Source organism: Chiloscyllium plagiosum, unplaced genomic scaffold (assembly GCF_037043375.1).
Source record: "Chiloscyllium plagiosum isolate Xiang-an unplaced genomic scaffold, Cpla_swu_hap1 HiC_scaffold_16, whole genome shotgun sequence".
Classification (NCBI taxonomy): domain Eukaryota; kingdom Metazoa; phylum Chordata; class Chondrichthyes; order Orectolobiformes; family Hemiscylliidae; genus Chiloscyllium; species Chiloscyllium plagiosum.
The window spans coordinates 74,887,341-75,031,519 of NW_028270154.1; the positions used below are offsets into that span (position 1 = coordinate 74,887,341).

The following is a 144,179-nucleotide window of genomic DNA, read 5'->3' on the forward strand; positions in this document are numbered from 1 at the left end:
ATGGACATTTTTCAAGATGTCACCATCTATTTCCCCACATTCTATATCTTCCATGTCCTTCTCCACAGCAAACACTGATGCAAAATATTCATTTAGTATCTCCCCCATCTCCTGCGGTTCTACACACAGGCTGCCTTGCCGATCTTTGAGGGGCCTTATTCTCTCCCTAGTTACCCTTTTTCCCTTAATATATTTATAAAATCCGTTGGGATTCTCCTTAATACTATTTGCCAAAGCTATCTAATGTCCCCTTTTTTGACCTCCTGATTTCCCTCTTAAGTATACTCCTACTGCCTTTATACTCTTCTAAGGATTCTCTCAATTTCTCCTGTTTATACCTGACATGTGCTTCCTTCTTTTCCTTGACCAAAACTTCAATTTCTCTAGTCATCCAGCATTCCCTTCACCTACCAGCCTTTCCTTTCACCCTGACAGGAATATACTGTATCCGGGACTCTTGTTATCTCATTTTTGAAGGCGTCCTATTTTCCAGCCATCCCTTTACCTGCAAACATCAGCGTCCAATCAATTTTTGAAAGTGCTTGCCTAATGCCATCAAACTTGGCCTTCCTCCCATTTAGAACTTTAACTTTTAGATCTGATCTATGGAGGGAGACCAGATACCAGTGCACGAATACACAAATCTGCCCTTTCTTCAGCAGCAGCACGATATCTGCCCTGCACCAAGAAAGCGAATTGTTCTGGGTGTGATACATTCTCCCCAACCTGTGCATTATTGACCCCACGATGCTCCAGAACGGCGTGAGGATCTCCATGGTCACCATTGGTTCCCAGGGACTTATCCCTGGAGAGGGTGCCACACAGCTCCTCGCCAGGGCTCACAGCAGCATCGAGCATGGCGGCACCCTTGGGGCTGACCCATGGCAGCTTCACCCACAGGACTTTTCCAGCTTCATTGCTGGACGGAACCAGAGCGAAGAGAGCCAGAAGAAGTGCCAGACGTGGGCTGTAATGCCACCCGTATCAGAGATGAGGGATCAGTGAGCAGCACGAGGAGCTGCTGGTGGAGCCCATGCCTTTACTCCAGCAAGTCGGAGGAGGGGGGAGGTGCGGCCCAGGTCCTCGAGTGGCCAGACACATGACCACACACATGTGCCCTGTTAACTGACACGGCGCAGGTCTCAGAGTGTGACCTTTTTCTCTCCCCACACCTCCCGCAGGGCTGGGTCCTCATCGGCCTGGCCAAGACGTGACTCCTGGTCAAGCACCTCTTTCTCCGAATCCCCGATCATGGATTCCCACCACTTTGTCGGTCCCTGGGTGTGCTCCTGACAGAATACCTGGATGTGAGCCTCCCCCACGTCCCATCATGGACCTCAAGGAGGGAAAGCTTCCTGCTCCCCTTCTCCAGCTCGGTCCCGGAGTGACAGAACAGATCCCGGAACCGCCTGTCCTCCGGCAGTGGTTTGTTCAAGTGTCAGTATGTGGACCCGAGCCGGGTGCAGGACGGGGTGAGCTCCACCCAAATCAAGTGATGGCCCGTGCATGGCATCTGCCGCATGGAGGTCACCGGAACGCAGGAGACGTACGTCTGTGACATTCTGACTCCAGGCCTCCTGAAGGTGAAGGCGATGGAGTCGGGATGGAGATCTCACCAAATATTCCTAGTCAACAGGCTTGACCAAGTGCCCCAACCTCCTCCATGACACGAGACCACAGGACACTGCCATTGTTCCCATCCTCAAAGGCGCAGTTAAAACTCCCCTCGAGGATGACGCTTTGGACTTTGTCAATTGAATTGAATTGAACCATTTATTGTTATTTGAATTTAACAAATAAATGCAGTGAAAATTGTAATATGTCATCATGCTCCATTGTCATTTTGAGTTACAGAAGATATTAAGATATAACTAAAAACAGAGTAGCCCCTCCCTTCTTGTGCTCCGCTCGACATCCAGGGGGTGATGGGAGAGGGTTCCCCACAACAGACTCCGTGCCTACCAATGTCCTGGCATCACAGTCCATTACAGGAGTCACGCTCCAGGGCCACTAGCACTGCCTACCCTCTGCCGCCATGAGCACCATACCAGGGCTACCACGTCATCACCGCTCCCATCGATCTGCCAGGAATGCTGATGCGGGCCCACCACATTGCCACAGCTGACTGATGTCCACCGGAGATGCAGCCTCCTCCGGAAGTGGTCGTGGGTTTGGAAGGTGCTGTCTGAGGATCTCTGGGGAATTTCTGCAGTGCATCTTGTAGATGGTACACACTGCTGCTACTGAGCATGGTGATGGAGGGAGTGGATGCTTGTGGATGTGGTGCCAATCAAGTGGGCTGTTTTGTCCTGGATGGTGTTAAGCTTCTTGAGTCTTGTTGGGGCTGCACTCATCCAGACACACACCATTACACTCCTGACTTCTACTTTGCAGATGGTGGACAGGCTTTGAGGAACCAGGTGGTGAGTTACAGTATTTCTAGTTTCTGACCTGTTCCTGTAGCCACTGTGTTTATGTATTGAGTCCAGCTGAGTTTCTGGTCAATGTTAACCTCCAGAATGTTGATAGTGGGGGATACAGTGATGGTAACACCATTGAATGTCAATGGTTGGTGGTTAGATCGTCTCTTATTGGTGATGGTCATAGCCTGGCATTTGTGTGGCATAAATGTTACTTGCCAGTTATCAGCCCAAGCCTGGATATTGTTCAAACCTTGTTGCATTTGAACATGAACTGCTCCAGTATCTGAGGAGTCATGAATGGTGCTGAACATTGTGCAATCTTTTTGATGAACATCCCTACTTCTGACCTTATGATGTAGATAAAGTCACTGATGAAGATGGTTGGACCTAGGACACTACCCTGAGGAACTCCTGCAGAGATGTCCTGGAGCTGAGATAACTGACCTCCAACAACCACAACCATCTTCCTATGTGTCAAGTATGGCTCCAACCACCGGAGAGTTTGCCCCCAAGACCCACTGATTCCAGTTTTGCTCAGGCTCCTTGATGCCACACTGTCAAGGGCTTAGTATCAAAGGCAGTCACTCTCACCTCACCTCTGGAATTCAGCTCTTTTGTCCATGTTTGAACTAAGGCTGTAATGAGGTCAGGAGCTGGGCATCAGTAAGCAGGCTATTGCTGAGCAGATGCTGTCTAATAGCACTGTTGATGACACCTTCCATCACTTTACTGATGATTGAGAGTAGACTGATGGGGTGGTAATTGGCCGGGTTGGATTTGTCCTGCTTTTTATGCACAGGACATACCTGGGCAAGATTTTCCACATCGTTGGGTAGATGCCAGTGTTGTAACTGGACTGGAAGAGCTTGGCTCGGGGAGCAGCAAGTTCTGGAGCACAAGTCTTCAGTACCATTGCTGGAATGTTGTCAGGAGCCATCATCTTTGCAGTATCCAGTGCCCTCAATCATTTCTTGATATCACATGGAGGGAATTGGTGAGTGAGGGGGGAGGGGAGGTGGGGAATGTGCAGTAACACATCCTGCAGGTGAAGGTGTCTTCCCCCCGCCACCGATCACAACTGAAGCCTCCAGTCTCCTGTCAGTTGCGGCCTTCTTGATTGCTCTCTCCTCGCCCCACCCCAGCCTCTGCACAAACGCAACAGGCTAGGGGTTGGGTGGGGGGTGGGGGGGGGGGGGGGCGGGGAAGGCTGGGGGTTGGGGTGCTGAGTCCAGGCAAAGAGCATTGCCGTAATTTCCGGGCCTGATCTGGGTCCTCCAGGCTGAGGGGTGATCAGGATGACCATGCTGGGATGTCAAAGACCGGGAACCAGGAACAGGATCACTGCGCTGCACTGAGGTGTTAAAGACTAGGATTAGGCACACTATGCTGAGATATTAAAGACCTGGATTAGGGACTGTGATGCTAAAGACTGGGATTGGGATTACTGAGCCAAGGAGATACAGATGTGGCCATAGTAGCCTTTTGGCACCAAAGTGTCCCGGATGGGGACCTGGACTCTGGGAGTAATACACCTGTCCCTGGAATACCAGGGAATGTATCCTCGGGGGCTACCTGCAGGGACTTTACTTTGCACATGCTTTCCTGCTCACACAAACCCTCTCCCCTACAAGAAGCTGTGACAATCTAGGCCCCACTTACAGAGATGACACCCCGCTCCATCCATCATCCAGGAGAGAGTGTAGACCACCCCCTCATGGAGCACCGTGAAGGCTCCATTGGTCACCTCCTCTTGGGCCAAGCCAACAAGGACCTGGCCCCGGAAGGAGAGGACATGCCGAAAGCTGCTGTCCTTCAGTCCCAACGGGATGGGCGCTACCCTTGACCTCCCCTCCCCCAGCTGCTGCAAGTGGGGAAGATGGAGTTCACTGTCAATCAATGCTGAGATGCCAGAGATCACCAGTATCTGTTGTTTTGATCTCCAAAGGATCCACTGGCAGATAGGTCCTGCCCAGAATGAGCTGTTTCTCTGGGGCTAGATTCACCACCTCATCAGACCAGAAAGGAAAAAAAGACAGCCTTCCTGTACATTTGGATGTTGCAATGATCGCTGGACCAACAACACCAGATGTTACCTTTGTGCAGCCCTCAATAGTCATGTTTGGATGGGCCTAACATTTTACCCCCAGGGTCTTTGTCAAGGGCCCAGGTGTGCTGGAGCCACACCCACCCCTGGGGCTGAGGAAGTAACAGCTACCACAGCATAGGTACAGCTGGCCTCTGCTAACAGGAGATATTGATGCTGGTGTCACCGTTGGTGGTTCAACTGTGCCCTGCCTCTCCACAACAACAGACCAAACAAAAATCCCACTGTCCCTAGGCAGCTGCACAAGCCACAGCAGCAACAGTCCTGGGGACTCCTGGTAGCACATAACAACAGGCCAAACGATTGCATTAACCTTATTCCCAGGCTCCACTCTGGTCTCTAGGCCCCACTCTTCAAGCAGCTGCAGGGACCCACTTCCTCTTTCTGTCTCACATTGTCTAAGCTCCCAAGGCCTTCTGGGTCCCAATGAAATTATTATAATTACAATTTAATACAGGCCCTTTGGCCCACCTAGCCTGCCTACTTATTACCCATCTGTGAGGAACCTCCTGTTCATTGTCTATCAAGATATACCTTAAACGTTGCTAACATGCCTGCTTCACCACTTCCCCTAGTAGTGTGTTCCAGGCACCCACCATCCTCTTTCCTGGTATTTCTCCCCTAAACTTTCCCCCTCTCACCTTGAACCTGTGCCCTCTTGTAGTTGACCACCCTGGGAAAAAGCCTCTGACTATCGACCCTATCTATGCCTCTCATAATTTTGTAGACTGCAGATGCTAGAGATTAGAGTCAAAAGGTGTGGTGCTGCAAAAGCACAGATGGTCAGGCAGCATCTGAGGACCAGGAGAATTGGCGTTTCGAGTATAAGCTCTTGCTGAGGAAGGGGATGTGGCTGTAGTAGCGAGTCTGCTTCAGGAGATGGCTGAAGAGCTTCAGGGCAGGTAGATGACTTGGGGTGCAGTGAAAGAGAGAGACTCACTGAGATCCTTGTAGAGAGAGGAGGAGAACTTCTTCAAAGTGGGCATCCTTGGAACAGGCTTCGCAATAAGGTTATAATCAACTAGGAGAAAGTGAGAGCTGCAGATGCTTGAGATCAGAGTCAAAAAGTGTGGTGCTGAAAAAGCACAGCAGGTCAGGAGGCAGCATCCGAGGAGCAGGAGAGTCAATATTTCAAGCATAAGCTCTTATGCTCCTTGGATGCTGCCTGACTGGCTGTGCTTTTTCAGCACCACACTTAATAAGATAAGAGTCCATGGTGTTGGAGGTAGTAAATTACCATGGATAGAGGATTAGCTAACTAACAGCAGAGAAAGAGTTGTGATAAGGAGCCATCATAACCTGTAACTAGTGGATTGCCACAGGAATTGTTACTGGTAATGCAATAATTTACAATGTATATTAATAACTTGGATGAAACTGTGGACAGATGAATTAAATAAAGGAATGATTATTGTCCAGTTTTGTAAAAGTTAAATGTTCAACGTTCTGATGAAATAACCATTTATTTGCTGATACAGCAAGTTGCCAAGCCTTGTGTAGAGAGCCCCCTTGCACAGTGACCTTTACTCCAGAGTGGTTTTCTGATGGAATTTGCTTTTATTTAATTTACTCATAAGCTATGTACTATTTAATACACTGTTACTGAGAGGAGAACAGCTAACAAAAGACTATTACACAATTGTAACTGTGGGGGTGGGAGAGTGTCAAACATTTAAAAACAGAACTGTAGTATTCAAAAATGTCAAATTTCATATCAGAAACTACTTATAGATCAGGTCTAATTGGGTGTGTGAAACATGCTTCCTATCCTTGATCCCAACAGTGCCAACATCAAGGTGCCACTGTTTGCAGCAGTGTCGATATTGTACCTCCACAACAGATATCTGCAGGTCCGATCTGGACAAGTTAACTGCAGTTTACATCCATTTGTGGGAAATCCATCAGAAACACATTTTCAACTAAATTAATTTTAGATACAGTGAGTGGCAACGTTAGAAAATGGAACATGTTGATTACAATAATATTTTGATTGCTTCATTGTCATGCATGTCTGTTTCTGGTGCAGGACTCACTTCATAATGGTGAAACTTGCCTTTTCAACAATGTAACTTCACCTATAAGTCTGACAGATAAAAATGTTATAGTTAAGAACATTTAACTGCACATAGTTCATTTATTCACTATCACATATTATTGTAGCAAGTTTGTGGGTGGGTCTGCTGATTCTTACTCTGAAGTGTAAAACCCCGTAAACCAACTTGCTTCCCTGTAATCTCACTTCAAGAAGAGTTCATGTGCATCAAGGTTTGGATTTGTCTGATGACTACAAAATAAAAATGAGTTGTCAACTTGGTGAAGCTACCAAACAGGAAGACTTGTGTGCCAAACAAAATACGCAGTAAATAAAAGACAGAGCTAGGCAATCCCACAACAAAGAAGCAAGTCCAATGTTATGAAGATGTGGAGGTACTGTACCTTTCAGAGAGTGAAAAACTAGCAAGGACAAAACACACAAAGTCTGGAACAAGGCAACATTGCAACACTTGGTTGAAACAGCTCACAGCATTTGGGTTGCAAGGGAGCCAAAACAAATTTAAATTTGGCCAATCAGTTTAAATTATGTCTCAAGATACCAGAATCCAATCAAATTTGCATTTAGCATATTGATAATGTCAAAACCAATGAAATGATCTGGGGTATAAAACCGGAAATGTTGAACAGTTAGGAGGAGAACTGCCAAGCCACCAACAAGTACAGACTGCCAGCAGAACTCTGAGATGTATCTGTCTATAAGAAGGTTGCGCAGCAGAACATTGAAAAGACGACAGAGGAAAATCTGCAGAGGAAGACACAAAGAGAAGACCCGACAGCTGACTGACTGGTTTTGAAAGTTGAATTTTTTTTGTAACTCTTAATCAGGTTTTTTTTTATCAGACTACTATTGTAGAGTGGGAGGTAAAAGAAAGGTTTAAGAGAACGGAGTTGTAAATAGTTGTTGGTTTTAATATTCTCTGTTGGACTTAAAGAATAAAGTTGTTCACTTTTACTTTAAATGGTGACCTCTGGGTAGCTCTTTACCTCTCAAATTTTAAGAGATTGCAGCATGGAGTGAATCTTTTCTGTGCGGCTGGTTTAAATTAGCAGAGAGATTTACCCCATGTCGTAACACTAAGCTATGCAATCCTGCCACATCCAGTCATGAATAGCAGTCAACAATTAAACAACTCAATGGAGGAAGAGGCTCCATAAATATCACTGTCCTCACTGATGGAAGAGCCCAGCACATCAGTGCAAACGATAAGGCTGAAGCATTCACAGCAATCTTCAGACAGAAGTGCCAAGTAGATGATCTTGGCTTCCTCCATAGGTCCCCAGCATCACAGATTCCAGTCTTCAGTCGATTCAATTCATCTGCATGATATCAAGAAATGGTTGGTGGCACTGGGTACTACAAAGGCTATGGGTCTGACAACATTCCAGCAATAGTACTGAAGTTCCAGATCTCACTGTAACCCCGAGTCAACCTGTTCCAACACAGCTAAATTACTGCCCCATCCACTACTCTTAATTGTTAGAGATGTGATGGAAGATGTCATCAACAGTGCTATCAAGCAGCACCTGCTCAGCAATAACCTGCGCAGTGACGCCCTGTTTGATTTCCGCTAGGGCCACTCAGCTCCTGATCTCATCAACAACCTTGGTTCAACAGAATCAAAGCAGCACTTAACTGGAGTTAGGGGTCAACAGCATGAGTAAAGGATGAAAGATGACATGATTAAAGGGGGCAAGATCTCATGCAGGAGATTCTGTGAGCTTGTGTTGAACCGTTATTCTATAAATGAATGCTTTCATTAAATAGCTTCTTGGGGAAATGAACAGACTGCAATAGAAACATTTGGAAGGCAAACACTCCCCTATCACACACCCCAAAAATACAACTCAACTTGGTACTTGGGTGGCATGGTGTCTCAGTGGTTAGCACTGCTGCCTCACAGCGCCAGGGACCTGGGTTCGATTCCAGCCTTGGGCGACTGTCTGTGTGGAGTTTACACATTCTCCCAGTGTGTGCGTGGGTTTCCTCCGGGTGCTCAAGTTTCCTCCCACAGTCCAAAGATGTGCAGTTTAAGTGTACTGGCCAGGGAAAGTGCAGGGTTGCAGGGATGGGCGTGGATCTGGGTGGGATGCTCTTCAGAGGGTTGTTGTGAACTCGATGGGTCGAATGGCCTGCTTCCACACTATCGGGATTCTATGATAACCTGCTCACTGATGTCCAGTTTAGATTCTGCCAGGGCAACTCAGCTCCTGACTTCATTACAGCCTTGGTTTAAACATGGACAAAAGAGCTGAATTCCAGAAGGGAGGTGGGAGTGACAGCCCTTCACATTAAAATTGCATTTGATAGAGTGTGGCAACAAGGATCCCTAGTAATGATCGCTGGAGTCATTGTGAATCAGGGGACAAACCTGGCTGTGGTTGTTGGAGGTCAGTCTTCTCAGATCAGGGGATAAAATTTCTACGATAGCAGAAATATCCCCCAGACTATTCCAATCACCTCCAAAGCAGTGAGAACAGACTATAATATGAAAAGAATCAGGGCGAGGCCATTCGGCCCCTCGATCTTGAAGTATTATATGGATTTTTGCCTCGACCACCCACATAGGGAGTGAGTTCCAGATTCCCAACACCCTCTGGATGAAAACACTTTTTGTCACATCTCCTCCAAACCTTCAGTCTTTACCTTAGATCTAACCCCCCCCCCCCCCCCCCCCAGTCACTTATCTCTCCATCAAAGGGAAAAGTTTATTCCTGTCTACCCTATCTATGCCCCTCCTAACTTTGTACATCTCAGTCATGCCCCCCTTTCAGTCTCCTCTGCTCTGAAGAAAACAATCACATTCTGTCCAATCTCTCTTCGTAACTGGACCTCTCTAGCCCAGACAACATCCTGATACATCTCCTCTGCACCCTCCCCAGTGCTATCACATCCCTCTGAGAATGTGGATTCCAGAACTGCTCACAATACTCTAGCTGTAGCCTAACCAATGTTTTACACAGTTCTAGCTAACTTCCCTGCTCTTAAACTCTATGCCTCGACTAATAAAGGTGCTTTCTCCACCTGTCCTGATACCTTAAGGGATTGGTGCACGTGCACACCAATATCCCTCTAATGTTTAGTGTTTCCCAGGAAGCCTATCCTTCATCATTTATTCCCTGCATTGCTTTCCCTGCCCCAGGTGCATCACCTCATGTTTATCCAGATTGTATTGAAATTAAATCCAAAATGTGCTCGCTCGTCGATGAGCATTCCTCATGAGAAGGTCTGCCCGACAAACAATACAGACCTCATGTGGCCAAATGTAAAAAGGTCTGTAAACGTTAATGTATTCCTGGTGAAAATGTCACACACCATCAGTTTCAGCTGAAACCTGGTGGCAGCACAGACAATATACACCTAAGCAGAACAAAATCCCCTCCAAATTGGAAGGCTGTAGATGGTTTATCCATGACTCCTCTGTCATAATTGATATTTGAATTTGTGGGGCATGGCAAGACAAAACGGTTCCCAAAAGTGAGGAAAACTGGGATTTTAATGTAAAGGCCTGTCACTCTCACCTCCCCTTTGGAATTCAATGTCATAGAGCGGTGATCTTGTCACTATGAATATCACAGAGTGGTGTTCCTGTCAGTGTGAATATCACACAGAGCTGTTCCTGTCAGTGTGAATATCAGAGAGGTGTTCCTGTCAGTCTGAATATCACAGAGAGGTGTTCCTGTCAGTGTGAATATCACAGAGTGGTGTTCCTGTCAGTGTGAATATCACAGAGTGGTGTTCCTGTCAGTGTGAATATCACAGAGAGGTGTTCCTGTCAGTCTGAATATCACAGAGAGGTGTTCCTGTCAGTGTGAATATCACAGAGAGGTGTTCCTGTCAGTCTGAATATCACAGAGAAGTGTTCCTGTCAGTGTGAATATCACAGAGTGGTGTTCCTGTCAGTGTGAATATCACAGAGAGGAGTTCCTGTCAGTGTGAATATCAGAGAGGTGTTCCTGTCAGTGTGAATATCACAGAGTGGTGTTCCTGTCAGTCTGAATATCACAGAGAGGTGTTCCTGTCAGTCTGAATATCACAGAGAGGTGTTCCTGTCAGTGTGAATATCACAGAGAGGTGTTCCTGTCAGTCTGAATGTCACAGAGAGGTGTTCCTGTCAGTCTGAATATCACAGACTGGTGTTCCTGTCAGTGTGAATATCACAGAGAGGTGTTCCTGTCAGTCTGAATATCACAGAGTGGTGTTCCTGTCAGTGTGAATATCACAGAGTGGTGTTCCTGTCAGTGTGAATATCACAGAGAGGTGTTCCTGTCAGTGTGAATATCACAGAGAGGTGTTCCTGTCAGTCTGAATATCACAGAGAGGTGTTCCTGTCAGTCTGAATATCACAGAGAGGTGTTCCTGTCAGTGTGAATATCACAGAGAGGTGTTCCTGTCAGTCTGAATATCACAGAGTGGTGTTCCTGTCAGTGTGAATATCACAGGGAGGTGTTCCTGTCAGTGTGAATATCACAGAGAGGTGTTCCTGTCAGTCTGAATATCACAGAGTAGTGTTCCTGTCAGTCTGAATATCACAGAGTGGTGTTCCTGTCAGTGTGAATATCACAGAGAGGTGTTCCTGTCAGTGTGAATATCACAGAGTGGTGTTCCTGTCAGTCTGAATATCACAGAGAGGTGTTCCTGTCAGTGTGAATATCACAGAGTGGTGTTCCTGTCAGTGTGAATATCACAGAGAGGTATTCCTGTCAGTGTGATTATCACAGAGTGGTGTTCCTGTCAGTGTGAATATCACAGAGAGGTGTTCCTGTCAGTCTGAATATCACAGAGAGGTATTCCTGTCAGTGTGATTATCACAGAGTGGTGTTCCTGTCAGTCTGAATATCACAGAGAGGTGTTCCTGTCAGTCTGAATATCACAGAGAGGTGATCCTGTCAGTCTGAATATCACAGAGTGGTGTTCCTGTCAGTGTGAATATCACAGAGTGGTGTTCCTGTCAGTGTGAATATCACAGAGAGGTGTTCCTGTCAGTGTGAATATCACAGAGAGGTGTTCCTGTCAGTCTGAATATCACAGAGAGGTGTTCCTGTCAGTCTGAATATCACAGAGAGGTGTTCCTGTCAGTGTGAATATCACAGAGAGGTGTTCCTGTCAGTCTGAATATCACAGAGTGGTGTTCCTGTCAGTGTGAATATCACAGGGAGGTGTTCCTGTCAGTGTGAATATCACAGAGAGGTGTTCCTGTCAGTCTGAATATCACAGAGTAGTGTTCCTGTCAGTCTGAATATCACAGAGTGGTGTTCCTGTCAGTGTGAATATCACAGAGAGGTGTTCCTGTCAGTGTGAATATCACAGAGTGGTGTTCCTGTCAGTCTGAATATCACAGAGAGGTGTTCCTGTCAGTGTGAATATCACAGAGTGGTGTTCCTGTCAGTGTGAATATCACAGAGAGGTATTCCTGTCAGTGTGATTATCACAGAGTGGTGTTCCTGTCAGTGTGAATATCACAGAGAGGTGTTCCTGTCAGTCTGAATATCACAGAGAGGTATTCCTGTCAGTGTGATTATCACAGAGTGGTGTTCCTGTCAGTCTGAATATCACAGAGAGGTGTTCCTGTCAGTCTGAATATCACAGAGAGGTGATCCTGTCAGTGTGAGTATCACAGAGAGGTGTTCCTGTAAGTGTGAATATCACAGAGAGGTGTTCCTGTCAGTCTGAATATCACAGAGAGGTGTTCCTGTCAGTGTGAATATCACAGAGAGGTGTTCCTGTCAGTGTGGATATCACACAGAGCTCTTCCTGTCAGTGTGAATATCAGAGTGGTGTTCCTGTCAGTGTGAATATCACAGAGAGGTATTCCTGTCAGTGTGATTATCACAGAGTGGTGTTCCTGTCAGTGTGAATATCACAGAGAGGTGTTCCTGTCAGTCTGAATATCACAGAGAGGTGTTCCTGTCAGTGTGAATATCACAGAGTGGTGTTCCTGTCATTGTGAATATCACAGAGAGGTGTTCCTGTCAGTGTGAATATCAGAGAGGTGTTCCTGTTAGTGTGAATATCACAGAGTGGTGTTCCTGTCAGTCTGAATATCACAGAGTGGTGTTCCTGTCAGTGTGAATATCACAGAGAGGTGTTCCTGTCAGTGTGAATATCAGAGAGGTGTTCCTGTCAGTCTGAATGTCACAGAGAGGTGTTCCTGTCAGTCTGAATATCACAGACTGGTGTTCCTGTCAGTGTGAATATCACAGAGAGGTGTTCCTGTCAGTCTGAATATCACAGAGTGGTGTTCCTGTCAGTGTGAATATCACAGAGTGGTGTTCCTGTCAGTGTGAATATCACAGAGAGGTGTTCCTGTCAGTGTGAATATCACAGAGAGGTGTTCCTGTCAGTCTGAATATCACAGAGAGGTGTTCCTGTCAGTCTGAATATCACAGAGAGGTGTTCCTGTCAGTGTGAATATCACAGAGAGGTGTTCCTGTCAGTCTGAATATCACAGAGTGGTGTTCCTGTCAGTGTGAATATCACAGGGAGGTGTTCCTGTCAGTGTGAATATCACAGAGTGGTGTTCCTGTCAGTCTGAATATCACAGAGAGGTGTTCCTGTCAGTGTGAATATCACAGAGAGGTGTTCCTGTCAGTCTGAATATCACAGAGTGGTGTTCCTGTCAGTGTGAATATCACAGAGTGGTGTTCCTGTCAGTCTGAATATCACAGAGAGGTGTTCCTGTCAGTCTGAATATCACAGAGAGGTGATCCTGTCAGTGTGAATGTCACAGAGAGGTGTTCCTGTCAGTGTGAATATCACAGAGAACTGTTTCTGTCAGTGTGAATATCACAGAGTGGTGTTCCTGTCAGTCTGAATATCACAGAGAGGTGTTCCTGTCAGTCTGAATATCACAGAGAGGTGTTCCTGTCAGTGTGAATATCACAGAGTGGTGTTTCTGTCAGTGTGAATATCACAGAGTGGTGTTCCTGTCAGTGTAATATCACAGAGAGGTGTTCCTGTCAGTGTGAATATCACAGAGAGGTGTTCCTGTCAGTGTGAATATCACAGAGAAGTGTTCCTGTCAGTGTGAATATCACAGAGTGGTGTTCCTGTCAGTGTGAATATCACAGAGAGGTGTTCCTGTCAGTGTGAATATCACAGAGTAGTGTTCCTGTCAGTCTGAATATCACAGAGTGGTGTTCCTGTCAGTGTGAATATCACAGAGTGGTGTTCCTGTCAGTGTGAATATCACTGAGAGGTATTCCTGTCAGTGTGATTATCACAGAGTGGTGTTCCTGTCAGTCTGAATATCACAGAGAGGTGTTCCTGTCAGTCTGAATATCACAGAGAGGTATTCCTGTCAGTGTGATTATCACAGAGCGGTGTTCCTGTCAGTCTGAATATCACAGAGAGGTGTTCCTGTCAGTCTGAATATCACAGAGAGGTGATCCTGTCAGTCTGAATATCACAGAGAGGTGTTCCTGTCAGTCTGAATATCACAGAGAGGTGTTCCTGTCAGTCTGAATATCACAGAGTGGTGTTCCTGTCAGTGTGAATATCACAGGGAGGTGTTCCTGTCAGTGTGAATATCACAGAGAGGTGTTCCTGTCAGTCTGAATATCACAGAGTAGTGTTCCTGTCAGTCTGAATATCACAGAGTGGTGTTCCTGTCAGTGTGAATATCACAGAGAGGTGTTCCTGTCAGTGTGAATATCACAGAGTGGTGTTCCTGTCAGTCTGAATATCACAGAGAGGTGTTCCTGTCAGTGTGAATATCACAGAGTGGTGTTCCTGTCAGTGTGAATATCACAGAGAGGTATTCCTGTCAGTGTGATTATCACAGAGTGGTGTTCCTGTCAGTGTGAATATCACAGAGAGGTGTTCCTGTCAGTCTGAATATCACAGAGAGGTATTCCTGTCAGTGTGATTATCACAGAGTGGTGTTCCTGTCAGTCTGAATGTCACAGAGAGGTGTTCCTGTCAGTCTGAATATCACAGAGAGGTGATCCTGTCAGTGTGAGTATCACAGAGAGGTGTTCCTGTAAGTGTGAATATCACAGAGAGGTGTTCCTGTCAGTCTGAATATCACAGAGAGGTGTTCCTGTCAGTGTGAATATCACAGAGAGGTGTTCCTGTCAGTGTGGATATCACACAGAGCTCTTCCTGTCAGTGTGAATATCAGAGTGGTGTTCCTGTCAGTGTGAATATCACAGAGAGGAATTCCTGTCAGTGTGATTATCACAGAGTGGTGTTCCTGTCAGTGTGAATATCACAGAGAGGTGTTCCTGTCAGTCTGAATATCACAGAGAGGTGTTCCTGTCAGTGTGAATATCACAGAGTGGTGTTCCTGTCAGTGTGAATATCACAGAGAGGTGTTCCTGTCAGTGTGAATATCAGAGAGGTGTTCCTGTTAGTGTGAATATCACAGAGTGGTGTTCCTGTCAGTCTGAATATCACAGAGTGGTGTTCCTGTCAGTGTGAATATCACAGAGAGGTGTTCCTGTCAGTGTGAATGTCAGAGAGGTGTTCCTGTCAGTCTGAATGTCACAGAGAGGTGTTCCTGTCAGTCTGAATATCACAGACTGGTGTTCCTGTCAGTGTGAATATCACAGAGAGGTGTTCCTGTCAGTCTGAATATCACAGAGTGGTGTTCCTGTCAGTGTGAATATCACAGAGTGGTGTTCCTGTCAGTGTGAATATCACAGAGAGGTGTTCCTGTCAGTCTGAATATCACAGAGTGGTGTTCCTGTCAGTGTGAATATCACAGGGAGGTGTTCCTGTCAGTCTGAATATCACAGAGTGGTGTTCCTGTCAGTGTGAATATCACAGAGTGGTGTTCCTGTCAGTGTGAATATCACAGAGAGGTGTTCCTGTCAGTCTGAATATCACAGAGTGGTGTTCCTGTCAGTGTGAATATCACAGGGAGGTGTTCCTGTCAGTGTGAATATCACAGAGTGGTGTTCCTGTCAGTCTGAATATCACAGAGAGGTGTTCCTGTCAGTGTGAATATCACAGAGAGGTGTTCCTGTCAGTCTGAATATCACAGAGTGGTGTTCCTGTCAGTGTGAATATCACAGAGTGGTGTTCCTGTCAGTCTGAATATCACAGAGAGGTGTTCCTGTCAGTCTGAATATCACAGAGAGGTGATCCTGTCAGTGTGAATGTCACAGAGAGGTGTTCCTGTCAGTGTGAATATCACAGAGAACTGTTTCTGTCAGTGTGAATATCACAGAGTGGTGTTCCTGTCAGTCTGAATATCACAGAGAGGTGTTCCTGTCAGTCTGAATATCACAGAGAGGTGTTCCTGTCAGTGTGAATATCACAGAGAACTGTTTCTGTCAGTGTGAATATCACAGAGTGGTGTTCCTGTCAGTGTAATATCACAGAGAGGTGTTCCTGTCAGTGTGAATATCACAGAGAGGTGTTCCTGTCAGTGTGAATATCACAGAGAAGTGTTCCTGTCAGTGTGAATATCACAGAGTGGTGTTCCTGTCAGTGTGAATATCACAGAGAGGTGTTCCTGTCAGTGTGAATATCACAGAGTAGTGTTCCTGTCAGTCTGAATATCACAGAGTGGTGTTCCTGTCAGTGTGAATATCACAGAGTGGTGTTCCTGTCAGTGTGAATATCACTGAGAGGTATTCCTGTCAGTGTGATTATCACAGAGTGGTGTTCCTGTCAGTCTGAATATCACAGAGAGGTGTTCCTGTCAGTCTGAATATCACAGAGAGGTATTCCTGTCAGTGTGATTATCACAGAGCGGTGTTCCTGTCAGTCTGAATATCACAGAGAGGTGTTCCTGTCAGTCTGAATATCACAGAGAGGTGATCCTGTCAGTGTGAATATCACAGAGAGGTGTTCCTGTCAGTCTGAATATCACAGAGAGCTCTTCCTGTCAGTGTGAATATCAGAGTGGTGTTCCTGTCAGTGTGAATATCACAGAGAGGTGTTCCTGTCAGTGTGAATATCACAGAGAGGTGTTTCTGTCAGTGTGAATATCACAGAGTGGTGTTCCTGTCAGTGTGAATATCACAGAGTGGTGTTCCTGTCAGTGTGAATATCACAGAGTGGTGTTCCTGTCAGTGTGAATATCACAGAGGGGTCTTCCTGTCAGTGTGAATATCACAGAGTGGTGTTCCTGTCAGTGTGAATATCACAGAGAGGTATTCCTGTCAGTGTGAATATCACAGAGTGGTGTTCCTGTCAGTGTGAATATCACACAAAGCTGTTCCTGTCAGTGTGAATATCACAGAGAGGTGTTCCTGTCAGTGTGAATATCACAGAGAGGTGTTCCTGTCAGTGTGAATATCACAGAGAGGTGTTTCTGTCAGTGTGAATATCACAGAGTGGTGTTCCTGTCAGTGTGAATATCACAGAGAGGTGTTCCTGTCAGTGTGAATATCACAGAGAACTGTTTCTGTCAGTGTGAATATCACAGAGTGGTGTTCCTGTCAGTCTGAATATCACAGAGAGGTGTTCCTGTCAGTCTGAATATCACAGAGAGGTGTTCCTGTCAGTGTGAATATCACAGAGTGGTGTTCCTGTCAGTGTGAATATCACAGAGAACTGTTTCTGTCAGTGTGAATATCACAGAGTGGTGTTCCTGTCAGTGTAATATCACAGAGAGGTGTTCCTGTCAGTGTGAATATCACAGAGAGGTGTTCCTGTCAGTGTGAATATCACAGAGAGGTGTTCCTGTCAGTGTGAATATCACACAGAGCTGTTCCTGTCAGTGTGAATATCACAGAGTGGTGTTCCTGTCAGTGTAATATCACAGAGAGGTGTTCCTGTCAGTCTGAATATCACAGAGTGGTGTTCCTGTCAGTGTAATATCACAGAGCGGTGTTCCTGTCAGTGTGAATATCACAGAGAGGTGTTCCTGTCAGTGTGAATATCACAGAGAGGTTTTCCTGTCAGTGTGAATATCAAAGAGAACTGTTTCTGTCAGTGTGAATATCACAGAGTGGTGTTCCTGTCAGTGTGAATATCACAGAGAGGTGTTCCTGTCAGTGTGAATATCACAGAGAGGTGTTCCTGTCAGTGTGAATATCACAGAGAGGTGTTTCTGTCAGTGTGAATATCACAGAGAGGTGTTCCTGTCAGTCTGAATATCACAGAGAGGTGTTCCTGTCAGTGTGAATATCACACAGAGCTGTTCCTGTCAGTGTGAATATCACAGAGAACTGTTTCTGTCAGTGTGAATATCACAGAGAACTGTTTCTATCAGTGTGAATATCACAGAGAGGTGTTCCTGTCAGTGTGAATATCACAGAGAGGTGTTCCTGTCAGTCTTAATATCACAGAGAACTGTTTCTGTCAGTCTGAATATCACAGAGAGGTGTTCCTGTCAGTGTGAATATCACAGAGTGGTGTTCCTGTCAGTGTGAATATCACAGAGAGGTGTTCCTGTCAGTGTGAATATCAGAGAGGTGTTCCTGTCAGTGTGAATATCACAGAGTGGTGTTCCTGTCAGTGTGAATATCACACAGAGCTGTTCCTGTCAGTGTGAATATCAGAGAGGTGTTCCTGTCAGTCTGAATGTCACAGAGAGGTATTCCTGTCAGTCTGAATATCACAGAGTGGTGTTCCTGTCAGTGTGAATATCACAGAGAGGTGTTCCTGTCAGTCTGAATATCACAGTGAGGTGTTCCTGTCAGTGTGAATATCACAGAGAGGTGTTCCTGTCAGTCTTAATATCACAGAGAACTGTTTCTGTCAGTCTGAATATCACAGAGAGGTGTTCCTGTCAGTGTGAATATCACAGAGTGGTGTTCCTGTCAGTGTGAATATCACAGAGAGGTGTGCCTGTCAGTGTGAATATCAGAGAGGTGTTCCTGTCAGTGTGAATATCACAGAGTGGTGTTCCTGTCAGTGTGAATATCACACAGAGCTGTTCCTGTCAGTGTGAATATCACAGAGAGGTATTCCTGTCAGTGTGATTATCACAGAGCGGTGTTCCTGTCAGTCTGAATATCACAGAGAGGTGTTCCTGTCAGTCTGAATATCACAGAGAGGTGATCCTGTCAGTGTGAATATCACAGAGAGGTGTTCCTGTCAGTGTGAATATCACAGAGAGGTGTTCCTGTCAGTCTGAATATCACAGAGAGGTGTTCCTGTCAGTGTGAATATCACAGAGAGGTGTTCCTGTCAGTGTGAATATCACAGAGAACTGTTTCTGTCAGTGTGAATATCACAGAGTGGTGTTCCTGTCAGTCTGAATATCACAGAGAGGTGTTCCTGTCAGTCTGAATATCACAGAGAGGTGTTCCTGTCAGTGTGAATATCACAGAGAACTGTTTCTGTCAGTGTGAATATCACAGAGTGGTGTTCCTGTCAGTGTAATATCACAGAGAGGTGTTCCTGTCAGTGTGAATATCACAGAGAGGTGTTCCTGTCAGTGTGAATATCACAGAGAGGTGTTCCTGTCAGTGTGAATATCACAGAGTGGTGTTCCTGTCAGTGTGAATATCACAGAGAGGTGTTCCTGTCAGTGTGAATATCACAGAGTAGTGTTCCTGTCAGTCTGAATATCACAGAGTGGTGTTCCTGTCAGTGTGAATATCACAGAGTGGTGTTCCTGTCAGTGTGAATATCACAGAGAGGTATTCCTGTCAGTGTGATTATCACAGAGTGGTGTTCCTGTCAGTGTGAATATCACAGAGAGGTGTTCCTGTCAGTCTGAATATCACAGAGAGGTGTTCCTGTCAGTGTGAATATCACAGAGAGGTGTTCCTGTCAGTGTGAATATCACAGAGTGGTGTTCCTGTCAGTGTGAATATCACAGAGAGGTGTTCTTGTCAGTGTGAATATCACAGAGTAGTGTTCCTGTCAGTCTGAATATCACAGAGTGGTGTTCCTGTCAGTGTGAATTTCACAGAGTGGTGTTCCTGTCAGTGTGAATATCACAGAGAGGTATTCCTGTCAGTGTGATTATCACAGAGTGGTGTTCCTGTCAGTCTGAATATCACAGAGAGGTGTTCCTGTCAGTCTGAATATCACAGAGAGGTATTCCTGTCAGTGTGATTATCACAGAGCGGTGTTCCTGTCAGTCTGAATATCACAGAGAGGTGTTCCTGTCAGTCTGAATATCACAGAGAGGTGATCCTGTCAGTGTGAATATCACAGAGAGGTGTTCCTGTCAGTCTGAATATCACAGAGAGGTGTTCCTGTCAGTCTGAATATCACAGAGAGGTGTTCCTGTCAGTGTGAATATCACAGAGAGGTGTTCCTGTCAGTGTGGATATCACACAGAGCTCTTCCTGTCAGTGTGAATATCAGAGTGGTGTTCCTGTCAGTGTGAATATCACAGAGAGGTGTTCCTGTCAGTGTGAATATCACAGAGAGGTGTTTCTGTCAGTGTGAATATCACAGAGTGGTGTTCCTGTCAGTGTGAATATCACAGAGAGGTGTTCCTGTCAGTGTGAATATCACAGAGAGGTGTTCCTGTCAGTGTGAATATCACAGAGTGGTGTTCCTGTCAGTGTGAATATCACAGAGTGGTGTTCCTGTCAGTGTGAATATCACAGAGGGGTCTTCCTGTCAGTGTGAATATCACAGAGTGGTGTTCCTGTCAGTGTGAATATCACAGAGAGGTATTCCTGTCAGTGTGAATATCACAGAGTGGTGTTCCTGTCAGTGTGAATATCACACAAAGCTGTTCCTGTCAGTGTGAATATCACAGAGTGGTGTTCCTGTCAGTGTGAATATCACAGAGAGGTGTTCCTGTCAGTGTGAATATCACAGAGAGGTGTTTCTGTCAGTCTGAATATCACAGAGTGGTGTTCCTGTCAGTGTGAATATCACAGAGTGGTGTTCCTGTCAGTGTGAATATCACAGAGAACTGTTTCTGTCAGTGTGAATATCACAGAGTGGTGTTCGTGTCAGTCTGAATATCACAGAGAGGTGTTCCTGTCAGTCTGAATATCACAGAGAGGTGTTCCTGTCAGTGTGAATATCACAGAGTGGTGTTCCTGTCAGTGTGAATATCACAGAGAACTGTTTCTGTCAGTGTGAATATCACAGAGTGGTGTTCCTGTCAGTGTAATATCACAGAGAGGTGTTCCTGTCAGTGTGAATATCACAGAGAGGTGTTCCTGTCAGTGTGAATATCACAGAGAGGTGTTCCTGTCAGTGTGAATATCACACAGAGCTGTTCCTGTCAGTGTGAATATCACAGAGTGGTGTTCCTGTCAGTGTAATATCACAGAGTGGTGTTCCTGTCAGTGTGAATATCACAGAGTGGTGTTCCTGTCAGTGTAATATCACAGAGAGGTGTTCCTGTCAGTGTGAATATCACAGAGAGGTGTTCCTGTCAGTGTGAATATCACAGAGAGGTTTTCCTGTCAGTGTGAATATCAAAGAGAACTGTTTCTGTCAGTGTGAATATCACAGAGTGGTGTTCCTGTCAGTGTGAATATCACAGAGAGGTGTTCCTGTCAGTGTGAATATCACAGAGAGGTGTTCCTGTCAGTGTGAATGTCACAGAGAGGTGTTCCTGTCAGTGTGAATATCACAGAGAGGTGTTTCTGTCAGTGTGAATATCACAGAGAGGTGTTCCTGTCAGTCTGAATATCACAGAGAGGTGTTCCTGTCAGTGTGAATATCACACAGAGCTGTTCCTGTCAGTGTGAATATCACAGAGAACTGTTTCTGTCAGTGTGAATATCACAGAGAACTGTTTCTATCAGTGTGAATATCACAGAGAGGTGTTCCTGTCAGTGTGAATATCACAGAGAGGTGTTCCTGTCAGTCTTAATATCACAGAGAACTGTTTCTGTCAGTCTGAATATCACAGAGAGGTGTTCCTGTCAGTGTGAATATCACAGAGTGGTGTTCCTGTCAGTGTGAATATCACAGAGAGGTGTTCCTGTCAGTGTGAATATCAGAGAGGTGTTCCTGTCAGTGTGAATATCACAGAGTGGTGTTCCTGTCAGTGTGAATTTCACACAGAGCTGTTCCTGTCAGTGTGAATATCAGAGAGGTGTTCCTGTCAGTCTGAATGTCACAGAGAGGTATTCCTGTCAGTCTGAATATCACAGAGTGGTGTTCCTGTCAGTGTGAATATCACAGAGAGGTGTTCCTGTCAGTCTGAATATCACAGAGAGGTGTTCCTGTCAGTGTGAATATCACAGAGAGGTGTTCCTGTCAGTCTTAATATCACAGAGAACTGTTTCTGTCAGTCTGCATATCACAGAGAGGTGTTCCTGTCAGTGTGAATATCACAGAGTGGTGTTCCTGTCAGTGTGAATATCACAGAGAGGTGTGCCTGTCAGTGTGAATATCAGAGAGGTGTTCCTGTCAGTGTGAATATCACAGAGTGGTGTTCCTGTCAGTGTGAATATCACACAGAGCTGTTCCTGTCAGTGTGAATATCACAGAGAGGTATTCCTGTCAGTGTGAATATCACAGAGAGGTGTTCCTGTCAGTGTGAATATCACAGAGAGGTGTTCCTGTCAGTCTGAATATCACAGAGAGGTGTTCCTGTCAGTGTGAATATCACAGAGAGGTGTTCCTGTCAGTGTGAATATCACAGAGAACTGTTTCTGTCAGTGTGAATATCACAGAGTGGTGTTCCTGTCAGTCTGAATATCACAGAGAGGTGTTCCTGTCAGTCTGAATATCACAGAGAGGTGTTCCTGTCAGTGTGAATATCACAGAGAACTGTTTCTGTCAGTGTGAATATCACAGAGTGGTGTTCCTGTCAGTGTAATATCACAGAGAGGTGTTCCTGTCAGTGTGAATATCACAGAGAGGTGTTCCTGTCAGTGTGAATATCACAGAGAGGTGTTCCTGTCAGTGTGAATATCACAGAGTGGTGTTCCTGTCAGTGTGAATATCACAGAGAGGTGTTCCTGTCAGTGTGAATATCACAGAGTAGTGTTCCTGTCAGTGTGAATATCACAGAGAGGTGTTCTTGTCAGTGTGAATATCACAGAGTAGTGTTCCTGTCAGTCTGAATATCACAGAGTGGTGTTCCTGTCAGTGTGAATTTCACAGAGTGGTGTTCCTGTCAGTGTGAATATCACAGAGAGGTATTCCTGTCAGTGTGATTATCACAGAGTGGTGTTCCTGTCAGTCTGAATATCACAGAGAGGTGTTCCTGTCAGTCTGAATATCACAGAGAGGTATTCCTGTCAGTGTGATTATCACAGAGCGGTGTTCCTGTCAGTCTGAATATCACAGAGAGGTGTTCCTGTCAGTCTGAATATCACAGAGAGGTGATCCTGTCAGTGTGAATATCACAGAGAGGTGTTCCTGTCAGTCTGAATATCACAGAGAGGTGTTCCTGTCAGTCTGAATATCACAGAGAGGTGTTCCTGTCAGTGTGAATATCACAGAGAGGTGTTCCTGTCAGTGTGGATATCACACAGAGCTCTTCCTGTCAGTGTGAATATCAGAGTGGTGTTCCTGTCAGTGTGAATATCACAGAGAGGTGTTCCTGTCAGTGTGAATATCACAGAGAGGTGTTTCTGTCAGTGTGAATATCACAGAGTGGTGTTCCTGTCAGTGTGAATATCACAGAGAGGTGTTCCTGTCAGTGTGAATATCACAGAGAGGTGTTCCTGTCAGTGTGAATATCACAGAGTGGTGTTCCTGTCAGTGTGAATATCACAGAGTGGTGTTCCTGTCAGTGTGAATATCACAGAGGGGTCTTCCTGTCAGTGTGAATATCACAGAGTGGTGTTCCTGTCAGTGTGAATATCACAGAGAGGTATTCCTGTCAGTGTGAATATCACAGAGTGGTGTTCCTGTCAGTGTGAATATCACACAAAGCTGTTCCTGTCAGTGTGAATATCACAGAGTGGTGTTCCTGTCAGTGTGAATATCACAGAGAGGTGTTCCTGTCAGTGTGAATATCACAGAGAGGTGTTTCTGTCAGTCTGAATATCACAGAGTGGTGTTCCTGTCAGTGTGAATATCACAGAGTGGTGTTCCTGTCAGTGTGAATATCACAGAGAACTGTTTCTGTCAGTGTGAATATCACAGAGTGGTGTTCGTGTCAGTCTGAATATCACAGAGAGGTGTTCCTGTCAGTCTGAATATCACAGAGAGGTGTTCCTGTCAGTGTGAATATCACAGACTGGTGTTCCTGTCAGTGTGAATATCACAGAGAACTGTTTCTGTCAGTGTGAATATCACAGAGTGGTGTTCCTGTCAGTGTAATATCACAGAGAGGTGTTCCTGTCAGTGTGAATATCACAGAGAGGTGTTCCTGTCAGTGTGAATATCACAGAGAGGTGTTCCTGTCAGTGTGAATATCACACAGAGCTGTTCCTGTCAGTGTGAATATCACAGAGTGGTGTTCCTGTCAGTGTAATATCACAGAGTGGTGTTCCTGTCAGTGTGAATATCACAGAGTGGTGTTCCTGTCAGTGTAATATCACAGAGAGGTGTTCCTGTCAGTGTGAATATCACAGAGAGGTGTTCCTGTCAGTGTGAATATCACAGAGAGGTTTTCCTGTCAGTGTGAATATCAAAGAGAACTGTTTCTGTCAGTGTGAATATCACAGAGTGGTGTTCCTGTCAGTGTGAATATCACAGAGAGGTGTTCCTGTCAGTGTGAATATCACAGAGAGGTGTTCCTGTCAGTGTGAATGTCACAGAGAGGTGTTCCTGTCAGTGTGAATATCACAGAGAGGTGTTTCTGTCAGTGTGAATATCACAGAGAGGTGTTCCTGTCAGTCTGAATATCACAGAGAGGTGTTCCTGTCAGTGTGAATATCACACAGAGCTGTTCCTGTCAGTGTGAATATCACAGAGAACTGTTTCTGTCAGTGTGAATATCACAGAGAACTGTTTCTATCAGTGTGAATATCACAGAGAGGTGTTCCTGTCAGTGTGAATATCACAGAGAGGTGTTCCTGTCAGTCTTAATATCACAGAGAACTGTTTCTGTCAGTCTGAATATCACAGAGAGGTGTTCCTGTCAGTGTGAATATCACAGAGTGGTGTTCCTGTCAGTGTGAATATCACAGAGAGGTGTTCCTGTCAGTGTGAATATCAGAGAGGTGTTCCTGTCAGTGTGAATATCACAGAGTGGTGTTCCTGTCAGTGTGAATTTCACACAGAGCTGTTCCTGTCAGTGTGAATATCAGAGAGGTGTTCCTGTCAGTCTGAATGTCACAGAGAGGTATTCCTGTCAGTCTGAATATCACAGAGTGGTGTTCCTGTCAGTGTGAATATCACAGAGAGGTGTTCCTGTCAGTCTGAATATCACAGAGAGGTGTTCCTGTCAGTGTGAATATCACAGAGAGGTGTTCCTGTCAGTCTTAATATCACAGAGAACTGTTTCTGTCAGTCTGCATATCACAGAGAGGTGTTCCTGTCAGTGTGAATATCACAGAGTGGTGTTCCTGTCAGTGTGAATATCACAGAGAGGTGTGCCTGTCAGTGTGAATATCAGAGAGGTGTTCCTGTCAGTGTGAATATCACAGAGTGGTGTTCCTGTCAGTGTGAATATCACACAGAGCTGTTCCTGTCAGTGTGAATATCACAGAGAGGTATTCCTGTCAGTGTGAATATCACAGAGAGGTGTTCCTGTCAGTGTGAATATCACAGAGAGGTGTTCCTGTCAGTCTGAATATCACAGAGAGGTGTTCCTGTCAGTGTGAATATCACAGAGAGGTGTTCCTGTCAGTGTGAATATCACAGAGAACTGTTTCTGTCAGTGTGAATATCACAGAGTGGTGTTCCTGTCAGTCTGAATATCACAGAGAGGTGTTCCTGTCAGTCTGAATATCACAGAGAGGTGTTCCTGTCAGTGTGAATATCACAGAGAACTGTTTCTGTCAGTGTGAATATCACAGAGTGGTGTTCCTGTCAGTGTAATATCACAGAGAGGTGTTCCTGTCAGTGTGAATATCACAGAGAGGTGTTCCTGTCAGTGTGAATATCACAGAGAGGTGTTCCTGTCAGTGTGAATATCACAGAGTGGTGTTCCTGTCAGTGTGAATATCACAGAGAGGTGTTCCTGTCAGTGTGAATATCACAGAGTAGTGTTCCTGTCAGTCTGAATATCACAGAGTGGTGTTCCTGTCAGTGTGAATATCACAGAGTGGTGTTCCTGTCAGTGTGAATATCACAGAGAGGTATACCTGTCAGTGTGATTATCACAGAGTGGTGTTCCTGTCAGTGTGAATATCACAGAGAGGTGTTCCTGTCAGTCTGAATATCACAGAGAGGTATTCCTGTCAGTGTGATTATCACAGAGCGGTGTTCCTGTCAGTCTGAATATCACAGAGAGGTGTTCCTGTCAGTCTGAATATCACAGAGAGGTGATCCTGTCAGTGTGAATATCACAGAGAGGTGTTCCTGTCAGTGTGAATATCACAGAGAGGTGTTCCTGTCAGTCTGAATATCACAGAGAGGTGTTCCTGTCAGTGTGAATATCACAGAGAGGTGTTCCTGTCAGTGTGGATATCACACAGAGCTCTTCCTGTCAGTGTGAATATCAGAGTGGTGTTCCTGTCAGTGTGAATATCACAGAGAGGTGTTCCTGTCAGTGTGAATATCACAGAGAGGTGTTTCTGTCAGTGTGAATATCACAGAGTGGTGTTCCTGTCAGTGTGAATATCACAGAGAGGTGTTCCTGTCAGTGTGAATATCACAGAGAGGTGTTCCTGTCAGTGTGAATATCACAGAGAGGTGTTCCTGTCAGTGTGAATATCACAGAGTGGTGTTCCTGTCAGTGTGAATATCACAGAGTGGTGTTCCTGTCAGTGTGAATATCACAGAGGGGTCTTCCTGTCAGTGTGAATATCACAGAGTGGTGTTCCTGTCAGTGTGAATATCACAGAGAGGTATTCCTGTCAGTGGGAATATCACAGAGTGGTGTTCCTGTCAGTGTGAATATCACACAAAGCTGTTCCTGTCAGTGTGAATATCACAGAGTGGTGTTCCTGTCAGTGTGAATATCACAGAGAGGTGTTCCTGTCAGTCTGAATATCACAGAGTGGTGTTCCTGTCAGTGTGAATATCACAGAGTGGTGTTCCTGTCAGTGTGAATATCACAGAGAACTGTTTCTGTCAGTGTGAATATCACAGAGTGGTGTTCCTGTCAGTCTGAATATCACAGAGAGGTGTTCCTGTCAGTCTGAATATCACAGAGAGGTGTTCCTGTCAGTGTGAATATCACAGAGTGGTGTTCCTGTCAGTGTGAATATCACAGAGAACTGTTTCTGTCAGTGTGAATATCACAGAGTGGTGTTCCTGTCAGTGTAATATCACAGAGAGGTGTTCCTGTCAGTGTGAATATCACAGAGAGGTGTTCCTGTCAGTGTGAATATCACAGAGAGGTGTTCCTGTCAGTGTGAATATCACACAGAGCTGTTCCTGTCAGTGTGAATATCACAGAGTGGTGTTCCTGTCAGTGTAATATCACAGAGTGGTGTTCCTGTCAGTGTGAATATCACAGAGTGGTGTTCCTGTCAGTGTAATATCACAGAGAGGTGTTCCTGTCAGTGTGAATATCACAGAGAGGTGTTCCTGTCAGTGTGAATATCACAGAGAGGTTTTCCTGTCAGTGTGAATATCAAAGAGAACTGTTTCTGTCAGTGTGAATATCACAGAGTGGTGTTCCTGTCAGTGTGAATATCACAGAGTGGTGTTCCTGTCAGTGTGAATATCACAGACAGGTGTTCCTGTCAGTGTGAATGTCACAGAGAGGTGTTCCTGTCAGTGTGAATATCACAGAGAGGTGTTTCTGTCAGTGTGAATATCACAGAGAGGTGTTCCTGTCAGTCTGAATATCACAGAGAGGTGTTCCTGTCAGTGTGAATATCACACAGAGCTGTTCCTGTCAGTGTGAATATCACAGAGAACTGTTTCTGTCAGTGTGAATATCACAGAGAACTGTTTCTATCAGTGTGAATATCACAGAGAGGTGTTCCTGTCAGTGTGAATATCACAGAGAGGTGTTCCTGTCAGTCTTAATATCACAGAGAACTGTTCCTGTCAGTGTGAATATCACAGAGTGGTGTTCCTGTCAGTGTGAATATCACAGAGAGGTGTTCCTGTCAGTGTGAATATCAGAGAGGTGTTCCTGTCAGTGTGAATATCACAGAGTGGTGTTCCTGTCAGTGTGAATATCACACAGAGCTGTTCCTGTCAGTGTGAATATCAGAGAGGTGTTCCTGTCAGTCTGAATGTCACAGAGAGGTATTCCTGTCAGTCTGAGTATCACAGAGTGGTGTTCCTGTCAGTGTGAATATCACAGAGAGGTGTTCCTGTCAGTCTGAATATCACAGAGAGGTGTTCCTGTCAGTGTGAATATCACAGAGAGGTGTTCCTGTCAGTCTTAATATCACAGAGAACTGTTTCTGTCAGTCTGAATATCACAGAGAGGTGTTCCTGTCAGTGTGAATATCACAGAGTGGTGTTCCTGTCAGTGTGAATATCACAGAGAGGTGTGCCTGTCAGTGTGAATATCAGAGAGGTGTTCCTGTCAGTCTGAATATCACAGAGTGGTGTTCCTGTCAGTGTGAATATCACAGAGAGGTATTCCTGTCAGTGTGATTATCATAGAGCGGTGTTCCTGTCAGTCTGAATATCACAGAGAGGTGTTCCTGTCAGTCTGAATATCACAGAGAGTTGATCCTGTCAGTGTGAATATCACAGAGAGGTGTTCCTGTCAGTGTGAATATCACAGAGAGGTGTTCCTGTCATTCTGAATATCACAGAGAGGTGTTCCTGTCAGTGTGAATATCACAGAGAGGTGTTCCTGTCAGTGTGGATATCACACAGAGCTCTTCCTGTCAGTGTGAATATCAGAGTGGTGTTCCTGTCAGTGTGAATATCACATAGAGGTGTTCCTGTCAGTGCGAATATCACAGAGAGGTGTTCTTGTCAGTGTGAATATCACAGAGTAGTGTTCCTGTCAGTCTGAATATCACAGAGAGGTGTTCCTGTCAGTCTGAATATCACAGAGTGGTGTTCCTGTCAGTGTGAATATCACAGAGAGGTGTTCCTGTCAGTCTGAATATCACAGAGAGGTGTTCCTGTCAGTGTGAATATCACAGAGAGGTGTTCCTGTCAGTCTGAATATGACAGAGAGGTGTTCCTGATAGTGTGAATATCACAGAGAGGTGTTCCTGTCAGTGTGAATATCACAGAGTAGTGTTCCTGTCAGTGTGAATATCACAGAGAGGTGTTCCTGTCAGTCTGAATATCACAGAGTAGTGTTCCTGTCAGTCTGAATATCACAGAGTGGTGTTCCTGTCAGTGTGAATATCACAGAGAGGTGTTCCTGTCAGTGTGAATATCACAGAGTGGTGTTCCTGTCAGTCTGAATATCACAGAGAGGTATTCCTGTCAGTGTGATTATCACAGAGTGGTGTTCCTGTCAGTGTGAATATCACAGAGAGGTGTTCCTGTCAGTCTGAATATCACAGAGAGGTATTCCTGTCAGTGTGATTATCACAGAGTGGTGTTCCTGTCAGTCTGAATATCACAGAGAGGTGTTCCTGTCAGTCTGAATATCACAGAGAGGTGATCCTGTCAGTGTGAATATCACAGAGAGGTGTTCCTGTCAGTGTGAATATCACAGAGTGGTGTTCCTGTCAGTGTGAATATCACAGAGAGGTGTTCCTGTCAGTCTGAATATCACAGAGAGGTGTTCCTGTCAGTGTGAATATCACAGAGAGGTGTTCCTGTCAGTGTGGATATCACACAGAGCTCTTCCTGTCAGTGTGAATATCAGAGTGGTGTTCCTGTCAGTGTGAATATCACAGAGAGGTGTTTCTGTCAGTGTGAATATCACAGAGTGGTGTTCCTGTCAGTGTGAATATCACAGAGAGGTGTTCCTGTCAGTGTGAATATCACAGAGAGGTATTCCTGTCAGTGTGATTATCACGGAGTGGTGTTCCTGTCAGTCTTAATATCACAGAGAACTGTTCCTGTCAGTGTGAATATCACAGAGTGGTGTTCCTGTCAGTGTGAATATCACAGAGAGGTGTTCCTGTCAGTGTGAATATCAGAGAGGTGTTCCTGTCAGTGTGAATATCACAGAGTGGTGTTCCTGTCAGTGTGAATATCACACAGAGCTGTTCCTGTCAGTGTGAATATCAGAGAGGTGTTCCTGTCAGTCTGAATGTCACAGAGAGGTATTCCTGTCAGTCTGAGTATCACAGAGTGGTGTTCCTGTCAGTGTGAATATCACAGAGAGGTGTTCCTGTCAGTCTGAATATCACAGAGAGGTGTTCCTGTCAGTGTGAATATCACAGAGAGGTGTTCCTGTCAGTCTTAATATCACAGAGAACTGTTTCTGTCAGTCTGAATATCACAGAGAGGTGTTCCTGTCAGTGTGAATATCACAGAGTGGTGTTCCTGTCAGTGTGAATATCACAGAGAGGTGTGCCTGTCAGTGTGAATATCAGAGAGGTGTTCCTGTCAGTCTGAATATCACAGAGTGGTGTTCCTGTCAGTGTGAATATCACAGAGAGGTATTCCTGTCAGTGTGATTATCACAGAGCGGTGTTCCTGTCAGTCTGAATATCACAGAGAGGTGTTCCTGTCAGTCTGAATATCACAGAGAGTTGATCCTGTCAGTGTGAATATCACAGAGAGGTGTTCCTGTCAGTGTGAATATCACAGAGAGGTGTTCCTGTCATTCTGAATATCACAGAGAGGTGTTCCTGTCAGTGTGAATATCACAGAGAGGTGTTCCTGTCAGTGTGGATATCACACAGAGCTCTTCCTGTCAGTGTGAATATCAGAGTGGTGTTCCTGTCAGTGTGAATATCACATAGAGGTGTTCCTGTCAGTGCGAATATCACAGAGAGGTGTTCTTGTCAGTGTGAATATCACAGAGTAGTGTTCCTGTCAGTCTGAATATCACAGAGAGGTGTTCCTGTCAGTCTGAATATCACAGAGTGGTGTTCCTGTCAGTGTGAATATCACAGAGAGGTGTTCCTGTCAGTCTGAATATCACAGAGAGGTGTTCCTGTCAGTGTGAATATCACAGAGAGGTGTTCCTGTCAGTCTGAATATGACAGAGAGGTGTTCCTGATAGTGTGAATATCACAGAGAGGTGTTCCTGTCAGTGTGAATATCACAGAGTAGTGTTCCTGTCAGTGTGAATATCACAGAGAGGTGTTCCTGTCAGTCTGAATATCACAGAGTAGTGTTCCTGTCAGTCTGAATATCACAGAGTGGTGTTCCTGTCAGTGTGAATATCACAGAGAGGTGTTCCTGTCAGTGTGAATATCACAGAGTGGTGTTCCTGTCAGTCTGAATATCACAGAGAGGTATTCCTGTCAGTGTGATTATCACAGAGTGGTGTTCCTGTCAGTGTGAATATCACAGAGAGGTGTTCCTGTCAGTCTGAATATCACAGAGAGGTATTCCTGTCAGTGTGATTATCACAGAGTGGTGTTCCTGTCAGTCTGAATATCACAGAGAGGTGTTCCTGTCAGTCTGAATATCACAGAGAGGTGATCCTGTCAGTGTGAATATCACAGAGAGGTGTTCCTGTCAGTGTGAATATCACAGAGTGGTGTTCCTGTCAGTGTGAATATCACAGAGAGGTGTTCCTGTCAGTCTGAATATCACAGAGAGGTGTTCCTGTCAGTGTGAATATCACAGAGAGGTGTTCCTGTCAGTGTGGATATCACACAGAGCTCTTCCTGTCAGTGTGAATATCAGAGTGGTGTTCCTGTCAGTGTGAATATCACAGAGAGGTGTTTCTGTCAGTGTGAATATCACAGAGTGGTGTTCCTGTCAGTGTGAATATCACAGAGAGGTGTTCCTGTCAGTGTGAATATCACAGAGAGGTATTCCTGTCAGTGTGATTATCACGGAGTGGTGTTCCTGTCAGTGTGAATATCACAGAGAGGTGTTCCTGTCAGTGTGAATATCACAGAGTGGTGTTCCTGTCAGTGTGAATATCACAGAGAGGTGTTCCTGTCAGTGTGAATATCACAGAGAGGTGTTCCTGTCAGTGTGAATATCACAGAGTGGTGTTCCTGTCAGTGTGAATATCACAGAGTGGTGTTCCTGTCAGTGTGAATATCACAGAGTGGTGTTCCTGTCAGTGTGAATATCACAGAGAGGTGTTCCTGTCAGTGTGAATATCACACAAAGCTGTTCCTGTCAGTGTGAATATCACAGAGTGGTGTTCCTGTCAGTGTGAATATCACAGAGTGGTGTTCCTGTCCGTGTGAATATCACAGAGAGGTGTTCCTGTCAGTCTGAATATCACAGAGTGGTGTTCCTGTCAGTGTGAATATCACAGAGTGGTGTTCCTGTCAGTGTGAATATCACAGAGAACTGTTTCTGTCAGTGTGAATATCACAGAGTGGTGTTCCTGTCAGTCTGAATATCACAGAGAGGTGTTCCTGTCAGTCTGAATATCACAGAGAGGTGTTCCTGTCAGTGTGAATATCACAGAGAACTGTTTCTGTCAGTGTGAATATCACAGAGTGGTGTTCCTGTCAGTGTAATATCACAGAGAGGTGTTCCTGTCAGTGTGAATATCACAGAGAGGTGTTCCTGTCAGTGTGAATATCACAGAGAGGTGTTCCTGTCAGTGTGAATATCACACAGAGCTGTTCCTGTCAGTGTGAATATCACAGAGTGGTGTTCCTGTCAGTGTAATATCACAGAGTGGTGTTCCTGTCAGTGTGAATATCACAGAGTGGTGTTCCTGTCAGTGTAATATCACAGAGAGGTGTTCCTGTCAGTGTGAATATCACAGAGTGGTGTTCCTGTCAGTGTGAATATCACAGAGAGGTGTTCCTGTCAGTGTGAATATCACAGAGTGGTGTTCCTGTCAGTGTGAATATCACAGAGAGGTGTTCCTGTCAGTGTGAATATCACAGAGAGGTGTTCCTGTCAGTGTGAATGTCACAGAGAGGTGTTCCTGTCAGTGTGAATATCACAGAGAGGTGTTTCTGTCAGTGTGAATATCACAGAGAGGTGTTCCTGTCAGTCTGAATATCACAGAGAGGTGTTCCTGTCAGTGTGAATATCACACAGAGCTGTTCCTGTCAGTGTGAATATCACAGAGAACTGTTTCTGTCAGTGTGAATATCACAGAGAACTGTTTCTATCAGTGTGAATATCACAGAGAGGTTTTCCTGTCAGTGTGAATATCACAGAGAGGTGTTCCTGTCAGTCTTAATATCACAGAGAACTGTTTCTGTCAGTCTGAATATCACAGAGAGGTGTTCCTGTCAGTGTGAATATCACAGAGTGGTGTTCCTGTCAGTGTGAATATCACAGAGAGGTGTTCCTGTCAGTGTGAATATCAGAGAGGTGTTCCTGTCAGTGTGAATATCACACAGTGGTGTTCCTGTCAGTGTGAATATCACACAGAGCTGTTCCTGTCAGTGTGAATATCAGAGAGGTGTTCCTGTCAGTCTGAATGTCACAGAGAGGTGTTCCTGTCAGTCTGAATATCACAGAGAGGTGTTCCTGTCAGTGTGAATATCACAGAGTGGTGTTCCTGTCAGTCTGAATATCACAGAGTGGTATTCCTGTCAGTGTGATTATCACAGAGTGGTGTTCCTGTCAGTGTGAATATCACAGAGAGGTGTTCCTGTCAGTCTGAATATCACAGAGAGGTACTCCTGTCAGTGTGATTATCACAGAGTGGTGTTCCTGTCAGTCTGAATATCACAGAGAGGTGTTCCTGTCAGTCTGAATATCACAGAGAGGTGATCCTGTCAGTGTGAATATCACAGAGTGGTGTTCCTGTCAGTGTGAATATCACAGAGTGGTGTTCCTGTCAGTGTGAATATCACAGAGAGGTGTTCCTGTCAGTCTGAATATCACAGAGAGGTGTTCCTGTCAGTGTGAATATCACAGAGAGGTGTTCCTGTCAGTGTGGATATCACACAGAGCTCTTCCTGTCAGTGTGAATATCAGAGTGGTGTTCCTGTCAGTGTGAATATCACAGAGAGGTGTTCCTGTCAGTGTGAATATCACAGAGAGGTGTTGCTGTCAGTGTGAATATCACAGAGTGGTGTTCCTGTCAGTGTGAATATCACAGAGAGGTATTCCTGTCAGTGTGATTATCACGGAGTGGTGTTCCTGTCAGTGTGAATATCACAGAGAGGTGTTCCTGTCAGTGTGAATATCACAGAGAGGTGTTCCTGTCAGTGTGTATATCACAGAGTGGTGTTCCTGTCAGTGTGAATATCACACAGTGGTGTTCCTGTCAGTGTGAATATCACAGAGAGGTGTTCCTGTCAGTGTGAAAATCACACAAAGCTGTTCCTGTCAGTGTGAATATCACAGAGTGGTGTTCCTGTCAGTGTGAATATCACAGAGTGGTGTTCCTGTCAGTCTGAATATCACAGAGAGGTATTCCTGTCAGTGTGATTATCACAGAGTGGTGTTCCTGTCAGTCTGAATATCACAGAGAGGTGTTCCTGTCAGTCTGAATATCACAGAGAGGTGATCCTGTCAGTGTGAATATCACAGAGAGGTGTTCCTGTCAGTGTGAATATCACAGAGTGGTGTTCCTGTCAGTGTGAATATCACAGAGAGGTGTTCCTGTCAGTCTGAATATCACAGAGAGGTGTTCCTGTCAGTGTGAATATCACAGAGAGGTGTTCCTGTCAGTGTGGATATCACACAGAGCTCTTCCTGTCAGTGTGAATATCAGAGTGGTGTTCCTGTCAGTGTGAATATCACAGAGAGGTGTTTCTGTCAGTGTGAATATCACAGAGTGGTGTTCCTGTCAGTGTGAATATCACAGAGAGGTGTTCCTGTCAGTGTGAATATCACAGAGAGGTATTCCTGTCAGTGTGATTATCACGGAGTGGTGTTCCTGTCAGTGTGAATATCACAGAGAGGTGTTCCTGTCAGTGTGAATATCACAGAGAGGTGTTCCTGTCAGTGTGAATATCACAGAGTGGTGTTCCTGTCAGTGTGAATATCACAGAGTGGTGTTCCTGTCAGTGTGAATATCACAGAGTGGTGTTCCTGTCAGTGTGAATATCACAGAGAGGTGTTCCTGTCAGTGTGAATATCACACAAAGCTGTTCCTGTCAGTGTGAATATCACAGAGTGGTGTTCCTGTCAGTGTGAATATCACAGAGTGGTGTTCCTGTCCGTGTGAATATCACAGAGAGGTGTTCCTGTCAGTCTGAATATCACAGAGTGGTGTTCCTGTCAGTGTGAATATCACAGAGTGGTGTTCCTGTCAGTGTGAATATCACAGAGAACTGTTTCTGTCAGTGTGAATATCACAGAGTGGTGTTCCTGTCAGTCTGAATATCACAGAGAGGTGTTCCTGTCAGTCTGAATATCACAGAGAGGTGTTCCTGTCAGTGTGAATATCACAGAGAACTGTTTCTGTCAGTGTGAATATCACAGAGTGGTGTTCCTGTCAGTGTAATATCACAGAGAGGTGTTCCTGTCAGTGTGAATATCACAGAGAGGTGTTCCTGTCAGTGTGAATATCACAGAGAGGTGTTCCTGTCAGTGTGAATATCACACAGAGCTGTTCCTGTCAGTGTGAATATCACAGAGTGGTGTTCCTGTCAGTGTAATATCACAGAGTGGTGTTCCTGTCAGTGTGAATATCACAGAGTGGTGTTCCTGTCAGTGTAATATCACAGAGAGGTGTTCCTGTCAGTGTGAATATCACAGAGTGGTGTTCCTGTCAGTGTGAATATCACAGAGAGGTGTTCCTGTCAGTGTGAATATCACAGAGTGGTGTTCCTGTCAGTGTGAATATCACAGAGAGGTGTTCCTGTCAGTGTGAATATCACAGAGAGGTGTTCCTGTCAGTGTGAATGTCACAGAGAGGTGTTCCTGTCAGTGTGAATATCACAGAGAGGTGTTTCTGTCAGTGTGAATATCACAGAGAGGTGTTCCTGTCAGTCTGAATATCACAGAGAGGTGTTCCTGTCAGTGTGAATATCACACAGAGCTGTTCCTGTCAGTGTGAATATCACAGAGAACTGTTTCTGTCAGTGTGAATATCACAGAGAACTGTTTCTATCAGTGTGAATATCACAGAGAGGTTTTCCTGTCAGTGTGAATATCACAGAGAGGTGTTCCTGTCAGTCTTAATATCACAGAGAACTGTTTCTGTCAGTCTGAATATCACAGAGAGGTGTTCCTGTCAGTGTGAATATCACAGAGTGGTGTTCCTGTCAGTGTGAATATCACAGAGAGGTGTTCCTGTCAGTGTGAATATCAGAGAGGTGTTCCTGTCAGTGTGAATATCACACAGTGGTGTTCCTGTCAGTGTGAATATCACACAGAGCTGTTCCTGTCAGTGTGAATATCAGAGAGGTGTTCCTGTCAGTCTGAATGTCACAGAGAGGTGTTCCTGTCAGTCTGAATATCACAGAGAGGTGTTCCTGTCAGTGTGAATATCACAGAGTGGTGTTCCTGTCAGTCTGAATATCACAGAGTGGTATTCCTGTCAGTGTGATTATCACAGAGTGGTGTTCCTGTCAGTGTGAATATCACAGAGAGGTGTTCCTGTCAGTCTGAATATCACAGAGAGGTACTCCTGTCAGTGTGATTATCACAGAGTGGTGTTCCTGTCAGTCTGAATATCACAGAGAGGTGTTCCTGTCAGTCTGAATATCACAGAGAGGTGATCCTGTCAGTGTGAATATCACAGAGTGGTGTTCCTGTCAGTGTGAATATCACAGAGTGGTGTTCCTGTCAGTGTGAATATCACAGAGAGGTGTTCCTGTCAGTCTGAATATCACAGAGAGGTGTTCCTGTCAGTGTGAATATCACAGAGAGGTGTTCCTGTCAGTGTGGATATCACACAGAGCTCTTCCTGTCAGTGTGAATATCAGAGTGGTGTTCCTGTCAGTGTGAATATCACAGAGAGGTGTTCCTGTCAGTGTGAATATCACAGAGAGGTGTTGCTGTCAGTGTGAATATCACAGAGTGGTGTTCCTGTCAGTGTGAATATCACAGAGAGGTATTCCTGTCAGTGTGATTATCACGGAGTGGTGTTCCTGTCAGTGTGAATATCACAGAGAGGTGTTCCTGTCAGTGTGAATATCACAGAGAGGTGTTCCTGTCAGTGTGTATATCACAGAGTGGTGTTCCTGTCAGTGTGAATATCACACAGTGGTGTTCCTGTCAGTGTGAATATCACAGAGAGGTGTTCCTGTCAGTGTGAAAATCACACAAAGCTGTTCCTGTCAGTGTGAATATCACAGAGTGGTGTTCCTGTCAGTGTGAATATCACAGAGTGGTGTTCCTGTCAGTGTGAATATCACAGAGAGGTGTTCCTGTCAGTCTGAATATCACAGAGTGGTGTTCCTGTCAGTGTGAATATCACAGAGTGGTGTTCCTGTCAGTGTGAATATCACAGAGAGGTGTTCCTGTCAGTGTGAATATCACAGAGTGGTGTTCCTGTCAGTCTGAATATCACAGAGAGGTATTCCTGTCAGTGTGATTATCACAGAGTGGTGTTCCTGTCAGTGTGAATAACACAGAGAGGTGTTCCTGTCAGTCTGAATATCACAGAGAGGTATTCCTGTCAGTGTGATTAACACAGAGTGGTGTTCCTGTCAGTCTGAATATCACAGAGAGGTGTTCCTGTCAGTCTCAATATCACAGAGAGGTGATCCTGTCAGTGTGAATATCACAGAGAGGTGTTCCTGTCAGTGTGAATATCACAGAGTGGTGTTCCTGTCAGTGTGAATATCACAGAGAGGTGTTCCTGTCAGTCTGAATATCACAGAGAGGTGTTCCTGTCAGTGTGAATATCACAGAGAGGTGTTCCTGTCAGTGTGGATATCACACAGAGCTCTTCCTGTCAGTGTGAATATCAGAGTGGTGTTCCTGTCAGTGTGAATATCACAGAGAGGTGTTCCTGTCAGTGTGAATATCACAGAGAGGTGTTTCTGTCAGTGTGAATATCACAGAGTGGTGTTCCTGTCTGTCTGAATATCACAGAGAGGTGTTCCTGTCAGTGTGAATATCACAGAGAGGTATTCCTGTCAGTGTGATTATCACGGAGTGGTGTTCCTGTCAGTGTGAATATCACAGAGAGGTGTTCCTGTCAGTGTGAATATCACAGAGTGGTGTTCCTGTCAGTGTGAATATCACAGAGTGGTGTTCCTGTCCGTGTGAATATCACAGAGAGGTGTTCCTGTCAGTGTGAATATCACAGAGTGGTGTTCCTGTCAGTGTGAATATCACAGAGTGGTGTTCCTGTCAGTGTGAATATCACAGAGAACTGTTTCTGTCAGTGTGAATATCACAGAGTGGTGTTCCTGTCAGTCTGAATATCACAGAGAGGTGTTCCTGTCAGTCTGAATATCACAGAGAGGTGTTCCTGTCAGTGTGAATATCACAGAGAACTGTTTCTGTCAGTGTGAATATCACAGAGTGGTGTTCCTGTCAGTGTAATATCACAGAGAGGTGTTCCTGTCAGTGTGAATATCACAGGGAGGGGTTCCTGTCAGTGTGAATATCACAGAGAGGTGTTCCTGTCAGTGTGAATATCACAGAGTGGTGTTCCTGTCAGTGTGAATATCACAGAGAACTGTTTCTGTCAGTGTGAATATCACAGAGTGGTGTTCCTGTCAGTGTGAATATCACAGAGAGGTGTTCCTGTCAGTGTGAATATCACAGAGAGGTGTTCCTGTCAGTGTGAATGTCACAGAGAGGTGTTCCTGTCAGTGTGAATATCACAGAGAGGTGTTTCTGTCAGTGTGAATATCACAGAGAGGTGTTCCTGTCAGTCTGAATATCACAGAGAGGTGTTCATGTCAGTGTCAATATCACACAGAGCTGTTCCTGTCAGTGTGAATATCACAGAGAACTGTTTCTGTCAGTGTGAATATCACAGAGAGGTTTTCCTGTCAGTGTGAATATCACAGAGAGGTGTTCCTGTCAGTCTTAATATCACAGAGAACTGTTTCTGTCAGTCTGAATATCACAGAGAGGTGTTCCTGTCAGTGTGAATATCACAGAGAGGTGTTCCTGTCAGTGTGAATATCAGAGAGGTGTTCCTGTCAGTGTGAATATCACAGAGTGGTGTTCCTGTCAGTGTGAATATCACACAGAGCTGTTCCTGTCAGTGTGAATATCAGAGAGGTGTTCCTGTCAGTCTGAATGTCACAGAGAGGTGTTCCTGTCAGTCTGAATATCACAGAGAGGTGTTCCTGTCAGTGTGAATATCACAGAGAGGTGTTCCTGTCAGTGTGAATAGCACAGAGTGGTGTTCCTGTCAGTGTGAATATCACAGAGAGGTGTTCCTGTCAGTGTGAATATCACAGAGAGGTATTCCTGTCAGTGTGATTATCACAGAGTGGTGTTCCTGTCAGTGTGAATATCACAGAGAGGTGTTCCTGTCAGTCTGAATATCACAGAGAGGTACTCCTGTCAGTGTGATTATCACAGAGTGGTGTTCCTGTCAGTCTGAATATCACAGAGAGGTGTTCCTGTCAGTCTGAATATCACAGAGAGGTGATCCTGTCAGTGTGAATATCACAGAGAGGTGTTCCGGTCTGTGTGAATATCACAGAGTGGTGTTCCTGTCAGTGTGAATATCACAGAGAGGTGTTCCTGTCAGTCGGAATATCACAGAGAGGTGTTCCTGTCAGTCTGAATATCACAGAGAGGTGTTCCTGTCAGTGTGGATATCACACAGAGCTCTTCCTGTTAGTGTGAATATCAGAGTGGTGTTCCTGTCAGTGTGAATATCACAGAGAGGTGTTCCTGTCAGTGTGAATATCACAGAGAGGTGTTTCTGTCAGTGTGAATATCACAGAGTGGTGTTCCTGTCAGTGTGAATATCACAGAGAGGTGTTCCTGTCAGTGTGAATATCACAGAGAGGTATTCCTGTCAGTGTGATTATCACGGAGTGGTGTTCCTGTCATTGTGAATATCACAGAGAGGTTTTCCTGTCAGTGTGAATAGCACAGAGTGGTGTTCCTGTCAGTGTGAATATCACAGAGAGGTGTTCCTGTCAGTGTGAATATCACAGAGTGGTGTTCCTGTCAGTGTGAATATCACAGAGTGGTGTTCCTGTCAGTGTGAATATCACAGAGTGGTGTTCCTGTCAGTGTGAATATCACAGAGAGGTGTTCCTGTCAGTGTGAATATCACAGAGTGGTGTTCCTGTCAGTGTGAATATCACAGAGAGGTGTTCCTGTCAGTGTGAAAATCACACAAAGCTGTTCCTGTCAGTGTGAATATCACAGAGTGGTGTTCCTGTCAGTGTGAATATCACAGAGTGGTGATCCTGTCAGTGTGAATATCACAGAGAGGTGTTCCTGTCAGTCTGAATATCACAGAGTGGTGTTCCTGTCAGTGTGAATATCACAGAGTGGTGTTCCTGTCAGTGTGAATATCACAGAGAACTGTTTCTGTCAGTGTGAATATCACAGAGTGGTGTTCCTTTCAGTGTGAATATCACAGAGAGGTGTTCCTGTCAGTGTGAAAATCACACAAAGCTGTTCCTGTCAGTGTGAATATCACAGAGTGGTGTTCCTGTCAGTGTGAATATCACAGAGTGGTGTTCCTGTCAGTGTGAATATCACAGAGAGGTGTTCCTGTCAGTCTGAATATCACAGAGTGGTGTTCCTGTCAGTGTGAATATCACAGAGTGGTGTTCCTGTCAGTGTGAATATCACAGAGAACTGTTTCTGTCAGTGCGAATATCACAGAGTGGTGTTCCTGTCAGTGTAATATCACAGAGAGGTGTTCCTGTCAGTGTGAATATCACAGAGAGGTGTTCCTGTCTGTGTGAATATCATAGAGAGGTGTTCCTGTCAGTGTGAATATCACACAGAGCTGTTCCTGTCAGTGTGAATATCACAGAGAGGTGTTTCTGTCAGTGTGAATATCACAGAGTGGTGTTCCTGTCAGTGTGAATATCACAGAGAGGTGTTCCTGTCAGTGTGAATATCACAGAGAGGTATTCCTGTCAGTGTGATTATCACAGAGTGGTGTTCCTGTCAGTGTGAATATCACAGAGAGGTGTTCCTGTCAGTGTGACTATCACAGAGAGGTGTTCCCGTCAGTGTGAATGTCACAGAGAGGTGTTCCTGTCAGTGTGAATATCACAGAGAGGTGTTTCTGTCAGTGTGAATATCACAGAGAGGTGTTCCTGTCAGTCTGAATATCACAGAGAGGTGTTCCTGTCAGTGTGAATATCACAGAGAGCTGTTGCTGTCACTGTGAATATCACAGAGAACTGTTTCTGTCAGTGTGAATATCACAGAGAACTGTTTCTATCAGTGTGAATATCACAGAGTGGTGTTCCTGTCAGTGTGAATATCACAGAGAGGTGTTCCTGTCAGTCTTAATATCACAGAGAACTGTTTCTGTCAGTCTGAATATCACAGAGAGGTGTTCCTGTCAGTGTGAATATCACAGAGTGGTGTTCCTGTCAGTGTGAATATCACAGAGAGGTGTTCCTGTCAGTGTGAATATCAGAGAGGTGTTCCTGTCAGTGTGAATATCACAGAGTGGTGTTCCTGTCAGTGTGAATATCACAGAGTGCTGTTCCTGTCAGTGTGAATACCAGAGAGGTGTTCCTGTCAGTCTGAATGTCACAGAGAGGTGTTCCTGTCAGTGTGAATATCACAGAGTGGTGTTCCTGTCAGTGTGAATATCACAGAGAGGTGTTCCTGTCAGTGTGAATATCACAGAGAGGTGTTTCTGTCAGTGTGAATATCACAGAGTGGTGTTCCTGTCAGTGTGAATATCACAGAGAGGTGTTCCTGTCAGTGTGAATATCACAGAGAGGTATTCCTGTCAGTGTGATTATCACAGAGTGGTGTTCCTGTCAGTGTGAATATCACAGAGAGGTGTTCCTGTCAGTGTGAATATCACAGAGAGGTGTTCCTGTCATTGTGAATATCACAGAGTGGTGTTCCTGTCAGTGTGAATATCACAGAGAGGTGTTCCTGTCAGTGTGAATATCACAGAGTGGTGTTCCTGTCAGTCTGAATATCACAGAGTGGTGTTCCTGTCAGTGTGAATATCACAGAGTGGTGTTCCTGTCAGTGTGAATATCACAGAGAGGTGTTCCTGTCAGTGTGAATATCACAGAGTGGTGTTCCTGTCAGTCTGAATATCACAGAGTGGTGTTCCTGTCAGTGTGAATATCACAGAGTGGTGTTCCTGTCAGTGTGAATATCACAGAGAACTGTTTCTGGCAGTGTGAATATCACAGAGTGGTGTTCCTGTCAGTGTGAATATCACAGAGAGGTGTTCCTGTCAGTGTGAATATCACAGAGTGGTGTTCCTGTCAGTGTGAATATCACAGAGAGGTGTTCCTGTCAGTGTGAATATCACAGAGTGGTGTTCCTGTCAGTCTGAATATCACAGAGTGGTGTTCCTGTCAGTGTGAATATCACAGAGTGGTGTTCCTGTCAGTGTGAATATCACAGAGAACTGTTTCTGTCAGTGTGAATATCACAGAGTGGTGTTCCTGTCAGTGTGAGTATCACAGAGAGGTGTTCCTCTCAGTGTGAAAATCACACAAAGCTGTTCCTGTCAGTGTGAATATCACAGAGTGGTGTTCCTGTCAGTGTGAATATCACAGAGAGGTGTTCCTGTCAGTCTGAATATCACAGAGTGGTGTTCCTGTCAGTGTGAATATCACAGAGTGGAGTTCCTGTCAGTGTGAAAATCACAGAGAACTGTTTCTGTCAGTGTGAATATCACAGAGAGGTGTTCCTGTCAGTCTGAATATCACAGGGTGGTGTTGCTGTCAGTGTGAATATCACAGAGAGGTGTTCCTGTCAGTGTGAATATCACAGAGAACTGTTTCTGTCAGTGTGAATATCACAGAGTGGTGTTCCTGTCAGTGTAATATCACAGAGAGGTGTTCCTGTCAGTGTGAATATCACAGAGAGGTGTTCCTGTCAGTGTGAATATCATAGAGAACTGTTTCTGTCAGTGCGAATATCACAGAGAACTGTTTCTGTCAGTCTGAATGTCACAGAGAGGTGTTCCTGTCAGTGTGAATATCACAGAGTGGTGTTCCTGTCAGTGTGAATATCACAGAGAGGTGTTCCTGTGAGCGTGAATATCACAGAGTGGTGTTCCTGTCAGTGTGAATATCACAGAGAGGTGTTTCTGTCAGTGTGAATATCACAGAGAGGTGTTCCTGTCAGTCTGAATATCACAGAGAGGTGTTCCTGTCAGTGTGAATATCACACAGAGCTGTTCCTGTCAGTGTGAATATCACAGAGAACTGTTTCTGTCAGTGTGAATATCACAGAGTGGTGTTCCTGTCAGTGTGAATATCACAGAGAACTGTTTCTGTCAGTCTGAATATCACAGAGAGGTGTTCCTGTCAGTGTGAATATCACAGAGAGGTGTTCCTGTCAGTGTGAATATCAGAGAGGTGTTCCTGTCAGTCTGAATGTCACAGAGAGGTGTTCCTGTCAGTGTGAATATCACAGAGTGGTGTTCCTGTCAGTGAGAATGTCACAGGGTGGTGTTCCTGTCAGTGTGAATATCACAGAGTGGTGTTCCTGTCAGTGTGAATATCACAGAGAGGTGTTCCTGTCAGTGTGAATATCACAGAGTGGTGTTCCTGTCAGTGTGAATATCACAGAGAGGTGTTCCTGTCAGTGTGAATATCAAAGAGAGGTGTTCCTGTCAGTCTGAATATCACAGAGAGGTGTTCCTGTCAGTGTGATTATCACACAGAGCTGTTCCTGTCAGTGTGGATATCACAGAGAATTGTTTCTGTCAGTGTGAATATCACAGTGAGGTGTTCCTGTCAGTGTGAATATCACAGAGTGGTGTTCCTGTCAGTGTGAATATCACAGAGTGGTGTTCCTTTCAGTGTGAATATCACAGAGTGGTGTTCCTGTCAGTGTGAATATCACAGAGTGGTGTTCCTGTCAGTGTGAATATCACAGAGAACTGTTTCTGTCAGTCTGAATATCACAGAGAGGTGTTCCTGTCAGTGTGAATATCACAGATTGGTGTTCCTGTCAGTGTGAATATCACAGAGTGGTGTTCCTTTCAGTGTGAATATCACAGAGTGGTGTTCCTGTCAGTGTGAATATCACAGATAGGTGTTCCTGTCAGTGTGAAAATCACAAAAAGCTGTTCCTGTCAGTGTGAATATCACAGAGTGGTGTTCCTGTCAGTGTGAATATCACAGAGTGGTGTTCCTGTCAGTGTGAATATCACAGTGAGGTGTTTCTGTCAGTGTGAATATCACAGAGAGGTGTTCCTGTCAGTCTGAATATCACAGAGAGGTGTTCCTGTCAGTGTGAATATCACAGAGAGCTGTTCCTGTCAGTGTGAATGTCACAGATAGGTGTTCCTGTCAGTCTGAATATCACACAGAGCTGTTCCTGTCAGTGTGAATATCACAGAGTGGTGTTCCTGTCAGTGTGAATATCACAGAGAACTGTTTCTGTCAGTGTGAATATCACAGAGAACTGTTTCTGTCAGTGTGAATATCACAGAGTGGTGTTCCTGTCAGTGTGAATATCACAGAGAGGTGTTCCTGTCAGTGTGAATATCACAGAGAGGTGTTCCTGTCAGTCTGAATATCACAGAGTGGTGTTCCTGTCAGTGTGAATATCACAGAGAGGTGTTCCTGTCAGTCTGAATATGACAGAGAACGGTTTCTGTCAGTCTGAATATCACAGAGTGGTGTTCCTGTCTGTCTGAATATCACAGAGAGGTGTTCCTGTCAGTGTGAATATCACAGAGTGGTGTTCCTGTCAGTGTGAATGTCACAGAGTGGTGTTCCTGTCAGTGTGAATATCACAGAGTGGTGTTCTTGTCAGTGTGAATGTCACAGAGAGGTGTTCCTGTCAGTGTGAATATCACAGAGTGGTGTTCCTGTCAGTGTGAATATCACAGAGTGGTGTTCCTGTCAGTGTGAATGTCATAGAGTGGTGTTCCTGTCAGTGTCAATATCACAGAGTGGTGTTCCTGTCAGTGTGAATATCACAGAGTGGTGTTCCTGTCAGTGTGAATATCACAGAGAACTGTTTCTGTCAGTCTGAATATCACAGAGTGGTGTTCCTGTCTGTCTGAATATCACAGAGAGGTGTTCCTTTCAGTGTGAATATCACAGAGTGGTGTTCCTGTCAGTGTGAATATCACAGATAGGTGTTCCTGTCAGTGTGAAAATCACACAAAGCTGTTCCTGTCAGTGTGAATATCACAGAGTGGTGTTCCTGTCAGTGTGAATATCACAGAGTGGTGTTCCTGTCAGTGTGAATATCACAGAGAGGTGTTTCTGTCAGTGTGAATATCACAGAGAGGTGTTCCTGTCAGTCTGAATATCACACAGAGATGTTCCTGTCAGTGTGAATATCACAGAGAACTGTTTCTGTCAGTGTGAATATCACAGAGTGGTGTTCCTGTCAGTGTGAATATCACAGAGAACTGTTTCTGTCAGTCTGAATATCACAGAGAGGTGTTCCTGTCAGTGTGAATATCACAGATTGGTGTTCCTGTCAGTGTGAATATCACAGAGTGGTGTTCCTGTCAGTCTGAATATCACACAGAGATGTTCCTGTCAGTGTGAATATCACAGAGAACTGTTTCTGTCAGTGTGAATATCACAGAGTGGTGTTCCTGTCAGTGTGAATATCACAGAGAACTGTTTCTGTCAGTCTGAATATCACAGAGAGGTGTTCCTGTCAGTGTGAATATCACAGATTGGTGTTCCTGTCAGTGTGAATATCACAGAGTGGTGTTCCTTTCATTGTGAATATCACAGAGTGGTGTTCCTGTCAGTGTGAATATCACAGATAGGTGTTCCTGTCAGTGTGAAAATCACAAAAAGCTGTTCCTGTCAGTGTGAATATCACAGAGTGGTGTTCCTGTCAGTGTGAATATCACAGAGTGGTGTTCCTGTCAGTGTGAATATCACAGAGAGGTGTTTCTGTCAGTGTGAATATCACAGAGAGGTGTTCCTGTCAGTCTGAATATCACAGAGAGGTGTTCCTGTCAGTGTGAATATCACAGAGAGCTGTTCCTGTCAGTGTGAATGTCACAGATAGGTGTTCCTGTCAGTCTGAATATCACACAGAGCTGTTCCTGTCAGTGTGAATATCACAGAGTGGTGTTCCTGTCAGTGTGAATATCACAGAGAACTGTTTCTGTCAGTGTGAATATCACAGAGAACTGTTTCTGTCAGTGTGAATATCACAGAGTGGTGTTCCTGTCAGTGTGAATATCACAGAGAGGTGTTCCTGTCAGTGTGAATATCACAGAGAGGTGTTCCTGTCAGTCTGAATATCACAGAGTGGTGTTCCTGTCAGTGTGAATATCACAGAGAGGTGTTCCTGTCAGTCTGAATATGGCAGAGAACGGTTTCTGTCAGTCTGAATATCACAGAGTGGTGTTCCTGTCTGTCTGAATATCACAGAGAGGTGTTCCTGTCAGTGTGAATATCACAGAGTGGTGTTCCTGTCAGTGTGAATGTCACAGAGTGGTGTTCCTGTCAGTGTGAATATCACAGAGTGGTGTTCTTGTCAGTGTGAATGTCACAGAGAGGTGTTCCTGTCAGTGTGAATATCACAGAGTGGTGTTCCTGTCAGTGTGAATATCACAGAGTGGTGTTCCTGTCAGTGTGAATGTCATAGAGTGGTGTTCCTGTCAGTGTGAATATCACAGAGTGGTGTTCCTGTCAGTGTGAATATCACAGAGTGGTGTTCCTGTCAGTGTGAATATCACAGAGAGGTGTTCCTGTCAGTCTGAATATCACAGAGTGGTGTTACTGTCAGTGTGAATATCACAGAGTGGTGTTCCTGTCAGTGTGAATGTCACAGAGTGGTGTTCCTGTCAGTGTGAATATCACAGAGTGGTGTTCCTGTCAGTGTGAATACCACAGAGTGGTGTTCCTGTCAGTCTGAATGTCACAGAGAGGTGTTCCTGTCAGTGTGAATATCACAGAGTGGTGTTCCTGTCAGTATGAATGTCCCAGAGTGGTGTTCCTGTCAGTGTGAATATCACAGAGTGGTGTTCCTGTCAGTGTGAATATCACAGAGAGGTGTTCCTGTCAGTGTGAATATCACAGAGAGGTGTCCCTGTCAGTGTGAATATCACAGAGTGGTGTTCCTGTCAGTCTGAATATCACAGAGAGGTGTTCCTGTCAGTGTGTATATCACAGAGTGGTGTTCCTGTCAGTGTGAATATCACAGAGTAGTGTTCCTGTCAGTGTGAATATCACAGAGTGGTGTTCCTGTCAGTGTGAATATCACAGAGAGGTGTTCCTGTCAGTGTGAAAATCACACAAAGCTGTTCCTGTCAGTGTGAATATCACAGAGTGGTGTTCCTGTCAGTGTGAATATCACAGAGTGGTGTTCCTGTCAGTGTGAATATCACAGAGAGGTGTTCCTGTCAGTCTGAATATCACAGAGTGGTGTTCCTGTCAGTGTGAATATCACAGAGAACTGTTTGTGTCAGTGTGAATATCACAGAGTGGTGTTCCTGTCAGTGTGAATATCACAGAGAGGTGTTCCTGTCTGTCTGAATATCACAGAGTGGTGTTCCTGTCAGTGTGAATATCAGAGAGTGGTGTTCCTGTCAGTGTGAATATCACAGAGAACTGTTCCTGTCAGTGTGAATATCACAGAGTGGTGTTCCTGTCAGTGTGAATGTCACAGAGTGGTGTTCCTGTCAGTGTGAATATCACAGAGTGGTGTTCCTGTCAGTGTGAATATCACAGAGTGGTGTTCCTGTCAGTCTGAATGTCACAGAGAGGTGTTCCTGTCAGTGTGATTATCACACAGAGCTGTTCCTGTCAGTGTGAATATCACAGAGAATTGTTTCTGTCAGTGTGAATATCACAGAGAACTGTTTCTGTCAGTGTGAATATCACAGAGTGGTGTTCCTGTCAGTGTGAATATCACAGAGTGATGTTCCTTTTCAGTGTGAATATCACAGAGTGGTGTTCCTGTCAGTGTGAATATCACAGAGAGGTGTTCCTGTCAGTGTGAAAATCACACAAAGCTGTTCCTGTCAGTGTGAATATCACAGAGTGGTGTTCCTGTCAGTGTGAATATCACAGAGTGGTGTTCCTGTCAGTGTGAATATCACAGAGAGGTGTTTCTGTCAGTGTGAATATCACAGAGAGGTGTTCCTGTCAGTCTGAATATCACAGAGAGGTGTTCCTGTCAGTGTGAATATCACACAGAGCTGTTCCTGTCAGTGTGAATATCACAGAGAGGTGTTCCTGTCAGTCTGAATATCACAGAGTGGTGTTCCTTTCAGTGTGAATATCACAGAGTGGTGTTCCTGTCAGTGTGAATATCACAGAGAACTGTTTCTGTCGGTGTGAATATCACAGAGAACTGTTTCTGTCAGTGTGAATATCACAGAGTGGTTTTCCTGTCAGTGTGAATATCACAGAGAGGTGTTCCTGTCAGTGTGAATATCACAGAGAGGTGTTCCTGTCAGTCTGAATATCACAGAGTGGTGTTCCTGTCAGTGTGAATATCACAGAGAGGTGTTCCTGTCAGTGTGAATATCACAGAGTGGTGTTCCTGTCAGTGTGAATATCACAGAGAGGTGTTCCTGTCAGTCTGAATATCACAGAGTGGTGTTCCTGTCAGTGTGAATATCACAGAGTGGTGTTCCTGTCAGTGTGAATATCACAGAGAGGTGTTCCTGTCAGTGTGAAAATCACACAAAGCTGTTCCTGTCAGTGTGAATATCACAGAGTGGTGTTCCTGTCAGTGTGAATATCACAGAGTGGTGTTCCTGTCAGTGTGAATATCACAGAGAGGTGTTCCTGTCAGTCTGAATATCACAGAGTGGTGTTCCTGTCAGTGTGAATATCACAGAGTGGTGTTCCTGCCGGTGTGAATATTACAGAGTGGTGTTCCTGTCAGTGTGAATATCACAGAGAGGTGTTCCTGTCAGTCTGAATATCACAGAGTGGTGTTCCTGTCAGTGTGAATATCACAGAGTGGTGTTCCTGTCAGTGTGAATATCACAGAGAGGTGTTTCTGTCAGTGTGAATATCACAGAGAGGTGTTCCTGTCAGTCTGAATATCACAGAGAGGTGTTCCTGTCAGTGTGAATATCACACAGAGCTGTTCCTGTCAGTGTGAATATCACAGAGAGGTGTTCCTGTCAGTCTGAATATCACACAGAGCTGTTCCTGTCAGTGTGAATATCACAGAGTGGTGTTCCTGTCAGTGTGAATATCACAGAGAACTGTTTCTGTCAGTGTGAATATCACAGAGAACTGTTTCTGTCAGTGTGAATATCACAGAGTGGTGTTCCTGTCAGTGTGAATATCACAGAGAGGTGTTCCTGTCAGTGTGAATATCACAGAGAGGTGTTCCTGTCAGTCTGAATATCAGAGAGTGGTGTTCCTGTCAGTGTGAATATCACAGAGAGGTGTTCCTGTCAGTGTGAATATCACAGAGTGGTGTTCCTGTCAGTGTGAATATCACAGAGTGGTGTTCCTGTCAGTGTGAATATCACAGAGAGGTGTTCCTGTCAGTCTGAATATCACAGAGTGGTGTTCCTGTCAGTGTGAATATCACAGAGTGGTGTTCCTGTCAGTGTGAATATCACAGAGAGGTGTTCCTGTCAGTGTGAAAATCACACAAAGCTGTTCCTGTCAGTGTGAATATCACAGAGTGGTGTTCCTGTCAGTGTGAATATCACAGAGTGGTGTTCCTGTCAGTCTGAATATCACAGAGTGGTGTTCCTGTCAGTGTGAATATCACAGAGTGGTGTTCCTGTCAGTGTGAATATCACAGAGAACTGTTTCTGTCAGTGTGAATATCACAGAGTGGTGTTCCTGTCAGTGTGAATATCACAGAGAGGTTTTCCTGTCAGTGTGAATATCAGAGAGTGGTGTTCCTGTCAGTGTGAATATCACAGAGAACTGTTCCTGTCAGTGTGAATATCACAGAGTGGTGTTCCTGTCAGTTTGAATGTCACAGAGTGGTGTTCCTGTCAGTGTGAATATCACAGAGTGGTGTTCCTGTCAGTGTGAATATCACAGAGTGGTGTTCCTGTCAGTCTGAATGTCACAGAGAGGTGTTCCTGTCAGTGTGATTATCACACAGAGCTGTTCCTGTCAGTGTGAATATCACAGAGAATTGTTTCTGTCAGTGTGAATATCACAGAGAACTGTTTCTGTCAGTGTGAATATCACAGAGTGGTGTTCCTGTCAGTGTGAATATCACAGAGTGGTGTTCCTTTCAGTGTGAATATCACAGAGTGGTGTTCCTGTCAGTGTGAATATCACAGAGAGGTGTTCCTGTCAGTGTGAAAATCACACAAAGCTGTTCCTGTCAGTGTGAATATCACAGAGTGGTGTTCCTGTCAGTGTGAATATCACAGAGTGGTGTTCCTGTCAGTGTGAATGTCACAGAGAGGTATTTCTGTCAGTGTGAATATCACAGAGAGGTGTTCCTGTCAGTGTGAATATCACAGAGTGGTGTTCCTGTCAGTGTGAATATCACAGAGTGGTGTTCCTGTCAGTGTGAATATCACAGAGAGGTGTTCCTGTCAGTCTGAATATCACACAGAGCTGTTCCTGTCAGTCTGAATATCACAGAGAGGTGTTCCTGTCAGTGTGAATATCACACAGAGCTGTTCCTGTCAGTGTGAATATCACAGAGAGGTGTTCCTGTCAGTCTGAATATCACACAGAGCTGTTCCTGTCAGTGTGAATATCACAGAGTGGTGTTCCTGTCAGTGTGAATATCATAGAGAACTGTTTCTGTCAGTGTGAATATCACAGAGAACTGTTTCTGTCAGTGTGAATATCACAGAGTGGTGTTCCTGTCAGTGTGAATATCACAGAAAGGTGTTCCTGTCAATGTGAATATCACAGAGAGGTGTTCCTGTCAGTCTGAATATCACAGAGTGGTGTTCCTGTCAGTGTGAATATCACAGAGAGGTGTTCCTGTCAGTGTGAATATCACAGAGTGGTGTTCCTGTCAGTGTGAATATCACAGAGAGGTGTTCCTGTCAGTCTGAATATCACAGAGTGGTGTTCCTGTCAGTGTGAATATCACAGAGTGGTGTTCCTGTCAGTGTGAATATCACAGAGAGGTGTTCCTGTCAGTGTGAAAATCACACAAAGCTGTTCCTGTCAGTGTGAATATCACAGAGTGGTGTTCCTGTCAGTGTGAATATCACAGAGTGGTGTTCCTGACAGTGTGAATATCACAGAGAGGTGTTCCTGTCAGTCTGAATATCACAGAGTGGTGTTCCTGTCAGTGTGAATATCACAGAGTGGTGTTCCTGTCAGTGTGAATATCACAGAGAACTGTTTCTGTCAGTGTGAATATCACAGAGTGGTGTTCCTGTCAGTGTGAATATCACAGAGAGGTTTTCCTGTCAGTGTGAATATCAGAGAGTGGTGTTCCTGTCAGTGTGAATATCACAGAGTACTGTTCCTGTCAGTGTGAATATCACAGAGTGGTGTTCCTGTCAGTTTGAATGTCACAGAGTGGTGTTCCTGTCAGTGTGAATATCACAGAGTGGTGTTCCTGTCAGTGTGAATATCACAGAGTGGTGTTCCTGTCAGTCTGAATGTCACAGAGAGGTGTTCCTGTCAGTGTGATTATCACACAGAGCTGTTCCTGTCAGTGTGAATATCACAGAGAATTGTTTCTGTCAGTGTGAATATCACAGAGAACTGTTTCTGTCAGTGTGAATATCACAGAGTGGTGTTCCTGTCAGTGTGAATATCACAGAGTGGTGTTCCTTTCAGTGTGAATATCACAGAGTGGTGTTCCTGTCAGTGTGAATATCACAGAGAGGTGTTCCTGTCAGTGTGAAAATCACACAAAGCTGTTCCTGTCAGTGTGAATATCACAGAGTGGTGTTCCTGTCAGTGTGAATATCACAGAGTGGTGTTCCTGTCAGTGTGAATATCACAGAGAGGTATTTCTGTCAGTGTGAATATCACAGAGAGGTGTTCCTGTCAGTGTGAATATCACAGAGTGGTGTTCCTGTCAGTGTGAATATCACAGAGTGGTGTTCCTGTCAGTGTGAATATCACAGAGAGGTGTTCCTGTCAGTCTGAATATCACAGAGTGGTGTTCCTGTCAGTGTGAATATCACAGAGTGGTGTTCCTGTCAGTGTGAATATCACAGAGAGGTGTTCCTGTCAGTGTGAAAATCACACAAAGCTGTTCCTGTCAGTGTGAATATCACAGAGTGGTGTTCCTGTCAGTGTGAATATCACAGAGTGGTGTTCCTGTCAGTGTGAATATCACAGAGTGGTGTTCCTGTCAGTGTGAATATCACAGAGAGGTGTTCCTGTCAGTCTGAATATCACAGAGTGGTGTTCCTGTCAGTGTGAATATCACAGAGTGGTGTTCCTGTCAGTGTGAATATCACAGAGAGGTGTTTCTGTCAGTGTGAATATCACAGAGAGGTGTTCCTGTCCGTCTGAATATCACAGAGTGGTGTTCCTGTCAGTGTGAATATCACAGAGAGGTGTTCCTGTCAGTGTGAATATCACAGACAGGTGTTCCTGTCAGTGTGAATATCACAGAGTGGTGTTCCTGTCAGTGTGAATATCACAGAGTGGTGTTCCTGCCGGTGTGAATATCACAGAGTGGTGTTCCTGTCAGTGTGAATATCACAGAGAGGTGTTCCTGTCAGTCTGAATATCACAGAGTGGTGTTCCTGTCAGTGTGAATATCACAGAGTGGTGTTCCTGTCAGTGTGAATATCACAGAGAGGTGTTTCTGTCAGTGTGAATATCACAGAGAGGTGTTCCTGTCAGTCTGAATATCACAGAGAGGTGTTCCTGTCAGTGTGAATATCACACAGAGCTGTTCCTGTCAGTGTGAATATCACAGAGAGGTGTTCCTGTCAGTCTGAATATCACACAGAGCTGTTCCTGTCAGTGTGAATATCACAGAGTGGTGTTCCTGTCAGTGTGAATATCACAGAGAACTGTTTCTGTCAGTGTGAATATCACAGAGAACTGTTTCTGTCAGTGTGAATATCACAGAGTGGTGTTCCTGTCAGTGTGAATATCACAGAGAGGTGTTCATGTCAGTGTGAATATCACAGAGAGGTGTTCCTGTCAGTCTGAATATCACAGAGTGGTGTTCCTGTCAGTGTGAATATCACAGAGAGGTGTTCCTGTCAGTGTGAATATCACAGAGTGGTGTTCCTGTCAGTGTGAATATCACAGAGAGGTGTTCCTGTCAGTCTGAATATCACAGAGTGGTGTTCCTGTCAGTGTGAATATCACAGAGTGGTGTTCCTGTCAGTGTGAATATCACAGAGAGGTGTTCCTGTCAGTGTGAAAATCACACAAAGCTGTTCCTGTCAGTGTGAATATCACAGAGTGGTGTTCCTGTCAGTGTGAATATCACAGAGTGGTGTTCCTGTCAGTGTGAATATCACAGAGTGGTGTTCCTGTCAGTGTGAATATCACAGAGAGGTGTTCCTGTCAGTCTGAATATCACAGAGTGGTGTTCCTGTCAGTGTGAATATCACAGAGTGGTGTTCCTGTCAGTGTGAATATCACAGAGAACTGTTTCTGTCAGTGTGAATATCACAGAGTGGTGTTCCTGTCAGTGTGAATATCACAGAGAGGTTTTCCTGTCAGTGTGAATATCAGAGAGTGGTGTTCCTGTCAGTGTGAATATCACAGAGAACTGTTCCTGTCAGTGTGAATATCACAGAGTGGTGTTCCTGTCAGTTTGAATGTCACAGAGTGGTGTTCCTGTCAGTGTGAATATCACAGAGTGGTGTTCCTGTCAGTGTGAATATCACAGAGTGGTGTTCCTGTCAGTCTGAATGTCACAGAGAGGTGTTCCTGTCAGTGTGATTATCACACAGAGCTGTTCCTGTCAGTGTGAATATCACAGAGAATTGTTTCTGTCAGTGTGAATATCACAGAGAACTGTTTCTGTCAGTGTGAATATCACAGAGTGGTGTTCCTGTCAGTGTGAATATCACAGAGTGGTGTTCCTGTCAGTGTGAATATCACAGAGAGGTGTTCCTGTCAGTGTGAAAATCACACAAAGCTTTTCCTGTCAGTGTGAATATCACAGAGTGGTGTTCCTGTCAGTGTGAATATCACAGAGTGGTGTTCCTGTCAGTGTGAATATCACAGAGAGGTATTTCTGTCAGTGTGAATGTCACGAAGTGGTGTTCCTGTCAGTGTGAATATCACAGAGTGGTGTTCCTGTCAGTGTGAATATCACAGAGAGGTGTTCCTGTCAGTGTGAATATCAAAGAGAGGTGTTCCTGTCAGTCTGAATATCACAGAGAGGTGTTCCTGTCAGTGTGATTATCACACAGAGCTGTTCCTGTCAGTGTGAATATCACAGAGAACTGTTTCTGTCAGTGTGAATATCACAGAGTGGTGTTCCTTTCAGTGTGAATATCACAGAGTGGTGTTCCTGTCAGTGTGGATATCACAGAGAGGTGTTCCTGTCAGTGTGAAAATCACACAAAGCTGTTCCTGTCAGTGTGAATATCACAGAGTGGTGTTCCTGTCAGTGTGAATATCACAGAGTGGTGTTCCTGTCAGTGTGAATATCACAGAGAGGTGTTTCTGTCAGTGTGAATATCACAGAGAGGTGTTCCTGTCAGTCTGAATATCACAGAGAGGTGTTCCTGTCAGTGTGAATATCACACAGAGCTGTTCCTGTCAGTGTGAATATCACAGAGAGGTGTTCCTGTCAGTCTGAATATCACACAGAGCTGTTCCTGTCAGTGTGAATATCACAGAGTGGTGTTCCTGTCAGTGTGAATATCACAGAGAACTGTTTCTGTCAGTGTGAATATCACAGAGAACTGTTTCTGTCAGTGTGAATATCACAGAGTGGTGTTCCTGTCAGTGTGAATATCACAGAGAGGTGTTCCTGTCAGTGTGAATATCACAGAGAGGTGTTCCTGTCAGTCTGAATATCACAGAGTGGTGTTCCTGTCAGTGTGAATATCACAGACAGGTGTTCCTGTCAGTGTGAATATCACAGAGTGGTGTTCCTGTCAGTGTGAATATCACAGAGAGGTGTTCCTGTCAGTCTGAATATCACAGAGTGGTGTTCCTGTCAGTCTGAATATCACAGAGAGGTGTTCCTGTCAGTCTGAATATCACAGAGAGGTGTTCCTGTCAGTGTGAATATCACAGAGAGGTGTTCCTGTCTGTCTGAATATCACAGAGAACTGTTTCTGTCAGTCTGAATATCACAGAGTGGTGTTCCTGTCAGTGTGAATATCACAGAGAGGTGTTTCTGTCAGTGTGAATATCACAGAGTGGTGTTCCTTTCAGTGCGAATATCACAGAGTGGTGTTCCTGTCAGTGTGGATATCACAGAGAGGTGTTCCTGTCAGTGTGAAAATCACACAAAGCTGTTCCTGTCAGTGTGAATATCACAGAGTGGTGTTCCTGTCAGTGTGAATATCACAGAGTGGTGTTCCTGTCAGTGTGAATATCACAGAGAGGTGTTTCTGTCAGTGTGAATATCACAGAGAGGTGTTCCTGTCAGTCTGAATATCACAGAGAGGTGTTCCTGTCAGTGTGAATATCACACAGAGCTGTTCCTGTCAGTGTGAATATCACAGAGAGGTGTTCCTGTCAGTCTGAATATCACACAGAGCTGTTCCTGTCAGTGTGAATATCACAGAGTGGTGTTCCTGTCAGTGTGAATATCACAGAGAACTGTTTCTGTCAGTGTGAATATCACAGAGAACTGTTTCTGTCAGTGTGAATATCACAGAGTGGTGTTCCTGTCAGTGTGAATATCACAGAGAGGTGTTCCTGTCAGTGTGAATATCACAGAGAGGTGTTCCTGTCAGTCTGAATATCACAGAGTGGTGTTCCTGTCAGTGTGAATATCACAGAGAGGTGTTCCTGTCAGTGTGAATATCACAGCGTGGTGTTCCTGTCAGTGTGAATATCACAGAGAGGTGTTCCTGTCAGTCTGAATATCACAGAGTGGTGTTCCTGTCAGTCTGAATATCACAGAGAGGTGTTCCTGTCAGTGTGAATATCACAGAAAGGTGTTCCTGTCTGTCTGGATATCACAGAGAACTGTTTCTGTCAGTCTGAATATCACAGAGTGGTGTTCCTGTCTGTCTGAATATCACAGAGAGGTGTTCCTGTCAATGTGAATGTCACAGAGTGGTGTTCCTGTCAGTGTGAATATCACAGAGTGGTGTTCCTGTCAGTGTGAATATCACAGAGTGGTGTTCCTGTCAGTCTGAATGTCACAGAGAGGTGTTCCTGTCAGTGTGAATATCACAGAGTGGTGTTCCTGTCAGTGTGAATGTCACAGAGTGGTGTTCCTGTCAGTGTGAATATCACAGAGTGGTGTTCCTGTCAGTGTGTATATCACAGAGAGGTGTTCCTGTCAGTGTGAATATCACAGAGAGGTGTCCCTGTCAGTGTGAATATCACAGAGTGGTGTTCCTGTCAGTCTGAATATCACAGAGTGGTGTTCCTGTCAGTGTGAATATCACAGAGTGGTGTTCCTGTCAGTGTGAATATCACAGAGTGGTGTTCCTGTCAGTGTGAATATCACAGAGTGGTGTTCCTGTCAGTGTGAATATCACAGAGAGGTGTTCCTGTCAGTCTGAATATCACAGAGTGGTGTTCCTGTCAGTGTGAATATCACAGAGTGGTGTTCCTGTCAGTGTGAATATCACAGAGTGGTGTTCCTGTCAGTGTGAATATCACAGAGAGGTGTTCCTGTCAGTCTGAATATCACAGAGAGGTGTTCCTGTCAGTGTGAATATCAGAGAGTGGTGTTCCTGTCAGTGTGAATATCACAGAGAACTGTTCCTGTCAGTGTGAATATCACAGAGTGGTGTTCCTGTCAGTGTGAATGTCACAGAGTGGTGTTCCTGTCAGTGTGAATATCACAGAGTGGTGTTCCTGTCAGTGTGAATATCACAGAGTGGTGTTCCTGTCAGTCTGAATGTCACAGAGAGGTGTTCCTGTCAGTGTGAATATCACAGAGTGGTGTTCCTGTCAGTGTGAATGTCACAGAGTGGTGTTCCTGTCAGTGTGAATGTCACAGAGTGGTGTTCCTGTCAGTGTGAATATCACAGAGTGGTGTTCCTGTCAGTGTGAATGTCACAGAGTGGTGTTCCTGTCAGTGTGAATATCACACAGAGCTGTTCCTGTCAGTGTGAATATCACAGAGAATTGTTTCTGTCAGTGTGAATATCACAGAGAACTGTTTCTGTCAGTGTGAATATCACAGAGTGGTGTTCCTGTCAGTGTGAATATCACAGAGTGGTGTTCCTGTCAGTGTGAATATCACAGAGTGGTGTTCCTGTCAGTGTGAAAATCACACAAAGCTGTTCCTGTCAGTGTGAATATCACAGAGTGGTGTTCCTGTCAGTGTGAATATCACAGAGTGGTGTTCCTGTCAGTGTGAATATCACAGAGAGGTGTTTCTGTCAGTGTGAATATCACAGAGAGGTGTTCCTGTCAGTCTGAATATCACAGAGAGGTGTTCCTGTCAGTGTGAATATCACACAGAGCTGTTCCTGTCAGTGTGAATATCACAGAGAGGTGTTCCTGTCAGTCTGAATATCACACAGAGCTGTTCCTGTCAGTGTGAATATCACAGAGTGGTGTTCCTGTCAGTGTGAATATCACAGAGAACTGTTTCTGTCAGTGTGAATATCACAGAGAACTGTTTCTGTCAGTGTGAATATCACAGAGTGGTGTTCCTGTCAGTGTGAATATCACAGAGAGGTGTTCCTGTCAGTGTGAATATCACAGAGAGGTGTTCCTGTCAGTCTGAATATCAGAGAGTGGTGTTCCTGTCAGTGTGAATATCACAGATAGGTGTTCCTGTCAGTGTGAATATCACAGAGTGGTGTTCCTGTCAATGTGAATATCACAGAGAGGTGTTCCTGTCAGTCTGAATATCACAGAGAGGTGTTCCTGTCATCTGAATATCACAGAGAGGTGTTCCTGTCAGTGTGAATATCACAGAGAGGTGTTCCTGTCAGTCTGAATATCACAGAGAACTGTTTCTGTCAGTCTGAATATCACAGAGTGGTGTTCCTGTCTGTCTGAATATCACAGAAAGGTGTTCCTGTCAGTGTGAATATCACAGAGTGGTGTTCCTGTCAGTGTGAATGTCACAGAGTGGTGTTCCTGTCAGTGTGAATATCACAGAGTGGTGTTCTTGTCAGTGTGAATGTCACAGAGTGGTGTTCCTGTCAGTGTGAATATCACAGAGTGGAGTTCCTGTCAGTGTGAATATCACAGAGTGGTGTTCCTGTCAGTGTGAATGTCACAGAGTGGTGTTCCTGTCAGTGTGAATATCACAGAGTGGTGTTCCTGTCAGTGTGAATATCACTGAGTGGTGTTCCTGTCAGTGTGAATATCACAGAGAGGTGTTCCTGTCAGTGTGAATATCACAGAGTGGTGTTCCTGTCAGTGTGAATATCACAGAGAGGTGTTCCTGTCAGTGTGAATATCACAGAGAGGTGTCCCTGTCAGTGTGAATATCACAGAGTGGTGTTCCTGTCAGTCTGAATATCACAGAGTGGTGTTCCTGTCAGTCTGAATGTCACAGAGAGGTGTTCCTGTCAGTGTGAATATCACAGAGTGGTGTTCCTGTCAGTGTGAATATCACAGAGAGGTGTTTCTGTCAGTGTGAATATCACAGAGTGGTGTTCCTGTCAGTGTGAATATCACAGAGAGGTGTTCCTGTCAGTGTGAAAATCACACAAAGCTGTTCCTGTCAGTGTGAATATCACAGAGTGGTGTTCCTGTCAGTGTGAATATCACAGAGTGGTGTTCCTGTCAGTGTGAATATCACAGAGTGGTGTTCCTGTCAGTGTGAATATCACAGAGAGGTGTTCCTGTCAGTGTGAATATCACAGAGAGGTGTTCCTGTCTGTCTGAATATCACAGAGAGGTGTTCCTGTCAGTGTGAATATCAGAGAGTGGTGTTCCTGTCAGTGTGAATATCACAGAGAACTGTTCCTGTCAGTGTGAATATCACAGAGTGGTGTTCCTGTCAGTGTGAATGTCACAGAGTGGTGTTCCTGTCAGTGTGAATATCACAGAGTGGTGTTCCTGTCAGTGTGAATATCACAGAGTGGTGTTCCTGTCAGTGTGAATATCACAGAGTGGTGTTCCTGTCAGTCTGAATGTCACAGAGAGGTGTTCCTGTCAGTGTGAATATCACAGAGTGGTGTTCCTGTCAGTGTGAATATCACAGAGTGGTGTTCCTGTCAGTGTGAATATCACAGAGTGGTGTTCCTGTCAGTGTGAATATCACAGAGTGGTGTTCCTGTCAGTGTGAATATCACAGAGAGGTGTTCCTGTCAGTCTGAATATCACAGAGTGGTGTTCCTGTCAGTGTGAATATCACAGAGTGGTGTTCCTGTCAGTGTGAATATCACAGAGTGGTGTTCCTGTCAGTGTGAATATCACAGAGAGGTGTTCCTGTCTGTCTGAATATCACAGAGAGGTGTTCCTGTCAGTGTGAATATCAGAGAGTGGTGTTCCTGTCAGTGTGAATATCACAGAGAACTGTTCCTGTCAGTGTGAATATCACAGAGTGGTGTTCCTGTCAGTGTGAATGTCACAGAGTGGTGTTCCTGTCAGTGTGAATATCACAGAGTGGTGTTCCTGTCAGTGTGAATATCACAGAGTGGTGTTCCTGTCAGTCTGAATGTCACAGAGAGGTGTTCCTGTCAGTGTGAATATCACAGAGTGGTGTTCCTGTCAGTGTGAATATCACAGAGTGGTGTTCCTGTCAGTGTGAATGTCACAGAGTGGTGTTCCTGTCAGTGTGAATATCACACAGAGCTGTTCCTGTCAGTGTGAATATCACAGAGAATTGTTTCTGTCAGTGTGAATATCACAGAGAACTGTTTCTGTCAGTGTGAATATCACAGAGTGGTGTTCCTGTCAGTGTGAATATCACAGAGTGGTGTTCCTGTCAGTGTGAATATCACAGAGTGGTGTTCCTGTCAGTGTGAAAATCACACAAAGCTGTTCCTGTCAGTGTGAATATCACAGAGTGGTGTTCCTGTCAGTGTGAATATCACAGAGTGGTGTTCCTGTCAGTGTGAATATCACAGAGAGGTGTTTCTGTCAGTGTGAATATCACAGAGAGGTGTTCCTGTCAGTCTGAATATCACAGAGAGGTGTTCCTGTCAGTGTGAATATCACACAGAGCTGTTCCTGTCAGTGTGAATATCACAGAGAGGTGTTCCTGTCAGTCTGAATATCACACAGAGCTGTTCCTGTCAGTGTGAATATCACAGAGTGGTGTTCCTGTCAGTGTGAATATCACAGAGAACTGTTTCTGTCAGTGTGAATATCACAGAGAACTGTTTCTGTCAGTGTGAATATCACAGAGTGGTGTTCCTGTCAGTGTGAATATCACACAGAGCTGTTCCTGTCAGTGTGAATATCACAGAGAGGTGTTCCTGTCAGTCTGAATATCACAGAGTGGTGTTCCTGTCAGTGTGAATATCACAGAGAGGTGTTCCTGTCAGTGTGAATATCACAGAGTGGTGTTCCTGTCAATGTGAATATCACAGAGAGGTGTTCCTGTCAGTCTGAATATCACAGAGAGGTGTTCCTGTCATCTGAATATCACAGAGAGGTGTTCCTGTCAGTGTGAATATCACAGAGAGGTGTTCCTGTCAGTCTGAATATCACAGAGAACTGTTTCTGTCAGTCTGAATATCACAGAGTGGTGTTCCTGTCTGTCTGAATATCACAGAAAGGTGTTCCTGTCAGTGTGAATATCACAGAGTGGTGTTCCTGTCAGTGTGAATGTCACAGAGTGGTGTTCCTGTCAGTGTGAATATCACAGAGTGGTGTTCTTGTCAGTGTGAATGTCACAGAGTGGTGTTCCTGTCAGTGTGAATATCACAGAGTGGAGTTCCTGTCAGTGTGAATATCACAGAGTGGTGTTCCTGTCAGTGTGAATGTCACAGAGTGGTGTTCCTGTCAGTGTGAATATCACAGAGTGGTGTTCCTGTCAGTGTGAATATCACTGAGTGGTGTTCCTGTCAGTGTGAATATCACAGAGAGGTGTTCCTGTCAGTGTGAATATCACAGAGTGGTGTTCCTGTCAGTGTGAATATCACAGAGAGGTGTTCCTGTCAGTGTGAATATCACAGAGAGGTGTCCCTGTCAGTGTGAATATCACAGAGTGGTGTTCCTGTCAGTCTGAATATCACAGAGTGGTGTTCCTGTCAGTCTGAATGTCACAGAGAGGTGTTCCTGTCAGTGTGAATATCACAGAGTGGTGTTCCTGTCAGTGTGAATATCACAGAGAGGTGTTTCTGTCAGTGTGAATATCACAGAGTGGTGTTCCTGTCAGTGTGAATATCACAGAGAGGTGTTCCTGTCAGTGTGAAAATCACACAAAGCTGTTCCTGTCAGTGTGAATATCACAGAGTGGTGTTCCTGTCAGTGTGAATATCACAGAGTGGTGTTCCTGTCAGTGTGAATATCACAGAGTGGTGTTCCTGTCAGTGTGAATATCACAGAGAGGTGTTCCTGTCAGTGTGAATATCACAGAGAGGTGTTCCTGTCTGTCTGAATATCACAGAGAGGTGTTCCTGTCAGTGTGAATATCAGAGAGTGGTGTTCCTGTCAGTGTGAATATCACAGAGAACTGTTCCTGTCAGTGTGAATATCACAGAGTGGTGTTCCTGTCAGTGTGAATGTCACAGAGTGGTGTTCCTGTCAGTGTGAATATCACAGAGTGGTGTTCCTGTCAGTGTGAATATCACAGAGTGGTGTTCCTGTCAGTCTGAATGTCACAGAGAGGTGTTCCTGTCAGTGTGAATATCACAGAGTGGTGTTCCTGTCAGTGTGAATATCACAGAGTGGTGTTCCTGTCTGTCTGAATATCACAGAGAGGTGTTCCTGTCAGTGTGAATATCAGAGAGTGGTGTTCCTGTCAGTGTGAATATCACAGAGAACTGTTCCTGTCAGTGTGAATATCACAGAGTGGTGTTCCTGTCAGTGTGAATGTCACAGAGTGGTGTTCCTGTCAGTGTGAATATCACAGAGTGGTGTTCCTGTCAGTGTGAATATCACAGAGTGGTGTTCCTGTCAGTGTGAATATCACAGAGTGGTGTTCCTGTCAGTGTGAATATCACAGAGAGGTGTTCCTGTCAGTGTGAATATCACAGAGAGGTGTTCCTGTCTGTCTGAATATCACAGAGAGGTGTTCCTGTCAGTGTGAATATCAGAGAGTGGTGTTCCTGTCAGTGTGAATATCACAGAGAACTGTTCCTGTCAGTGTGAATATCACAGAGTGGTGTTCCTGTCAGTGTGAATGTCACAGAGTGGTGTTCCTGTCAGTGTGAATATCACAGAGTGGTGTTCCTGTCAGTGTGAATATCACAGAGTGGTGTTCCTGTCAGTCTGAATGTCACAGAGAGGTGTTCCTGTCAGTGTGAATATCACAGAGTGGTGTTCCTGTCAGTGTGAATATCACAGAGTGGTGTTCCTGTCTGTCTGAATATCACAGAGCACTGTTTCTGTCAGTGTGAATATCAGAGAGTGGTGTTCCTGTCAGTGTCAATATCACAGAGAACTGTTCCTGTCAGTGTGAATATCACAGAGTGGTGTTCCTGTCAGTGTGAATGTCACAGAGTGGTGTTTATGTCAGTGTGAATATCACAGAGTGGTGTTCCTGTCAGTGTGAATATCACAGAGTGGTGTTCCTGTCAGTCTGAATATCACAGAGTGGTGTTCCTGTCAGTGTGAATGTCACAGAGTGGTGTTCCTGTCAGTGTGAATGTCACAGAGTGGTGTTCCTGTCAGTGTGAATATCACAGAGTGGTGTTCCTGTCAGTGTGAATATCACAGAGAGGTGTTCCTGTCAGTGTGAATATCACAGAGTGGTGTTCCTGTCAGTCTGAATATCACAGAGAGGTGATCCTGTCAGTGTGAAAATCACACAAAGCTGTTCCTGTCAGCTTGAATATACTGCAAGATATTTATGTCACCAGGAATATAACAGAGAGCTGATCTTGTCAGTGTGAATATGACACAAAAGTGTTCCTGTCAAACTGAATATTACACAGAGCTGTTCCTGTCAATGTCAATATCACACAGAGCTGTTCCTGTCTGTGTGAATATCTCAGAAAGTGTCCTGTTATTGGGAAGGTATAAATGGTGTTCCTGTCACCGGGAATATCTCAGAGTGGCGTTCCTGTCAGTGTGAATATCTCAGAATGGTGTTCCTGCCATTGAGAATTTATCACAGAGGGGTTCCTGTCACCAGGAATATCTCAGAGAGATGTTCCTGTCACTGGGAATATATCAGAGTTATGTTCCTGTCACCGGGAATATCACAGAGTGGTGTTCCTGTCAGTGTGAATATCACAGAGAGGTGTTCCTGTCAGTGTGAATATCAGAGAGGTGTTCCTGTCAGTCTGAATGTCACAGAGAGGTGTTCCTGTCAGTGTGAATATCACAGAGTGGTGTTCCTGTCAGTGTGAATGTCACAGAGTGGTGTTCCTGTCAGTGTGAATATCACAGAGTGGTGTTCCTGTCAGTGTGAATATCACAGAGAGGTGTTCCTGTCAGTGTGAATATCACAGAGAGGTGTTCCTGTCAGTCTGAATATCACAGAGAGGTGTTCCTGTCAGTGTGATTATCACACAGAGCTGTTCCTGTCAGTGTGAATATCACAGAGAATTGTTTCTGTCAGTGTGAATATCACAGAGAACTGTTTCTGTCAGTGTGAATATCACAGAGAGGTGTTCCTGTCAGTGTGAATATCACAGAGTGGTGTTCCTTTCAGTGTGAATATCACAGAGTGGTGTTCCTGTCAGTGTGAATATCACAGAGAGGTGTTCCTGTCAGTGTGAATATCACAGAGTGGTGTTCCTGTCAGTGTGAATATCACAGAGTGGTGTTCCTGTCAGTGTGAATGTCATAGAGTGGTGTTCCTGTCAGTGTGAATATCACAGAGTGGTGTTCCTGTCAGTGTGAATATCACAGAGTGGTGTTCCTGTCAGTGTGAATATCACAGAGAACTGTTTCTGTCAGTGTGAATATCACAGAGTGGTGTTCCTGTCAGTGTGAATATCACAGAGAACTGTTTCTGTCAGTCTGAATATCACAGAGAGGTGTTCCTGTCAGTGTGAATATCACAGAGTGGTGTTCCTGTCAGTGTGAATATCACAGAGTGGTGTTCCTGTCAGTCTGAATGTCACAGAGAGGTGTTCCTGTCAATGTGAATATCACAGAGTGGTGTTCCTGTCAGTGTGAATATCACAGAGAGGTGTTCCTGTCAGTCTGAATATCACAGAGTGGTGTTCCTGTCAGTGTGAATGTCACAGAGAGGTGTTCCTGTCAGTGTGAATATCACAGAGTGGTGTTCCTGTCAGTGTGAATATCACAGAGTGGTGTTCCTGTCAGTCTGAATGTCACAGAGAGGTGTTCCTGTCAGTGTGAATATCACAGAGTGGTGTTCCTGTCAGTGTGAATATCACAGAGTGGTGTTTCTGTCAGTGTGAATATCACAGAGAGGTGTTCCTGTCAGTGTGAATATCACAGAGTGGTGTTCCTGTCAGTCTGAATATCACAGAGAGGTGTTCCTGTCAGTGTGAAAATCACAGAGAGCTGATCCTGTCAGTGTGAAAATCACACAAAGCTGTTCCTGTCAGTGTGAATATACTGCAAGATATTTCTGTCACCAGGAATATAACAGAGAGCTGTTCTTGTCAGTGTGAATATCACACAAAAGTGTTCCTGTCAAACTGAATATTACACAGAGCTGTTCCTGTCAATGTCAATATCACACAGAGCTGTTCCTGTCTGTGTGAATATCTCAGAAAGTGTCCTGTTATTGGGAAGGTATAAATGGTGTTCCTGTCACCGGGAATATCTCAGAGTGGCGTTCCTGTCAGTGTGAATATCTCAGAATGGTGTTCCTGCCATTGAGAATTTATCACAGAGGGGTTCCTGTCACCAGGAATATCTCAGAGAGATGTTCCTGTCACTGGGAATATATCAGAGTTATGTTCCTGTCACCGGGAATATCACAGAGAGGTGTTCGTGTCACCAGGAATATCTCAGAGAGGTGTTTCTGTCACCGGGAATGTATGAGAGTGGCGTTCCTGTCACTGGGAATATCTCATAGTGGTGATCTTGCAGGTTTGGATATAAAGTAAAAATGAATTCTGAACTCACTGACCGTATCCAGTTGTAAGTGAAGAGTTTTCGTAGAGTTGACCAGAAGGCTCTCATTGGTTCATATCGATCATTGATCTGAGTTTTGGCAGGATCAGCATCTGAAATCAAGTGTCCAGAAATGTACAATGAGATTAGAAGTGATGCAGTCTTACTTCAAGCTATTTTCCAGAAAATATCACGTTCCCATTGTTTATGCAGATCAATCATACATTTGGTATTCTATGATCACCTCTTCCATGCTGGAATTGGGCACAATTCTGCCTGTTCGTGGGGTGCAGAATGATTTCCAAAAAGGATCCAGTGTATTGGTCTAACCAGACATGTTATAGATGCCATCATTGTGGAACCGATTGAATGAATATCTGCCAGACATGTACATAACTAACAGACCCCCACTCAGGCACATATTAATTAATAGTCAAGAGTGTGGTGCTGGAAAAGCACAGCAGGTCAGGCAGCATCCGAGGAGCAGGAAAATTGACGGTTTAGGCATAAGCCCTTCATCAGGAATGAAGCTTGTGGGCTGGGGCTGAGAGATAAATGGAAGGTGGGTGGGGCTGGGGTGAAGATAGCTGGGAATGTAATAGGTAGATGCAGGAGGGGTGAAAGTGTTAGATCGGAGAGGAAGGTGGAGTGGATAGGTGGAAAAGAAGATGGACAGGTAGGACAGTTCAAGAGGGCAGTGCCAAGTTGGAGGCTTGGAATTGGGATAAGGTGAAGGGAGGGGAAATGGGGAAACTGGTGAAATCCACATTTTTCGCATGTAGTTGCAAGGTTCCAAGGCAGAAGATGAGGCATTCTTCCACCAGACATCGGATGGTTAAGGTTTGGTGATGGAGGAGGCCCAGGACATCCATGTCCTTGCTGGAGTGGGAGTTGGAGGGGGAGTTGAAGTGTTTGGCCACGGGGCGGTGGGGCTGTTTGGTGCACGTGTCCCAGAGATATTCTCTGAAATGATCTGCATTTGTCGTCCTGTCTCCCTCACCAGTTTCCTCATTTCTCCTCCCCCACCTTATCTTAGTCCCAAACCTGAACACACGCACCAACAGGTTAAAGAACAGCTTCTTCCCTGCCATCATCTGACTGTTGAAAGGACTCTTTAACTTTTTAAAATGTTGATCTTGCTGTTGTTGATCCTGCTTTGCCCACCATCTGTGAAGTTGAGTTCTATATGCCTCAATCTGCCTCAGCACCCTATGATCTATATATCCTTGTTTGCTATGAGCTGCCTGTACTGCACGCAAAACAAAGCTTTTCACTGTACGTAGGTACATGTGACTACAATAAATCAAACCAAATCAAGATGTTTCCATTAGTAGGAAGGATTAGGTCTCAAGAACACAGCCTCAAAGTGAAGGGACAACCCTTTAGAACTGAGATGGGGGAAGAATTTCTTCAGTCAGAGGGAGGTTAATCCATGGAACTCATTGCTTCAGAAGGCTATGGAGGTCACATCATTGAGTGTATTTAAGACAGAGATAGACAAGTTCTTGATTAGTAAGGGGATCAAGGGTTGCAGGGAGAAGGCAGGAGAGTGGGGATGAGAAACATATCAGCCATGATCGAATAGTAGAGCAGAGTCGACAGGCAGAAAGGCCTAATTCTATTCCTATATCGTATGGTCTTATGACCAGGTTGCAAAGGACTTTGTCAGTGATGTAATCAATACATCTGCCACAAGATCCTGCAGTTGCTTGACTTCTATCCACTTGCACCAAGAGAAGGCATTTACGAGCATTGAGAACAGTTTCCCTCTGAGCTTGATGAAGTTCATCCTGAGATCTTCCCTGGTCTTGTTGGAAAGGAAGATGACACTAACAGTTCTCTTGTTCTCCTGGCAATGAATAGCTCCAGTAATACGGCTCAATACCATCTCTTCCAATGAGAGACCCAGCCAGCAAACATAATATTGCTTTCTGGTTTGACGTTTTATGACACCCAGCTATCCTTGGTGTAATCATTGTATGTATCGAGTCTCAGCAATGGTTAATGACTCATCATTAATGAGGAAATCATAAACTACACCATGGTATCCTCTGTCCATAGTAAGTAAGAGAACAGGATTACAAGGCATGTATGCTGCCATCCTTTGATGCAGTGCTCTCTGATCTGAGTGTACCCTTCATCAGGTTATTGATTTACTCTATCCATGCCCTTCATGATTTTAAACACCTTATAAGGTTACCCCTCAGCCTCTGATGCTCCAGGGAAAACAGTCCCAGTCTTTTCAGCCTCTCCCTATAGCCAAAACTCTCCAATCCTGGCAACATCCTGTAAATCTTTTCTGAACCCTTTCAAGTTTCACAACATCCTTCCTATAGCAGGGAGACCAGAACTGAACACAGTATTCCAAAAGTGGCCGAATCAATGTCCTGTCTCGACGCAACATGACCTCCCAACTCAATACTCAATACTCTGACCAATAAACGAAAGCATACCAAATGCCTTCTTCACTGTCCAAACTACCTGTGATTCCTCTTTCAAGGAGCTATGAACCTGTACTCCAAGGTCTCTTTGTTCAGCAATACTCCCTAGGACCTCACCATTAAGTGTATAAGTCCTGCTAAGATTTGCTTTCCCAAAATGCAGCACCTCACATTTATCTGAATTAAACTCCATCTGCCACTTCTCAGCCCATTGGCCCATCTGGTCAAGATCCTGTTATAATCTGAGGTAACCCTCTTCACTGTCCACTACACCTCCAATTTTGGTGTCATCTGCAAACTTACTAACTATACCTCCTATGTTCACATCCAAAAAATTTATATAAATGACGAAAAGCAGGGGACCCAGCATTGATGCTTGTGGCACACCACTGGTCACAGCCCTCCAGTCGAAAAAGCAACCCTCCACCACCATCCTCTGTCTTCTTTCTTCCAAATGGTGGGAGTCCAGAACTAGAGGGCATAGGTTTCGGGTAAGAATGGAAAGATTTAAAAGGGATTAGATTAGATTAGATTAGATTAGATTAGATTAGATTACTTACAGTGTGGAAACAGGCCCTTCGGCCCAACAAGTCCACACCGACCCGCCGAAGCGCAACCCACCCATACCCCTACATTTACCCCTTTAACCTAACACTACGGGCAATTTGGCATGGCCAATTCACCTAACCTGCACATCTTTGGACTGTGGGAGGAAACCGGAGCACCCGGAGGAAACCCACGCAGACACTGTCTGGGTAAGGGGTCTGCTCTCTGTCTGGGTAACGTGTGTGCTCCCTGTCTGGGTCTGTCTGGGTAAGGAGTCTGCTCCCTGTCTGGGTCTGTCTGGGTAAGGAGTCTGCTCCCTGTCTGGGTCTGTCTGGGTAAGGAGTCTGCTCCCTGTCTGGGTCTGTCTGGGTAAGGAGTCTGCTCCCTGTCTGGGTCAGGGTAAGGTGTCTGCTCCCTGTCTGGGTCTGTCTGGGTGAGGTGTCTGCTCCCTGTCTGGGTCTGTCTGGGTAAGGTGTCTGCTCCCTGTTTGGGTCTGGGTAAGGTGTCTGCTCCCTGTCTAGGTAACGTGTGTGCTCCCTGTCTGGGTCTGTCTGGGTAAGGAGTCTGCTCCCTGTCTGGGTCTGTCTGGGTAAGGAGTCTGCTCCCTGTCTGGGTCTGTCTGGGTAAGGAGTCTGCTCCCTGTCTGGGTCTGTCTGGGTAAGGTGTCTGCTCCCTGTCTGGGTCTGTCTGGGTAAGGTGTCTGCTCCCTGTCTGGGTCTGTCTGGGTAAGGTGTCTGCTCCCTGTCTGGGTCTGTCTGGGTAAGGTGTCTGCTCCCTGTCTGGGTCTGGGTAAGGAGTCTGCTCCCTACTGGGTCTGGTTAAGGAGTCTGCTCCCTGTCTGGGTCTGGGTACGGAGTCTGCTCCCTACTGGGTTTGTCTGGGTAAGGAGTCTGCTCCCTGTCTGGGTCTGTCTGGCTAAGGAGACTGCTCCCTGTCTGGGTCTGTCTGGGTAAGGTGGCTGCTCCCTGTCTGGGTCTGTCTGGGTAAGGTGGCTGCTCCCTGTCTGGGTCTGTCTGGGTAAGGAGTCTGTTCCCTGTCTGGGTCTGACTGGGTAAGGAAACTGCTGTCTGTCTGGGTAAGGAGTTTGCTCCCTGTCTGGGTCAGGGTAAGGTGTCTGCTCTCTGTCTGGGTAAGGTGTCTGCTCCCTGTCTGGGTCTGTCTGGGTAAGGAGTCTGCTCCCTGTCTGGGTCTGTCTGGGTAAGGTGTCTGCTCCCTGTCTGAATCAGGATCTAAGGTGCAACTTTTTCATTCAAAGGGCGGTATGTGTATGGAATGAGTTGCCAGAGGAAATGGTGGAAGCTGGCACAATTACAACATTTAAAAAACATCTGGATGGGTATATGAATTAGAAGGGTTTTGAGGGATATGGGCCAAGTGCTGGCAAATGGGACTAGATTAGTTTAGGCTATCTGGTCGGCATGGACGAGTTTGACTGAAGGGTCTATTTCTGTACTGTATATCTCTGTGACTTTATGACTCTAAAGGTTTCTGCCTGTACAATGAAAACTCCATTTCTTGGTTCACACCTTGCCACAGGGATACGGGATGAAACATCTTCTTTCATCTGCTGTTTCCCTGGAACATATTTTGTCCTTGCATCAAACCTCATCATCCTTAGCCTGAATCGTTATTTTTGTAGAGGAATTTCACTGACTCCTGTGAATTAAGAGAGTCACTCAAGACTCGGGTTCTGTTTCTATCTTGAAGTGATGAATATGAACAAATCCTATTAACATTTCACAAGTCCATAGAGTGACTAATGCTTCTGTCTCTATCGCTAGTCATATTTCTGTTCAGTCCTCTGTCAGTGAACTGGAATTGTAGATCTTTGTTTCCCATTGTCTGTATCTGTTAAGAGTACAGATCCAAGACCTGTAGAAAGTGCATCTTTGACAATGATGGTGATTAGCTCTGGGTCAAAGGGAACTAAAATATCACATCATATCAGTATCTATCTCTGATGTTCTCAAAAGATCTGTGCTGTGCTTTCTTACAGAATCATGGAATGTCTTGTTGTACCAGGTGGCTCATTGACAACAGCTAGATTGGGCAGGAATTTTCTACTTGGGTTTATCTTGCTTGTGAATCCTCAGAGATCAGTCACATTCCAAGAAGCCGGAAACTCAATTGCTTTGTCTTGGGTGGATCTACTCTGACACAGCTACATAAGAATCCTACTCATTGATTACATTTCAGCCTTCAACACTATTATCCCCTCAAGACTGATTACTAAACTTAGTGATCTCAGACTAAGTCCCACTCTCTGTAACTGGATCCTCAGTTTTCTGACCCACAGGCCACAATCAGTGACGATTGGGGACAATATTTCATCTTCACAAACACTGGAGTCCCCCAGGGGTGCATACTCAACCCCCTACTGTACTCACTGTATACCCATAACAGTTTCGCCAAATACCAGACTAACGGCATTTACGAATTTGCTAGTGACACCACCACAGTCGGTCAAATGTCAGATGGTGACAAAACAGACTATAGATGGGAGGTGGAAGACCTAGAAAAATGGTGCCCTGAGAACAACCTAGCTCTCAATGCCAGAAAAACCAAGGAACTCATTATTCACTTTCGGCGGGATGTTACTCATGCCCCCCTACATAGTAACAGCACACAGGTGGAACGAGTGGAGAGTGTCAAGTTCCTGAGAATGGTCATCCACAACAAGCTCTCTTGGATCTTCATGTGGACACACTGGTTACAAAGACTCAACCACATCTATTCTTCCTCAGGCAGCTGAGGAAATTTGGCATGACGGCGAATACTCTTGCCAACTTTTATAGGTGCGCCATTGAGAGCATTCTGCCTGGATGTATCACTGCCTGGTGTGGCAACTGTACCATTCAAGATCGGAGACGGTTACAGAGAGTGGTGAACTCGGCCTGGACAATCACAAAGGCCAACCTCCTATCTATAGAATCCATCTACCAGGCCCGCTGTCAAGGAAAGGCCGCCAGCATTCTCAAAGATCCATCCTACCCTGGCAATGTCGTTCTACAACCTCTACCATCGGGGAGAAAGTACAGAAACCTGAACACATGCACCAGCCAGTTTCAAAACAGTTTCTACCCTACTGTTAGAATACTGAATGGACTCACAAGCTCTTAACATTCACCTGTACCTCTGTTTTTGTTTTTGCCGCTGTTTACCTTTTATTTATTTATCTATGCTGCTTAACTATGTGTTCTGCCTATATTGCTCACAAGATAAAGCTTTCCACTGTGCGTCAGTATGCATGACAAAAAATTCAATTCAATTCAATTCAATTCAATTCACTGGTGGCATCCTCAATGTGTCCAAGGGACTTGATGGTCAGCTATGAGAATGTGCAGGGCTTTTGCTCGAAATGTCAATTTTCCTGCTCCTCGAATGTTGCCTGACCTGCTGTGCTTTTCCAGCAACACTCTAATGTTGACTTTGAGAATGTGCATTTGAGTGTAAGTGCTGCTTGTTGTGAGGGTTACAGTCCAGCTCCTACTGTAATGCTATGTTCGATGTCATGCCTCTACAGTTCAGGGGATCATCCATGTGACATACAATTCCCACCAGTCCTCAGAGAATGCTGGACCATCTCTGGCGCCTCTCTCCCCTTCCCGGACTTCTCCAGCAACTGACTCTGCACCAACATTTATTGCAAACACACTGACTCTCACAGCTACCTCGATTACACCTCCTTCCACACCCCCTCCTGCAAAATGTGACCCCATTCTTCCAATTGCTCCCCATCAGCCAGGAGGAGCCACTCCAGGTGTCCTCCTCTTTCAAGGACTGTAATTTCCCCTCACTCCGATCAACAATGCCCTCAGATGCATGTCCTCATTTCCCGCACCTCTGCCCTCAAACAAAGCCACCCCCAACTGTAATAAGGACGCAGCACCCCTGGTCCGCAAATTCCCCCCCACTGCATCCAATGCATCATCCTTCGCCACTTCCCCCCCACCTGCAGTCTGACCCCACCAACAAAATGACATTTCCCCCTGCCTCACCCAATCCTAACCGCTTTTCACAGGGACTGTTCCCTCTGCGACTCCCTCGTTAGGTCCACACTCCCCACCAACCCCTCCTCCACACCCAGAACTTTCCCCTGCAGACACAGGAGGTGCAAAACCTGGCCCCACTTCGCTGATGCTGCCTGACCTGCTGTATGTTTTTTCAGCTCATTAACTCTTGACTCGCCAGCATCTGCAGTTCACATTAACTCCAATGCTTAGATGTTGTCCTCTGGAAGATTTCAGGGGATAATGTGATGCCAAAGGACAAACTGTTGAAACCAAACCTTACAAGTGTTGCAGTGGGTGTTGTGAGTAACTTAGACTCTTTATAGAGGGGTAGTTGCCAAAAGCCACTATTTGCACCTAGCTTTGTAAAGATTTAACTCTTTCCCAGTTTGGCTAAACTCTCATCCACAAGTGATGGAGAATAAAAATTAAAGTCTTTGTTTCATGTTGACTTTGCTGAGCAGAGCCAACTCAACCTCTCCCTTTAACACCTTAATTCATACCCATTTTAGATCTGTATTTCTCTTCCACCACTTAATAACTCGTTTGACTTTTACAAGGTGTTCCCACTATCTGCCCTCTTTTTCTTCCACCCCTTCTGTCAAAAATATATAAAGGGTGATTTTCCAACACTTTCAGTCCTGAAGAAATGTCCTACCCAACTGGATATGCTACCTCTGCTTTCTGTCCGCAAATGCCGCCGGATCTGCCGAATGGTTCAAACATTTTCTGTGTTTGTTTCAGATTTCCAGCATCCACGGTATTTTGCTTTTACTTACATTTAACTGCTTTGGTCAGCTTGTGTAAGATTGAAGCAGATTCTGTTAGTTCCATGTGGTTTTGGCACTGTGAACATACGCTAGCATCTGCTTGTTGGTTCTGTCACAGGTGAAGTGGCCACTTGATTTAACCTTGAGTTAATTTCTTTCTATACCTTTGTTGAGGATGGAGAGGGGACATTCCTGGTTGTTATCTGACACTGGCTTTACTTCTTTGTTCATAGGCTGATGTGGTCTGATATTTCCAACTTTCCTAGGCCCGTGGAGAGCGGTGGAAATTTAATTCTGAAGTTTTTAGGCTGATCCAGTTCCTCTGCTCTGAAAAATCAGATCTCAGCCAGCACAGGCTTTCCTGCTTCAGAATGAACTATACTTTTTCAGTCTCACATATTGCTCAGATTGTGGAGCTCTTCCCCCAAGCAGGGATGGGCAGCTGTGTCATTAGACTTTTTTTCAGGACTGAGTTAGACAGGTTTCTGATAGAGAAGGGAGTTAAGGGACATGGGACTTGACAGCAATGTGGAAATGAGGTTACGACCAGATCAGCCAAGATCTTATTGAATAGTGGAGTGCATTCAATGGGCTGAATGGCCTACTCCTGCTCTTATGTGCCTACATTTCAGTTCAAACCCATCTGGTTCACTCATGCCCTTTAGGGAAAGGAATCTGCCAACTTTACCTGGTCTGGTCTACGTGTGACTCCAAATCCACGGTAAAGTGGTTGGCTTTTAATGGCCTTCTGGGTAATTAGAGATGGGCAATGAATGTTGGCCTGCCCAGGGGCACCCAGGGCCTGTGAATAAACATTAAAAGTAATCTGTGTAAACTGGGGAATATTGGAACGTTTGTGGCGAAGGTGTTTTCTCCTGGGAGGAGAGTCTGACATCTTCCCTGCCTCACCCATCCTTTTCCTCATCCTCCTTCTTGTATTTGTCACTGGTGGCAATGGCTGAGTCCTCATCCTGTCGAGGCTGGGGAGGAGGAAGGAGATCAGCACAACCTCAGGTAGTGCTGTCGGGATGCCTCCATTAGTTGCTTCAACACAAAAAGCCAAGTAGCATCAGGAGGTGTAGAAAACAATGCTTCAGGTGTAACCTTGTCTTCTACACCTCCTGATGCTGCCTGGCTTACTGTGTTCTTCCAGCCTCCTGCCTGTCTACTTTGGATTCCAGCATCTGCAGTTTTTTTTGTCTCTTCCCATAGTTGTTTCAGCTCACTGATCCTGTGCTGCTCTGCTCCATGATGTTTCTGGTGGATGCCAATTGATGAAAACAGAATTGAGATATCACTCACTGCCTTGGTGGGATTTGAACCCCTGACTCTGGAATGTTAACTTGGGAGTATGAGTCCAGTAGGAGAAAGTGTGGACTGCAGATGCTGAAGATCAGTGGCGAGTGTGGTGCTGGAAAAGCACAGCAGGTCAAGCAGCATCTGAGGAGCAGGAGAATCAATGTTTCAGGCATAAGCCCTTCAACAGTAATACGGTTTGTAGGCTGGGGGACTGAGAGATAAATGTCTCTCTCAGCACCCAGCTCACAAGCCTCATTCCTGATGAAGGGTTTATGCCCAAAACATCGATTCTTCTGCTCCTCAGATGCTGCCTGATCTGCTGTGCTTTCCCAGCACCACACTCTCGACTCCAATATGGTTCCATCCCTTTCTCCTTTCTCCTCTCTAGGAACCACTGCTCCATTTGTTGGTCGCACTACAGAGCCGAGGGAAACATTGCAATCACAGTCCTCCTGCCGATTTGGTGTGGACGGGGAGCTCTCACTGGGCAGATGTATCAGCTTCGTCAACAGGTCCTGGAGTTTCCACAAATTTGGAAATACTGGATGTAAGTCAGGAACCCCTCAGACACAAACTACGTGCCTATCTGTTTTAACTAGTGTAAGGGATCTCTCTGCTACAACCAAGAATGATTGCCACCAATGTATCTACACAGTCCAACAGCCACTGGAATGTCAACCACTCCTGACACTTGCAGCTCATGCATAGCACACCCATGCCTCCAGCATACCCACTTGGGGAACTAAGTACAGAACAACCTCGGTTATCTGAACATCAATTATCCGAATTTCAGATTAGCCAAACAAGATCTCAAGGTCTCGTAAATGCTTCGTTTGTTTACAATCAGATCAGTTATCCAAACAATCAGTTATCCGAACAAAATACTCCCCGCCCCTCTCATTCGGATAATTGAGGTTGTTCTGTAGACTGTGCCAGGAAGTGAGGTGACCACTATTTACCGGCACCATTGGCACTACAGTCCAAGTCCTTTGATTCTGCTTCCGTGTTTGCCTTCAATCCAAAGGATGCAAGATGCTTAGTGCTCTTGTTGGTCTGGATCTCCCAAAATGGGGAAATGGGGTATCGATACTTCACAGTTAGATACTTTCTACTGAAAATCTGGGAACTTGGTGGTGACTTGGGTGCTAAAGAGAAATAGAGAACAATCGGAATCAAAACATTCTCCACTGAAGCCTGGAAGGAAAGTTTAAACACTGACAGTAAGTGTTCAATTAAGGCATTCATGAGAGTGCTGGATGATGACTTTGAGTCAAACAGCATTGAAACAGACCTTTCGCTCCAACTAGTCTATACTGAACATAATCCCAAACTAAAGCAATCCCACCTGCCTGCTCCTGACCCACACTCCTCTAAACCTTTCCTACTCATCTACTTATCCAAATGTCTTTTAAATATTGTAATTAGAGTCAAAGAGATATACAGGAAGAGGAGAAAGTGAAGACTGCAGATGCTGGAAATCAGAATCAAGAGTGTGGTGCTGAAAAAGCACAGCAGGTCAGGCAACATCCAAGAAGCAGGAGAAGGACTTGTGCCCGAAATGTCGATTCTTCTGCTCCTCGGATGCTAGCTGACCTGTTGTGCTTTGCCAATCATAGAGATATACAACATGGAAGCAGACCCTTCAGTCCAACTCGCTCATGCCGACCAGATATTCGAACCTAATCTAGTCCCATTTGTCAGCACTTGGCCCATATCCCTCTAAACCCTTTCTATTCACATATCCATCCAGATGCCTTTTAACTGTTGCAATTGTGCTAGCATCTACCACCTCCTCTGGCAGCTCATTCCAAACATGCATGAAAAAGTTGCTCCTTAGGTCACTTTAAGGTCATACCTTAAACCTATGCCCTCTAGTTTTGGACTCCCCTAACCCAGGGAAAAGACCTTGACTACTCACCCTACCCATGCCGCTCATGATTTTATAAACCTCTATGATGTCATCCCTCAGCCATCGACGCTCCAGGGAAAACAGCCCCAGCTTATCCAGCCTCTCCCTATAGCTCAACATCCTGGAAACATCCTTGTAAATCTTTTCTGAATCCTTTCAAGTTTCACAACATCCTTCCTATAACAGGGAGACCAGAATTGCATGCATATTCCAATAGTGTCCTAACCAATGTCCTGCACAGCCGCAACATGACCTCCCAACTCCTCTACTCAATGCAATGACCAATAAAGGAAAGCATACCAAATGCCTTCTTCATTATCCTATCTACCTGCAATTTCACTTTTAAGTAGCTATGAACCTGCACTCCAAGATCTGTTTGTTCAGCAACACTCACCACAACCTTACCATTAAGTGTATAAGTCCTGCTTTGATTTGCCTTTCCAAAATGCAACAGTTTACATTTATCTAAATTAAACTCCATCTGCCAGTCCACGGTCCATTGGCCCATCTGGTCAAGATCCCATTGTAATCTGAGGTGACCTTCTTCGCTGTCCTCAACACCTCCAATTTTGATATCATCTGCAAATTTACTAACCATATCTCCCATGTTCACATCCAAATCATTTGTATAAATGGCGAAAAGCAGTACTGGCATCCAACAGTACTCAGGAAGGTCATTCCACACGTGAAGCACACTCAGTGTAAAATATTTGCCCCTCATGTCGTTTTTATTGCTCTGTCCTCTCACCTTAAAATTGCGCCCTCTCGTCTTGAAATTAGTTGCTCTTCTTATGGAGAATCTGTCAACTTATTAGTCATGCTGATTGTGACAAGAAGAAAATCTCAGATTTCAAATGTATACAGGTGACTTCCAACCTTGTGACTTTTCACTTTTCAATCACAAATCTAACACGACCAGCAAAGTGATGGATACCAAAGCCTCAGCCGACCTCAGACTAACTGCTCGACAAGGGGGTGTCTTATGTTTTACTTATTTCCCTTCTTCTTTAGCAGTCCCCCAAGGACAAGAAGGACTTGTTTCTAGCCTGGGAGGAATTGGGTTCCACAGTGGCTGAATAATCCAGCCCTGGAGTCACAGACTCTGGCTCGGGCGAGGGAGGTGGATGGGTGGGATACTCTGGACACTGTACGCTCTTTTCTGTTGCTTGCACTTGGCCTCAATGTATTCCAAGCATAGAGTCATAGAGTCATAGAGATGTATAGCATGGAAACAGACCCTTCGGTCCAACCTATCCATGCTGACCAGATATCCCAACCCAATTTAGTCCCACCTGCAGCACCCGGCCCATATTCCTCCAAACCCTTCCTATTCGTATACACATCCATATGCCTCTTAAATGTTGCATTTGTACCAGCCTCCACCACATCCTCTGGCAACTCATTCCATACACATACTACCCTCTGTGTGAAAAGGTTGCCCCTTAGGTCTCTTTTATATCTTTCCCCTCTCACCCTAAACCTATGCCCTCTAGTTCTGGACTCCCCGACCCCAGGGAAAAGACTTTGCCAATTTATCCTATCTCTGCCCCTCAAAATTTTGGAAACCTCTAGGAGGTCACCCCTCAGCCTCCGACGCACCAGGAAAAATAACCTGAGCCTGTTCAGCCTCTCCCTGTAGCTCAGATCCTCCAACCCTGGCAACATCCTTGTAAATCTTTTCTGAACCCTTTCAAGTTTCACAACATCTTTCCGATAGGAAGGAGACCAGAAATGCTCGCAATATTCCAACAATGGCCTAACCAATGTCCTGTATAGCTGCAACATGACCTCCCAACTCCTGTACTCAATACTCTTACCAATGAAGGAAAGCATACCAAACGCCTTCTTCACTATCCTATCTACCTGCGAGTCCACTTTCAAGGAGCTATGAACCTGCACTCCAAGGTCTCTCTGTTCAGCAACACTCCCTAGGACCTTACCATTAAGCGTATAAGTCCTGCTAAGATTTGCTTTCCCAAAATGCAGCACCTCGCATTTATCTGAATTAAACTCCATCTGCTACTTCTCAGCCCATTGGCCCATCTGGTCCATATCCTGTTGTAATCTGAGGTAACCCTCTTCGCTGTCCACTACACCTCCAATTTTGGTGTCATCTGCAAACTTACTAACTGTACCTCTTATGCTCGCATCCAAATCATTTATGTAAATGACAAAAAGTAGAGGGCCCAGCACCTTGTGGCATTCCACTGGTCACAGGCCTCCAGTCTGAAAAACAACCCTCCACCACCACCTTCTATCTTTAAGCCAGTTCTGTATCCAAACGGTTAGTTCTCCCTGTATTCCATGAGATCTAACTTTGCTAATCAGTCTCCCATGGGGAACCTTGTCGAACGCCTTATTTAAGTCCATATAGATCATATCTACTGCTCTGTCCTCATCAATCTTTTTTGTTACTTCTTCAAAAAACTCAAGTTTGTGAGACATGATTTCCCACGCACAAAGCCATGTTGATTATCCCGAATCAGTCCTTGCCTTTCCAAATACATGTACATCCTGTCCCTCAGGATTTCCTCCAACAACTTGCCCATCACCGAGGTCAGGCTCACTGGTCTATAGTTCCCTGGCTTGTCTTTACCGCCCTTTTTAAACAGTGGCACCACATTTGCCAACCTCCAGTCTTCCGACACCTCACCTGTGACTATCAATGGTACAAATATCTCAGCAAGAGGCCCAGCAATCACTTCTCTAGCTTCCCACAGAGTTCTTGGGTACACCTGATCAGGTCCTGGGGATTTATCCATTTTTAACCGTTTCAAGACATCCAGCACTTCCTTCTCTGTAATCTGGACATATTGCAAGATGTCAGCATCTATTTCCCTACAGTCTATATCTTCCACATCCTTTTCCACAGTAAATACTGATGCAAAATATTCATTTAGTATCTCCCCCATTTTCTGTGGCTCTGCACAAAGGCCACCTTGCTGATCTTTGAGGGGGCCTATTCTCTCCCTAGTTACCCTTTTGTCCTTAATATATTTGTAAAAACCCTTTGAATTCTCCTTAATTCTATTTGCCAAAGCTATCTCATGTTTTGCCCTCCTGATTTCCCTCTGAAGTATACTCCTACTTTCTTTATTCTCTTCTAAGGATTCACTCGATCTATCCTATCTATACCTGACATATGCTTCCTTCTTTTTCTTAACCAAACCCTCAATTTCTTTAGTCATCCAGCATTCCCTATACCTACCAGCCTTCCCTTTCACCCTGACAGGAATATACTTTCTCTGGATTCTTGTTATCTCATTTCTGAAGGCTTCCCATTTTCCAGCCGTCCCTTTACCTGCGAACATCTGCCTCCAATCAGCTTTCAAAAGTTCTTGCCTAATACCATCAAAATTGGCCTTTCTCCAATTTAGAACTTCAACTTTTAGATCTGGTCTATCCTTTTCCATCACTATTTTAAAACGAATAGAATTATGGTTGCTGGCCCCAAAGTGCTCCCCCACTGACACCTCAGTCACCTGCCCTGCCTTATTTCCCAAGAGTAGGTCAAGTTTTGCACCTTCTCTAGTAGGTACATCCACATACTGAATCAGAAAATTGTCTTGTACGCACTTCAGAAATTCCTCTCCATCTAAACCTTTAGCACTATGGCAATCCCAGTCAATGTTTGGAAAGTTAAAATCCTCTACCATAACCACCCTATTATTCTTACAGATAGCTGAGATCTCCTTACAAGTTTGTTTCTCAATTTCCCTCTGACTATTAGGGGGTCTATAATACAATCCCAATAAGGTGATCATCCCTTTCTTATTTCTCAGTTCCACCCAAATAACTTCCCTGGATGTATTTCCAGGAATATCCTCCCTCAGCACAGCTGTAATGCTATTCCTTATCAAGCGACACCTCCTCGCTTGCCTCCCTTTCTATCCTTCCTGTAGCATTTGCATCCTGGAACATTAAGCTGCCAGTCCTGCCCATCCCTGAGCCATTTTTCCATAATTGCTATGATGTCCCAGTCCCGTGTTCCTAACCATGCCCTGAGTTCACCTGCCTTCCCTGTTAGGCTCCTTGCATTGAAATAAATGCAGTTTAATTTATTAGTCCTAACTTGTCCCTGCCTGCCCTGACTGTTTGACTCACTTCTGTTCTCAGCTGTACCTGTCTCAGATCGATCTCTTTCCTCACTATCTCCCTGGGTCCCACCCCCCCACCTTACTAGTTTAAATCCTCCCAAGCAGTTCTAGCAAATTTCCCTGCCAGTATTTTAGTCCCCTTCCAATTTAGATGCAATCCGTCCTTCTTGTACAGGTCACTTCTACCCCAGAAGAGATTCCAATGATCCAAAAATGTGAATCCTCCTCAGCCATGCATTCATCTGCTCTATCCTCCAATTCCTGCCCTCACTAGCTCGTAGCACTGGGAGTAATCCAGATATTACTACCCTTGAGGACCTCCTTTTTAAATTTCTGCCTAACTCTCTGTAGTCTCCATTCAGAATCTCAACCTTTTCCCTTCCTATATCGTTGGTTCCAATGTGGACAATGACCTCTTGCTAGCCCTCTCTCCCTGAGAACATTCTGCACCCTCTCTGAGACATCCTTGATCCTGGCACCAGGGAAACAACACACCATTCTGCTTTTTCTCTGCTGGCCACAGAAACGACTGTCTGTACCTCTGATTGCAGAATCCCCTAACACAATTGATCTCTTGGAAGCCGACGTACCCATCGGGCATTAGAGCCAGTCTCAACACCAGAAACTTGGCTATTCGTGCTACGTTCCCCTGAGAAGCCACCACCCCCTACATTTTCCAAAACCTGTTAGAAATGGGTATATTCGCAAAAGACTCCTGCCCTAGGTGCTGACCTCTCTCACCCTTCCTGGAATTAACCCATCTATGTGACTGTATCTGAGACTTTCCCCCTTTCCTATAACTGCCATCCATCACAAACCGTTGTTGTTGTAAATTCCTCATCGCTTCTATCTGTCTCTCCAACTGATCCACTCGATCAGATAAGATTCGCATCCAACAACATTTATGGCAGATATAATCCGCAGTAACCCTTAAACTCTCTTTAAACTCCCACATCTGACAAGAAGTACATATCACTGCAAAGGCCATTTTCGCTCCTTCACAATCTACAGACCCAGAAAATAACACCGTCTTGTTCCTCTACAAACACTGTCCCAGGTTAAATTAATAGCTATGGCTTATATTTTAAGTTTAATCAAGAGACTTATCTCCAAAAACATATAATCAAGAAAGAATCCACTATACTCACTCCTGCAGCCTTTCTCTTGGACAGACTTAAAACAACAATTAACTTATCTGATTCTGTGCTGTGAACTTCGCCCAACAGTTCCTCCAAGATTAGTTGTGCATTTCACTGTTTGTTAATTTTCCCAGATGCACTCCGATGTCCAGCGATACACAAACTCAAATAGCAAAGGCAGTAACTGTGCAGGCGCTCGCTCTCTCGCTCTCTCGCTCTCTCTCTCTCTCTCTCTCTCCTGCACTGACCTCACCATGTGCTTCCTTTGTCTGCTCTTCTCCCTTTTAAAACTACTGTTGTTTTTACTTTTTTTCCAAAGTTCCAAAACAATGCAACAACATATAAAACAGTAATTGCTGCTCCTGGAATTCAAGGAAATCACCTCCAACACCTAAAATACCTCAAAGAAAGGAGCAGCTCTTACAGCAAGACATTTTTCCCGTCCTCCATCTTGGATTACCCCTCTCACTTCTCTCAGTGACATACAAAGTGATAGAAAAGCAGGTATACAAGGAAAAGGCAGGAGATCGGCAGTACGTGACAGAACGAGTGCAAGCACAAGGGTCCAAAGACCCTTGTGAGCGGCACGGTGGCACAGTGGGTAGCACTGCTGCCTCGCAGCCCCAGAGACCCGGGTTCAATTCCCGCCTCAGGTGACTGACTGTGTGGAGTTTGCACATTCTCCCCGTGTCTGCGTGGATTTCCTCCGGGTGGTCCAGTTTCCTCCCACAGTCCAAAGATGTGCAGGTCAGGTGAATTGACCATGTTAAATTGTCCATAGTGTTAGGTAAGGGGTAAATGTAGGGGTATGGGTGGTTTGCGCTTCGGCGGGTCGATGTGGACTTGTTGGGCCGAAGGGCCTGTTTCCACACTGTAAAGTAATCTAATGTAAAGTAATCTAATCTAATCTTCCTTCAGTTTCCTAATTATTCTACAATTCTGTGAAATGAGTTTTGAAAAAGATCACAGAAATGTATACCGTCCCCACACTCCACAGTCAGTGGAATTCAATTAGATTGTAGAAAATATCAGTGCCAGGAGGCTACAGTCTTGGGGATGACCCAAGGAAACTGGGAGGGGGTTTAGAATGGGGTGGGGGGTGTCAACGGACTGGGGGATTGGAAAGAGAAACCGCAGTTAACCAGAGGAAGGAGAGAGTCTGCAATGGGTAGTGGGGAGAGGGAGGCTGCAATAGATAATGGGAAAGTTGATAGTGACATGGAGGGGTCACCACAGAAGTGTGCTGACTGGCTCAGCCAGTCCGGAGTGCTGGGACATACCCTGACCTTGGAAAACCACGGGGCTCCTGTCCAGGTCTCCCAGCAACACAGTATGTTAAGTAGTAGAAAGCGAGGAGTGAGGCTTCCTGATGAAGGACTGATGCCCGAAATGTCGATTCTCCTGTTCCCCGGATGCTGCCTGACCTGCTGTGCTTTTCCAGCACCACACTCTTAACATAGTATGCTAAACCAAACTACCAACGTTCAAATATCTTACTTAGCTGCCCTGCCTCACCATTGCAGCACACTCAGATAGCCTCATATCAAATACAAAAACATATACCTATCATATTTAAACATCCACGTAAATCCTCATGTTTCTGCAAGTTCTATGTATTTGTGATATCTAATTCTTTAATCCCCTCCAATTTCAGGTCGATTTTTAATTGATTTCACACTCAAATGGTGAAACAGGTTTGCATGTTTCCAAATGGAAGTGAACATTTATTCCAATAATGCAGTGGTAGCGTCTCTACCTCTGACATAAGGAGGCCAGAGTTCAAGTCCCACCTAATCCAGAAGAGTATAAGAATGTCTCTAAACAGGTTTATCAATTTTTAAAATTGCACTAACTGCCATCAACTGATTCTCCCATTAGTTAAATCACTCTCTGCGTTTTCCCCTCCCCCTACCTCAGAAGGCAACACCCAAAGGTTAAGCAGAGGGATCTGTGAGTCCTGAGAATACAAGGGAACTGAATGCACATACCACGCACACACTTATGCTTCCCCAAAAATATCCTTTCCATACGCTGGGCTGGGAGAAGAGGAAATCCCAAGTAAATGTTGCGGCCCCTGATTTGTGTATTAGTTGTGTTGAGGCCTTGCTCAGTGTGAACACTGCCTGAAGCGATCAAAGAGTCAGTGTTTGTGAAGCCCAGCTCACAGGCACAGTGGCTCTGTGGTTAGCACTGCTACCTCACAGCAACAGGAACCTGGGTTCCATTCCATTCCAGCCCCGAGAGGTATCTGTGAGTTTCCTCCCGCAGTCCAAAGATGTGCAGGTTAGGTGAATTGCCCATAGTGTTCAGGGATGTGAAGGTGAGGGGCATTAGTCAGGAGTAAATGTAGAGTAGTAAGGGAATGAGTTTGGGTAGGATACTCTTCCTAGGGTCTGTGTGGACCTGTTAGGCTGAAGGGCCTGTTTCCACACTGTAGGGATTCTATGAGTTTGGCTCCAATCCACACCCACTTCCAGTAGTGTTATTCCTTGGACAAAAAACAAAGTATTACTATTTAGTGCTGTTGTTTGGCTCTTTTGAATGATCAGATTTATTCATTCATTATTCATCAGATTCATTGTTTACATTTTTTATAAGTTCATCAAATTGTTTCTCCACCCTTCAAATCTGTGTGAAATTCATGCTTCATTTGTGCCAGAATCTTATCTTTCTGAAATATGGCTCTGCACGTGAGAAAATTGGATAATGCTGTTTTAAAGGCTAACAGCAGAGTTGCAGGTAGATTTTTTTTAAAAAAGCCATCTCACACCACCACTGAATCTGTGCATTCTATTTACTAATCAAGTAGTTCAGAGATGTTATTACACACCTCAGGAGTTGATCTCAAGCCTCCTGGGCAAAAGTGAGGACTGCAGATGCTGGAAACCAGAGTTTTGATCAGAGTGGTGCTGGAAAAGCACAGCAGGGCAGGCAGTATCCAAGGACCAGGAAATTGACGTTTTGGGTATCAGGAATATTCCTGATGCAGGGCTTTTGCCCGAAACATCGATTTTCCTGCTCCTCGGATACTGCCTGACCTGCTGTGCCTTTCCAGCACCACTCTGATCTAAACTCAAGCGTCCTGACCCAGAGATAGGGACATTACTATGTACCACAACAGCCCCTTGATCTTGCTGGAACTGTTAGGTTTCACCAGCTGCTGTGGTGGGATTTGAACCCACATTCCCTAGAACATTTAGCTGGGTCTCAAGGTTACTAGTTTAACAACATTGTGTTCTCATCAATTCTGTTGAACAGGTCTCACTTTACTTAAAGGCATTTTGCAAGGTAATTTCCCTTTCAATTAACTCACAGTGCTGCAGCTGGGTTACATTAAAGACATCATTCTGAAACACAAGTCACCCGTGACGTTGGAAATCTTAAGCAAATGAACACACCATGCCTGTCTGTAGCGATTGGAACCAGGTGGATCTTGTTGAATATGAGCTCCTCGATTGGGGTTGTTAACCTGGGCCAATCAGGAAGGCCTGGCTGACCAAATATTAACAGGGGATTGGTTAACATTGCTGCCTTACAGTGCCAGGCCCTGAGTTCAGTAACAGTCTGTGTGTAGTCTCCATGGTGTCCTTTAGGTGCTGCAGTTTTTTTTCCTACAGTTCAATCATGTGCAGGTTAGGTGGGTTTATCATGGGAAATGCAAGGTTACAGGGATAGAGTAGGGTGTGTGGGTCTGAACATAGAACATAATAAAACAAAGTTATGAACAGGACATTTAGAATCTCCTCAGTTCAGGGGACTGACTCTGAGCTGGCGAGCCACAGACGGTGTACTGTGCACGTGTAAATAAAAGGTGACTTGGTGACGGAGTACCGGCCTCTGTGCAGTTATTTCACTGTCTCACTATTATGTTGAAAAATAACATGCAACTTATAAAAGCTCTCATCTTGCAATTGGCAAACTTTACCTGTTTTGGAGAATGTTGAAGTAAGTCTAGGGCTGATGGATTGGTCACTACTGGTCACTTTCTGGTAAAGAAGGAGAAACAGAATGAAATGATTGACCTTCTGTCATGTTAGGGTGAGTACAGCTGTCAAGATTCGGCACTGGGAATGTTTACGAAGGATAATAGTTTGGCGCTTTGATTGTATAGTCCAGTATCAACAGGAATACTGCTCGACACATTTATCTGTAAACCAGAGTCATAGACTTCTGGAGACCTACAGCACAGAAAAGAGCCCTCCAGTCTGCACGAGACTAAAACAACTGCCTAACAATTCCAATCCTATTTTCCAGCACTTGGCCTATAGCCTTGTATCCCTGGCATTGCAAGTGCACAAGTAAAGAATTCTGAACGAGGGTTTCTGCCTTTCCTACTCTTACAGGCAATGAGTTCCAGGTTCCTACTGCCTTCTGGGTGAAAACCTTTTTCCCTGCATATCCTCTAAACCTTCTGTCTTTACCCTCAATCTATGCCCTCTGGTCATTGATCCCTCCATCAAACATTCCTTCATGTCTATCCTATCTATGACTCTGCATAACTTTATACATCTCAATTGTGTCCCTCTCAATCTCCTCTGCTCTAAGGAAAACAATCAGTCTGTCCAATCACTGTTCATAACTGAAACTCTCTAGCTCAGACAACATCCTAATAAATCTCCTCAACATCCTAATAAATCTCGTCTACATCCTCCCTCCCCACCCCTTCCCACTGCTATCACATCCCTCCTATAACGTGTATTCCAGTTTTGCACACAATACACCAGCTGCGACCTAACGAATATTTTATACAGTTCCAGTTTAACCACCTTGCTCTTGTACTCCACGCCTTAGCTAATAAAGGCAAGTATACCATGTGTCTTCTTAACCACTTTATTCACCTATCCAGATACCTTAAGGAACTGCAGTATATGCATACACCAACATCCTGCTGAATGAAAGAATCTCTAAAGTGCAGATAGCGGCCATTTGGCCTATTGAGTCTGCACCATCCTCCAAAAAATGTCCCACCCAGACCTATTTCACCCTGATTCCTGTAACTCTGTATTTACCATAGCTAAATCCATCTAATCTGCACATCCATGGATACTAACCTGCACATTTTTGGAATGTGGGAGGAAACCAGAGCACCCGGCAAAAGTCATGCAGACACAAGCACTATGTGCAAATTGCATACAGATAGTCACCCGAGGTTAGAATTGGACCTGGGTCCGTGGCACTGTGACGCAACGACGTTAATTATTGAGCCAGTCTTGTGAATGTTCCAAGTCGTTTTGTAATCTCATTTCTATTCTAAACAATCAACCCGTTTTAACTTCTTCTTGTGAGGATAATCCACCTCAGCCACACTTTCTAAGTTATAATTATATAGTTTCATAGTTTATCATTTTCCTCACTATGTGAATGAATAACTTAATGTTCATCCTAGAGATACTTAAATTCAATCTGTTATTCCTTGATACTACAATGACCCAATGTGCTTGAAAAAGCATGTGTGTAATTTTTGTGAAATGTCTCTTTAAAAACACAGTTAAAAATCACACAACACCAGGTTATAGTCCAACAGGTTTAATTAGAAGCACACTATCTTTCAGAGCGTCGCTCCTTCATCAGGTGATAGTGGAGGGCTCAATCCTAACACACAGAATTTATGGCAAAAATTTACAGTGTGATGTAACTGAAATTATACATTGAAAAATTGATTGTTAAGTCTTTCATCTATGAGGTAGCAGTGCTAACCACTGTGCCACCGTGCTGCCCAGCCAATTTGATTCACTCACCGCCATATCAGGAAATAGTTGGACGCAATGGATACTGCAAAGGACATGGGCCCTGACAACATTCCAGCAGAAGTCCTGAAGACTTGTGCTCCAGACCAGCCACACCCCTAGCCAAGCTCTTCCGATACACTTACAAACTTTGGCATCTAGCAATGTGGAAAACTGCCCAAGTATGTCCTCTACATAAAAAGTAGGACAAATCAAACCCAGACAATTACAGCCCCATCAGTTGACTCTTGATCATCAGTAAAGTGATGGGTGGTGTCACCAACAGTGCTACCAGGCAGCACCTGCTCAGCAATACCCTGCTCAGTGATGCCCAGTTTGGGTTCCACCAGGGCTGCTCAGCTCCTGACCTTGTCACAGCCTTGGTTCAAACATGGACAGAAGAGCTGAATTCCAGAGGTGGCTGCATTTGACAAGGAATCCATCAAGGAGTCCTTGCAAAACTGTAATTGGGGGCAAATTGTTCACTGGTTGGAGTCAAACCTGACACATAGGAAAATGGTTGTAGTAGTTGGAGGTCAGTCACCTCAGCTCCAGGACATCTCTGCAGGAGTTCTTCAGGGTAGTGTCCTAGGCCCAAACATCTTTAGCTGCTTCATCAATTACCTTCCCTCCATCGTTAGGTCAGAAGTGGAGATGTTCACTGATAATGACACAATGTTTAGCACCATTTGCAACTTCTCATATACTGAAACAGTCTATGTTCAAATGTATCAAGGTCTCGACAATATCCAGGCTTGGAAAAGCACAGCCAGTCAGGCAGCATCCGAGGAGCAGTAAAATCAATGTTTTGGGCATAAGCCCTTCATCAGGAATGAGGCCTGTGCGCTGGGGGAGCTGAGAGATAAATGGGAGGTGGATGGGGCTGGGGGGGATGGTATCTGGGAATGTGATAGGTAGATGGCGGTAGGGGAGAAGGTGATTGGTCGCAGAGGAGGGTGGAGCGGATAGCTGGGAAGGACGATGGGCAGGTCAAGCAAGTGGTACCAAGTTGGAAGGTTGGGACTGTGATAGGTGGGAGGAGGGGAAATGGAGAATCTGGTGAAATCTACATTGATCCCATATGGTTACAGGGTCCCAAGGCAGAAGATGAGACGTTTTTCCTCCAGGCGTCGGGTGGTTAGGGTTTGGTGATGGAGGAGGCCTAGGACCTGCATGTCCTTGGCAGAGGGGGGTGGTGGAGTTAAAGTTTTCAGCCACGGGGTGGTGGGGTTGGTTGGTGCGAGTATCCCAGAGATGTTCTCTAAAATGATCCTCAAGTTGGCATCCTGTGTACCCAATGTAGAGGAGACCACATCAGGCGCAACAGATACAGGAGATGACATTTGTGGAAGTACAGGCAAATTTCTGTCAAATGTGGAAGGATCCTTTGGGACCTTGGATGGAGGTGAGGTTCCCCTCCCCCTCACACTCCACCAAGGACATGCAGATCCTGGGACTCCTCCAATCGCCAAACCCTAACCACTTGACACCTGGAGGAAGAACGCTTCACCTTCCACCTTGGGACCCTGCAATCAAACAGGATTAATGTAGATTTCACCAGTTTCCCCATTTCCCCTCCCCCCACCTTATCCCAGTCCCAAGCGTCCAACTCAGCACCGCCTGCTTGACCTGTCCATTGTCCTTCCCACCTATCCACTCCATCCTCCTCTCGACCTATCACCTTCTCCCTCACCTTCATCTACCTATCACATTCCCAGCTACCTTCCCCGTAGCCCCACTCTCCCCTCCCATTATCTCTAAGCCCCCTTGGCCCACAAGCCTCATTCCTGATGAAGGGCTTAAGCCTGAAATGTTGATTCTCCTGCTCCTTGGATGCTGCCTGACCTGCTGTGCTTTCCCAGCACCGCATTCTCGACTCTGATTTCCAGCATCTGCAGTCCTCGCTTTCTCCTAATATCCAGGCTTGGACTGACAAATGGCAAGTAACATTCACGCCATACAAATGCAAGCCAATGCCCATCTCCAATAAGAGAACACCCTTCTGTCACCACCCTGGAGTTAATGTTGAGCAGAAACTGAACCAGTCTCATGATATAAATACAGTGGCCGCAAGAGCAAGTCGGAGGCTAAGAATCCTGCAGCAATAATCTCACCTCCTGACTCCCATCATCTACAAGGCACAAGTCAGGAGTGTGATGGAGTACTCCCCACTTAATGCATGGGTGCAGATCCAACAACACTCTAGATTCTCAACACATTCCAGGACAAAGCAGACCAATTGATTAACACCATATCCGTACCCTCCACCACCAACACTTAGTAACAGCAGTGTGTACTATCTACAAGTTACACTGCAGAAATTTACCCAAGTGCCTGCGACAGCACTATCAAAACCCACAAACACTATGATCTGGAAGGACAAGGCAAGATTCATGGAAACACCCACATCTACAAGTTATCCTCCAAGCCACTCACCATCCTAACCTGAAATTATATCACCATTCCTTCACTGTCACTGTGTCAAAGTCCTGGAATTCCCTCCCTAAGGGCATTGTGCATCTACCCACAGCAGGTGGACTGCAGCAGCTCAGGAAGGCAGCTCAACACCACCTTCTTGAGGGACAGGCAATAAGTGCTGACCAACCAGGGATGCCCACATCCCATGTGTGAATAAAAGAAACCATGGTGCTCTTGTAAAGATGGACCACAAATTTGAGAGGTGACAACACTTTCACATGAGGGAAATGGAGCAGGAAGAGGGGGATAAACCAGTTCTTCCAACCAAAATACCTATTTCCAAAAACTAGTTGGTATGAAACACAGATGCATTCCAACTTGAACATTTTTTCCACCTCAAACTAAATTATCATGTTTTTCTAAAATAGAAAAGATTTCCAGAAACACAACGTAATTTGTTTTGAAATTCTGGAAACAACACTCAATTTTAGGCAGTGTGGTGATTCAGTAGTTAGCGCTGCTGCCTCACAGCACCAGGGACCCAGGTTCGATTCCAGCCTTAGGCAACTATCTGTTTAGACTGTCTGCAGGTTTCGTCTGGGTGCTCTGGTTTCCTCCCACAGTCCAAAGATGTACAGGTAAGGTGAATTGGCCATGCTAAATGGCCCATAGTGTTCAGAGATGTGTAGGTGATGTGCATTAGTCATGGGAAATGTAGAGTAATATGGTAGGGGAATGATTCTGGGTAGGTTACTTTTCAGAGGGTCGGTGTGCACTTGTTGGGCTAAACAGCCTGTTTCCACACTGTAGGGATTCTATGAGTACAGGCAGTGCCCCAAAGCACCCTAAAGCTCTGGCTTCACCTGTTTGGCAGAATGAGTTAGAATGGGGACTATTCACATTAGCGGTGCATTCTTATGCAAACTTACTTCAACGCTTGTATTTAACTCTCATGAGAAAAACTCTTTGCCTTAGGAGGCTGGCCAGTCTTTCAAATCAGTCTGTACTTTGTCCTGCTCTACTTGTATTTTTGCTACTTTGTCCCCAATTCAAGGGACAGTTCAAAGGACCTGGCCCTTACAAGGGGTGACTAAGTCGAATGTTATTTTTGCTGTGATTGTTTGTTGTACCTGCATATAATAAAGGACTTGACCATCCTCTGCACCCCATGCTGAGAAGTGACCAGTGCTCATTCGATATGGCACAGGACTGCTCCATATCTCATATCCACAGCCTGTGCTTGGAGCATGCCTGAGTGATAGCCTCTGAAAAGAGGTTGCATGATTTCTTTTTCTGTGAAATATATACAGGAAACAGTCAAAATTAGTGAAATTATTGTGGCATATTATGGGATTGTTGAAATACTTAAAACACTTACTTTCTGTAGTCTGTGTCCATTTATCACTCAAAAGTCATGAATGACAAGAAATGTTACATCGGGCACTTCAACATTTCACTCGCAAAACACACTCCAAAATCCCTTATACCATGCTTGATTGAATGCAGCCTTTGTGTCAAGGGCAGTCACTCTCGTCTCACCTCTGGAATTCAGCATTTTTGTCCAAGTTTGAAGTAAATTTATAATGAGGTCCGGAGTTGAGTGGCCCTGACAGAACCCAAACTGAGCATCACTAAGCAGGTTGTTGCTGAGCAGATGCCAATTGATAATGTTATTGACATTTCCCTCCATCACTTTGCTGGTGATTTAGAGTAGTCTGTTAGCTTGGTAATTGGCCCATTTGGATTTATCTTGCCCTTCATGGACAGGGCAAATATTATTGGATCAATGTTGTAGTAGTTGGCACAATGCACATACAGAGGTGAACAGACAGCCCAGCGAAAACCAGGACATTGACACGAGTAAGAATATGGTTTTCCAAAACTGTTGCAACAGGAATCAGTGAACACAGAAAGGATAACTCCACATCTCCATGAGATGGTCAGATGATGTTATGAATTTAGGGGGAATAGATCATTTTTAAAAAGATAAACCGTGTATCATTGCATGTACTTTCAAGATTTAGCTATTGCAGTTCTTCATCATTGGAAGCAAATGTTTTGTGGTTTGACTGGACCATCTACTAGAAAAACAGTAATATTTTATACAAATCAACTTAGTGCATTTTCCAGAACATAGTGGCCACAAAGCACCATAGAATCATAGAGCACAGAAGCAGCCTTTTGGTCTATTGAGTCTGTACAGCCAAAAATATACTGTTACCTATGTCAATCACAATTTCCTGCACTGGGAAACATGGAAAACATAAATTGGCACTGCAGAAACACACAAGCTGCCTGAAGGGATCTATGGTGCAGTGATAATTTCACTAGACTGCTTAGTGAGTAACCAATAAGGTTCTGGGGTTGTTGGTTCAAATCCCACAATAGGAGGTGCAAGCAAAATACAAGTCAGTAAAAAAACCTGAAGTTAACTAAGTTTTGTCTTAATGACCAGTTGTTATAAATAACCTATCAAGTTCACTAATACCCTTTAGGAAAGGAAATCTGTCATTGATTCTTCACTCTTCAGTGATGACACAAGTTCAGAGGCAACAAATGCTGAAATGGTCAATGACATTCAAATCCTGTGAACCAGTTTTGTTTTAAAAAAAGGCAATGCTGGTGAAAGAAATGAATTTATCCCAACAGCAAGGTAAAACAACAATGAAAAGGGACAAAATTAAAATGAATACTTTCAAGCAGCAAACAATATTTAAATGTTAATCAAAGTTCAAATGTGATCCCAAACCTTTGATGTGGCCTCTCACAGCTCGATGCTTCAGCAAGACACTTGCTCTGTTCATAGGTAGCTGAGACCAGAGTGGTAACTGTTTGGTCCTGGAATTTAATCACAAGCGGGAGCGAGTTTAAATCTCTCTGCCCTGCATTTGCAGCCAATTCTCGTCTTGCTACATCAGAGTCAGTCTGACAGGAATGACTCGCCACAGTGCCAAAGGAAGGTGATTGCCTTCCTTGAGGAAAGTAAGTTGTGGAGGGACGGGTTATCAGTTGGTGAATGATAGGGACATGTGTTATCGCCGTGCGGTCTTCGCATGAAAGCTTAAACTGGCAACTTCAGAACAAAACAGTGCACTTGCAGCTTTGCTACTTCAGATCAGGGATTGCCTTAGTTTCCCATTGGTTAGAGACAAAAAAAGCAGATGCTGGATTCCAAGGTAGACAGGCAGGAGGCTGGAAGAACACAACAAGCGAGACATCCAGATGCCTTTTAAATGCTGTAATTGTACTAGCCTCCACCATTTCCTCTGGCAGCTCATTCCTTGTGAGTAAGATGTAGCAGCAAGCTGTCCCAATGGGAAACCACAGTAGACAAGCAGAAGGCTGGAAGAACACAGCAAGCCAGACAGCATCAGAAGGTGGAGAAGTCAACATTTGAGATCTTGAAGAAGGGTTACATCCAAAACATTGACTTCTCCACCTCCTGATGCTGTCTGGCTTGCTGTGTTCTTCCAGCCTTCTGCTTGTCTACTGTGGTTTCCCATTGGGACAGCTTGCTGCTACGTCTTACTCACAAGGAATAAGCTGCCAGAGGAAATGGTGGAGGCTAGTACAATTACAGCATTTAAAAGGCATCTGGATGGGTTCATGATTAGGAAGGGTTTAGAGGGATATGGGCCAAGTGCTAGCAAATGGGATTAGATTAATTTAGGCTAACCGGTCTGCATGGACGAGTTAGATCAAAGGGTCTGTTTCCATGCTGTATATCTTTATGACTCTACAATCCTAGTTTAAGGGGAATGCAGGCAGCTAGAAGAGTCTCAGCTGAAGTGAATGGGGTCACAAGATGATATTCCTGCTGAATGTAGATCAAGTGGGTTCGGGTCTGCTCTATCAGCAGAAGCCAATCCATTTCTGTGTGGGGGCTTCACTCTTGTGGGATCTGAGAGTTGGGAGAGTGTAAACTCTGAGACACTTGGGGTGGGGAATGCTGGTGGTATTGGTGGGGAGGTGGGTGGCATAGAGGTGGGACATCAACGGGAAGGCTCAATGTCAAAAGGGAGAACTGCAGGTGTCAGGAAGTGGTAGAGAAATTATTCCAATTAAATATAGAAACACAGACATTAGGAGCAGGAGTTGGCCATTCAGCCCTTCATACCTGCTCCGCAATTGAATATGATCATGGCTGATTTTCCAACTCAGGCCCCTGTACCTACTTTCTACCCCCCCATACCCTTTGATCCCTTTAGCCCTAATTTCTTCTTGAAAACATTCAAAGTTTTGGCTTCACATGTTTTCTGTGGCAGAGAATTCCACAGGCTCACCACTCTCTGGGTGAAGACATTTCTCATCTCAGTTCTAAATGGCCTACCCCATTTCCTTAGACTGTAACCCTCTGGTTGTTGACTCACCGATCATTGGGAAACATTCTTCCTGCATTTAACCTGTGTAATCCAGTTAGGATGTTATAGGTTACCATGAGATCCATGCCTCCTTCTCGCCCCTGACCCCTCAACACCCCCCCCCACCCCAAACCGGTTCCTCATAATGCCAGCGAAAATAGCCCTGACTGATCCAGTTTTGCTTCACACGCCTGTTCTGCCATTCCAAGAAGCTGTCTGGTAAGGCTGAAAGATTCCAACAGCAACAACAAACTGACAAATGCTGGAGGCTGGAAAAATGAAAATGATTAAGACTAACTTCCAGCATCCCTTGACTGAAGCTAAGCATTCTCCTCCAGTTTTGCACCACCCAAGATTACTGGATGATTTGAAGATCCCCTCACAGGCATGTAGACATGTTTAAAAATGACACCAATGTCCTGCCAATGCCCTATGAGTTAAATTTGCCTTTATCGATGGGATCTCTACCCAGTTCCAGCAGAAGCTCTGGCTGCCTACATCGCAATCTTATGAAAATTCAAATTATTTGGTAACATTGGTTCTACCAACTACCAGCGTCCAGTGAAATCTGGGAAATGACAGAACATAGAACATATAACCTTATAGCGCAGTACAGGCCCTTTGGCCCTCGATGTTACGCCGACCTGTGGAACCGATCTGAAGCCCATCTAAGCTATACTATTCCATTTTCATTCATTTGTTTATCCAATGACCATTTAAATGCCCTTAAAATTGGCGAGTCTGCTCCTCTTGCAGGCTGGGCATTTCACATCCTTACTACTCTCTGACATCTGTCCTATATCTATCACCCCCCAATTTAAAGCTATGTCCCTCGTGCTAGCCATCACTATTCAAGGAAAAAGGCTCTCAAAATCCAACTGATCTAACCCTCTGATTAACGTATATGTCTCAATTAGGTCACCTCTCAATCTTCTTCTTTCTAACGAAAACAGCCTCAAGCCCCTCAGCCTTTCTTCATAAGACCTTCCCTCCATACCAGGCAACATGCTAGTAAATTGCGTCTGAACCTTTCCAAAACTTCCACATCCTTCTTATAATGCAGTGACCAGAACTGTATGCAATATTCCAAGTGCACCCTCACTAGAGTTTTGTACAGCTGCAGCAAGACATCATGGCTGCAAAACTCAATCCATCTATCAATAAAGGCTAACACATCGTATGCCTTCTTAATAACCCTACCACTCTGGTGGCAACTTTCAGGGATCCATGTACATGGACAGTGAGATCTCTCTGCTCATCTACACTACCAAGAATCTTACCATTAGCCCAATTCTCTTTATTCCTGTTGTTCCTTCCAAAGTGCATCACCACACACTTTTCCACATTAAACTCTATTTGCCACCTTTCAGCCCAGCTCTGAAAACTATCTATGTCCCTCTGGAACCTACAATATCCTTCTGCATTGTCCACAACTCTACTGACCTTAGTGTAAACCACAAACCCATTCTTCTACGTCCTCAACTGGATCATTTATAAAAACGACAAACAGGAGCACCCCCAAAACAGATCCTTGAGGTACACCACTGGTAACTGAACTCCAGGTTAAACATTTCCTATCAACCACCACCCTCTGTCTTCTTTCAGCTAACCAATTTCTGGTCCAAACCATTAAATCACCCTCAATCCCATGCCACTGTATTTTGTGCAAAAACCTACCGTGGGGAAACTTATCAAACACTTTACTGAAATCCATATGCAGCACATCAACTGCTTTACCCTTATCCACCATTTGGTCACCTTCTCAAAGAACTCAGTAAGGTTTTTGAGGCACAACCTACCCTTCACAAAACTATCCCTAATCAAATTATTTCTGTCTAGATGATTATCTCTTAGAACCTTTTCCAACCAAAGTAAGGCTTACTGGTCTATAATTACCAGGGTTGTCTCTACTCTCCTTCTTGAACAAGTGGACAACATTTGCTAGCCTCCAGTCTTCTGGTACTATTCCTGTGGACACTGATGACATAAACATCAAAGCCAAAGGCTCAGCAATCTTCTCCCTGGCTTCCCAGAGAATCCTATGTTAAATTCCAATCGGCCCACGGAACTTATCTATTTTCACACTTTCCAGAATTGCTAACACCTCCTCCTTGTGAACCTCAATCCCATCTAGTCTAGTAGCTTGTATCTCAGCATTCTCCTCGACAACATTGTCTTTTTCCAGTGTGAATACTGACAAAAAATATTCATTTAGCGCTTCTCCTATCTCCTTGGACTCCATGCACAGCTTCCCACTATTGTCTTTGATTGGCCCTAATCTTACTTGAGTCACTTGTTTATTCCTGATATACCTGTAGAAAGCTTTAGGGTTTTCCTTGATCCTATCTGCCAACAACTTCTCATGTCCCCTCCTGGCTCTTCCTAGCTCTCTCTTTAGGTATTTCCTGGCTAACCTGTGACTCCCAAGGCCCTAACTGAGCATTCACATCTCATCTTAACATAAGCTTTCTTCATCCTGTTGACAAGAGATTCAACTTCTTTAGTAAATCACGGCTCCCTCACTCGACCACTTCCTCCCTGAGTGGCAGGTACATACTTATCAAGGACATGCAGTAGCTGTTCCTTGAATAAGCTCCACATTTCAATTGTGCCCATCCCTGCAGTTTCCTTCCCCATCCTATGCATCCTAAATCTTGCCTAATCGCATCATAACTGCCTTTCATCCTGGTATAACTCTTGCCCTGCAGTATATACCTATCCCTTCCATTGCCAAACATGACCGAATTGTGGTCACTATCACCAAAGTGTTCACCTACCTCCAAATCTAAACCTGGCCAGTTCATTACCCAGTACCAAATCTAATGTGGCCTCACCCCATGTTGGCCTGTCTACATACTGTATCAGGAAACCCTCCTGCACACATTGGACAAAAACTGACCCATCAAACTATAGTATTTCCAGTCAATATTTGGAAAGTTAAAGACACCATAACAACTACCCTGTTACTCTCACTCCTATCCAGAATCATCTTTGCTATCCTTTCCTCTACATCTCTGGAACTATTCGGAGGCCTATAGAAAACTCCCAACTCTCCTTTCCTGTTTCTAACCCCAGTCCATACTACCTCAGTAGATAAGTCCTCAAACATCCTTTCTACCACCATAATACTGTCCTTGACTAACAATGCCACACCTCCCCCTCGTTTACCATTTTCTCTGTTCTTAATGAAACATCTAATTCCCAGAACATGGAACAACCATTCCTGTCCCTGCTCTATACATATCTCTGAAATGGCCACAACATCAAAGTCCCAGGTACCAACCCATGCTGCAAGTTCACCCACCTTATTCCAGATGCTCTTGAAGTTGAAGTCGACACACTTGACACCACTTTGCTGCTTGCCGGTGCACTCTTGAGACTTTGAAACTCTATTGGTAACCTTACTACTCTCAACCTCCTGGACACTGGAGCTACAATTCAGGTTCCCATTCACCTGCTGAATTACTTTAAACCCACCCGAAGAGCATTAGCAAATTTACCTCCACCTCCAGGATATTGGTACGATGATAAGATAAAAATTACTCTCAGTACTTTTAATAACTCCAGTTACACAGTGAAAGGATCTTTCTGAAGTTTGTTATATTATTTGAGTAATCCACAGGAAGTGAATTAACATTTTTCATTGTTGAAGTCCTTCAGTGGTGTGCCCCATGCCTTCTCTGCATTGCTAACATTCCCATAGTTACATGGGATTGCATAGGAAACAAGTAATCAGAAACGGGTTATTTAGCTCAACAAATCCATCTTTATGCTCCATTCAAACTTCTTCCTATCTTTCCTCATCTAAATCTATTATTGTAACCCTGTACTCTTTTCACTTTCATTTCCTTGCCTCAATTCCCCATAAATTCATTGATACTATTTGTTGCATTCTCACCACTGTTTGACTGAAGCAGTTTCTTCAGACTTCCCTATCGGATCTCTTGGTAACTCTCTTATATTGATGGCTTCTAGTCCTGCCCTCCCTCAGCAGTTGAGGAAACATTCTTTCTTCTTCCCCTCTATCAAAACCTTTCTTCATTTTAAAGAGTTAGATTCTATCACACCTCAGTTTTTTTATTTCAAGAGGAGAGATAGCCAGCCCTTTCCTGATAGATGTAGCCACATTTTTCTTTAAGATCATGAAAGCCCATACACAGGGTCTTGAAGAGAACTGTGCTCAGTCCAATTTCAACATCAATCTGTGGCACCAATAAGTCCCACATCATCTGTTGGGGAGCATTGTCCAGGTCAGAAAAGGAAATTACTATTTAACATAAAAATTACAGCCCGTAAAATATAAACAGTGTTAATTTCCCTTAATCTTGCCATTTCTGCAGGTGCATTTGGTTACAGGTTTAACTTTAAGACCCAATGTACAGAGGAACCTTGATTATCCGAATGACACAGGTGGGGAATAATTTGTTTGGATAATTGAATGTTCAGATAATCAAATGCCTGATAACAGTTTAGCCAAGCATTGGGACCTTGCGATCTTGTTCAGATAATCCGAAATTGGGATGATCGAATCTGGATAATCGAGGTTCCTCTGTACTAACTTCTAAACATTATGGCTCAATCTGTTTGCTATTACTTACTGTTTCTGGTGTTGATGTTTTGAAATCCTCAGCCAGAGGTTTTCCTGTACTGGGGTACAAATTAAACTGCGAAGGTGACTTTCCCCCCTGGCCAGCATTAATCTACAAAAGGCAACACAGGTGCATGAGATAGCAAATTACAGGAAATAGCAGTGTTCCAGGCTTTTTGCAACAACTAAAGTTCGGGTTTGCAAAAGATTTTCTCGGGCTTAGAGGAGTCAGTTGCACATAGAAGTGAATGTCAGTGAATGAGATTCTGAAAAAGAGTCAGTCTGGACTCAAAACATTAACTCTGTTTCTCTCTAAGAAGCTGCTGAGTTTCTCCAACACACTGTTTTCATTTTGGATTTCCAGTATCCACTGTATTTAGCTTTTATTTCCTATTATATTAGTGAATACATACTACCTGAAAACTATTTGTACCGTCACTTAACCGATTAGTATTCCCTCCCGCATAATTTGAAGCAGATACTCATATCCCTGCAAGTGCCTCTCTGTAAGGGCATTCAGAGCATAAACGCAGCAAGAGGAGGCCAGGATTATTAGGCTGTTTGATTTTTGTCACAGTAAGGAAGTTCAGGTTAATAACAAGGAAAACAGTCAAAACAGTTTTAAACAAGACCACATAAAGGAAAGATGAACTTGCTTCACTTTGACACACTGTGGGACTGATTGACAACTATTTGGTTATTTATTTTACTTTCTGCAGCATAAAAGGGTCTGAAAACTGAGCCATTCATATCAGATCACAGCCAGATTCTCCCCACAGAACCCTGTCTTGCATTCTTTCAGCTAGAGCTCAGCATCAGCTTAGAAAATTGATGAGGCTCCCACCAGAGACCTGGGTCTATCTGACCATCTTGAAAATGGTATCCACTAAACGTCATAGGAAGGAATAGTAATGAGGAATGTGGGCTACATATTTTAATGCACATCCTGATTTCAGTTTTTCCACAATATTAACACAATCACTAAATGAATTTGAGACTTATCTCGGAGTCACCGAGTGAACGGTCCCTGCGGAAAGCAAATGGGGTAGGGAAGGAAATATCTTTGGTGGTAGGGACTGATTGTAGGTGATGGAAATGTCGGAGGATGATGCGTTAGATTTGGAGGTTAGTGGGGTGGTACATGAGGACTAAAGGGAGTCTATCCTTATTGTCGTTGGGTGAAGGGGGTTTGAGGCCAGAAGTGGGGGAAATGGAAGAGATGCGGTTGAGGGTATCCTTAATTACTGAGGAGGGGAAGCCAAGGTCCCTAAAGTAGAAGGATGAATTATTTGAGGAAGCACGGTGGCTCAGTGGCTAGCACTGCTACCTCATAGCACCAGGGACACAGTTTCAATTCCAGCCTCAGGCAACTGTCTGTGTGGAGTCTGCACATTCTCCCCATGTCTGCGTGGGTTTCCTCCGGGTCCTCCGGTTTCCTCCTGCAGTCTGAAAATGTGCAGGTTAGTTGGATTGGCTGAGCCAAATTGCCCCATCGCATCCAGAGGTATGCAGGCTAGGTGGATTGGATTAGCCATGGGAAATGCAGGTCATAGGGTAAGGAAGGGGACAGGTCTGAGTAGGAAGCTCTTTGGAGGGTCGGTGTTGACCTGATGGTCTGAATGGCCTGCTTCCACACTGTGGGGATTCCATGATAAGTGACAAGGAGGATCAATTAGGGTAGTGCAGTGGATGTTGTCTACGTGGACATTAGTAAGTCATTTGACAAGGTCCTACATGGGAGGCTGGTCAAAAAAGTAAATGCCAACAGGATACAGGATAATGTGTCGAAATTGATCCAAATTTAATTCAGTAACAGAAAACAAAGGGTGATGGTTGACAGTTGTCCATGCGAGTGGAAAGTTGTTTGAAATATTACTTATGCAAGTGGAGAATGTTGCTTGGATAGTTGCAGCTACAGAGAGGGATTGGAAACATTGGGGTTATTTCCCTTGAAGCAGAAAAGGCTCAGCGATGACATGATTGAGTCATACACAATAGTCAGGGTTAGAGATAGACAGGAGGAACCTGTTTCCCTTGACAGAGAATTCAAAACCCAAGAGTCATAGATTCAACTCAGTGGCAGAAGGATTAGAAGGGGCATAATGACACAGAGTGTGGTGGTGTCTGGAATTGGCTGCTTGAGTACATAGTGGAAGCAGAGACCCTAAACTCTTGCAAAATGTACTTCAATCAGTACCTTAATTGCTGTACGTTACAGGGCTCCGGACCATGAGCAGGAAGATGGGATTAGAAAGGGCATCTGATTGGGCAAAGGACATTTAGATCAGCATGGACAAGATGGGCCAAACACCATGTCTCCTCTTCTGTGCATTATCATTTCTAATAATGTTAGGGTCTAAGCATCTTCTTCCATGTCCTTTAATCACCAGGTCCTGTCATCACATGGGCTGCATAAGGAGAAAGAGAATCAGAGTTGAAAAGTGTGGCCCTGGAAAAGCACAGCAGGTCAGGCAGCATCCGAGGAGCAGGAGAGTCGATGTTTCGGGCATAAGCTCTTCTTCATAGTTGACTAATTTTCACCAACAAATGGCCCCCATTAGCAGCTTCTGTTTCTCCCCCGGCTCATCATTATCCATGCCTTTGTCTGCCCAACTGCTGTTCTTTCTCTCTGTCTCTCTCACTCTCCCCCTGGGCTCCATCTCCACCAATCACATACCATTGCTTTTGAAATATTCAATCTTAGTGGTTTGTCCAATATCTCATTGATATATTGTAATGCTCAGCTTCAAATGTGTCTATTATAGCATATTAACAATCTTTGAACACTTTGGATCAGTAGAAGCCACTATCCGTTGGCTTTTCTAGGTGAAAAAGGTAGTATTTCCATTGCTTGTTGTTCTTCTTTCATCAGATATACAGAGGAAATAGAAAGGACACACAATGAATAGTGTATTTCTGGCCTCTACACTAAAGCTTGACACACCATCCAACTCAGGAGTGAGCACATTGCAGACATGGGTCACTAATGGAGAAGAGGTGATAACAGGAAGTAGTTGGGGCAGGAGAATAGATGGGGGTCTTAAAAGGGAAAACAAAGAAGCTGCCCACTCATTAGTTCCACTCTCCCCTCACTTTCCACATTGTGCAAACATGCCTAGGGTCCCAGCCTGTATCAGTGTTGGAGAGGCAATATTCTCTCTTGCAGCTCCTCTCTTCCCTCCATCTGGTTAAAATATTCTTTGAGTAAAACAGATATTTACTTGTCTTTCTTTCAATGTAAGTGTACTGTCTTCATTGCTGGGAATCTAGTCTGAAATATGCTGTGCAAGAAGATAAATATTTACTTTTTAGTGAAATTCAGATCAGGGACATGGTCATGAGCAAGAAGAAAGTGAGGACCTGCAGATGCTTGAGATCAGAGTCGAAGAGTCTGGTGCTGGACAAAGCACAGCCGGTCAGGCAGCATCTGAGGAGCGGGACAGTCGACGTTTTGAGCATAAGCTCTTCATCAGGAACTTGATGAAGGGCTTATGCCCAAAACGTCGACTTTCCTGCTCCTCAGATACTGCCTGACTGTCCATAGTCATGACCAAGTCACAACTTGTTTTTAATTCCATTTAGCTCGAGCTTCAGGATTTTGCTCCAGGGAAATTAGGCTTAGTCACCTCAAGTAAAAGGTTTTCTCCGGAATAAAAACACAGCACAAACGTTGTGAATAAATGAGTGAACCTGCCAACTGGGTAATGTCAGCCACTAACCTCTATAACACCAACTACTGTAGTGTTCAGGACAGTAATTAACAATAATAAAAACATTTTGACAATGATAGGAAATAGGATGCTTACAGGGCTACAAATTTGAGAAACAGGCAAGTTCATTTCATTCATGCCTTTGTTAATCCTTTCGATTGAATCTATTGGGAAAAAGTTTGAGAAATATAAGAACATGACATTCTTTGTTTTATCAATACTGTAGATCACAACATATAAATCAATCCAGATTAAGAGCCCACCCCAATATCTTATCAGACTTTAACAAATATTTAGCATAAAAGTTGACCCTTCTTTTCATCCATGAAATGCAATACTCACATGAATGATTGGCCTCAGTTTTGCATGTATTAATAAAAATACTTTCTCCAGTTACTAAGGTGACCAATTAAATACCTTATCCAGATCTGGTTTTAGCAACAAGATTGATCAATCAGTTTCTTAATAAACATAATTATTGGCTTATTATCAAAATAATACTTACTCTGTAAAGATGCAATCATTGGCCTATAAAAAGGCATGAATTGTGGTAAAACAAGAAGCAACATTGTTTATCTTTAAATATTCCCAAATAGAAATTCTCTTCAGGAAAAGAAGCTGTAAACCAATTTCCCTGCAGAGATTGGTTTTCTGAAAAAAACACTTTGGCCAGTTAGTTATTCTTCAAGGCAAAATGATAAATTATCAGATGTTTCTGAGTCTGTTGCATTGGTGTTTGGCATGACTGCTCAAGTCACTAATTATGCTCAGTTGCCTCTGAAGTCTTATACACATAGCGTGCTCAAGAAATACAATCTTGAGATGTTCTTTCAATCATTCTTTCAAAAGAACAAATAGGTTTCACCCTAAATTTCCTTTTCAGCAATGGAGAGATTAACAGGGCAGCTTGTTCTTAGTCAGCTTTCTTCCAACTCTGGTTCAAATTTGGTCTCCCTGCTGTCAGAAGGACATTGTGAAACTTGAAAGGGTGCAGAAAAGATTTACAAGGATGTTGGAGTGTTTAAGCTATAGGGAGAGACTGAATATGCTGGGGCTATTTTCCCTGGAGCATCGGAGGATGTTGGGGGACCTTATAGAGGTTTATAGAGGGACATGGATAGGACGAATAGCCAAGGTCTTTTCCCCAGGGTATGGAAGTTCAAAACTTGAGGGCATAGGTTTAAGATGAGAGGGGAAAGATTTAAAAGGGATCTAAGGTTCAATGTTTTCATGCAGAGGGTGGTGGATGTGTGAAATAGCTGACAGAGGAAGTGGTGGAGGCTGGTACAATAACATGTATGGGTACATGAATAGGAAGAGTTTAAAGGGATGGGTGCATGAATAGAAAAGGTTCAGAGAATATGAGCCAAATGCTGGCAAGTGGGAATAGATCAGTTTGGGATATCTGGTTGGCATGGACGAGTTGGACCAAAGGGTCTGTTCCTGTGCCATACATCTCTATGACTACAATTCTATAACTCTTTTTTGTTTCAGTAAACTAATCTCCAGCTCAGCTAGATAGGAAAACAAGCACCTTACCAACAGAGCTGAAAATGGTGTTGCTGGAAAAGCGCAGCAGGTCAGGCAGCATCCAAGGAGCAGGAGAATCGACGTTTTGGGCATGAGCCCTTCTTCAGGAACCTTACCAACAGAGTCAATGTCCAAACAACACAACAGAGTCTATAGCATAGCAAGCAGTTATTACAAGACATATGATTTCAAGAAAATGTTGTTTTAATAAAATAACTCTAATGTTCAGAGTGAACTTTCAATGATCTGTTTTAAAAAAAACCTGTACCAGTTATTTCCCCAAATCTTGGAATAAATTCCTTTCTCCACAAAACAGCTTTTGGTAAATGAAATATATGAAGTGTCTTTGTGACAAACATGAAGCTGCTTTGAAGCTAAATGAGATAACTTTTGCTAACTTGTTAAAGAGCTGTGCTGTAGCAAAGGAACCCCGTGTTCATGAAAAACTAGTGAAAGAATGAAGAAGAAAGAATCCACTATCAAAATGCACCATGAGAAAGGAATTAGATTAGATTCCCTACAGTGTGGAAACAGGCTCTTCAGCTCAACCCGACCCTCCAAAGAGTAACCCACCCAGGCCCATTTCCCTCTGACTAATGTACCTAACACTATGGGCAATTTAGCATGGCCAATTCACCTGACCTGCACATCTTTGGACTATGGGAGGAAACCAGAGCACCCAGAGGAAACCCACACGGACTCGGGGAGAATGTGCAAACTCCACACAGCAAGTTACCTGAGGCTGGAATTGAACTGGAACCCTGGTGCTATGAGGCAACAGTGCTAGCCGCTGAGCCACTGTGCCACCCAATGGCTTGATCTGAAGAAGTGAGTATCAGAATGCATTCTCGAAATGTGTCAGAGTGGTTATATCATCAACAGAAGTGTAACAAGCACGTATATACTTAAATAGGCCACAGTCCCAAGCTATTGAGAGTAGGGGTCATTCTAGTCTAAAAGGGTGACCTCTAGAGGACAGGGCAAAACTCAGAAGCCCAGTCATCAAGGTCCTCATGCAATGAGATCTGAGGTGTCCTTGTACACCAGTCGCTGAAAGTAAGCATTGCAGGTGCAACAAGCGGAGAAGGCAAAAGGTATGTTGGCCTTCACAGTGAGAGGGCTCGTGTACAGGAGTAAGGATATCTTGCTTGCAATTACACAGGGCCTTCATGAGACCACACCTGGAGTTTTGCATGAAGTTTTGGGCTCCTTCTCTGAGGAAGTAGGTTCTGGCTACTGAGGGAGTGCAATGAACATTTACCAGTCTGATTCCTGGGATGACAGGGCTGACATGTGAGAAGAGACTGGATCGGTTAGGACTATAGTCACTGGAATTTGGAGGGATCTCGCAGAAACCTATAATATTTTAATAGGACCAGACAGGGTAACTGCAGGAAGAATGTTCCCAATGACCAGGGAGTCCAGAACAAGGGGGCCACGGTTTAAATGGAGTAGGTCAATTAGAATTGAAATGAGGAGAAATTTCTTAATCCAAAGAATGGTAAACCTATGGAATTCTCTGCCATCGACAGTGAGTGATACCAAAACAGTCAATGTTTTCCAGGGGAGTTAGATGTAGCTATTAAGGAAAAAAGGGTCAAAGGGTATGGAGAGAAATTAGAAACAGGGTACTGAGTCGAACCGAGATCATACTGAATGGCAGAGTAGGTTTGAAGGGCTGAATGGCCTGCTCCTGCTCCTATTTTCTATGTTTCTGGCAGAATCAATAAGGACTCAGCAACAGAAGGTTGGACCCATGGCGTCAGTGTGATCAGAAGATTGTTCAAACTGTGGAGCAAAAAGGCTTGATCACACTCCTGACGAAAATGGCATAGTCTGGGAAGACTGTGGTACAAGCCATTTTCAAAAGTAAAGCTGTGCCGAATCATCATGTTCTTCACAGCCTTGTATTTTGACAAAGGTTGGATGCTGAGAGTGGAGTGCTGTTACACAGGGAACATGTGTGGAATAGATGTCCCTGTGACCAGTCAACAATGCAGATTGTTGGTGTGGGACCTGTTCCGATGCTGTGTTACCAATGAGATCAAGAAGTCAGTTCAGTAATAACACCCACATTGCATTTAGAAACATCAAAAATGAGGAGCATGAGTAGGTCTTTTAGCCCTGCGAGCCTGAACTACTATTCAATATGAACAAGACTGATCCTTTATCTCAATCTCATCTTCCTGCTTTCTCCCCAATACCAAATGATGACTTAAAAATGTCTTTATCTCTTCCTTGAATATATTCAGTAATTTGGTCTCCAAAGCTGAGAATTCCACAGGTTCACTCCCCTCTGAGTGAAGACATTTATACCAGGTGTAACATTTGGATGGGAACAAGCCATTCAAGAATCACATTCACCTGATTGGAATTAACAGATGACTGATGGAGAAAGAAATCTTTACACAAAGTGGAAGTATGTGTGTTGCCCTGTTTGGTACTTTGCCTGGTTCCCATCTCAAATTGTGGATTGCTACAAGGCATCATCAAACCATTCAAAAGTTGAGGAATATCCGGTTAGAGTCACAGAGTCATAGAGATGGACAGCATGGAAACAGACCCTTCAGTCCAACTCATCCATGCCAACCAGATATCGTAACTTAATCTAGTCCCATTTGCCAGCACTTGGCCCATATCCGTCTAAACCCTTCCTATTCATATACCCATCCAGATGCCTTTTAAATGCTAGAATTGTATCAGCCTCCAATACTTCCTCTGGCAGCTCATTCCATACATTCACCACCACCTGCCTCAGGTCATTTTTATACCTTTCCCCCTAAACCCACCCCAGGGAAAAGACTTTGTCTCTTTATCCTATCCATGCCCCTCATGATTTTGTAAACCTCTATAAGATCACCCCCTCAGCCTCTGATGCTCCAGGGAAAACAACCTATTCAGCCTCTCCCTATAGCTCAAATCCTCCAACCCTGGCAACATCCTTGTAAATCGTTTCTGAACCCTTTCAAGTTTCACAACATCCTTCCAATAGGAAGGAGTCCAGAATTGCACACAATATTCCAAACGTGGCCTAACCAATGTCCTGTACAGCCACTACATGACCTCCTAATCCCTATACTCAATTCTCTGACCGATAAAGGAAAGCATACCATATGCCTTCTTCATGATCTTATCTACCTGCGACTCTACTTTGAAGGAACTATGAACCTGTACTCCAAGGTCTCTTTGTTCAACGACACTCTCTAGGACCTTACAATTAAGTGTATAAGTCCTGCTCTGATTTGCTTTTCCAAAATGCAGCACCTCACATTTATCCAAAGTAAACTCCATCTGCCACTCCTCAGCCCATTGGCCCATCTAATTAAGATCACATTGTACTCTGAGGTAACCTTCTTCTCTGTCCACTACACCTCCAATTTTGGTGTCATGTGCAAACTTACTAACTATACCTCTTATGTTCACATCCAAATCATTTATATAAATTACGAAAAGTAGTGGACCCAGCACCGATCCTTGTGCCACTCCACTGGTCACAGGCCTCCAGTCTTAAAAGCAATCCTCTACTACAACCCTCTGTCTTCTACCTTTGAGCCAGCTCTGTATCCAAAAGGCTAGTTTCCCCTGTATTCCATCAGATCTAACCTTGCTAACCAGTCTCCCATGGACAGTTGCATTTTGGAGGGATGATTCTGAAATCAAAAACTTCAAATCTGTTTCCCAATGGTGCCATGGCCATAGTGACTCAGAATGAACTTATTAAATTCTTTAACATCTGAATCAAAGAGAGTGGATTTGACAGTTTTCAAATGCACTGATTATGTTTACAAGTATCTTTGTACAATTCATTTGACAAAGCTATCAATTTCAAAATGCACGCCATCTACACATGTTGTTATACATGGCGTATACGGCAATGTTAGAAGCCTTGAAAAATCCTTCCAAAACTGGATGTTGACTTAAACCCTGAAATCTATGGTAGTTTAAGCATTAGAATAACTCAGATTGGAGCTGGAAATGTGTTGCTGGAAAAGCGCAGCAGGTCAGGCAGCATCCAGGGAACAGGAGAATCGACGTTTCGGGCATAAGCCCTTCTTCAGGAATGAGGAAAGTTTGGATAGAAAGATAATTGAGAAAATAGAAGCATAGAGTATATCTAAATCATCCAAACACCTGCAGTATTGAGCTGGCATCACAAGATCCAATCCTACCACAACTACCAGAAATTTAAACTCCATTCATTAAAGAAATTGAGAGTAAAAAGCACTAGGTCCAGTCCAGCTCTGCATGAAGAAATCCCAGCAGTTCCATTTGCTTGCTCTGCCTTAAATCCCTGAAAGTTTATTCCTTCAATTCGCTATCCAATTTCATTTTGGAATAATAATTTATCTCCACGTTCAGTGCCCTGGCAGCCAGTAAGTTCCATGTTATGATCACTTTCTGGAGCTCTTGTCCATAACCTTCAATTTGGGTCTCCCTGTTCTTGCAAGTTCAATTATTGGGAATCTTGTTGTTCAATTCTATAATCCCTTAAGCCATTCAGAGAACTCTCTTCTGTATTCTCTGAAAGACCCTCACATCTTTCATAAAATGAACCATAAAACTATCCAATTTTGGTCAAACACATCTGACCCTTAAGGTCAAATTTCAGTGGTATTACCTAAATGTGACTCCAGACCCACAGCAATGTCATTGACTCTTAACTCCCCTCTGTACTGACCTTTCAAGCCATTCAGTTCTACCAACCGTTACAATGTCTCAAAGAAGTGAAACTGGACAGATCACCTGGCATTGACCTAGGCACTGGAATAGACAATAGCAGAATCAGCTCTGTTGATCTTGCAAAGTCCTCCTCACTAACATCTGGGGACTAGTGCCAAAATTGGTAGAGTTATCTCACAGGCTAGGTATGCAACAGCCTGACAGTCATACTCACGGAATCATACCTTACAGACAATGTCCCAGACACCACTATCACCATCCCTGGATCTGTCCTGTCCCACCAGCTGGAAAGACCCAGCAGAGGTGGTGGCACAGTGGTATACAGTCGGCAGGGAGCTGAGTCATCACCATTGACTCTGCACCCCATGAAGTCTTATGGCTTCAGGTTAAACATGGGCAGAGACCTCCTGCTGATTACTACATACTGTCCTCCCTCAGTTAATGAATCTGTACTCCTCCATGTTAAATAACACATAGAGGAAGCACTGAGGATGGCAAGATCACAAAAAGTACTGTGGGTGGGGAATTTCAATATCCACCATCAAGAGTGGCTCGGCAGCAGTAATACTGATCAAGCTGGTCGGGTTCTAAAAGACATAGCTGATAGACGGGGTCTGCGGCAGGTGGTGGGGGAACCAATATGAGAGAAAAATATACTTGACCTTATTCTTACCAATCTGCTGACTGCAGATACATCTGTCCATTGCAGTATCGGTAAGAACCATCACTGCACAGTCCTTGTGGAGTCATATTCCTGCATTCTGAAAATAACCTCCATCATTTTTTGTGGCAGTGGCACTGTCACTGTGCTAAATGGGACAGACTTCAAACAGATCAGGCAAGACTGGGCACCAATGAGATGCGGTGGGCCATTAACAATAGCAGAATTGTACTCCAGCAGGATCTGTTACTCATGGCCCAGTATATCCCCCACTCAACTGCTACCATCAATCCAGGGGACCAAGCCTGTTTCAATGAAAAATGTAGAAGGCAGGCCAGGAGCAGCATCAGATATACCTGAAGATGAGGTATCAACCTGGTGAAGCCATCAAACAGGACTATTTGCGTGCCAAACAGCATAAGCAGCAAGTGACAGACAGTGCTAAGCGATCCCAAACCGCTGGATCAGATCTAAGCTCTGCAGTCCTGCTACATCCAGTCATGAATGATGGCGGATGATGAAACAATTTATAGGAGGAGGAGGAGGCTCCACAAATATCCCCATCCTTAATGATGGAAGAGCCAAGCACATTAGCACAAAAGATAAGGCTGAAGCTTTTGCCATAAGTGTCGAGTGGATGATCCATCTCAGCCAAGCTTCCCCAGCATTATAGATACCAGTCTTCAGCCAATTCGATTCACTCCATGTGATGTCAATAAACAGTTGAAGGCACTGGACTCTGCAAAGGCTCACGCCCTGACAACATCCGGCACTAGTACTGAAGGCTTATGCTCCAGAGCTTGCTCCCTGAGCCAAGCTGTTCCAGTACAGTTACAACACAGGCATCTATCCGACAGTGGAAAATTGCCCAGGTCTGTCCTGAGCAGAAAAAAACAGGACAAATCCAACCTGGCCAATTACCACCCCATCAATCTACTGTCGATCATCAGTAAAGTGATGTCATCAACAGTGCTAGTAAGCAGCACCTGCTCAGCAATAAGCTGCTCACTGATGCCCAGTTTGCGTTCTGTCAGGAGCACTCAGCTCCTGCCCTCAATACAGCTTTGGCTCAAACATGGACAAAAGAGCTGAATTCCAGAGGTGAGGTGAGAGTGACTGCCCATGACATCAGGGCTGCACTTGACTGAGTGTGGCATCAAAAAGTCCTTGCAAAACTCGAATCAATGGGTATCGGGGGCAAACTCTCCAGTGATTAGAGTCATACCTGACACATAGGAGGATGGTCGTGGTTGTTGGAGAACAGTCATCTCAGCTCTAGGACATCTCTGCAGGAGTTTCTCAGGGTATGGTCCTGGCCCAACCTTTTCAGCTGCTTTATCAATAACCTTCCCTCAATCATAGGTCAGAAGTGATGTTCACCGATGATTGCACAATGTTCAGCACCATTCACGACTCCTCAGATACTGAAGTTCATGATCAAATGCAACAAGATCTGGACAGTATCCAGGATTGGGCTGACAACTGATTAGATTCCCTACAGTATGGAAACAGGCCCTTCGGCCCAATAAGTCCACACCGACTCTCTGAAGAATAACCCACTAGACGCATTCTCCTACCCTATATTCACCCCTGACTAATGCACCTAACACTATGGGCAATTTAGCATCACCAGCTCAACTGGCCTGCACATCTTTGGACTGTGGGAGGAAACCGGAGCACCCAGAGGAAACCAACGCAGACACAGGGAAATGTACAAACCCCACAGACAGTCACCTGAGGTGGGACTTGAACCTGGGTCCCTGGCTCTGTGAGGCAGCAGTGCTAACCACTGAGCCACCATGCCCCCTATTGGCAGGTAACATTTGTGCCACACAAATGCCAGACTATGACCATCACCAATAAGAGACAATCTAATCATTTCCCCTTGACATTCAATGGTGTTACCATCACTGACACTCCACTTCAACATTCTAGGGATTATCATTGACCAAAAACTCAACTGGACTCACCACATAAACACAGTGGCTACAAGAGCAGGTCAGAGGCTAGGAATACTGCACTGAGTATCCCACCACCTGAGTATCTGTCCACCATCTACAAGGTAGAAGTCAGGAGTGTGATAGAATACTCCTCATTTACCTGGATGAGTACAGTTCCAACAACACTCAAGAAGCTTGACACTATCCAGGACAAAGCAACCTTATGGCACCGTACCCATAAGCATCCACTTCCTCCACCATTGACATTCAGTAGCAGCAGCATGTACTATCTGTAGAAATTCACCACAAAGATCCTCAGGCTATACCTTCCAAATCCAGGACAACTTTCATCTTGAAGGACAAGGGTAGCAGATATATGGGAACACTACCACCTTCAAGTTCCCCTCCAAGTCACTCACCATCCTGACTTGGAAACATCTCTCTTCCTTCACAGTCATTGGGTCAAAATCCTTGAATTCCCTCCCTAATGGCATTGTAGGTCAACCTACAGCAGGTGGACTGCAGCGGTTCAAGAAGGCGGCTCGCCACCACCTTCTCAAGGGCAACTGGGGATGGGCAATAAATGCTGGTCAGCCAGTGATGCCCACATCCCACAAAATTAATTAAAATAAAACTCTCACAATACAAAATGGGATAGATTGTCAAAACTGGGCATTTATGAGGTGCTGTTGGCCATCAGCAGCAGCAGAACTGTATTGAACCACAGTCTATAACATCTATAACACCATGGCTTTGCCATTACCATCAAACCTGTTTCATGAAACAGGATTTACCATGAATCCTGTTTCAATGTGGGGAGTAATAGAGCATTTCCTTTGTTTGTTCTTGGGATATGGGCACTGCTGATAAGGCCAACAATTATTGTTCATCTCAAATTGCCCTTGAGAATATGAAGCCTCTGAAATCAATGTCCCAAACTTCTGAACAGAATAGACAGACAAATTGTGCATCACAAATGCCAGGAAATAGGACATATAACACAGCACAGTACAGGCCCTTTGCCCCTCAATGTTACGCCAATCATTTATCCTACTCTAAGATCAATCTAACCTACATACCCTACATTCTACTACTATCCATGTGCCTATCCGAGAGTTGCTGTATCTGACTCTACTACCACTGCTGGCAGTGTGTTCCACACACCCACCACTCGCTGGGTAAAGAACCGACTTTTTAAATCTCCCCTAAACCTTCATCCAATCACATTAAAATTATGCCCCCTCATGACAGCCATTTCTGTTATGGGAAAATGTCTCTGAGTCTTCACTATCTATGCCTCTCATCATCTTGTACATCTTGGAAGACTGGTTAGCAAGGTTAGATGTCATGGAATAAGGGGAGAAATGGTCTTTTGGATACAGACTTGGCACAAAGGTAGAAGACAGAGGATGGTGGTGGAGTTTTTCAGACTGGAGGCCTGTGACCAGGGGAGTGCCACAAGGATCGGTGCTGGGTCCACTACTTTTCGTCATTTATATAAATGATTTGGGTGTGAGCATAGGAGGTATAGTTAGTAAGTTTGCTAATTACACCAAAATTGGAGGTGTAGTGGACAGCGAAAAAGGTTACCTCAGATTACAATGGGATCTTGATCAGATGGGCCAATGGGCTGAGGAGTGGTAAGGTCCTAGGGAGAGTTGCTGAACAAAGAGACCTTGGAGTTCAGGCTCATAGCTCCTTGAAATTAGAGTCACAGATAGATAGGATAGTGAAGAAGGCATTTGGTATGCTTTCCTTTATTGGTCAGAGTATTGAGTCCAGGAGTTGGGAGGTCTTGTTGCAGCTGTACAGGACATTGAGTAGACCAATTTTGGAATATTGCATGGAATTCTGGTTTCCTTCCTATCAGAAAGATGTTGTGAAACTTGAAAGGGTTCAGAAAATATTTAAAAGAATGTTGCCAGAGTTGGAGGATTTGAGATATAGGGAGAGGCTGAATTGGCTGAGGCAGTTTTCCCTGGAGCATCGAAGGCTGAGGGGTAACCTTATAGAGTTTATAAAATCATGATGGGCATGGAAAGGGTAAATAGATGAAGTCTTTTCCCTGGGTTTGGGGAATCCAGAACTAGAGGGCATAGGTTTAGGGTGAGAGGGGAAAGGTATAAAAGACACTTATGGGGCAACTTTTTCACGTAGAGGGTGGTATGTGTATGGAATGAGCTGCCAGAGGATATGGTGCAGGCTAGTACAGTTGCAACATTCAAAAGGCATCTGGATGGGTATATGAGTAGGAATGGTTTGGAGGAATATGGGCCAGGTGCTGGTAGGTAGGACTAGATTAGGTTGGGATATCTGGTCAGCATGGATGAGTTTAACTGAAGGGTCTGTTTCTGTGTGGTAATCTCTGTGACTCTATGACTCTATGAGGCAACTAGACTGAACACAATGTTCCAAGTGTGGACTAACCAGGGTCTATGAAACTGCAGTATAACCTCGCGACTCTTAAATTCAATACCCCTGCTAACAAAAGTCAACACACCATATGCCTTCTTAACAAACCTATTAACTTGGGTGGCAACTTTATGGGATCTATGGATGTGGGCCCCCAAATCCCTCTGTTCCTCCGCACTTCCAATAATCCTGCATTTAATCTTGTATTCTGCATTCAAACTTGAGTTTCCAAAATGAATCACTTCAAATTTTTCCAGGTTGAGTTCTATCTGCCACGTCTCAGCCCAGCTCTGCATCCTGCCAATGTCCCGTTGCAACTATAACAGTCCTCCACGCTATCCACAACCCCACCAACCTTTATGTCATCTACAAACTTACTAACCCACCCTTCCACTTCCTCATCCAAGTCATTTAAAAAAATCACAAAGAGCAGAGGTCCCAGAACAGATCCCTGTGGAACGTCACTGGTCACCAAACTCCAGGCTGAATGTTTTCCATCTACTACCACCCTCTGCCTTCTATGGGCCAGCCAGTTCTGTATCCAGACTTTCCCGGTATCCCATGCCTCCTTACTTTCTGAATGAGCCAAAGATGGGGAACCTTATCATACACCTTGCTAAGATTCTGGGATTTGGCTTTTTCCGTCAAATCAGAAACAGTTTGTCGTCGAAAAAGAATTGGGTGCTTCACTGACTATCTCCTGACTACTGCTACACTCTCTGAATTCTCTCTTGATGTTTCTTCCTCCTGGATTGGATAACAGCATGTAAGAATCTGAATTTTTCTTTTTGCCAAGAGTGTGTTTATGGGATGTTACTGGAATAGTTAATTATTAGTAGATACTGATCTATTAATGAATTAAGTTTTCTAAGAGTTAAGTCATTCTAAATTCCTCTTGCTTTTGTTTGGAGTGTAACTTTAATGTTTAAATAAATTGTGTTTTGCTTTACGTCGAGTAGTTTGCCGCATCTGGAAGGCAGCACTTCACATCTATATTTAAATAAGAAAAACTTAGGGTCTAGGCTAGCTTCTTAAAATATTTTGAGGGGGTCTGGTCTGGTCCATAACACATGAACTAGACATTGAACATAAAGCTCGTGCTTACAAAAGCTGGTCAGAAGCTATGAATACTGCGGCAAGCAATTCATCGCCTGACTCCCAAAACCAATCCAACTTCTACAAGGCAGAAGTCAGAAGTGTGATGGAATACTCCCCACTTGCAGCCCCAACAACATTCAAGAATCTTGACACAATCCAACATAAATCAGCCTTTGTGCTTGGCACGACATCTATAATCATCTACTCCCTCAACCACCGATGCTCAGTAGCAGCAGTGCATACTATTTACAAGATGCACTGCAGAAGTTCACCAAAAGATCCTTAGGCAGCACCTTCTAAACCCACGACTACTTCCATCCAGAAGGACAAAGGCAGTAGATACTTGGGAACACCACCACCTGCAAGTTCCCCTCCAACTCAATCACTATCTTAACTTGGAAATATATCACTATTCCTTCAGTGTCACTGGATCAAAATCTTGCATTTGAGGTTATAAGCAAATCAGCCATGACCTTGTGAAATGGGAAAGCCGGTTCGAGGGGTTGAATGACCTACTCCTCTTTGTTCAAATGTTCAAAGATAACTCTCTTCTTAACAGCACTGTGGGTATACGCAAACTACATAATCTGTAGCACACCACCACCTTCTCAGTGCAAAAACAGAGTTAACGTTTCAATTCAAGTGACTCTTCCTCATGTTCTGAACCTGAAATGTTAACTCTGATTTCTCTCCACAGATGTTGCCAGACCTGCTGAGTTTTATCAGCAATTTCTGTTTCTGATTTACAGCATTGGCAGTTCTTTTGGTTTTTATTTACCACGTTCTCATTGATGGGCATTAAACGCAGGCCAGCCAACAAGTCTCACTCTCATGAAATGGTCTGAACCTAGGTCCTAGTTTCAATTAAGAACAGCACCAACATCGCTTTCACTTAACCCACAGTGGTGTTGGAAGTGCAAAGATCATTTACAAGTTGTAATTCTGCTGTATGTTGTTGGTATTTATTTGTAATTGATCAAACCTGGGTCTGTTTGAAGGTGACACCATGATTCAAATGGAAAGTTCCCAGCTCAATTACATTTGCTGGTGTATGTAGAGCTTTTCCAATGAACCTGTTCAAATATAGTTACACACCTCAGAAGGGGAAGAGACTTGAACCTAGGCCTGATTCAGAGACAGGGACTCTACTACTGTGCCACCAGAGCCCCTCTACGCTGGTGTATGTACACTGAAAAGAAACATCTTCTCATTTGTTGTACAAGTCAATTTGTCTATTAAGGAAATAGAATTAAGCAGATCGGCAATGAATCAACATAACCAGGATTTTGCCAACAGTTTTTGCCTGTTGACTGGATCATTGTCTGTTAATGCTTGTTCCTGAGCTGTTTCCAGTAAGATTTTCAGTTATAACTATTGTTTTCCACTCTCACAGCCTACCTAAGCCAGATGAAGAACAGGAAATAATTTCTACATCCAATTCAGTTGATATCTGATGCCTAAGTGAAGTGGCCTTTCACTATAATGCTGTCTGAATATTGCCTGTGATTCACTCAGTAAGAACGAGTGAATAAGACCACCTCAAGTATGACTCGAATCGGCTCTCTCTGCCTTCTTGTTTTAATTAATTTTAACTTTTTAATTCATCGTCAGCATAAAGTCCAAGCAAATTAAAGGAAGCAATGAAAAGTGCTAATTACAGCCTCATTTATTCCTACGGCCTATAATGTTGAAATCCACTGAAACTCAGCCTTCGGTGCTTTCATGAGAGTGAATTTGAATAACGTTTAATCAATTCAACCAAAATATTGCTGCTCAGCATTTCAAGATTATTATTCTGCACATTGAGTTCTGTGATGTTATTGAAGGTTCAAGTGGTAGTTAATCTTGAGTATAGCTCTAACTTTCATTTGCACTCCCTTTTTTAACCATAAGACCATAAGACATAGGAGCACAAGTTAGGCCATTCAGCCCATCAAGTCTGCTTGTGGAACAGATAGTTGCATGATGGGAAAACTGGCCAACCCCTGGTCATAACACAACACAAATTAAGACTATAACAAAGGTCAAAGCATTGCTAACCTCAGCAGTTCTTGAAGTAGGCTAAGTCTACATTAATTCTTTAATCTTGCTTGACCTCAGCAAAGCTTGATTCAGCTGGCTCCACATAAATCCTGGGATACTGACTAAGCCCAAATAAAGACATTCCGCAAAATCCACTGAGCCCCCAACGAGATTGTGAGCTGATGTATGTGGCACAAAGTTTTGGGAAGTCAATATGATAAACCTCGGAAGTAATAACACAGATCATAATTCAATGTACCGGTCTAAAGGATAACTAACCTCTAGTGATAGTTTTTGATAGCTATCAATAAGTTTTAAGTATAAAGATTCCTGCTTTTCTCTCTGTAAACATGAACTTGTGAGAGAGACACAGAGCTGTGGTCGGCTCTCTCTCTTTTCCAAGTTCAGTGTCCTTGTTAATAAAGACTAATTGTTTTGTCGGACCAAGTTCAACAAAACTTTTAAACTTTTGTTGAGTTTGTTTGGCTCTCACAGTCTTGTAGTTATTTTTAATCCATTTCTCTCTTCCCTCCATTACAGACATTTACCCCACAAGCTGCATCCAGAAGGCTAAGAGCATTGTGGAAGAATCCACACACCCCTCATTCAAAGTTTTCTCCCTCCTGCCAACTGGCAGAAGATACTGGAGCATTTAGTCTCTCATGGCCAGACTGCAATAGTTTCTTCCCCCAAGCCATGAGGCTCCTTAACACAGTATGATCAGACTCTTTCTCATCTGAAATTCTTTGCACGACTTTGAATTGCTGCTAGAAAAAATGTCTATTATTTATCATTCTTCTATGACACTGTATCATGTGTTTTGCTCTTCTTATGTTGTGTATTATTGTGTAGTTTGTGTTGCCCATGTAGCACCCTCGGTCCTGGAGGAATACTGTCGAGTTTTTACTGTATCAGCTGTATATGGTAGAAATGACAAATAAAAAGCTTCTCTCTCTCTCTCTCTCTCTCTCTCCATGCTCTGCCAATCAATCATGGCCAATAAGTTTCAAATCCCCATTCTCCTGCCTTCTCCCCGTAATCCTTGATCCCCTTGACAATCACCAACCTATCTATCTCAGTCTTGAATACACTCCCATCAACGATGGTTAGCTTTTCTCTAAGTGACTGTAATTTTGCCCAACTCTGTTCAGTAGTCAATGGCCTTTCTACAAAAAGAAATACATATTTACCTCAGCAACTACAACGCCTTGCCCCAAACCATCATATTTTACTGAATTTAGGACAGGCACCACATCCAAGGATGGATGTATATGTTATGACCAAATGAGAAGAGAAATCTACTCCCCTCTTCTTAATTCCCTCACAGTCACAACAAAACTTTCTATTTAATTTTTGCAGGCAGCTATAGCGCTTCAATTGTTATAGTATGTCACTACTTTGAAATTCAACATTAAAATAGAAGCAAATGGATGTGGACCGGTTCTGGGAAAAGCTTTTGGAACAGGTCAGAAAGTCAATTGGAAAAGTGGCCGAAGTGTGTGAATTCCAAGGAAGCTTGCAACTGCAGTCAAGTGCTCAGGAGAGCTCCTGTAATGTTAATGGATGAAATGTTTCTAGCGCTGAGTTGACAATAGACCAGAAAGCCATTCATTCTAACATTGACTTCAGTTCAGAAAAATCTGAGTTCAGTTCAGAAGGGAGAACAGTTTTTTTCTGAGCAGTAGAATCAAAATTTTAGTTTAGAACAACCAGTCACCCGAGGCAATGTGTTTTCATTTGTGAAGCTTCCAAGCCCAGTGATTTTGGATAAAAATCTTCCAGATTGTTAAAAGTTTAGGCCACCAGAATTGTGAAAGGTTCATGCCCATGGAATTGGAAAAGAATAATGAAACTGTCTTTGCAGTCCAAGGAAAATAAACTGGAAAAGTCAGTTAAGTAAAAAACTTAAGAGACTGGAGTGTCTATGAAGCGATGGTGTTGAGGATCAGTTTGAAACTCTATTATGCTGTTCATTTTAGGATTATTTTTAATCATAATTTATAACTTTGCTTTTTGTTCTTCTCTTTTGTGTAATAATCCCACATTTAGTTTCTAAAGAATATCCGCAGCATCATATGAATATGCTTCCGTGACTAACCACTACGGTAGACTATTGCATAATATGATCTATCATTCAAGGATCAAACTTGTCTAATTTTACCATTAACTGGAATCATAACACAATTAGAACATGGTTTCCTGAAATTAAGGAGCCAATTTCCATTTCTCTTTTGAATGAATGAAAGAATTATATTATCTACTAGCCCTGAGTAAAGCTAGCAAAAAAACAGTATATAAAACACACAGAAATATAGGTAATAAGTTTTAAAAGAAGGACTGTTTGGTACCTTAAGGGAGAATTAAGGTTTGGCAGTTAAAGCATTAAGATTCTAAAACTGAAATCATAGTTGGTGAATTGTAGATTTGTATCCACCACAGTAGCAGAATCTGTAGATAAATTTCTGATTTGTTGTTTTCCCAACTTGTTTTTTTCACCAAATATTGCTTTCTGAGATGATAAAAGATCACCCTGGGAGGGAGTTAATTCTAGCTTTTGTTATCAAAGAATCAATTTCTTTCTGTCTGTTCTGCTGCTCAAAAGCAGCTACTGAAATACAGTTCGGTTGATACCCCAGAGTCTAGCTTCATTGCCTTTCCAAGCTGGCTCCTAAGGTTGGTTTCAAACTATTCAGGTGACCACCTTAACCATTATTGGGTTTATAAAGCACTTTAGCCCATGAAAGGTGCAACAATCAGATGATGGACATTAAATTTGATAATCTATGTTTTCCACTATTATAACAATATTAACTTTGAAGCAGATGTGTTGCGACTTCATCAGAATGACACTGAGACTAAGAAGGTCCAATCATAGAATAAGTGTGTATTCCCTTGAAAATAGGGAATTAAAAAGTGATTGTCAGTTTGATAGGGTTTGGTAGAATTAAACCATTTTTGTTGGTGGGAGTGAACAGGATTGATCAGATTGAGCAGTTCAGGTCAAGATTTTCCTTGAACAGATCCAAAAGAGACTTATGAAGAATATTTAAGTTATGAGGAAAGATTGGACAGGGTGGGATTTTCTTCTTTGGAACAGAGGGTGGTGAGGGTAGATTTGATTCAAGTGTATCAAATGATGATGGGTTATATAAAGTGAATAGAATGGCCCTATTTCTCTTCCTTTAAGGAGGCATAGGTGTAGACTTAGGGGGTTTTAAGAGGAAATAATTTCACTGAGAGGATGGTTGAGGATCTGGAAATCACAATCTGGAAAGATGGTTGAGGCAGAAACCCTCATCACATGAGGTTGCTGACTTGCTCGCTGAGCTGGTAAGTTTGTTATCATACTAGGTAACGTCATCAGGTACGCCTCCAGTGAAGCGTTGGCATTCTATCCTACTTGTTATTATTTGTCCTGGTTTGTTGAGGTAGGTGGCATCATTCCAGGTCTTGTTTCTTATTGGTTGGTATAGAGGTCTAACTCTACATGTTTGTTAATGTAGTTCTCGGTTGAGTGCCAAGCCTCCAAGAATTCCTGTGCATGTCTTTATTTGGCTTGTCCTAGGATGGATACATTGTCCCAGTCTAATTGGTATTCTTCTTTGTCCGTGTGTATGGATGGACGCAAGTGATAGGTGATCACTTCTCTTGATGGCTAGTTGGTGCTTGTGTACCCTGATGGCTGGTTTTCCTCTGGTTCGGCCTAAGCTATATTTGTTGCAGCCTTTACATGGTATTTTATATTCTGTTAGTTGTGGGTTTAGGATCCTTTATACTCATTAGTAACTTTGTGGGCTACCATGATACCTAGGGGTTGGAGTAGTCTGGTGGTCATTTCCGATATATCCTTGATGTATAGCAGGGTGACCCGTGTTTCGGATGTGTTGTGTCTTCCTGTAGTGGTCTTGGTGTAGGGACTGGCAGTTTACGCTTTTTGAGTAGCCGTTGTTTTTTGAATACGCCATATAGGTGCTCTTCAGCGTGCTGCAGTGTGTTATGGCTCGCTTGAACTGATGCAGTTCCATTTGTGAGTGTTGGGATGGCTGCTGTGTAGTTGCGTACTTGGTCTGTGTGGCCTTCCTGTATACGCTGGTCTGGAGCTCCCCATTGGTCTTGCATTCGACCATTACATTCAAGTTGTTGTTCTCTTCTTCCTTAATGAATTTTAAGGTAGTGACAATGTTGTTTATGAGTTGATGGATTTCTTCCAGTTGAGCATGTTTGGTAATGACGAAGGTGTCATCCACATAGCAGATCCAAAGTTTGGGCTGCGTAGTGGGAAGGGTTATCTGTTCTAGTCTTTGCATTCCGTTATTAATCCTGATATTGGTGATCCCATGGGTATTCTGTTGATCTGTCTGTATGCCTGATGTTGAAAATGAAGTGGGTTGTGAGGCACAGATCCAGTAGTTTGAAAGTGCTATCCTTGCAGATGGTATTGGTATTGGAGGGTGTCTGCATTACTGGTCTGTCTAGTAGCAAGGCTAGTGTTCCTTGGCTAGGGAGATATTTATGGAGATAAATAGTACAGTCACATCAAAGGAGACCATAATCTCATCCTCATGCATTCTGATGTCCTTGAGGATGTTGAGGAATTGTTGGGTGAAGTAGATGTGTCCACATATACCGTCAAAGAAGGACACCAATTCAACTTGGACAATGTATCCATCCTTGGACAATCCAAACAAAGACATGCATGGGAAGTCCTGGCACTCAACCCAGAACTACATTGACAAACATGGAGAGTTAGACCCTATATACCAAACACTAAGAAATAAAGCCGGAAATGATGCCACCCACCTCAACAAACCAGGACTCATAAATAGCAAGTGGGACAGAACACCAACACTTCATTGGAGGCGTACCTGATGATATTACTTAGTGTGGTGACGAAACGTTTGCAAACAAACTTACCAGCTCAGTGAGCAAGTCAGTAACCTTATCCACAAGCTGAGCAACAAATCTTCTCAAAAATTTCGAACCCTCACCACATTTAAAAATACTCAGATGTGCCCCTGAAGTGGTGTAATGTACAGGGTTACAGATCAAGAGCTGTAATGTCAGGTTGAATGGTGATTTGTCAGCCATTGTGGAAACTGTGGGTGAGATGGCCTCCTTCCTTGCTGTAAATATCTATGATTTTATGATTCCTGAAGGTGAGAATTGACCTTACAAAATTAGAGATTCGGAGGTGATGATAGGAAAGATCTCATCACTCAAAAGGTTGTAAAAATTACAAACTCTTCAAAGTTTGTGAGAAGATTTGTAGCTCAGGTGCTCGTTGTTGTGGTTCTGTTCGCCGAGCTGGAAGTTTTTGTTGCAAACGTTTCGTCCCCTGTCTAGGTGACATCCTCAGTGCTTGGGAGCCTCCTGTGAAGCGCTTCTGTGGTGTTTCCTCCGGCATTTATAGTGGCCTGTCCCTGCCGCTTCCGGTTGTCAGTTTCAGCTGTCCGCTGTAGTGGCCGGTATATTGGGTCCAGGTCGATGTGTTTGTTGATGGAGTTTGTGGATGAGTGCCATGCTTCTAGGAATTCCCTGGCTGCTCTTTGTTTCGCTTGCCCTATAATGGTAGTGTTGTCCCAGTCGAATTCATGTTGCTTGTTGTCTGCGTGTGTGGCTACTAGGGATAGCCGGTCTTGATGTTCGTGGATGCGGATCGTTAGCTGTCTTCCTGTTTGTCCTATATAGTGTTTTGTGCAGTCCTTGCATGGGATTTTGTACACTACATTAGTTTGTAGTGTACAAAATCCCATGCAAGGACTGCACAAAACACTATATAGGACAAACAGGAAGACAGCTAACGATCCACATCCACGAACATCAACTAGCCATGAAACAACACGACCAGCTATCCCTAGTAGCCACACACGCAGATGACAAGCAACATGAATTTGACTGGGACAACACTACCATTATAGGGCAAGCGAAACAAAGAGCAGCCAGGGAATTCCTAGAAGCATGGCACTCATCCACAAACTCCATCAACAAACACATCGACCTGGACCCAATATACCGGCCACTACAGCGGACAGCTGAAACTGACAACCGGAAGCGGCAGGGACAGGCCACTATAAATGCCGGAGGAAACACCACAGAAGCGCTTCACAGGAGGCTCCCAAGCACTGAGGATGTCACCTAGACAGGAGACGAAACGTTTGCAACAAAAATTTCCAGCTCGGCAAACAGAACCACAGCAATTACAAACTCTGCCCAAAACCCCGAGCTATGGATCAATTAAGAGCTTGAGAACTGAGAATGATTAATATTTTGTTAGGTAGGATAGCAAAAGATATTGAACTTAAAGGGATTAATATATAGATCACCCATGAACTTATTGAATGGCATAGAAGACTTAAACAGATGAATGGCCTCCTCATTTTGTTTTCAATCCCCTCCACTTCTTTTCATACATCTTCCTCTTTCAATTTGTATTGCCAATGTTAGCATTGGTTAAAGCAATCCTATTTGAGAAAGGATTTATACTAGTTTCATGTTTAGAATAATTGATTCTCATGACTACATAAATTATCTAATTGCTGTAATTACACTGGACCAAGACTTACTGCATACTTAACCAATAACACAAGTCAGTCATTGTTCTTACACAGATATTAAGTCATGAATTTGTTACACAAAAATACAGTTTATGTTACATTTCCTTCCTCCCCCCCCCCCAGAGAATGGGTTAAAGACTTCATTGGCATTGGAAACCAGAGCCAGTGCATTGGGTACATTGTTTCCCTGTCTTGGTTTTGCAAATGATCAACAAGGTACGACTGAAGTACATGTGGTCTCCCCAAATAAAAAAGATCAATTTTTAATTGTGCAACACTATAATAACACCAGCTTTTTCACCCTTGAAACTGATACATATTGCGATTCACGCACTAATAATTGACAGTATTTCTCTCTTCCTCTGTGTGCACTTAACACAGTCACGAAGAAGATCATTAATTGTAATTTATCATCTTAAAGCATTACCACTTAAATCAGGGTCTCATAATTACATTGCCCAAGTGAGAAAGACAGGTGAGAAATGGAAAGTGCTTTGTTTCTAACTTTATTGCAGCAAAAAATAACAGATTTGTGTAGGCCTGTTCACATTTTTGAAAAGCAGGAAGAAACATGACAACACTAGAATCTTACCAGTTGCTGGGCCCAGCAATGTATTATAACCACCTGAAAAATCCCCACGAATTCCTAATGAAAATAAAGATTGCATCTTCCTTGTTTGCTTAAGGATAGGCTTTTGGTAGGAGTGGAGACCAACAGGATCTTTTGGACAATCAAGAGTTCTCACTGCTGTCTCACCTGAGAAAGACAGATTCACAAAAAAAAGGTTAATATAGTCAGATATAATTTGTGTTCACTCACATTCTATTAAGTTACTGACCATAAACAATCATCCAACGTTGTTGTATATTTTCTAACTTGGAGCTACAAAGAAATGACACTAGCTTCTATGTGTAGAACACATTTTATTTACAATGCTTTCAAATGTCTGCTCCATGCTTCAGTTCAGGCTTAAAGCTCTTTCTACAACTTTGTTTACTTTTCTCTGATTCCACACCCAGGCAAAACCAATCAAACACATGGGCATCAACTGTAAATAGACTCACCCAATTAAATGCAGAACAAGTGAAATGACAGGAACAGTGACAAACACGGAGAATGCTAGAGAAACTTTTAATTACTACAGGAATTCCAATGGTTCTTTTTTTAGACTGATAATAGCAAAGTGTTGATCCTTGCCAAAGGCAAAATGTTTTGGCAAGATTTTGGTTCTCTAAACGTTTCGTCTTACAAAAGTCTGTATGTGTAATACAGGAAACTGCACTGTGTATTTTTTTTTACATTAGTCAGGTAGCTTTAAGCATCATTACCCTTTAACAATATCTTAATACATACTTAAAATAAAATTAATTTCATTACCCTCTAACTGTTCCTCAATGCAGCAGTCAATATACTTCATTCCATGGTAATTATATCCAAACACACATGAAAGCATAAGACTCCGGTACATGTTAACTACTTCCCAACAGCCCAGGCATTAGATTTCATTACACAATCTGTATCCCTACACACCAGTTAACGCTATACTTCATAACTCAATCAGTATGTCAACACGCAGGATAACAGTCATCTTCAGTCTACATTAACCTGCAGCCTAACACCAGACAACTTAACATTTTATTACCCCATAAGTGTATCCAAATGTACCTGATAATATTAGACTTCAATGCCCATTTTACATATATCCCAAAAGCCCAGAGATTAGTCTTCATTATCTGTTCATTATTACTTACCACATCAGATAACATAAGATATCATTTCCCACTCACTGTGTCCCACTGCTCAGATAGCATTAGATCACATTACCAAATCACCATATTACAACCATAGAGATTAGGAAAGCATTGTAGATTCAAAGAACATTGTGTCTTTGGGTTTTATTATCTGGACCAGTGACCAAGTTATATTTATATAAAGAGGAGTAGGGCAGAAAGAAAGAAATGAGAGGGACCCTGCAGTGCACTATGGGGAACAATATGGTTGACAGGAGTGCAAGCCCCTTCAAGAAGCAATGTCATAAACAAGGTTACACAAGCAACAGTAGGTTATCAAGATAGAAAACGCAGAAAATGAGCAAAAGGGAGTTCAACCATTGACGCATGCTTCTTTATCCAGTGTTGATTGGGTACTATTTGATGCTATATTCATTGCTTAATCACTGCAAAATGTTGATCTCTGTTGCCTGTCAATAAATGGTCACTGTAGCTAACTGGTGTCAATGTCAACTATGTAGAACACTAAGACAGAATTGTTTTCCCTGGTCTTGATGAGACCTTTTCATACTCATCTCCCTGCTGCAATTGTTGCTGGAGACTAGAGCTGGTCTCCATGGCTAGTGCGATAGTTTCAAAATTCACCATCAAGAGAGTATGGATAGTACAGACGAACCTTGATTATCAGAACGCCTCGAGCAGGAAGTAATTTGTTCGAATAATCAAATGTTCAGACAATCGAATGCTGGAGAACACAGTTTAGCCAAGCATCGGGACCTTGCAATCTTGTTTGGATAATCTGAAATTCGGATAATTATGTTTGGATAATCGAGGTTCTTCTGCACAAGAAATCGACAAAAATGTACCCTGTTTACACTCACCCAAGTAACTAATGATTTTTAAAATATTCAGCTTTAATTGTGCAATACTACAATAGAAAAACAACAGCTCTTTAAACCTTAAAATTGACACATTTTTGAGGCTCACACACACACACTGACAAATGACATTATCTTCCCTTATTTCCATTTAACACAGCCACTCAGAAAGCACAAGAACTTTTATAAAAATATATCGTCGTAAAGCATTATCACTGTGATCATGGCCCATAGGCACATTGTCCAGGACAGAAAGAATGTAAAAAATGGAAAATGAAATGGAAATGGAAATGGACAGCCCCACTGATGTTGTACAGGTATATTTGCTTTGTTGAAGGAAGGATGCAGACAGTGACATTACCTTTAGCAAGGCCCAGCAATGCACGGTAGCCACCTGAAAAGTCCCCACAATTTCCAACTGAACATAAAGGTTGCATCGTCTTTCTCAGTTTAAGGACAGGTTTTTGATTGGGATGGGAATGAACTTGATCTTTCATACAATCGAACAGTCTTTCAGTTGTCTCCCCTGGGGAAAAGGTTAACAAAAACAATTAGTAAAGTCCGATGCAATTGATGTTTACTTCAACTAACTTACTATCAAGCTACTGATTTTAAAATATTTTGGAAAACACATATGTTTCTTCACACTGCCTCCAACTGGATCATCATGGAATATTTGTCTTTAGCGGGCAGGTGTTCAGAACTACATTATGTCCTAGTTTTGGGTATATTGTTTAGTTTGAGGCTGCCTTCACCCTCAGTTCCAGTTGGCCCCTCAAGTCTCAAATGCAGCACACTGAACACTGAATTCTCCCTGCTTCTTGCAGGGTTGCTGTTAGAATGCAATACTGAGAACAGGAATGTGGGGATAGGAGGAGGTCATTTAACCCCTCAAACTTATTGTATAAGTCAATGAGATCATGGCTAACCTCTGACCTAATACCATGTACTTTGTTAAAAATCAGATAACACCAGGTTATATTGAACAAACCTAGGTTGCTGTTAAGTCTTTCATCTTTTAGAATGGGTTGCAGAGTTTCGCTTCTTTAATATGTAAATCCCAGAACTTCTTTTAAGTCATATTCTCGAGATAACTTAAGGTTTTATTTTAAAAAGGCGAGATCTCAGCTCAGACAATGCATTAAAGGTGTGAGATTAGAGTCTGTCTGTATCCCAATCTTGAGTCGGACTGGTTCTATTTCCAAAGTAGGAATTTATAAAATACGTGTTACATGTATTGACTGCTACAGACTGTGTGCTATTTGATCAAAATAGAATGTATCTGCAAACACATTTCTGTAAATGCAAATTCACCCCATAGACTTATATATGTGTGTGCACTAGGTTTGTTCAATATATCATTTCAATTCCATGACACTGTAATCTTTTGCTATAAATTCTGTGTCTTATGATCCTATTCCACAGCTACCGGATCACAGACCAGCGGTCTGAAAGCCAGTGCCTCCAAATAAATCTGTTGGACTATAAACTGCCCACACCAGTCCAACATGGCTTTTCCACATCATGACCACATACTCTGCCTTTGACCCATATCCTTTACTATCTTTGGTTACATAAGGTCTGCAATCTCAGATTGATAATTAACAATTGTTCCATGTATCAGCTGCTGGTTTTTGTAGAAGAATTTCAAACTTAATCACCTTTTATCTGGAGAACTGTTCTGTAATTTCACTCACAAAAGGTCTGCACAACATTTAATATAAAACCTTCTTGTCCTAGAATCCACTGCAAAAGGAAATTGTCTCTCTCTATCATCTCTTATCTGCCTCCCTTAACACCTTGGAGACTTCAATCAAACCATCTCGCAACCTGATAAGTTCCAGGAAATATAACATCCAACCAGCTCTATCCCCCCTCATAGTGTTATCCTTGAGTCCAGTTAACATTTTGGTGAATCTAAACTGAACTCCCTCCAAGGTCCAATATATCCTTTCCAAGGTGGGGTGGCCATAACTGCTCATACATCACTCCAGATATGGTCTAACGAGGGACAAGTGGTGAAACATGACTTCTAACCCCTTGTATTCTAACCCTTAAAGTAGAATGATCACTTTTCCTCAGTGATTTTGAATTGCTTCTGTATTCATTCATGGCGTTTTAACGATTAGTATTTCTGGGCCTCAAATTCTCTTTGAACTTTCACTGTTTTTAGCTTTCCACCATTTAAAAGGTTCTCTGTTCTCTCCTATTCCAATCTAAAGTGAATGATCTCATGTTTACCTGCATTAAAATCCATTTCTCACAATGTTCCCATTCAATTAATTGATCAATATGCAGAGGAACCTCGATTATCCAAACAACATGGACGGGGAGTATGTTCGGATAAACAAATGCTGGATAACACAGTTTAGCCAAGCATTGGGACCTTGTGATCTTTTTACGATAATCTGACATTCAGATAATCGAATGCCGGATAATCGAGGATCCTCTGTATCTGCACAATATATCCTTAGTCCCTCTATTCTTCATCTAAATGCTGCCCCTTGGCAACATCATCTAAAAGGTACCTTGATGACACATCACCACCACTTAACTTTCCCACTTGTGAAGACCACTTTTATATTTTGGACTGTGGACTTAAAAATAGGAAAAGGTACTGTTTGAATTCAAGGGATTGTGGAAGATATTGTAGTTTAAAAATAAGTTATTGTGTGCTGCATCTACAATGTTGCCTTCTTCATGCAGTGAGGGAGGATGCTAGACATCTGACTCCATGGGGGTATGTCCAGGAGCAGTTTTGCCCAGTGACAGACTTTAGATTGGGTTTTCAACTAGGATTGGCGTCTCTGTTCGGAGACTTTCGTAACAACTTTCCAAATGGTTCTATAAGAAGTTTCCTCCAGTTTCCTCCCACAATCCAATGATGTGTAGGTTAGGTGGACTGGACATGCTAAATTGCCCATAGTGTCCAGGGATGTGCAGGCTAGGTGGGTTAGTCATAGGAAATACAGGGTCACAGGAATTGAGTAAGGGGCATAAGTCTAGGTGGAATGCTTTTCAGATGGTCAGTGTGGAGACGATGTAGGGATTTTTTGATTCTACAATTCAAAGTAAATACAGCTTTTTGATTGGACAATACAGCAGAAATATCTAGCTTGTGAAGGGGAAAATAGCTCTCTCTCTCTCCTTCTGTGAAGGGTGAGGGGTAAATAAAAAAGCAAGCCAAGCAGCTAATTGTATCTCCCTGTGAAGTACCTTCTTTAAAGGAAAAGGGAGAATCACCTTCAGAGTCATTGAAATTGTGACTCCTCAACGGTGAAAGAAAAGTTGAGAGGCAGTGTGCCCACAACCATGTCCTCCTCAAAAAGTCAAAAGGAACACAAAGGGAATGAAACAAAACATCTCACTGACACTTATAATTTGGACTGGTGCCAGAGCTATGCTTCTCTGACTTTGTTATTTCCTCCCTGCCTGTGTCTTCTCTTGCTTGTTTGTATGCATATGGGAATTTTTATTTTAAAAGAAATAGAGTTTAACGTGAAGAGAGTTAGAAGGTAAAGAGAGTTAGAAGGTGGTTTAGTTACTAGTTATTAATAGATGTCTTCTTGTTAAGCACATATGATTGCTTTCTGTTAACCTGGGTTCACCAGTCAGGTAAATTGGGGACTTTGGGTAATTCAATTGAACCTTTCCACATTTGTGATAACTGCAGAAATAGTGGGGCTTGATTTCTAGTGCACAATCCTAGTGAGATGTGACACAATGTTGTTAAATTATTGAACTGTTAGAGTGACAACCCATGCCGGATGAGGAGTCCCCATGTATTTGGCAGAGCTGGTTCTGAACCACATTGAATTTGATTTGTGCACTTCCCATTGATCTTCTGATGTTTTACACACTAAAGGAAGGGTGCAATTTCTATCTCATCACATTAACGTCAACTAGACCTATATCTTAGGAACTATTCACATTTCCCTCTTTAAAACATTTCTTTAAGCTCAATTATATTATGATCGCTATTTGAAAAATACTCACGCAACATTAAGCTGGTGACTATATCTGTCCCATTGCTTTTTACTAAATCTAACATGAAATGCCTCTGTATGATTGTAACAAGGTCAGCCAGGTGAATCTTATAGAGTATGAATTCCCTGATTGGGGCTGTTAATCTGGTTCAATCAGCGAGCCATGGCTGACAGATAAAAACAAGATGTCAGATGTCCTGTTACTCTGAGAGTTGGCTCTGAGGGAGATGAATCAGTGTCAAGAGACTTTCCACATGTAAATAAAGGGTGACCTGGTAATAGAATACTGGCCTCTGTGGAGCTATTTTCAGTGGCAATGAGAGTAAAGCACACACCTGAAGAAATTCGCTTCCAGCAGTAGTCTTTGAGTTGGTGCAAGCATTTCTGGCATTAAGGCATTATCTAGGAAGGATGGCATGGTGGCTCAGTGGTTAGCACTGTTGCCTCACAGTGCTAAGGACCCAGGTTCAATTCCTGCCTCGGGCAACTGTCTGTGTGGAGTTTGCACATTCTCCCCGTGCCTGCATGGGTTTCCTCCAGATGCTCCAGTTTCCTCCCACAGTCTGAAGATGTGCAGGTTAGGTGAATTGGCCATGCTAAATTGCCCATAGTGTTAGGTGCATTATTCAGGGGTAAATGTAGGGAAATGGGTCTGGCTGGGTTGCTCTTTGGAGGGTCAGAGTGGACTTGTTGGCTCGAAGGGCCTGTTTCCACACTGTAGGAAATCTAATCTAAATCAGGAAGCTTGACTCATTTGATGTTTCTGTCAAAACTGGGCTGAATATGTGGAAAGAATGTGGGGTTTTTATCGGGTAAATAACATTAGGGCAGATGAAAAGCAATGGATAATTCTCCTGACATCTTGTGGACCTGCAGCTTTTTTGGTTATTAGGAGCCTAACTTTCCCTGAGGCACTAGATACTAAAACATTTCAGGAGATGACAGATTTAGTTTAGGAATATTACGACCCCAAGCCACTTCTAATTCTGAGATGTTATCACTTTTACTCGGCATTTAGAGTATCAGGGGAATCCACATTGGGATTGTTTTAACCAGATTAAGGCAACTGGCAGAGGCATGTGACTTTGGTTTAACCCTTAACAAGATGCTGAGAGACCATTTGGTACATGGGATTAATGATGCAACCATGCAAAAGCACCTATTCGCTGAAGCTCAACTGGACTTCTAACAGACACTACAACTGGCTTTAGCATTGTCAAATGCAGCAAGTGCAGCATATGAATTGCAGGGTATTCCAATGGAAGTGGACACCCTTGCCAATCCGACTGAACTTGAGGTACACCACCTGAGTGAAGGCAATTGCATTTCCTCACTCTGGACATGTCCTGAATGGAGGGATTCTTGGTCAGCCCACAGCAAAACCCCAAAACAAAGCCTCAGCTAAATGGTTAAAATTTTCTTCAGGATCCGACCAGCAATCCATTGTAATTGCTGTCGGTGTGCAGACTCAAGACAGCTGAAAAGTCCCACTAGACCTAAATAGAGTAAGAGAACTCATAGGCCTGTATCCAGGAGGGTGCACACTGTGGAAAGTCCACCTACAACTGGTTTGGAACAGTTAAATTGCTTAGCAACATCAAAATCACAACCAATCAAATTAAACATCTGGTTAAAAGGTCACCTAGTTCTAATGGAGGTCAATACCAGCATGGATTGTAAATAGACAGGCAGGAGGCTGGAAGAACACAGCAAGCCAGGCAGCATCAGGAGGTGGAGAAGTTGATGTTTTGGCGGTAACCCTTCTTCAGGACTGGGGGTGGGTTTCACATCTGAGGGAGGCAGAGAACCTCTTCAAAGTGGGCATTCTTTGAAGAGACTTCACAATGGAACAAACTTGGTTAGAGACGAAAAAACCTGCAATAGCTGGAATCCAAAGTAGATAGTCAGGAGCCTGGAAGAACACAGCAAGCCAGACAGCATCAGGAGGTGGAGAAGTCAATGTTTCGGGTGTAATGCTTCTTCAGTTTCACGTCTGAGGGAGACAGTGAACTTCGTTTTCACAACTGACGGGGGCAGAGAACTGAAGACCACCCCCAGTCCCGAAGAAGGGTTACACCTAAAGAGTCAACTTCTCCATCTCCTGATGTTGCCTGGTGTGCTGTGTTCTTCCAGCCTCCTGCCTGTCTATTTTGGATTCCAGCATCAATGATCGCAGAACCAATCTTTAACAAAATTCACTCTGGACTCAAACCCTTATGTTTGTGCAAGACCTTGGCTAGACTGAGAAACTACACTGGGGAACCTTCACTCATTAAGGTACAACTTCGGTTCCAGTGTCTTATGAGAAGCAGGTGAAAGTGAGAACCGCAGATACTGGAGATCAAAATCTAGAGTGTGGTGCTGGAAAAGCACAGCGGGTCAGGCAGCATCCGAGGAGCAGGAGAATCAACGTTTCGGGCAAAACCGGGACTTTCCTGATGAAAGGCTTACGCCCAAGGTCAATTCTCCAGCTTTTCCAGCACTACACTCTCAACTCTTACAAGAAGTACCTGGTTCAGTTACCACTGATTGTACCACTGATTGGGCCCAAGCTTGATGGGGGCGAAATTGGTTGAGAAAGATATACCTAGATTGGCTCAACCCTTTTTAATTGGAAAATGGCTGCCTAAATACCCGAAGTTTTTCAGGACGATCTAGGGACTATCGAAGGCCATTTTGCATGTTGACCAGGAAGCAATTCCACAATTCTGCAAGACCTACCCAGTGACACTTGCCTTACGGGCAAAAGTAAACACTGAAATTCTGGCCAGAAAGTGAAGGAATCATCAAACCGGTCCAGTTTTGGAATGGGCAGCATTGGTCTTACCGACTATGAAGCCTGACAGGTCAGTTTGCCTTTGTGGGGATTTTAAACAATAGGGGTGGCATGGTGGTACAGTGGTTAGCACTGCTGCCTCACAGCACCAGAGACCCGGGTTCAATTCCCGCCTCAGGCAATTGTCTGTGTGGAGTTTGCACATTCTCCCCGTGCCTGCATGGGTGCTCCGGTTTCTGTCCCACAGTCCAAAAATGTGCAGGTTAGGTGAATTGCCCATAGTGTTAGGTATAGGGGAATGGGTCTGGGTGGACTGCTCTTCAGAGGGTCGGTGTGGACTTGTTGGGCCAAAGGCCTGCTTCCACGCTGTAAGTAATCTAACAAAAAGGCAAACTGCATTTTGCAGCTGGATAAATACCCAATCCCTCACATAAAGGATTTATATGCAAAGCTAGCAGCAGGATGCTTGTCCTTCATGAAGGTGGACATGACTCATGCATATGTGCAATTGCTGTTAGATAAGGATTCCAAGAAATATGTGACAATTAATACCCATAAGGGTTTGTACTAATATGCATGACTACATTCGGGATATCATCAGCCATTTTTCAGTGGACAATGGAGAACATTTTAGAAGGTTTACCCTAAGTCACCATTTACCAACATGACATACTAATGATCAGGAAGCACCTAGAGAACTTGGATATAGTCCTTAGGTGTTTCTCTCAGGTAGGGCTCTGCCTTAAAAGGGAAAATAGTGTGCTCCAGGTACCCCAAGTGACCAGCTTGGGTTACAGAGTTAACAAGAATGGGTTATACCCATTTGAAGATAAAGTAAAGGTGATCAAAGTTGACCCAGCACCCACGTATGTACCAGAACTTAGGTCTTTCCTTGGGTTGATGAATTATTACTGAAAGTTCATACATATCCTGGCCTCCATCCTGACATTTTTGCATCAACTCTTAAAAAAAGGTCAGCCTTGGAAATGGTTGTGTAGCCAAGCCATAGCTTTTAGGGAAGTGAAGAAACAGTTATCATCTCAAAGGTGTTGGCACACTTTGATCCCAAGCAAGATGTGGTATTAACATGCGATGTCTCCCCCTACAGCATGGGAATAGTATTAGCCCAGGGGTGGCCCAATGGAGAGAAATACTGTACCTAATAGTGTACGCATCCAGGACTTTGGCTGATGCAGAGCGTAAATGCACTCAGATAGAGAAGGAAGGTTTGGCAGTTATATTTGGAGTCAGGAAGGTCATAAATAGGATAAATAAATAAATAGCAGCTAAAAACACTGCTCCACTGTTAAAAGCCCTAGCTCAGACTGAAGATGAGTCAGAAGCGGTCTCTGAACACTACTACAATTAGACATGAGGTACTGCTGAGGAATGGAGATGCTCTCACAGATCTGTAAACAAAGAGGGGACAATGATACACCAGGCAGTGGTGCAGCTGAGGTACTGAGGCAAAGTCACAAAGTTCTGAAGATGGGGCATGTTGGTAGACCCAAGCCTCTGTCGGCAACATTTTTACTGGTCAAAGCTCCACAAGGATGTGATAAAGCTTTGCAGAAGCTGAGACTCTGTTGTGTTTGTTACAGAGACCCTATTTCTGTACTGTTATTCTATTCATTACAGAGATGCTGTTACAGTGTTATAACAAAGAGCCTATCATTGTGTTGATGTCATGTAATAAAGGGGAGAGGGGCAATAATTATTCTGCTTGAATTACAACTTCATTATCGAGTTTATCTATACAAGTGACAGATTCTAACTAAAGGAATCAGTCTTGCTCAAATAACAATATAGATGGTTGCACACAGAATTTGGCTGCAAGTCAGAGTTTATTATAAGAAGTGAAATATAATAATGAATGAACTAATTAAGCCTCATGGACCTCTTAATAAAATACTATCAGTGGCTTTGTGAAGTTAACTTTAACTGTACTTACTAAGTTCCATGCTGAAAGAATCACTGGACTGAGTTTTTATTGATTAATAACTGGTCTGAATAAATGGAACTGTAAATTAAAGATAAACAATTCTACATTAACATTCCACAACTCAAATGATTCCAGATTCTATCTTTGTTCAAATTTATTTGATGGATTCAGTAAAGCGGTTTGAGATTGAAATCTGAAAGTTTAATAGTTTCAGTTTATATATTTTCCTGAATAATTGATGTTATATCCCACCTTATCCTTCTCAACCTCCTGCTGCTGTTTTCTCTGGAATACCTGAGGATTTTATCATGCTTACTCCTTTTCCCCACAAATATTAGATTACTTACAGTGTGGAAACAGGCCTTTCGACCCAACAAGTCCACACCGACCCGCCGAAGCGCAACCCACCCATATCCCTACATTTACCCCTTTTTTTTAACCTAACACTATGGGCAATTTAGCATAGCCAATTCACCTGACCTGCACATCTTTGGGCTGTGGGAGGAAACCGGAGCACGCGGAGGAAACCCACGCAGACACGGGGAGAATGTGCGAACTCCACACAGTCAGTCGCTTGAGTCGGGAATTGAACCCAGGTCTCTGGCGCTGTGAGGTAGCAGTGCTAACCACTGTGCCACCGTGCCGCCCTTTCAAATATGTTGAATGTCTCTCCATTTCCCTGCCACATAGCCTCAGAATAACTGGTGAAATTGGTCATGACATGTTTCTGTGTTTTGGTGTTTTCTGTGAAGTTGTAGCAAATCAGCATATCCAACTGTGTCTATTTACAACAAGAAGGGATCTGATTGGTGGAGCAATTTTCAGAAATATCAGACAGCTTCACGATCGACAGATCACTTCTGGAATGCAGGTGCTGAATTCAGTTAAAAGAGTCACGGCAGTCAGTTTGTGCACAGCAAGCTCCCACAAACAGCAATGTGATCATGACCATTCTCTCTGCTCAGTGTTGAGGAATAAGTATTAGCTGGCACACATGGGAGAACTCCCCTGCTCCTCCTCAAATTGTATCATGAAAGCTTTCACATTCATCTGACAGAGCAGACTTGCCAAAAGGCAGCGCCCCTCAGTACCACTTTTTTTTTAACCTAACACTATGGGCAATTTAGTGTTGACTTTTGTGCTCACAAATGTGTGACTCCTCAGAGACAGAGGGGTGCAATCAACTGAGTAGCAGCTAACCATGGAGAACGGGGGAAGCTTTACTCTGATATTTCACTCTCAAACACTTTGGGGTGGCATGGTGGCTCAATGGTTAGAACTGCTGCCTCACAGCACCAGGGATCCAGGTTCAATTCCCACCTTGGGTGACTGTCTGTATGGAGTTTGCACGTTCTCCCCGTATCTGTGCAGGTTTCCTCCCACAATACAAAGATGTGCAGGTTAGGTGAACTGGCCATGCAAAGTTGCCCATAGTATTCAGGGATGTACAGAAGAACCTTCATTATCTCAACAAGATCACAAGGTCCCAATGCTTGGCTAAACTGTGTTATCTGGACATTCGATTATCCGAACTAAATACTTGCTGCTCGTGTCATTTGGATAATCAAGGTTCCTCTATATAGGATGGGTGCATTAGTCAGGATGAATGTAGAGTAATAGGGTAGGGGATGGGTCTGGGTGGGTTACTCTTCGGAGGGTTGGTGTGGACTTGTTGGGCTGAAGGGCCTGTTTCCACACTCTAAGGATTTTATGATTCATAAAAGTCTATCCAAATGAGTCACATTTTCAAACTACAGAAATCAGTTCACCTCCCACTTATATCAAGGAAACCTCCATACACATATTCACACTGAAGCGAGTTTTATTCCAAACATTAAAGTGTGTGAATTAATTAAGGAAAAAAGTCTTTCATAAAATACTATTGGTAGATGTTTTGAAGTTAATTTTATGTTTTTTTATATAAGTTTAATGAGGTTAACTTCATCATCGAGTAAATGGTTTTCAAGCTGGACAATCACTGGCCTGAGTTTTTGTTGATCAATAGCCAGTATGAATAAATGAAACTGTAAATGAAAGACAAACAATTATATAATCACATTCTGCATCTCAAGTGATTCTAGATTCTTTATTTAAATTTGTTCAATAGATAGACCAAAGTAATTTGAGAATGAAATTTCAAAGTTTATATTTTCGGCTTCTCTATTTTTATGCATTATGGTGTTATTGGAAGTTTGTTGTGAAAAGATCATAGGGAGGTTGCAAATGAATATGGATAAGTGGAGTGAGTGAGTGAGGAGGCAAAAATCTAGTAGATAGAGCATTATGCAAGGAATTAAGGGCTATGGGGAGAGTGAGGGTAAGTGGAGTTGAAATGCCCATCAGCCATGATTAAATGGCGTAGTGGACTCGATGAGCCAAATGGTTTTACTTCCACTCCTATGTCTTATGGTCTTATAATGTGGAAAAATGTGAAGTTGTTCGCTTTGGCAGGAGGAATGTAGAAAAACAGTATCACATGAACAGAGAACAACTGTGGTGAAGAACGATTTAGGTGCTCTAGTGCAGGATTATCAAAACACAGATACAGCAAGTAATCAAGAAGGTAATGGGATCCTTTATTGTGAGAGAGATTGGACACAATTCAGTTATGCAGGGCATGAGTGAGACAACATCTCCGAAATTGTGTGCAGTTTTTGTTCCCTTATTTGAGGAAGGATTTAGATGCACTGGAGATGGTTCAGAGGAGTTTACTAGATTGATTCAAGGCATGAATGAGTTAATGCCTTATAAGGAAAGATTGGACAGGCTGGATTTGCTTTCACTGGAGTTTAGAAAGTGTAGGGTTTCTGGCTTGCGATCAGTAATTTTCTGATTTTTAAGTGGTTCAAGTCATCCCCAGATCCCCGGCTCTAACACTGGGCTTATCTGGGGAATGTGAAACAAGGAAGTCAGTAGACAGGTGTTTCAAGGCAAAAAGAATCTCTGAGTTTATTTAACTACAAAAAGTAAGTGTAATGCAAGAAATAAAAAGCAAATACAATAAAACAGTGAAATTGACACAATTATACAGAGGACAGTGATTAGATACGCTTTTAAAGTGAATACAGGTTAAACATTACAAAACAGCAGGTTTTGTAATCACAGAAACTATTATTAGGCTTTCTACTCCTGGGGTTCCCTGTACTGTAACCACCCACCTCCTGCTCCCTGCTATCTAGGTTGGAAACTTTGGGGTCTTGGGAATTAAGCTCACTGCTGGGGAAAATTCGTGATTTTGAACTAAAAATGACTGTTGCTGCTGGCCGTACCCGGTGCTTCAATGAAGACTTTGGTCAGTGTAGGCCTTCACTCTGGGTTGAGTCTGCTGATGTAGTATGACACAATTGGATTTATCGGGTGAGTATTTGGTTCTTCTTACTTTGTGGTGATTTTGCGAACCGGTTCTCACCTCAGGATGTGTCTGAGGCCTTGTGGTGTCAGTCGGGTTGTACTGTTTGGTCTCAGGTCTGCAGGTTGTGGTTGGTCGCCATTGGCTTCCCGGTAAGGAACAGGCCTGTCGGTAGGCCTTGGAATTGCTGTCGGGATCCTCTTTGTGGAGATGGTGTGAGACTCACTCTCAGGGTGGAAGCTATCTGGGATCCTTTTCCAGTAGTAGCTGTGGGGAATAAACCTCCCAGGTCAAATGAGGGCCTGCAATTATAGAAATTTGCAGGCCTCTTATCTCCCCATCAAATCTGGTTTCATAGAAACCTTGCAGTGTGGAAACAGGTCATTTGGCCCAACAAGTCCACACCAACCCTCTGAAGAGCAACCCAGCCAGACCCATTCCCCTATCCTACAACTCTAGATTTACCCCTGAACAATGCAACTACCCTACACTTCACTGAACACCATGGGCAATTTATTGCGGCAAATTCACCTAACCTGCACATCTTTGGACAGTGGGAAGAAACTGAAGCACTGGAGGAAACCCAGACACAGGGAGAATGTGCAAACTACACACAGTCGCTTGAGGCGGGAACCCGGGTCCCTAGCACTATGAGGCAGTAGTGCTAACCACTGAACCACAGTGCGGCCCTACAATAGTATCTTTGTTGATTCTTTTGAGATGAATTGGCTTTCCTGATTATTAGGGGAGAAAGTGAGGACTGCAGATGCTGGAGATCAGAGCTGAAAATGTGTTGCTGGAAAAGCGCAGCAGGCCCGGCAGCATCAGGCTTCTTTCCTGATTATTAGAGTAGGTGCAAATGTTCTTTTCCATCTGAGTGAATAGGTTTTCTGATTGTATGGAATGTCCTGTGTTCATGTGATTGAATTTCCATTGACTTTGGAAGTCTTGGAATTTGTGCAGACTCCATATTATCTTAATTCAGTTTTTCATAAAGGTTAGTTCATTGTTCTTATAGTGTTGAGGTGTGAATAGGTTTCCCAGCTCGCAGGCAAACTGTCCCTGCAACCGTATATTCCAGCATATCTCAGCTGCTGGTGTTTTCTTTGTTAAGTTTAATTTCGAAAAGAAAACTTCGGGGGAGGTGAGTGGGGGCTGAGTGGGGGGGGGGGGGGGGGGAACGTGGTTTGGTGGGGGTAGAAGTAATTTTAGATGGAAGGGAATCTTCTCAAAACGATTAAGATTTTTGCTCAGACCCCCAAATGGCAAGGGCTGACTTGATCAATCCTGAAGGATCTTAATGAGGTGCATTTGAAAGGATACTTCCACTTGAATCCAGAATTAAGATGCGTATTCTCACAGCATGTTGTGCAACATTGGAACTGCCTGCCTCAGAAGGCAGTGAAGATTTGCCATTGCATACTTTTAGAGGTGGATGGATCCTTGTTTGGCAGTAGGTTAACTGAGGTAAATAGAAATGGGAAAACAGATCTTATTGATTGGCTTGAGGGACTGAGAAACCTCGCCCTGCTCCTGTTTTGCATGATGTGGAAGTGCTGGTGGTGGACTAGGGTGGACAAAGTTAAAACTCACATAACCTGTGATTGTTAACCTATTTTGCATATTCGTATGTTGTATCTCGCCAAACCCTTCTTGGCCAGTGACCTTTGGCATTGCTGTCAGAGTTAGAAAGTGTGGTGCTAGAAAAGCACAGCCTGTCAGGCAGCATCTGAGGAGGAGGAGAATCAATGTGACGAGCATAAGCTCTTCATCAGGAATGTCTGATGTTTGACATTGCTGATCTGTGCTTTGTCCTCCTTTTCTTTGGACCAGTAGAGGCACCCAGCCTGGGACTTTCACTTCCTATGCAGTCACAGTTAGAAATCTACCACAGAGTCACTTTTTCCTGCCTTGTGCAGTTACTGCTGGAAAACAAGAGGATTTTGTACTGTCCACTTCTATTTTTTTTGTCATGATTTGGAGATGCCGGAATTGGACTGGGGTGTACAAAGTTAAAAATCACACAACACCAGGTTATAGTCCAACCGGTTGATTTGGAAGCACTAGCCTTCGGAGCGTTGCTCCTTCATTAGGTGAAGGTGAACCACCTGATGGAGCAGCGTTCTGGTGTGGTGTGATTTTTAACTTATTTCTTTTGTGTGATAGTTATCCCATTTCTCTGTCAATGAGCCTCAGGCTACCATTAGGATTCTCTGCAGTGTTTAACTTAATACTCCTGCAAAGGCTACAGGACCTGTTCTATGGGATTCACAGATCCACAGCATCTAGTGAACTATCATGCAATCCACCACAGCTCAGTGAACGTATAGAATAGGTTAATGGTGCAAGCATCGAAAGCAGGGGTAATTTTTTTTTTGAAAAGCTAGTTGGATAAGTGTAAAGATAAAGATGAAACTACTAGTAAAGGCGATTATTGATGGTTGTTATAAATATTGGATTTGACGACAAATGAATAGCCTGGAATTTTTTTCTATCATCATTATATTGGACTTTTTAAATGATTGGACTTTTTTCTGACAATGTCGCCAATTCTGGATTAATCATTCCATTGCGTGAACCCTCCTTTTACAGCTACACTTATGATCAACCGTAAGATATACAAGCAGACTTAGGCCATTTGGCCCATTATATCTGCTCTACCATTTGATCATGGCTGAAATGTTTCTCAAACCCATTCTCCTGCCTTCTCCCCGTAACCCTGGATCCTCTTATTAATCATGAACCTATCTATCTCTATCTTAAATACACTCAATGACTTGGTCTCCACAGTCCACTGCAGCAATGAGTTCCATAAATTAACCACCCTATGGCTGAAGAAATTCCTCCTCATCTCAGTCATAAAGGGTCGTGCCTTCAGTCTGAGGCTCTAACCTTGGGTCTTAGTCTTTCCTACCAGTGGAAATACTTTCTCCACAGTCAGTCTATCTAGGCCTCTCAGTATTCTGTAAGTTTCAATCAGATCCCACACCCCCCCATCCTTCTACATTCCATTGAGTCCTCAGCCATTTCTCTTATGACAAACCCTTCATCCCTGTGATCATTCTAGACTCCTTCCAATGACAATACATACTTGCTTAGATACAGGGCCCAAAACTGCTCACAAAATTCCAAATGCAGTCTGACCAGATGCGTTTTTCATCCTCAGCAGCACATCTCTGCTAATGTATTCTAGCCCAGGAAATGAATGCTAATATTACATTTCCCCTCTTACCTGCCAATTGAACCTGCATGTTAATCTTAGAGAATCCTGAATTAGGACTCACAAGTCATAGAGTCTTAGAGATGTAGAGCATGGAAACAGACCCTTCAGTCTAACCTGTCCATGCCAACCAGATATCCTAAATTAATCTAGTCTCATTTGCCAGCACTTGGCCCATATCCATCTATTCATGTGCCTATCCAGATGGCTTTTAAATGTTGTAATTGTACCAGCCTCCACATTTATACCCAGGATGTTGATTTCTCCATGTCCTGGCTTGCTGTGTTCTTCCAGTCTCCTGCTTGTCTTCTTTGGACTCTATGGAGAAATTGAGGACTGCGTATGTTGGCAATCAGATGAAGGGCTTTCAACCCAAAACATCGATTCTCCTGCTCCTCGGATGCGGCCTGATATGCTGTGCTTTTGCAGCACCACACTCTCTACTTTGGATTCCAGCATCTGGAGTTTTATTTGTCTCTCTCCACCACTTGGAGAGACAAGAAGGATTTCCTGTGTACCAGGAAATGTGTGGACAGGCCAATAAGGGGACAGGACACATTACATTACATAATGAACCTGGCCAAGTGTTAGATTTGAAAGTAGGTGACCACTTTGGTGAGTGACAATTTGGTTATGTTTAGCGATGGAAAGAGATACATATATACTGCAGGGCAAGAGTTATAGCGAGGGGAAAGGCATTTATGATGCAATTAGGCAATTTAGAGCGCATAGGATGGGGAAGGAAACTGCAGGGAATGGGCACAATTGAAATGTGGAGCTTATTCAAGGAACACCTACTGCGTGTTCTTGATAAGTACATACCTGTTAGGCAGAAAGGAAGTGGTCAAGTGAGGGAGCTGGTTTTAATAAAGAAGTTGAATCTCTTGTCAAAAGGAAAAAGAAGGCTTGTATTAGGACGAGACGTGAAGGATCAGCTTGGGCACTTGAGAGTTACAGGTTAGCCAGGAGAGAGCTAAGAAGAGCTAGGAGGGGACATGAGAAGTCGTTGGTGGATAGGATCAAGGAAAACCCTAAAGCTTTCTATAGGTATATCAGGAATAAAAGAATGACTGGAGAAAGATTAGGGCCAGTCAAGGATAGTAGTGGGAAATTGTGTGTGGAGTCCGAGGAGAAAGGAAAAGCACTAAATGAATATTTTTCATCAGTATTCACACTGGAAAAAGACAATGTTGTCCAGGAGAATACGGAGATACAGGCTACTGGACTAGGCGGGATTGAGGTTCACAAGGAGGAGGTGTTCGCAATTCTGGAAAGTCTGAAAATAGCTAAATTCTCTGGGCTGGATGGGATTTATCCTAGGATTCTCGGGGACGCTAGGGAAGAGGTTGCAGAGCCTTTGACTTGGATCTTTATGTTGTCAGTGTCTACAGGAATAGCAGAGACAACCCTGGTAATTATAGACCAGTGAACCTTAATTCACTTCTGGGTAAAGTGTTGGAAAAGGTTATAAGAGATGGATTTATAACCATCTAAAGAAGAATAAGTTGATTAGGGATAGTCAACACAGTTTTGTGAAGGGTAGGTCATGCCTCACAAACCTTATTAAGTCCTTTGAGAGGTGACCAAACAGGTGGATGAGGGTAAAACGGTTGATGTGGATTGCACAAAATATGGAGGCCTGGGATTGAGGGTGATTTAGCACTTTGGATCAGAAATTGGCTAGCTGAAAGAAGACAGAGAGTGGCGGTTGTTGGGAAATATTCATCCTGGAGTTCAGTTACTAGTGGGGTACCACAAGGATCTGTTTTGGGTGCATTTCTGTTATTTTTATATATGACCTAGATGAGGGCATAGAAGGATGGGTTAGTAAATTTGCAGTTGACACTAAGGTCGGTGGTGTTGTGGATAATGCTGAAGGATGTTGTAGATTACAGAGGGACATAGATAAGCTGCAGAGCTGGGCTGAGAGGTGGCAAATGGAGTGTAATGTGGAAAAGTGTGAGGTAATTCACTTTGAAAGGAGTAACAGAAATAAAGAATCCTGGGGTAATGGTAAGATTCTTGGTAGTGTAGATGAGCAGAGAGATCTCAGTGTCCATGTACATAGCTCCTTGAAAGTTGCCACTCAGGTTGATAGGGTTGTTAAGAAAGCACAATCAGTCATAATCCGCGTGAAAGGTTCTTCAAATGTGGGATTTGACAACCACAGTGTTAGTTTTATTCCTGCCTGTGGCTTACCTACCATTTGGCATGTATGACATGCACGGCAAAATGTAACCACATCCTTGTGCAGCCCAGGCCAATAAAAATGTTTTTGTACCTTAGCCTGAGTCTCCCTCACACCTAGGTGACATCCTACTGGTAATTCATGTGCTACCCATAACACCTCCTGTCTGTATGCTACCGGCAACACAACCTGGTGCACTTCGGCCCATTTCTCCTTGGCACTAACCTGCCGTGGTCTCCATTTTCATCTTAGGATTCTATCTTTAAGATAATAACCCTCAGGTATACATTCTGATTCCTTTTCTGAGAATGCATCAATATACATATCTTTTATGCTCATCTTTCTGTTCTAAGTTCATAAACCATTCAAGACTAAACACTTTTGCCTGACCTCTCCCTGTTCAGGTTTTTCCTGCACCATTACATCAAACAGGGTGTCCGCTAACTAAACCTCAACTCCTTCATCTTTCTCTTTAGTCTTTGCTTCTTGCTGTTTTATTAGTCGGACACTCTGGAAAAATTGCAGGGTATTTTTCTCTTAACTCCTCAATTCCTTAGTCTTCCTTTGGCTTCTCCACAACAAGGGGTGTCACTCCCACCTTGGATCCTGCTAAATTGTTCCCAAAAACAAACCGAATTTCTGGAACTGACACTGTCAGTCACTCCCACTGTTACTTCCCCAGTCTTGATTTGGCTCTCCAACCTGATCTTACACAGATGAACGATACACTTCTATTCATGTATTCCACAAATTACCACTCTCTTGGGTAACAGGTCAGAAAGAGTGCAAATAAGTTCATCTCTATTAGACACTTACCAGATCCCATATCCCTTGAAATTATAACTACTTTCCCTGTTCTTCCTGAGTAAACTTTACCCACAGAGGTGAATTCTTTATAGAGATGTGGCACTAACTCCATACCCAACCCCTGCCTAGGCTGTGCACTCTCAATCTCCTACTCCTTACCCTAAAACTGCTCTTGTGTGATCAACCCCTCGATCAAGGGGAACAACTACTATTCATACCCCTCATTACCTCCTCTCCATCCCACTCTTCTTGGCTTTAAACAGTACAAGAATAACTCATCTTTCCTTGTAGCTCAATTTCTCCACCCCAGGCAACATTTTGGTGAATCTCCTCTGTAGCCCCCCCCAATACGAAGAAATCCTTCCTGTCGTGGTGACCAGAACTATATACAGCACTCCAGCTGTGGCCTGGCCAACTCCCAACATTACCTCCTTGCTTTAATAGTCTATGCCACAACTGATGAAAGCAAGTGTCCCATATGCCTTAACTATCCTATTCACATGCTCTGCTGACTCTAGGCATTACCCCAGTATCCCTCAGTTCCTCGGATACTCCCGCATCTTGTTTCTTCTTCCAAGGTGCATCACCTCACACTTGTCAGGGTTAAATACCAACAGCCAATGGTCTGCCCATCTATAATTGTCCAATAACCTATTCTTCTTCACTATTACCCACTCCAAAAACAAATGATACAAAGATTGGTAAACAAAAGCCGCAGTATTGATCCTTGTGGTAGACTGTCAGGTACTGGCATCCAGTCACTCAGCCTTTTACTGCTACTGTGTGTCCTATTACTAGGCCAGTTTCTGATCAATCTTGCCAAGTTACCCTCAATTCCATGCTTTAACCTTCTCA

At 43.9% G+C, this 144,179-nt stretch overlaps 1 long non-coding RNA gene across 2 annotated transcripts; it reads right to left on the bottom strand.

Annotated features, from left to right (window-relative positions):
- Positions 1-5,998: 5,998 nt before the first annotated feature.
- LOC122556942 (uncharacterized) lies at positions 5,999-85,920 on the bottom strand. 2 transcript variants are annotated; one of them, XR_015759679.1, is made up of 4 exons: positions 85,799-85,920; positions 84,673-84,733; positions 64,553-64,649; positions 5,999-6,610 (listed from the first exon to the last, which is right to left on the bottom strand). It is a non-coding gene; the product is annotated as an uncharacterized LOC122556942 (long non-coding RNA). The 2 variants fall into 2 exon arrangements; XR_006313718.2 differs by having other exon boundaries at positions 5,999-7,899.
- Positions 85,921-144,179: the final 58,259 nt, after the last annotated feature.